General features: G+C 40.1%; 1 protein-coding gene and 1 pseudogene across 1 annotated transcript; both read left to right on the top strand.

Moving 5' to 3' along the window:
* Nucleotides 1-8,005: 8,005 nt before the first annotated feature.
* Nucleotides 8,006-95,973, top strand: dbt (dihydrolipoamide branched chain transacylase E2). The gene is made up of 11 exons (XM_084692737.1): nt 8,006-8,093; nt 26,342-26,477; nt 26,576-26,651; nt 44,450-44,631; nt 50,769-50,896; nt 55,177-55,420; nt 79,337-79,503; nt 79,654-79,731; nt 83,761-83,952; nt 85,339-85,410; nt 95,348-95,973. Exons 1-11 carry the CDS (start codon nt 8,049-8,051, stop codon nt 95,513-95,515), a joined length of 1,488 nt encoding a protein of 495 aa, XP_084548863.1. The 5' UTR covers nt 8,006-8,048; the 3' UTR covers nt 95,516-95,973.
* A 6,706-nt stretch (nt 95,974-102,679) lies between these two features.
* On the top strand, nt 102,680-113,200 carry LOC146221015 (uncharacterized; annotated as a pseudogene).
* Nucleotides 113,201-121,896: the final 8,696 nt, after the last annotated feature.

Below are 121,896 nucleotides of genomic sequence, written 5' to 3'. Positions count from 1 at the left end.
TGTGCACATAGGCATTGCATTACATGGCAAAATTAGCCGGGAAATTGATTGAATTGCCGGGTCTTTAGAGGACGCATCACAAATCATGGCGCTAATAGAATTATTCTATGACACTGATAGAATTAGCTGAGCTTGTAGAAACTAATAATATATCTGAGTCTGATGCCCGTGACCGAGTAGAACAAACTGAGTTGCTAGTTGCTTGAGGAAGACCCAGATCATCTGGGATAGCACACATACATCTTGCCGACGTCGGCCCAATATGTAGACGATACGTCGGCAAGATGTAGTATGGAGATAGTTGGTATTTGATTGAAACTGACTTCCAGACGATGTGTAGACGATGAATCAAATCACACCCGGCCGCACTACAGATATATTCTGATAGATAACTCCTTATGCTGTTAAATACTAGGCTATGTCCGATCTCTCAGAAAGCAAATATTTCACTATCCATAACCGATATGAAATGTCACTTAGCAGATGAACATAGCCTATAGGCTGAACATTGACTTTGATAGGAATAAGGAGACAATGAAAAATATGACCATCCAAAATTGGCTATTAGCAATACAGTAGCTAGCTAGCGTGACTTGATTCAACCTGGATTTTCTGTGTGGGTATTATAATTAAGAGACACAATCGAAGTTCATGATTTTATATCAGGCTGGATGTTGATGGCATCAAGTTCTTAAAAGAACTCCAACACAGAAAAGAAAACAACAAAACATAAATATATAGGCAATAGCTTTGCCAGTTGTTCTACGTCTTCCATTCGGTCTCCGCCGCCCTCCGAGTCTGTCTCGACTCACTTGGTAACAGTAACTGCCGATTTTGGCAAAGGAGAAGACTCCTTTTTTACAAGTTTTATAAGCACTTGCTCCATATTGTTCCTCCAACGAGCAACTGAGCTTTTGTTCTGAGGTAAAGTTCGGTCGTTCTGAAATCGTCAACTTTTCCCTGTGAAAGCAAGCTGTTTCACCTTTGGCCTATTTCAGACAAAATCTGAAATTCCGCAATCGGAATCTGAATTTCAGCAATTTCAAGAAACTGAATTCCTGCAATCTGAATTTCAAGAATCTGAATTCCTGCAATCTGAATTTTTGAAATGTGTATTTTTGGATCAAAATAATTCAGTTTAATTGAATTCGGCATACAAACAATTCAGATCTTTCATATTCAAATTCAGATACTTTTGTCAGCTTTCTAGCTCCATAAATCCGTTGCTTTGCATCCTCCGACGGATGGTCTGGTGGCCTACGCCCAACAGCTCCGCTATGTCCTTTATTTTTAAACCATTTAATAAATAGTTTTCGATGGACTCGAACGGGATGTGGATGGTTGGTCGTCCCCGTCCCATTTGAGGCTCCACAGCATCCAGCCGTTCCAGGAGTGAAGAGAGGTTTACTATGGCAACCTCATTAATGTGTACGTCTGTGACCATAGACATATATATGTCTATGTCTGTGACGGCAGAGTATGCAGCCAAGCTCTCTGTGACTTGTTCTACTCGGTCACGGGCATCAGACTCAGATATTTACATTTAGTCATTTTTAGTCATTTAGCAGGCGCTCTTATTATTACGCTCTTAGAGATATTATCAGTTTATACCAGCTCAGCTAATTCTATCAGTATCTGCACAATTTGAGGGAGCGCCATAATCTGTGATGCGTCCTCTAAAGACCCGGCAATTCAGTCAATTTCCCAGCAAGTTTTGTCATGTAATGCAATGCCTATGTGCACACTAGGGATGGAGATTTGAACTGATTTCACTATTCGAATAGTATCCGAAATTATTTTAGAATATCCGGATAATCTATTTTTGTTAATGTGGTTCCGTTAATTAGCCTGCCGTGACGCAAAGCATACAGTAAACACATGAACCACCACACATTCTGGCAATAATTGGGACTGTTAAACTATTAGATTAAATAAGGGTTGAATAAAGAAAACAAATGAAAGATCAATTTATTAACATGATGAAAAGACAATGAACTTGAAAAAACGCTGCGTCTTCACACGTAGGCTCTTAATTTGGCGGAAAAGCGATTAGCCTATTATTATGTGAAATAAAAAGTAGGCTACATTGGACTAAATTAAACACATTGGGAAGGCTATCCTCGATAAAAACGAAAGACACACATGGAGAAATATTGCATATTAACTTGGATATTAACTTGGAACCGAAATCCTATAGGATACGGTGCGCCACCACAAAATGCAAACATAAACAGCGGATTACGCTAGCTCTACATGGCTACTGGTAAGAAAATAAATAAGCCACAGCTGCATTAGCCATACGCATTTTTATTTAGGAAAATGAGCATGTAAACATGCTCAGGGGAGAGGCCAGTACGGAGTCGATTTACGAGCAGGCCGGCGTAGAAAAAACTGCATGAACTGAGGTTGCTGCGAGGTAGCTTACTGCTTAGCCAGGACACAATGCTTCTTGTAGGGCCAAATGAAATGAAAGGAGACTCGCAGCAGAACGCAGGCGTAGCCTACCTTTTTTGATGGTTTTCATCATTTCTAACGTCACAACTATTAGAATTCACAACACGGCGCGACGGCTTTTAATTTTTTTTTTTTTTTTTATTAAACTACGCTCATAAGTATTCGAAAAAAGTATTCGAATACTAACTTACTTTAGGATATCCGGATATTCGATTAACCACGCCCATCCCTAGTGCACACCGCCCCCTACCGAACAAGATGGGTAGCTCGGTCAGCAGGGAGCTGAAGAAGAGAGGCTACTGACGTAACTCTGCCGCGCCGCTCAGAATGCATTTTTGTTTTCGAATTATGGGCAGTTCTTTGCGGGCAGAACACGAAAACGAAAATGCATTTCTGGAAATGCATTTGAATTTGAATTGTGGTCACGATTTTGCAGCCATGTTCTTGAAAATGGAAATGCATTTCTGGAAATGCATTTGAATTTGAATTGTGGTCACGATTTTGCAGCCACGTTTTTAAAATGAAAACGCATTTCTGGAAATCATTTTCATTTTCGAATTTTACATTTGAAATTGAATTTTGGTATCTATTTGCTGGGGCATATTTTGAAAATTAAATTTCAAATGTCTTTTTCGTTTTCATTTTAATTAAGTGAAAGAATGAGCAGTCTTAAAGAAGAAAATTAAAATGCAAATAGGATGATTGATTACCAATTTTATTTATGAATCAAATAATGCAGCCACATTCTTAAAATAAAAAAGCATTTCTGGAAATGCATTTTCATTTGAATTTTGGTCACGATTTGCTTCCATATTAATCAATTATGAGGCATTGCTTTCCCCGACACGAAAGTAGATAAACTGCTTTTCTAAGCCAAAAGTATCGGTATTGGCAATACTGGCCCTGTATTTACTCCTTTGTATCGGATCTATACCACATCGTGCAGTGTCGCACACCCCTAGCAGCCGTAGAGTGAGGCGATAGAGCATCCCTCTAGATTGAAGAGAGCTTGACCGACTGGTGGAGTCTGCCTGGTGTGTAATACTGTTCATTCACCAATCAGAGGCTTTAACCCGCCCCCTGACTTGGTGACGGGGGACGACGGATTTATTTTGCTGCAGAAAGTTACACCGTGGATAAATGTAAGTATAAATAAATGTAAGTATAAATAAATAAATGTAAGTATAAATAAATAAATGTGAACACATTAAAACGTAAATATATTTATATTCACACAAATACATGTAACATTTATATATTTAGTGTCTCATTTAATTTGTAATTTATATATTTTGTCTGTCAATTAGGCATTACATTATATAATTAGTCATTTATTTAAGCTTTGTGTTGTAATATTTATTTATTTAGTTTTGGCCCCTATAATCCTCCACAATTTTCAACCCAACCAATGTTACATACCCTATTTGGAGACCTTAAGGAACAGTGTGAAATACCCCCAAAAAACAGTCAATTGCCCCTTTAAAGGCTACATCATGTTCTTGACCTGATGGGCAAGCCAGCCAAACAAGAAAAAGTAATGGCGCGATTTTCAAATTCAATATCAACTGCCCTGACAAAATAAAATAAAAAGAAAGTAAAAAGTTTACTCCACACGGATTTAACAGATAAAAATACAAGTAAACTTTATATCAAAAGGTTTTACTCTTCACGATGACTTTTCAAAGTTTTTGCTAGTTGCTCGAGCACAGACGTACCACATCCTTATATTCACTAATTTAACGTTAAAGCTAGTTGGCTAACAAAGCTAGCTATAGTTTTTTGGGGCTGCTCGGCCAATATCTTTTCCAGCACATTAATATGGAGTCACTTTAGCAGGTATGACTTTCTGTCGGCCCAAATTGACTTTGCTAACGTAAAATAACCTAACGTTAAATACTAAAACTCTCCCCCGCTAGTCTGCATGTAACTAAATGGGTCAGAGCTAACTGTTAGCTTAAGCTTCGTATGTTAGCTAATAGCTAAACTAGGAAGGTATAGCTGGGCTAACATTGCATTCACTACAGCCATTCGTTATACTTCGACATTTAAATAATGAATATTGCATTTGCCTCACTCACAAACATCATACTGCTACGAATGATCACGTTAAAAGCTCATTAACATATTGTTCATTTTACCTGCTCATCAGTTCTGCTGCTTCGTGAAACTGTCGGTTAATCCTAGAAGAAAGAGTTCTCTCAGCAGAAGCGGAATCGGATACGCAACGCGATTGGCCATTAATGTAACACATTCTGAAAAGGGTGTCAAATGCAACCAAGCCCCCAACCCTTGCCCCTTGTCTTGAAGCAACGTGGATGTAGGTGGATGTAGGTGGTATTGCATTTACGGTTAGGTTCCCGTGTCTTCCGGTCGTTTTTATTCTATTAACTCCATTCAACATTTACAAAACTATCTCCCCCCCAAAAATGTGTTCGATTCTCAAACCTGGCTCATACTACTACCTTTTTCATAGAATAATTTTTCCTGATTTTTGCCAAGATTGAAACCAATCCAAAATGGGTAAACCATAGAGTTAATATAACTAGAGACAGCTACTTCTGTCTTCCAAGATGGCGTCCCCTTTCATTTCTATGAAAAGTGCTCAGTGGCGCAGTAAGGCAAGCGAGAGCGCGAGACTGGACGCAACCATCTTTCCACTTCCGTGTCTTCCGGTCTAGCTTTAACCAGCGGCTCTTTTTTTCCCTAGCTCCGAGACCTAACCCTAACCCTAACCCTTTGCCCATTTCGGATTGGTTTCAATCTTTGCAAAAATCTGGAAAATGATTCTATGAAAAAGCTAGTAGTATGAGCCAGGTTCGAGAATTGAACAAAAATTATTGGGGGAAATAGTTTTGTAAATGTTGAACGGAAGACACGGAAGTGGAAAGATGGCTGCGTCCAGTCTCGCGCTCTCGCTTGCCTCGCTTTGCCACTGAGCACTTTTCATATAAATGAATGAAGACGCCATCTTGGAAGACAGAAGTAGTTGTCTCTAGTTATATTAACTCTATGCATGCAACACATTATTTGCAAAAACCAACACAAAATGTGTTGTTTTATGATTTACAAATTTTTTGTGTAACAAAAACAACACATCTTTATTAAGAGTGTAGGGGAACTCATTAATGTTAAATAACCTCCAAAAGTTTTCATGTCATGTGAACTTTAATAGGTGAGTTCTCATGAGTGGATGTACTCCGAGTTGATTTAACTCATTTTTATCAGCTTTTCAGGAACCGAAAAATCGAGGTTTCCCACTTTAGTCAACTCAGAGTTTAGGGTAAGGTTCACAGTTTATTGAACACGCTTTCTGGAATACCCACCTGGTTTCCTTCCAAAAGTATGTATCTCTTGACAGCTTTGTGTATTATAACTTATACCTATACCTTATATATCTATAAGGTAAATATTGCACCAACAATATAATATAAATACAAATTAGTTATTAGCTGATATACAACAATTTTAGGTGCAACGGTGTGGCAAGATTAATTTAGTTGTGGGGTTTGACTTATACAATAGGCATAAAGTGTAACTGATGTAAACCTTAGTGATCTGCAGTCTCTGCCCCCCCCCCCCCCCCCCCCCACCACCACCACCACCACCACAGCTGCCCTGTCAATGCATCTACATTCTGTGTTTGATATGATGCCAGTTCCGGAGTTAATGCGAGCGCGCAATGCGCGAGAGCGAAATCTTGGGGCCTTTATTTGAGTGCATAATAGTTTTTGGAGCATAAACAAAATATGTAAAATAAACAGCCGTTTTTCAATCGGTAAAACCTTGTCTAGTTAAGGTGATGTATTTTTGTCTCTTAATTTGTCAGCCCCACCCTTACGTTTCTTAGCATGGTTTTCCAAATTAATTATAAACATTTAAAACTGAAAGCAAGCAGCCAAGGGGCTCTCCACCTTTATTAATAATTTAAAAACTATTTGATCAATCGAATATAAAAGCATCATAGAATGTACAGTAAAGTAACATCTAGCTGGCGTCAGTTATTTCAAATGCATAGATAACATATTTGAGTGTGCTAAAATTAGTAATAACGTCAGCTAGTTCGAGGTGTATGCATAGGCTAACTATAAGTTAGCAGCACATTTCCCGTATTTAACAATAATTAAATGGACTTACCTGAAAGTGATGCACGGGCATTATCTCATCTCGCAGTTTATTTTTTTTTCTGCCCCTGACTCCTGTTGTCTTTTTGAGGCAATTTTCGAAAAGTTTACCTAGCCTACTGTCAAAATTCGTCAGGCCACTGAGGTAGGAAAGGGCACCCACGGCGAGCTTGGAAAGTTGAGTGTGTATTTGTTTTTTTGTGGGTTGGGGGGGGGGGCACCGTTGATTTTTTTTGGGAGAATTTAAATATATCTCTTGTTTTGCCTGTTTTGTGATTTACATGCCTAAAAGGTGCGTAATATTTATATAGGCCTACTGAAATAATATCGGCATTATAATTATAATAACTGATGATTTTTCAGTTGGCAATTTTTTGGTGCCCCCTCAGCACTTGATGCCCTACGCACAGCACGTAGTGCGCGTTATGGGAGCGGCGGTACTGCGCTTACTGTCTACGCTTAAGTCTGAAAGTGCTGCTTCGATGACAGTGAAAGTTGTTATTTAGTTGGGAACTTAGGTGCAGTGTGATGCATTGGTATAAAAAATGTGAGAACTGTTGAATTAAATTACTTTTATAGCATAAACAAAGCATTACTAGATGTCCCACTTTACCTGAAGAATGCTGTCCCACATTACCTGACATGATCAGGTAATGTGGGACAGTCACATAAAACGTTTGTTTTGTTTTCTAACAAATCATTATTTTACACATTTTTGTGTGTGTTTCAATTAGTGGTTAAACCCCTTCATTATGCTGCAATAGTATGCATTGTAACTTAATTTAAATTCCTTTGCCAGCCTTATCCTTGAGAAATAGAATGTCATATGCTGCTGAACTTTCTATGCGTTTTTTTCTGTACGGACTTCCTGTCAAGCCAGATCACACATACTCAAATGATGTCAGAGAAATAAAAACCACTGCATAGTGACTACAAGTGTTGTATTCACGAGTCAAGATCAGCTTTGATGATTGGATGTCGATTTTGCACATATTAAATCAACAAAATGCTTAACTGTCCCACTTTATCTGATGTCCCACCTTACCTGAACTTACCCGACTGCATGCAATTGTAGGCTACTAGTCTCGTATCAGGCTTCCTACTTTTTTAGGGCAGCTTAAGTGTGAAGTACATTACTTCCAGGATTTCATTAAGGCCCTAAATTAACATTTAGATTAAAATGTATAAACTCTGGTTAATGTCCTTTTTGTTAAGGCTTTTCAAATCACTCATCAAATAAAACATACTTTTTTTGTTTTCATATTCAAACTTTTGGAGGAAGAATCTTTTATTTTTTGTTATTTTATACAATTCCAATACTATATATAAAAAGACATTGCTACATCACAAGTTACCAAGAAACAAATCATAACCACCACTTTAGTACAAAAAGTCACCCATTTCTTCTTGCGCTCCAATTGGTGATTGGAGGGGGCGTTGTTGTTCACTTCCGGCTGACAAGTGAGAGCAAAGATGGCCGCGGTTACCAGATGTTCGTTCATATTGGTTCGCCGTTTGGTAGGTTCACTTAAGCTATTCTAAATATTCCTCAAATTGAAGTTTGACAAGCAAACTGAGATGCTACGTACACCGTTTGAGTATTGTGTGTTTCCCTAATACTTTGCAGTCGCCACCAGTCTACCTTGTTAGCTAGCAAGCAATTACAGTAGGTTACCTAGCAAGCTAACTACTAGCTAGGTACTGTAGGTAACCTTTATTAGGCAAGACGTACAACCTTTTGTAAAGTTTAGGCTCCCGTTCATAAGCTGTGTAGTTTAACTATTTATCAGGGGTAAGATGTAAACAAGATGTAGGGCCTACAAAAAACTACAAACGGTACATCTTGTGGGGAAATTGAGGTTGCATCGGTTGTAGCAGGGCAGTTCTTTTTCTTTTCTTTTTTACTATATTGATTCCAAACCTATTGTTTAAACTAATATCAAACATTTGGAGAATTTTCATATGTGTAATTCAATTTTACACCTGAGATTTCTGTATATTTTGAATACGTATGCATACTTATTGCATGGATTAAAAAGCATACATTTGTTGCTGCTCTTTTACACTGAGTGGAGTGTAGAATGAAACGATTCTCTTCTCGTTTCCTTTAGTCCAAAAGGGAATAGTGATGGGCTATATGGCAGCCTCACCAGAGGTGGCTGCTGGTCTTTCAAATTGGGGAAGGTCGTTTTCGGCCTACATCATATACATTTTCCATTTATTTTGCTAGTTCACTGGCTAGTTCACCCCTTCGACCCTAGCCTAGTCTATGTAAGGGATAATGTATAGATAATGCCGGTCATTATTGGGAAAATAAGCCCGATAATGACCGGCATTCTATACATTATCCCGCTTATTACACGTCTACTTGCCAACAAAATTTCTTCACACAGTGTGTCTTTTTACAATTAATTTGTTACCATTCGTAGTGTTGATCAGCAGAGAAATAGTTCGCCAAAGACGTTGAACTTCATAGACGTTGAACATTCTTTAGGCTTCAAATCAGCTGACGTAGCTAAGCAACGGAGTACGCTGGGGTTGAAAAGTTACCGGACTACTTGCGGAGTGCTACGAAAGATGTGAATCAGAACAAAAAGGCCACTTTCCTTGACAGCGGTCTGTTATTCATAGCAACGGTCTGTTATCAGAAGATATCAGACCGCAGAACGTTGGGAAGCCTCATTCAAGTGAATGGAGCTTTCTACAGCATTAAGAACAGCCGTGTAATAATGTATGAATAAGTGAAGGAACGATCTAACGAAAAAATATTAACAATATTAAACTTGAAGGGAATGTGGTAATTAAGTTAAACTGAAACAACTATGCCTAATGTGGTGTATAATTGTATGAAATGTATGATAAAAATTGGCTAGCAATTTCGCCAAGAAAATACAAAGAAACAGGTGGTCGCAGTTTGTCTTTCAACGAGTTGCAAAATCTGCGATGGGACTAACCTTGAACAGCTTCGGTGACTTTGTATAGTACAAAATCGCTGTCAATCAAAAGGAGATGCAGTCTTTCAACAGACCCTCCAATCATCACGCGGAAGCCCAGCGTCCAGGCCAGCCCACTCCTCCATTCACCCCCAGAGACGCTGAGCGTCCAGGGCGCGACATAATCGCAGAATTTATCCAACGACCGTTTAGTTTCGAAACATTGAAAAAAACTGTTCAAAGCAGCCCATTAAAGTCCATGGAAGCTGAGCTTCCACAGGGTAATTCACTGTGGCGCTAAGGGAATGTATGAGAAGGAAATCAGTCAGTCGACCTGCTAATATATGTAGCTGATTCTGAACAAACTCGTCTTCGATATGGTCGTGTTCTAACACATTTAAAATGTCAACACAATAGTAAATATTTGACCATACATTTTTGAAATGTCAGGGGAAGCTGACCTTCCCTTGCAGTCTTAAAGGTCACATGAAATGCTGTTTTTGGATGCTTTTATATAGGCCTTAGTGGTCCCCTAATGCTGTATCTGAAGTCTCTACCGAAATTCAGCCTTGGGGCAGAATTATAGCCACTATGAGTAGTCCCACAATGAGCTTTCCTCAGAACACGCTGTTTTTGTGTCTGTAGCTTTAAATGCTAAATGAGGAGGAGAGAGGCGGCACCATGCGTTAATGTTTACAGTGGATGTATCGCAATGGCTTGTAGACCCCTTGCTGTAAGATGCCTCGAATTTGCCCATTCTCATCTGAAAACCCTGGTTTGCAGAGCTGCACACTGTCATTTCAATGTGGGGAAAGATGGATATCGCGCCAACAGCAGAAAGTTATCCACATAACAACGAAACGTACAACACTAAGTTACAGAATGTGTATTCACATACATACTCGATGCTATATACCTTTACATTAGCGACAGTACCTCAGCTGATAGCTGCAGAGTTAATGTTACAGCCAGATCTAAGGGTAGCAAGCTAGGTAACCATATAGTAAGCAACAAAATGAAATAGCGTTAGTTGACTTACTTGTCCGAGGTTTGTAGCTGGACCAAGGAGTACTGATCCAGAATTTAATTTCAGACAGTCAAAAAAGGCCAACTTTGTATTGGCTCAAGTTAAGGAAACAGTGGCTGAAATGTTAGGCACAGACATGCAATACTACAGAGGTTGTGTCGGTGCATTTCCAGCGAGAATACAATTAACCCTTGTGTTCTCCTCGGGTCATTCTGACCCATCAGTCATTGTGACCCACCGTCGTTTGCGACAACTTTACCGCATACAAAAACAAAGTGAAGCATTTTCTTTTAACCGTTGGGCTGTCTCAGACCCCCCACATTGCGAAGGTTAAAATAAAATTATTTTCATTTGCTTTTGTATTGGGTAAAATTGGGTAAACACAACGATGGTTCGCTATGAACCTTTTGGTCATGTGACCCGAAGGCAGCACAAGGGTTAAGATAGGCTACTGGTTGTGCAGAGGCTCCTTGTGACGTCACAAGGAGCAGATTTTCAAACGGAGCGTTTGAGCCTTCATTTTCTCAACGGAGGAGAAAAACACCCAGGTTTACACCAGGTTTGCTTGGTTTACACCTATCGAAAATTCTATCCATTGGAGGACCAAAGGCAGGCTAGGGGTACTCATATTAATGTTAAATAACTTCCTAAAGTGAAGTTTTCATGTCATGTGACCTTTAAAGAAATCGCCAATGAGCCTCACATAGTTTAAACAGTTGCATCAAAACCCAGACATTAGGTAATCCTGTATCAGAATCAGAAAGGGTTTTATTCACCATGAAAGTTTGCACAGACAAGGAATTTACTTTGGCAGGAAGGTGCATACATTAAACATTTATGAATCTTAACTTAAATATGTGGTCTAACTATACTAAAGGCACAAGTCTAACGTATACTAAGGGGATTTAGAATAATAAAAATAAATTACAATATAAAAATACAAATATCACAAGAGATACAAATAGTACAAAAGATACAAATAGTGTAATATAGTGCAAATTGCTATGTGGCAAAGTGTCATTGTGCAGATTTAAATTAGTCAGTGTGAGCCCTTGGCCTTGTTAAAGAAGCCAACAGCGGATATAAAAATTGTCCTATGACAATGACTTAAACGTATATGACTTAAAAGTTCCTTAAAAGGGACATTGACTGATTTTATAGGGTATTTCACACTGTTCCTTAAGGTCTCTGAATTGGGTATGTAACATTGGTTGGGCTGAAAATGGCCCGGGTGCTGTTCTATGCTCCCTAATGCAACCCTGTGAAATAGCCCGAGAATGAGGGTTTTCTCCCTTTTATGGTATGCTCATAAATATTTAGAAGAGCTGCGCGCTGATTGGTTGGTTTGCAACGAGCGAAGCTGCGGAACAAAGACAACATAGCCAAACATGCATCGTGAATTGTAGATTTACATGACAACACAGGTTATTTATTTGAATGAAACACTCAGGAAAATGAAAAAGTTAGCCCCATTGCCAATAAACTAAATCATCACACATTATACCTATGCTAGATACAGGAGACTTGAGCATTGCTAATAACTGTGAGCGACAAAATCATACTTACAGCTTGCAGTTGTGATGAGCATACGGTCAGAACAGCACCTCTTTTCAGCAACAGCAGTTTAGCAAATCATACTTTACAGGGCTCTACAGTGCGACCATTTTACTAGCATTTGCACCTAAAAATATGTATGTGCGAACTTGAAAAATAATTTACGAGCACAATGCGTGAGTGACGGGCTGTTGTCAATACACGGAACAACAGCGCCATGAAGTGAAGCATACCATTGATTTCACATGGAAAGCAAGTGACGGAGTCGCGACTGCACTATGTAAACATAGCATACTGACGCGCGAGCGGCGATTCGCAACCAATGGGCCAGAGCCATATAAAGAGTTACAACACTCTGATCTCGCCGACACTTGATCACTTGGTTCAAGTAGTTGCAAAAAAAAAAAAAAAAAAAAACACTGCTGGCAGTGGCAACTTGTTTGAATGGTTTTCATCGAGACAGACAGTAGCAGCATTTCAATTTACTGACATTTTCGGTATAGCCTACACATAATATCAATTGGTTTCTGGTGTGTTGTACTATGTATATGTCTGATACTTTATTAACATTAATGTTAAATTTATTACATTAATTTATAACGCTAGGCAGCAATATTGTGAAGCAGAGCTAGAAATGGCTATGCAAGCTACCATAGCTCACACCAGCTCAATTTAAGACAAAGATCTTGGTAAATAGAACAGAATATACAAGGCAACTAATTGCATTCAATAAAACATTTTATTATGGAATATGTCCAGTGAGAGGGTCGTTTGTTTTTAGTGAGTGGACCTGAAATTCCTGCCGAGCGTCGACAGTTAGCTGGACGATAGGGGACCCCTTAATCTGCAATTCATTGTTGCTAGCTCTAATCAGATGTGCATTTAAAATATAACAAGCTATATCTTACAATAAACTTGAAGTAAAGCTGGCTATATAACATTTGGGTGACCAGACGTCCTCTTTTACCCTCTTTTTGTCCCAAAAATTTGTCCGGCAGTGATTCCAAAATTGTCCGGGATTTTGCCTCGTCGGAAATTTGTGTTTGTCTGGGTCTTTCACAAACTATTACGCCATTCATGTTCAGTGTTACGAAGCAAGTTAGCTGGTAAATTGATAAAATTACTGCATAATTTAAAGCTATTTTTACAATCAGCTAACTTGATTTGTAACACTGAACATGAATGGGGTTGAACGTTGCAAAATACAATGTTTGGGAGGTCGCAAATGACACGCTTTACTTCTGCCTTCTTCGATTTGACTACAATGGAAGTCTATGGAAATGTCCCAACTCTATTTTTATATGGCTCTGGGTCTACCTAGCTTTGACTACCAAGCCTTTTAATCTGTGGCGTGCTTACATAGTCTAATCCCAGTGTTTTAAGAAAATATTAACTATAATTATATACATGTTTCTTTAACTATTTGTTCTAGTTCTATCAGAGTGAAAGTTGCTGTCTAGCATTTACTGTGATAGTGGCGTTTTTAGACATAAAACTGTACTGGGGCACAGGCCCCTATTCATATCCCTTCTTCCAAGCTTGTTGCGCACAATGCACTATTAGGCTATAGAAACTCCCCTCGCTTAACCCACTATATAACAGTTCAGGGACGCAAGTTTGATATCAGCTTTGGCAGGGACATCTATAATTAATGCAAGCTTTATGTTTTCGGTTTGTTAAAACAAACTTTAGATTTGACTCGGGCACAGCAGATTTATACTGGGCACGTGCCCCTCTAAAAAGGGTCTAACGACGCCTCTGTGTTAAGTTATGTTTAATAAACGAATACAATAAAAAAAACACTGTGCTCCTAAATGTTTTCATTTGGGAGCACATGTACTCTTTGGTGAAAACATTAGCGTAGAGCCCTGCTTTAAATTGTCCAAGGTTTTCTAAACTGGTGGATTGTAATTCCGGTGGAAGTACACAGAGCAGCGCGCAGCTAAACTATTGTCTGAGATCTATGCGAACCCTGAGATTGGGGCGTGGCAAAGGTACAGACCAGAGCGAAATAGGGTGGATTTTTTAAAATTTTAAGCAGCAGTTTCAAATTGTGAGATTTGCATAGGAAAGAGGTGTCAATGGAGTTTGAGGTTCACTCCATGTCCATTTTACCCACCAAACTGTCGTTATTTAACTATGACAGGTAAACCAGGGTTTTTCCTGCAAAAAAAAAATGTGGGCGCGAGCCTAAGCCATTTTCCCAAGCGCCTATGACAAATCTCGAGCGCCTAAGGCAAAAAAAAAGTCTGAGATAAAAAAAAAAAAAAAAAAAACTGTGTTCATCACGCGTGCAATGCATGTCAGCGAATATGTTCTCAATAGCATGTTTCAAGTAGGCTACAGCCGAACCCTCGTTATGTTTTGATCAATAGTAATCGAGTTGATAAGTGTGTTTTCTTGTCTGATCAATACGCAACTGTGAGGTCCGCGGATGGACAGAGCGGCCAGTAAACTGTCGTTACGCTGCGAGGGCCAGCCCGATGTACACGAATACACCTGTACAAATGCAAATGAAATTTCCACTCAAAATGTTGACAAACGTTTTACAAAACTGACTGCCTCCCCTTAGCTTAGTTTGTATAATAGACATGAATAGTAATAATAAATAAACTTGAATTTCACAATTTGTGTTCCATTTCTGACCAGTGGTTCGTTCTAGATTCTAGTGATGTACATTTCAGTAGTTGCATGAGAGGGAAACCTTGATAGTCTTTGAACCATAATTGATAGCACCATGGGGCTTGGACTATTGTCAATCTATTGGCCTATCTATTTGAATCTAAAGTGGAAGTAAACTGATTCTCAAGCATAGCCTCCATTATTTATGAAATGGTTAACTAAAAAAAACATAGATGTCTGCTAATAAGGTGACAGGTAACACACCTTTTTTCGTGCACTGAAGACTCATTCTGAACCAAAAAAAACCCTGTATACTTGGTTTTGCAGTCAATGACCCCTTAAAATGTTTCCCTTCTAGTGATATTTTTAAGCATTTAGCTTACTCATATTGCAGGGCTCGATATTAACTTTTTGAGGCACTTTGGACAAGTTCATTAACGTTTCACTTGTCCATACACAAAAGTCACTTGTCCGGGTAAATATTTGTAATTTTATATTAAAAAAAAAAATGGTGTTGACGTTTCTAGTTTGCTAGCGTCAGCAGTGGTGTACCTAGCAAGCTGTAGCAGCATTTATATCGGTTAAATGGATGTAGTTAAATATCAGCTAATATTCAACTGTAAAGTAGGCTATACACCAGTGGTGATTTTAGACCCTTTTTAGGTGCTCAAACACCCCTAAAATATATATATTATTCTTTATTATCATTTGATGCTGTTAGTTCATGAAGAAAGGGACATCCTTAGTTTTTTCATTCATTCAATATTTTGCATAATTATACATAAATCTATTAATTGTTATCAAGTGAAATTAGGGATTTATATTAGCAAGGGGATTTAGCACTTTTGCAAGGCACTGTATTCATGTCACATTCTAATTGGGGGCTGAGCACCCCTAGAGGTCTGATCCTAGAATTGCCCCTCCTCAGACGCTCTCTCTCACACCAAACCTTTAACTTCTCATGCTGAGAAGGCAATGCCAACCAAGTAGTCCTGCTAACGTTGTAAACAGTAATGGACGAGGTGCAAGCCCACGGAGTGAAGCAACATAGACACGCGAACACCCGTGAAAGCTCGTCTCCTGGCCATTTCTCATATTTTAGATACAGTATAAGTTTAGATAGCTTGCAAATACTGAGGATAGCCTACAGAAGTAGAGTTAGCCAATGTCGTAGCGATGCTAGCTAACGTTAGTTTGCTAGCCATGTAACATTTCACTGGGTCTTACAGCGTTGCTTGATTTACTTAATTTATTATGAAATGTTCTACTAGGCATTTGCCTACTTGAGCAAGTCACAGTTTTTTTTAAGCCCTGAGTGTAATTGCGATGACACAGTAAATAATTAATCTTTCAAATAATAAGCCCCCGTTCAAGTGTTTAGCATTAAATTAGCTGCACGGTCTGTAGAGATCTTGGGATGAAGCCACTTATTTTGTGTTTTGCTTATGCAGAATTCGGTCAAATAAATTCGGTCAAATAGACGTAATAATTGGAACATAACGTGAAGTAACATAGCATTTTATTTAGTTTGAGTTTTAACTTGTCCAGTGAGACAAGTAAAGTTCTCTTCCACTTGCCCTACAAAAAATCCACTTGTCCCGGACAAGCGGACAAGCCTTAACGTCGGCCCTGTATTGTATTCATTCATTCAGTGATTCGCTAGCCATTTTGGTGCCCTACGCATAATTCCTTTGATGCCCCCCCCCCCCCCACCACCACCACAGCTGCCCTGTCAATGCATCCACATTCTGTGTTTGATATGATGCTAGTTACGGAGTTAATGCGAGCACGCGCGAGCGAAATTTTGGGGCCTTTATTTGAGTGCATAATAGTTTTTGCCTGGCCACCATCGTAACGTTTTTTGAGCAATTAAATATATCTATTGTTTTGCCTGTTTTGTGATTTACATGCCTAAAAGGTGCGTAATATTTATATAGGCCTACTGAAATAATATCGGCATTATAATTATAATAACTATGATGATTTTCAGTTGGCAATTTTTTGGTGCCCCCTCAGGACTTGGTGCCCTACGCACAGCGCGTAGTGCGCGTTATAGGAGCGGCGGCACTGCATTCATTATTAATTAGTTTAGGGTTAGGCTTAATAATTTTAATAGGGTTAATAATTTAGTATAAATTATTATAATTCATCCTTTTGAAACAAGCTTATTCTAACAATGTTGTCACCGGCAGTATCAGCTGGAATCACAATTCAAACGGTACCATCTGCAAACTGAAAATATGCTCCCAAAAATGTAAATAAGCTTGAAATTTATTTAGGTAAAAATGGTTACAAGTTGACTGGAAGCGATCATCACGGCTTGAAATTGAGAAAATATGCTCCCGAAATTGTCTGTGCGACCTCCAAAATATTTTTGGGAGTATTTGTGCGAGTGCAAATAATCGTTATGGTGCGACCCGTTAAAATGCATAAACAAAACGCTCACTAATTAGCCAACTACACAGTATGTGTATGTCAGGGCTCGACATTAACTTTTTGAGGCTTTTGTCTTTTGGACAAGTACATTAATGTTTCACTTGTCCATGCACAAAAGTCACTTGTCCGGGTAAAGATTTATCATTTTATATATATTTTTTTGTGTGGACGTTTCTAGCAAGCTAGCTAGCCTCGGCAGCTGTGAACCTAGCAAACATGAGCAGCATTTGTATCGGTTGAATGTACGTAGTTATATATCAGCCAATATTCAACTATAAAGTAGGCTATACACCTTTTAACAGGGCTGCCAACTCTGACGCATTGGCTGGAGACATTCACATATCAACCAGTTCACACGCTCTCACGCCTAACCCTGTATTTGTCACGCTGAAAAGGCAACGCCAACCAAGTAGTCCTGTAAACGGTAACGGTGCGTTCACACTGCAGACTTTTTTACCGTTCTGCACCGCTGGCCTTCCCACAGTGCTCCACGCTCGGGGGCGTGTTAAAAAAGTTAATACAGAGTTGTAGTTCTCTAGTAAGGTCACTGTTGTAGTAACTGTTGTGTAAAACGGTGTCATGGACAAGTGCGCAGACTTGGGTTCATGTATCTACAATAGCGATCATTATTGATATATAGGTGCTCCTGTCTTGATCAAAATACAGCTTTTACACGACATGATGCAAGGAATCAGATACGCAGACGAGATGTTGCATGATCGTGTCAACTAGGCTATAGGCTACAGTACTGTACAGAACTTCAAACATTTTTTCCAGTAACATCCGCTCGGTTATGGCCACTACACATTTACTGTATGGCTAGCGAGTGACTGCCAACCAGCATTTCAACGTTGAATGTCAATCGTGTGCCGGGTAAACTAGACTACTGTAGCTAGACTAGTAGTATGCGGCTAGCACAGAAGAAAGCTAAGTTACGTACTGTAGCTAGCTAAAGTGACGAGACTGAATTTAACACACCAGGGACATCGACAACCTCGGCAACCCTGTGCCAGTTATACATGTTTTGTTAACGTCTCTTTAATCGTACAGAGGCGTATAAAACAAGACTGAGTGCGTAGACACACATACGATGAGTTGTTCTTCCATCTTGAACTTGTCAAACCTAGAAATGTTTACCATGACAAACAGTTGCTACGTTACAAGAAACCAACCCGATGGGCCAACACTAGCGTTTTCACGCTCCTCATTTACATAAAGTTGAGAAAATCCAACTTTCGCCGCCCCGCTCGCCTTCCCACAATACCCTACGCGGGCGTCAACGCCTGGTTTCATTGAAAATGAATGGGAAGCCGACGCCCCGCTCTGCCCGCCCCGCTGCAGTGTGAACGCACCGTAATGGAGGCGCAGGCACACGGAGTGAAGCAACATAGATGGGCGAACACCCGTGAAAGGTCGTCTCGGGGACATTTATCATATTTTAGATACAGTATAAGTTTAACTAGCTCGCAAATACAGAGGATAGCCTACTGAAGTTGAGTTAGCCAATGTCATTAGCGATGCTAGGTAACGTTAGTTTGCTGGCTGTATAACATTTAAACTGGGTCTTGCAGCGCTGTTTGATTTACTGAAATTACTATGAAATATTATGTTCTACTAACCATTAGCCTACTTGAGCAAGGCCCTGAGAGTGTAACTGAGACGACACAGTAAATAATTCCTCTTTCTTTTTTTAAGCCCCCGTTCCATTATTGAGCATCAAATTAGCTGCTAGGTCTGTAGAGATCTTAGGAAGAATCCACGTTTTGTGTTTTGCTGATGCAGAATTCTGTCAAATAAAATCGGTAAAATAGACGTAATGAGTGGAACATAACTTGAAGTACCATGGCATTTTGTGTTGTGTGAGTTTTAACTTGTCCAGTGGGGCAAGTAAAATTGTCTTCCACTTGCCCTAAAAAAAAATCCACTTGTCCCGGACAAGTGGACAAGCCTTACTGTCGAGCCCTGTATGTAGTGACCGGTCCACTGTTCTATCCAACCATACATTACATCTTTATGTTCTCAACTTGAATGCAGATCAGTGTTTCCCCTAGGATATATTTAAGGGGGGGCAAACATTTTTCCTCCCATTGATTTTCAATGGAAGTCACGTGACAGGCCCCGCAAAGCAGTGTGATACCAGATACCTGGCAGCGCGAATTGGTAGCCTAGCAAAAGAAGCAAACACTATTCTATATGCATTTATGGACGAGCGACGTCAGTATGTTGCCAGTTGAAACTCAATTAGCTTGCAAAACACATCTAATACAGGAGTAAATGCCCAGGTCCAGGTTCCCAGGACCACATGGAGCCGCTGAATAACATACCTGCAAACTTGTCACTTTTCAGTGAAAATAGCAGTTTTGAATGAAAAAAATGTCATCCACGTGAATCGTGCAGATCCGGAGAGTTTTTATTGGGGGGGGGGGGGTACAATTTCCCATAAACGGGAGGTTTAAATAACCTACTGCAGTCGTCTTCACAATAAAGCATCTTTGGTGACACGTCAGGCGAGTCATTTGGCCAATCACAATGAAGTAAACTGCAGCGTCTTCTTTGAAAAGGCTACAGCAGGGTTTTTCCTGCATAGAGAAAGTTTTGGCGCGCGCCAAAGCTGTTTTCCCGAGCGCCAATGACAAATCCCGAGCGCCGAAGGCAAAAAAGGAAGAAAAAGCTGTGTTCATCACATGTGCAATGCATGTCAGCGAATATGTTCTCAACAGAGTATGTTTCAAGTAGGCTACAGCCAAACCCTCGTTCTGTTTTGATCAATAGTAATCGAGTTAAGCGTGTCTTCTTGTCTGATCAATACACAACTGTGAGGTGCGCAAATGGAAAGAGTGGCCACTAAACTGTCGTTCCGCTCCGAGGTCTAGTCCGACGTGCATGAATACACCTGTACAAATGCAAATGAAATTTCCACTCAAAATCCTGGCAAAAGTTTGATTTACGATTTCAAATGCAGCCTCCATTGGTGTTTTTAACTTGGAATGATAATATATATAGTGCAGTGTTTCCTCTATGGCAAAATGTCTGCCGCCACGGTATCAGAAACCAAGCTGTACAAAATTTTAGAATTCACGCGTGCAATGCATGTCAGCGAATATGTTCTCAATAGTATGTTTCAAGTAGGCTACAGCCAAACCCTCGTTCTGTTTGAGCAATAGTAATCGAGTTGATAAGCGTGTCTTCTTGTCTGATCAATACGCAACTGTGAGGTGCGCGAATGGACAGAGTGGCCACTAAACTGTCGTTCCGCTGCGAGGACCAGCCCGACGTGCACGAATACACCTGTACAAATGCAAATGAAAATTGCCGTCTATCAGCAGTGATTGTTAGAGTGCATGTCGAAGAATTGGACGGACACACGCTTCACACCGCAGTTGAGATTGCGTGTGTGCGTCCTTGAGAACTGTAAGTCGTATAACTTAGGTTGTAAGTTCATTTAAGCCTGTTATTGTATAAGTCTATAGTTCTTGCAAATTTAAATCAAGTTAAGTGGTGATTATTGTTGTTTGTTAAATTGCACATGTCTGTTGATTCATAGCGATTGCTGCCCTTGCTCAGGTTTGTATTTTAGGTGCATTATTATGCTGAAGTAGTTTTAATTAATGAAAAGTGGGTTCATTGTTAATATTTGCTACAGAATGCTTAACCTATCAAGATCAAATGAAGCAAGCAGTGTACATGCTTCTGAGTGGCCTACCTTAATCAATGGGCTAGGCTACTGACCTTTTACAATAAGTTATTATGTAAATTATTAATTGGCAGCATTTATGCCATATAGAACATACTTTGAGTGTAAAGTGTCATTAAGTAGCCTAACTTTATTGTTTTAGGGGAAATAGGAAAAACGTGTGTGTGTGTGTGGGTGTGTGTGTGTGTGGGGGGGGGATGAAATACATTTGGGAATAAATACATTGATTAAAAAAAATAAGAAAAAAAGGATATATATATATATATATATACACATACACATACACATACACATACACATACACATACACATACACATACACATACACACACACACACACACACATTATTATTTTTTTGAGCACCGAAGACCCATTTTGACCCAGGAAAAACCCTGGGCTACAGTAGTCAGCTTGTCGGCTAGTCAGCTAACGCAAGATCAGCGAAATGTCTTGCAGTAGCCTACCAACAATGTTAGAGCTAGTTCAATGTGAATTTGAATTCAATGAATGTGGATTTTTGGCAAGGCTATCTCCTCCACTGCATTAGTATTGTTATCTGATTTTCAATCTATATATTATTGTAAGATTTTAGCGAAATGAAGACTAATACATAATGAAACAAGACCAATTAGTGTCTGGTTTAATGAGTGATCGAAACACCTGCTCTGGCGGATCATTTAACATTGATTTAATGCAGTCGGAGTTAGCCTTAAACGTTTATGATCATGAAAAAGTAACCCTGGTCCAGCACGTAAAATCTTGACAATTGTTTTCCAGAATGAGCAACTTAAAGAGAAGGATTCAATTTATTAGGGTTGTCCCCGACTAAGATTTTCTTTGGTCGACCAAGACTCGACTAAAACGTCTGAAAATCAACTAATCGAAATTTAAAACATTTTTTTTCACACACACAAAAAAAAAACATACATTTACGCGATCTGACTCAATGGCTGCAGGACATTGCAGATTCAGCCGACTCGTATCACCAGTCCTGTTGTATTTAGTATCTCTTACAATGTGTTACAAATAAAAAATATTGTTTGTTTAACATGCAAATCATCAGAGCGCGCTTATCACTGCCTGAAAACTTGCAGCGTGCAAACTTGTGTAGAAGCTGAGTCGGGAACGGTGCAACAGATAAATATTTTGTCTTGGCCGGAGAAGATAATGTCATTCGATTTGGATGTGATTCTTATAATTAATAAATATTCATTTTTCAACCCAGCACGTTAGCATGAGCATAGAGGGCTAGGCCAACTTACGTTTTCAGGTGGTAGGAAGGCTACATCATATTCAACGTCGAACTATGAAAAATAAACCGTTTTTGGCAGAGTTTGTGTTCAACGTTTTTCGAGTCACCTGGTACTTTGTAAATGTAAATGTACTTTAATGAAAATGCCATACCACAAATTTCTTTGCCATTTTGACTAATAACTCCGACAAAGTAGGTTATGGCGGAGTTTTTAGTTCTGCAGCCAGTTGTGCTCGTGCCGTGTGCTAAATACCAAACCAAAACAAAGCACAGATTAACAAAAGGGAAAACAGTAACACCTTGTCTTTTAAATTATATATTTTTAGAGTTGCTTTATTTGTCTTAAATAATATAATCTATAATTTCTGTAGAACATTTCGTTAATTCAGCAATGATGACACAAGCGGGAATCAGATCTCACACTGCCATACGGCAGCTCAGACAAAAAAAAATCTTAGTCGACCAAGAGCATATTGACCAGAAAATCGACTAGTCGACTGAGTGCAGGGCTCCAGACTAACTTTTTTTTACTAGGAGCACAGTAGCCCCTGACTGAATTTTAGGAGCGCAAGAGGAAACTTTAGGGGCACACCTTATATTGACCTGCAATGCATTTATTAATGTAACTAGAGAGGGTACAATTCAGTGGCAATTTTTGACCCTTTTTAGGAATGCTCAAGCACCCCTAAATTTAATCTCGGCACCCCCAAAAATAATGTTTTTAATATATTGTTTATTATAATTTGATGCTGGTACTTCATGAAGAAAGGGATATCCTTAGTTTTTTAATTCATTCAATATTTTGCATAATAATACATAAATGTATTAATTGTTATCCAGTGAAATTAGGGATTTATATTAGCAAAGGGGTTTAAGTTTAGCACTTTTGCAAGGCACTGTATTCATGTCACATTCTCATTGGGGGCTGAGCACCCCTAGAGGTCTGATCCTAGAATCGCCCCCTGTACAATTTCTGGTGAAATTGTGTGGTGTACCTGCGTCGGATGCAGATGGGTCCGTTTTTTACTGTCATTTTTACAACTGACAGCGACGCACCATATAAGCTTGAGTTTAAATACATTATTTAATGTGACATTACGTACTGTACATGCAAGTCTTAGCTAAATGACTTAAATGTATGATGCACTTTTCGATCAGTCCTCTGACACAACAACACAATACTTGCTGAGTATAACAGCGCAACAGCTCAAACACAGGCAGGGATATAGTAGCAACGCTAGTGCTAAATAAGTATTTAGCTGCTCGGCTCCATGAAGCCGGGCAAGTAGGGCTCGTCTCACCAAAAGAACGAAGGGGAACCCACTTGTCTGGCGGATTAAGACAAGTTCGTAGGAACCTAGCGAAAAATAGCCTAAACTTTCCAAGACTTTTAGCGAGGTTTATAGCTACCTAACGAAAAATAGCCTAAACCTTTCTAGACTTTTAGCTACGGTACTAATGCTGAGGGCACGCTGATATCGCTGTCTTACTAGAACGTCGTATCTATCCGTCGTTGCTAACGTATGTTGACATTGTGCACCCAATAAATTCCAAATTTGTAGGTCGCACATGCGCTAGTGCTTGTAAAAAATGCTCGCATTGTCTCAAAAACTGGGCGCAAAATGCGACCATTTGGTCGCAGTCTGGAGCCCTGGAGTGGGGACAGCCCTACAATTTGTATAGCACAGCTTGACTTAGGGCTGAGGTGCAAATGGAGCTGGGCCTGGCTAAAGATTGAGGTCAAGACCCATGTGAAGGGGATTGGCACATTTCTTTGGGCCGCTACCCACACGGTTAGCTGTGTTGCTCATTCCACAAATGCACAATCCATACAAGTTGTACCTCGTAAAGGTGACTAATCAGGCTTTCCAACGATTTAAAATACAATACCAATTGGTACTATTGAAGGGGAAGAATAATCAACCGAAATAACGTTTCCAAACTTTTTTTGAGGAGTTCATGTTCAGTGGTGTAAATAAATGTTTTGACTGTTACTATGTCACTGCCAGTGGATCTAGTTTTGCCTACCCATCAACAGGCGATCAAGTTTAAAGATCATTGACTGGGTTTCATGGGTATTTCACACTGTTCCTTAAAGGTCACATGACATGAAAACTTCATTTTAGAAGGTTATTTAACATTAATATGAGTTCCCCGAGCCTGCCTTTGGTCCCCCAGTGGCTAGAATTTTCGATAGGCATAAACCAAGCCCTGGGTGTTCTTCTCCGCCTTTGACAAAATGAAGGCTCAATTGCTCTGTTTGAAAATCTCCTCCTAGTGACGTAGATAGGAGGAAGGTTACCTCCCCTCTCTGCTTTGCCCGCCCAGATCATCTGGCCCGCCCATGAGAAACTGAGCTACCACCGTGCAAGGGCGAGTGCGATATCGTTTTTTCCTGGAGGGACATCATGGCGAGCAAACAAACGAAGCATAAGTTGCTCAGTGCTTGGATGTACAAATGCAAGCACAAATCTTTTTTTAGTTCCTTCATCCGAGCCTCTGCACAACCGGTATCTTAATTGTATTTTTGCTGGAAATGCGCCGACACAACTTCCCAAAGTTTTGTATGTCTGCGCCAAACATTTCAGCCACTACTGTTTCCTCAACTTGAGCCAACACAAAGCTGGCCTTGTTGAAATTAAATTCTGGATCATTACTAAATCTCCTTGTCAAGCTACAAACCTTGGACAAGTAAGTTAACTAAAGCTATATCATTTTGTTGCTTTACTGTATATGGTTACCAAGCTTGCTACCCTTAAAATGTGGCTGTAACATTAGCTCTGCAGCTAACAGCTGAGTTACTGTTGCTAATGTTAAGATAAAAAGCGTCAAGTGTGTGTGAATACAAACGCTGTAACGCCAGTGTTGTACACTGCTTTGTATAACCGTTATGCTGTTGGTGTTATGGCGCGCGCGATATCCGCCTTTCCCCTCATTGAAATTATTATGAGTGTGCACCTCTGCAAACCAGGGTGATCAGATGAGAATGGGCAAATTTGGGGGGGCGGCCCGCCCCTCAAAAAATGGTAGGGGAAACACTGCATTTGTTTGGTTAATATTAGCCGTCAGTCACTCAAATTGTAGTTGTGGTGCTCCTTAATATTGGGTGGGTGCAATTTGGTTGCAGTCTTGAGCCAGCTGTGCTCCGTTTTCCTCCTCGATTCAGACCGGTAAGTTGTCCAGCTGAGCTAGCTTACTACTAGACTACTGCTGTGTGGGAATCGCAGGAGCTAAACAGTTGAAGGGCATACACAAATACAGGGTCTTGACATTACAGCCTGGAAACATAGCTAGCTACATGTAATCACCCTGGTCTTTGCCTGTGGTGTTTCTGCAGCTATCTTGCCGTTTTAGGTAGCTAGCTATCTCATGTGGGCCATATCATGGTGTGGCAGTAACTAACAATTCTTGACAGAGGAATCGTAATACTTAATTAAAAGTTTGATTTTAGTAGATCAATGATTGAAAATCTGTATTGTGATTGACAAAATAAATGCTTTTTCCATTTTTGTAATGCCAATATGAGGATTGTGCTAGCAACCAGAAACACAACTTTAGCTGCAAAGTTTAATTTCAGCTCACCAATAAAAAGCAGTCTTGGGTTCAAAGTGATTACAACCACTTGTATGATGTTAAATGGCTTCACATAAAAATGTAACGATCCTCAAAGAAATTATGTGAAATCAATGGAGCAAGGGCTTACTACTCTGATATGAATAAGGGGTGAGAGGCCTGCCTCCCCCTTGCCAATATTTAGTCTCTGCTGTTCATCGAAAGCCAAATCTATTCTTGAGGTTCAAAAAATGATTTGGCTTTGAATGTGAGTAGTCGATCGCGTTATCTTCTGTCCCGTCGTTTGAAATAAACCTTTTAGCTCAGGAGTTAGTCTCCCATTATTTATCACGTCATGTTTGGATTGAAAGTCCAGTTTCCAGGCTCTCGCACGCGCCCTTCATTGAGGCAGAGGCACTGTTGGCCTCCCCTCTGCTTTTTCCCTGCGGTTTTATGTCAGATCAGACAAATAGGTTATACACACACGTAAAATACATGTCCTATTCGATGTATAGAAAGGACATTTAATAAAACATTTATTAAAAAAAAGAAAAAAAATTGCCTCGCTCTGCTTGCTACTACTTTCAAAAACACTGTTGGCAGCTCTGCGAAGGGAAATTATTTGTAAAATACTCTTTTCAGAGTGTGTCTTTTTTTCCTCTTACCAAAGTGTCTGTGTTCCTTTCTCATTACAGCTCTCTCTCCAGTACAAACGTTGCTGCTCCAGATTTCAAATAGCCACACCAGACTCCACTCCTTCCTACTCCTTACCAATGCACCATGCCTTTATCCCAAAACGATGCAGTGCACGGGGGTTTCACACCAACTTTGGTATGCAATTTCGGTCTTGTGCTGAACCTGGCCCAATTTAATAATTGACAGAAATAATTGAAAATACTTCTAAATCAGCAGTTTTAATATATTTACAGCTGCAGGAGGACCAATTCTTCAATTCAAACTCTCTGATATTGGGGAAGGCATCATGGAGGTGACGGTGAAGGAATGGTAGGCTTGTTTAAAAATACATAGAATGTTCATTTCTGCAGAATGTGTGAATCTCTCTAATCTCTGTGTTTGTGTGTCCCATGTTGATTTCCCATGATTATCTGGAGAACCGGGCCCTCTACAAAGTTCGAAATGTCGCAGGTGCCCTCTATAATCGATTGTGGAACGATTGATGTTGTTTGGGCCAGCACTTTGACATTTTTAAAAACAATCCCCATCTTTCATGTGCCTCCATGGGCATCATGGGAACTCATCCCAGCCCCTTCACTCTGATTGGTCCTCTGGTCATCCCTCAGACCTTACGCTTCACCAGCAGGTGCACTAGGAGGCTGTATCCGAGGCTGTATGATAACTTAAGTGTATGTAAGCGTGGAAAATAGGGAAATTCTGTTTTGTTATTTAGAAGAGAATTTACTTTTACAACCAATAATCAGCAGCTTTCAAAGGGGTTTGCTGGCTAGTTAACAGAACGACAATATAAAGTGGATATACTTTCAGAAAACATCAGTGTGTTTCGTTGCATGAAGTAATGTGTCTACTGATGTAAAAACTGCCTGCACATTGCAAATATATACAAGCGTTGTGTTGTGATTTAGTAGGGGTGGGAATCTTTTACCTCACGATTCAATTCAAATAGATTTGTAATCAAATTTTGATTCAATATATGCATACATTTGATTCCAGTTTGCTGTTTATTGTTACTTGTTTATACAAAAATCCCACTGCATCAAAACCTTGACAGTTTAGTAAACTCAGTTGTATAAAAAAAAAAAGTTTTTTGACATTTGTGAATCGATATGAATGAATTATCAATTAGGTTTACAATTATAACAACTGGCTCAACCATTGTGCATGTAATGACTTCTGTGGACAAATGAAGGATACTTGATAATTTGCAAGAATGGAAGCTAACACAGCATTGGCAATTTGACTAATACACTAATAGATGATGTGGAGGTTGAATAAGTACTTCAAGAGAATTTCAATTGTGATCTGAGAAATATAGGTACAAAAACCACTGAAAAGAACTTTCATCATCAGCTGCATGACGGGCACTGCACTATCTATAATTCCAGACATCTGTGGGTATCACTGACATAATCGCGGGCATTGTGCCCTGTCTATAATTCCACGAATCTGTGTGTGCCACCAGTTGCGTCACTGGCACTATGCACTTGTGGGTTTAAATAAGAGGGCTGTTGGTAACAAAATGCAATTTGAGTTGGCAGGACACTGTTAAATCTTTGAATCATTATCATTAGAAACACCATTGGGAGGTCTGTTATGAATTTACCCATCTATGGGTTTTTCTAAATATCTACAAGCATGTAAGGATATATATATTGAAGACTTGATCGGAGCGTAGGTACATACGCAGTTAAAACATTTGATACAGGCAGTTTATTCACAAGCACTGATAATAAGCATAGATTGTGCAAATGTCACAGACTGAAAGAAAACAAATTTCTAAAAAAATAAAATAATTAAAACTTATACTTAGGGTTGGGCATCGTTGGGATTTTTACGATTCCGATGCCGAACCGGTACTTTTGAAACGATTCCTATTCCTAAACTATTCCGATTCATGAAAAACTGAAAAATTACATCAAAGAAAGGCTCTTTTATGGAGTTTTTTTAAAATTGAAAATTATTCAAATGTAACAATATATTAACGTTTTAAAGTAGCCTACTTAAATATATATACTGTATTTTACAGAAAATAGGCCGCATTTTCTATAAGCCGCATTTTCTATAAGCCACATCCCACCAGAATGGGAACTGGAGTCAATACGAAGTATAAGCAATCTTACAGCATTGTGTAACACACTTTGGTTGCTAAAGTTAGTTTGCTAGCTGTATATAACGTTTCACTGGGTCTTGCAGCTGTTTGATTTACTGAAATTATTATATGTTATGTTGTACTAGCCATTTGCCTACTTTAGCAAGTCATTGTATTTCCAAGCCCTGATAGTGTAACTGACATGCTTCCCCCTTTGCACGTAATCACTTTGAAACATTTGTTGCATTTTGCGATGTTGGAATCCTTGGCTGTGAAATACAGCCACACTTTTGACCGCTTCGCTTAGGCATTTTAAATGCACTAAAAGCTAGCTAGCTAACAATGGTCTAGCAGAGCAAGTGTAACATGTTTACTAGCGATCACATGCGGTGAATGGTTAATATGCCTTTACGTCTGTTTTGGTGAGCCAAGAGGGAAAATATGGCATTTTAAAAGTAGCCTACATGTACGGTAGCTAGCTAACGGTAGACTACAGAGAAAGTGTGATAATTTTTTTACATTGGTTTTGGAGCGACAGAGGTAAAATATTTCAGTCGACATTAAGTGGAACCGAAATGAGTTCTAATCCGGTCCGATTCCTACCAGTTGCATAAAAGCCGGTTCCATAGTGGAACTGGGTTTCAGCACCCAACCCTACTTACACTATGCTGTTCTCTGATCACACTTTCTTAACAATCAATCATAATAATGCCCTGGGTCGTTGGGACTCCTGGGGGGTATTCCATCAACGTCGCAACAAAAGCCGCGCTTACACGAAAAACTTAGACTTAACAGGGCTCTAGAGTGCGACCGAAATTTGTACAGGTGCAAAATGTTTCTTCGGTCGCACAGGTGCACCTAATCTCCTTGCATCCGCTGCCTCTCCAGGAACGAAGCGTTTGTTTCTTCTTTGACGGAACTCACACTCATGGTTGGATCATATCGTGGTCTAAACTAAACAGAGACAGAGATGGGGTGGGTCTTTGCCTCTGATTGGCTGTGGTCCAGATATTCCTGTAGGCCTACACTGCTCCATGCTGTGTGTTTCAAATTACGACCCGAGCACCAGAGAATCAGTTATGGCAGACCTGGGCATAGTACGACCCGCGGGCCACAACCCGCTCACAGGCTGTCCCAATCCGGCCCGTGTGAGGCAAAAAAAATAAATAAAAAAAAATGTGTTGAGCGGTAGTAAATATGTAGTCCTGAAAGACTAGTGATCAGACAATTTACAAATGTGCACTTGCCTAACCTCACCGACAGAGAGTTAGTTGTTGGTTAGCCCTCGAAAATGAAAAACAAAAGGTTGATACAGAATGTAGAGTTTTTAACAAGACATGGACTTCTAAGTATCTGTTTCCTGAGGTCAAAGTCAAAGCTGTGTTCTTAGTTTTGGAGAACAGATGGCTGTGTTGAAGGATTACAATTTGAATCGGCACAAAGGGACTAAAGAAAAAAACTAGCACCAGTTCAACCAAGGGAAAAAGTTAGTCTCAATACCTACATTGAAGTTGAGAGACCACTTATTGTGGGTGCACACAACAAATACGTGGGCGGTGTGGATTTGCTGGACTCATTTGCAGATAAATACAAGTTCCCCATGAAATTGCGCCACTAATAGTTACATCTTCTGGCACACTTATCATTGCTGTGATCAACGCCTGGCTCCTCTACAAACGGGACTGCAAAGCTCTCAATATTCCCAAGAAAAACATGTTGAACAGGAGACTGTTTCAGGTGCAACTAGCTTCCGCTCTTATCCTGACAAACACAGCTGTCAACACACTCAAGGAGAGGGTGGCCATCTTCAGCCAGTGGGACCCCTTTGACGTCAATAACAGTAGGTGCGTTCGACACAGACTGACTTCATGCAGCGCTGCAGCCGGCTGCAGGCGGCTGCAGGCGGCTGACTTGAAACTGTGAATTCTGGTTAGACTTTTTGTCCGACTTGAGACGGCACCGAGGCTAGGTCACTGTGACGTAGCCATCAAAGTACCGTGAGATTGATTTGAGAACTGCCGGCTGTGTAGCCGAGCGCATTTTCTCAAGAGCAACTACAAGGGTTCTAATGACGACACAGCTATTTCATAATTGGCCACTCGCACACAACAACTTTGACGCGTGTTTTGTAATTATTCTGACACCTTCAGTTTCGCCAATGCTCAAATCCGGACCGAATAGTTTAAGGAAAGGTTTAAGTCCGCCTTTTCACTAACGGAAAGACTAAGTTTAATTATAAAGTAAAATAAGCAAACAGCGCTTGATTGGCTGCAGCAAACCACGAGAAGCTGGAATATCTGACTTCACAGAGCCGTTTTCAACTCCTACCTGACTGCAATGGGCTACTCTCGCCGGTCGTTTCATGCAGCCGCAGTCCATTTTGAACGCATCTAGTGACACCTCAGAGACTTGTGACTGCTCAGAAGAGACCATCCTCAGGTAATGGGGGTCTGCCAAATGGGGTTCCAGCCAAGAGGGCATGTGAAACACCAACAGATGTGCGCAGGTACATGTTCGCACCTTTCCCGGTGAAGACAACGAGAGGACGCTGCAGACACAATATAAAAGGATATTCTAATACGCTCTGCAGACAAAGAAATTACTTTGAGGTAAATACTTCAACAGTTATTAGCCAAAACACACTTATGCTACCTGCCACGCCCTTTTTAGTCACATGAAACAATTTTTGGCGGACATCCTCAGAATAAGCTTCCGAGGCGGTGTACCAAATTTGCTGTCACAGCCTCAAAGAACTGCTGAGATATGACTTACCTTCCTGTTTAGCAGGAAATTTAATTTGATTGGCTGTCACGGACAAACGGTTGCGATGATCAAAATAATTTTCAATAACGTTTGTGAGGCTTGGTCTGAAGATTGTGTGCAAAATCTGGGGATGATTGAACACAATTTGTGACCTGTGAAAAATTTCTAAGCTTTTTGATAAAACCGGAAATGGTGGAAAATCTATATAATCGGAATTTGCGGTTGAACTCGATCCAAGTAACCGAACAATGCCTAATTTTTGACAATCGGACATGCGGTTCAAAAGTTACTTCAACTTTGAACCGTTGATGGTGCTAGAGTGCCCAAAGTTGAGACATGAAACTTTGGGGACAGTCCCCTGGGAGGTATTTGTCGTAGCTCGCTAAGCGGTTTAGCAAGCTAATTTTCAGGCTAAGATAAACGCCCCTCTTTTTGGTTCGTGGAAGCAACGTTCGATAAATCACCATAGTAACATATCAATTAGCACTAACCTGCTCCAGAGCAGGCTAACTTAAGTGTAGCTGGATAAGCTTGCTACACCCCCGGAAAATAATTGGCAGCTCCCTTTTTGAGAGACCTTGTTGACCAAGGAGATATATTCCAGTTCGAATAGCATTCCATACCAATAGAGTTCTTCACGATCGCCAAGATCCTTTTTCACACGGATGAGTTCTTGTTTGAGCGATATCGATTCAGCCGACAGAACTCATGTATTTGCAAGACCTTCTCGGGCCGTACATTGCAAATATCACACACCGCAGCAAGCTTTATGCTTTATGAGCTTATGCTTCTGTATGTGAATATGTAACGCTATGTTTTAAGAAATGTATTGTCTTATCTGTTGTGCCTGCACTTTTTATGTTTCACTGTGGGAGAGTGGGAAACGTCATATTCCTTTTTATGTCTTGACATTGATAATAAAGCCACTTGAAACTTTTACTGTGCTTGAGACTCTGCAGAAGCCTTGAGTTTTTTTGCGTCAGGTACATTTTCATACAGTATTGGCGATGCAGAAAACGTTGGCAAAGCCGCAGCATGTATTGCCGTAAGAAAAGTGCAGGCTATTGGCGCTTAACCAGCTGATGAATCAATTCATCATATTCCCTGGCCATGTTCCAGTCAATGAAATCAAAGAGGGATTTACACATAGGCCTACATGCATATACACATATATAGTACATGATATAAGCGCTTTCAGTAGTCCTACATATATCCTCAATGTGACGCCACGAGAGGCTACACAGCCCTCAGCGGGACAGCTCAAAATAGTGCGAGGACACCGGGGTTGAACAAAAACAAGGGGTTTATTTTTTACGGAAAGGGTGCCTCTTCTTGCCGAAGGAATCCTTCTCACCCAACCCCACTTAACTGTGGCTTTCCCTCTTTAACCAAACCCTTTTGGTCATCAGGGATTGATCAGTTCCAGGTGTGCGGGAATGGCCTGCTTTGAGGGAGGGATGCAGCTCCCGACTCCCCCAGCAGAGGAAGCTACAGATGCTCAGGGCTGCAGCCACCTCCAGGGAATGTAGCACCCCTCCAGGACCCAGCCTCTTGTGACGTCATAGTGTCTATGAATTTGTATCAATTGAATACTCTTTGGCCTTGTTTTTATACTTATTGTGAAAGAGTTGATAACATTATTTTCGCTAGAAAGATCTCATTCGATGAATAATTTCCATTAAGCCTACGGCCAGCAGGTACATTTAATGAAATGTGATCTGATTGATTGGGGTAATAAGGCACTTAAGATGAGCCGATACATTTTACCAAAATACGCATTTATCTTATCGGCAATTTTTTTCCAAGCTGCCTGTCTTGCTCTGGCAGTGGTGGCGGTGTTTGACTTAGCCATGATAATATGCTTATTGTCTTCAAAGAGACTCATTATAATAGTTTGCTTGGATGGCGAGAATATCACCGCTCTCTCGTCTTTTCCGCCATCATACTGAAAATCGCGGTTTTGGTGATCGACCTTTCCTACCTTTTGAAGTAGGACGTGCACTTGCCCTGAGGAGTTCAGCCTGATTGAAATTACCCACATGATTTGGATGCGGATCAGCCGTTGCCTACCCGATATTTGCGGTTCTCAATTAGCTCGCAAATGGTAACAGGCTAAAGGGACAATCGATTAACTTAGCTTCAACCCTTACGACGAACGGGCCCCTGGTCCATTTTACAATGACTTTGCCAAATTTCACAACTTTCGACCAAGCACTTCTAGGGCCTGCCAAAGGACCCCATGGCGGAATAATAAATAAATATAATAAATATAGCTCAGGGCTCCAGAGTGCGACCAAATGGTCGCATTTTGTGACCAGTTTTTGAGACAGTGCGAGCATTTTTTACAAGCACTCGCACGTGCGACCTACACATTTTGAATTCATTGGGTGTGCACAATGTCAGCACACGTTAGCAACGATGAATAGATACAACGTTCTAGTAAGACAGCGATATCAGCTTTCCTTCTGCATTAGTACCGTAGCTTAAAGTCTTGGAAAGTTTCGGATATTAGGATTTCGCTAGGTACGTATACGAACATGTCTTAATCTGCCAGACAATGGGTTCCCCTTCGTTCTTTTGATGAGAAGATTCACGAGCCCTTCTTACCTGGCGTCATGGAGCCTAGTGTTAAATACTTATTTAGCATTAGCGTTGCTACTGTATCCCTGCCTGTGTTTGAGCTGTTGCGCTGTTATACTGGGCAAGTAGCGTGTTGTAGTGTCGGAGGACTGATCGAAAAGTGCATCATACATTTAAGTCATTTAGCTAAGACTTGCATGTACAATACGTAATGTCACATTAAATAATGTATTTAAACTCAAGCTTATATGGTACGTCGCGGGGGCGATTCTAGGATCAGACCTTTAGGGGTGCTCAGCCCCCAATGAGAAAGTGACATGAATACAGTGCCTTGCAAAAGTACTAAACGTAAACGCCCTTGCTAATATAAATCCCTAATTTCACTGGATAACAATTAATACGTCTATGTATTATTATGCAAAATATTGAATGAAAAAACTAAGGATGTCCCTTTGTTCGTGAACTACCAGCATCAAATGATAATAAACAGTATTTTAAAAAAATATTTTAAAAATATTAGGAGTGCTTGAGCTTGGGCTGCACGATTAATCTAATTTTAATCACGATTTCGGCTTCCCACGATCAAATTCGCGGGATCGAGCGATATTTAAAATGCGTCATTCCGTTCATAGAATGCTCTGTATCAGTTTTTTTTTCTGCAAAGCCAATCTAGCGCTCCGTAAACCAATTCGACATCGGCTGTGGCTGCATGAAACGACCAGCGAGAGTTGCCGCTTGCTGTCGGGGAGGAGTTATAAACGGCTCCTTAAATCGGAAAATTTGTCATTTTATGTAGCCTATTGGGTAAACTCTTTCTCCAATCTGCAGGCTGCAGCCGGCTGCGGCGCTGCGTGGAGTCGAATACACCTAATGTCTGTTCACGTGCCTCCATGAGCCAGTCAGTTGTTCCCTGCACCATACAGCTCAATTTCTAGATGTAGACGATTACAGAGTAACGTGAGGAAAATTCCGGAACAGAAGTCGGTCATAAGGCTTCTATCTTAACAAAGAAAACAAAAAAACTACCTGTGACCTGCCTTCGCTAATCCCTAAAGCCTTATTTTAGATACAGATAGCTTGCAAATACAGAGGATAGCGTACCGAAGTTGAGTTGGCCAATGTCGTTAGCGATGCTAGCTAACGTTTGCTAGCTGCATAACTTTTAACTGGGTCTTGCAGCGCTGCTTGATTTACTGAAATTATTCTGAAATGTTATGTTCTACTAGACATTAGCCTATTTGCGCTTGGCACAGTTTTCCAAAGCCCTAGTGTAACTGAGACGACACAGTAAATAATTCCTCTTTCAAGTAATAAGCTCCCGTTCAATTGTTGAGCATTAAATTAGCTGCAAGGTCTGTAGAGATCTTGGGACTATGCCACTCGAGCGAACACAGATCTGTGTTTTGCTCATGCAGAATTCGGTTAAATAAAATCAGTAAAATAAACGTAATTAGTGGAACAAAAGATGAAGTAACGTGGCATTTTATTTTGTGTGAGTTTTAACTTGTCCAGTGGGGCAAGTACATTTCTCTTCCACTTGCCCTACAAAAAAATCCACTTGTCGCGGACAAGCCTTACAGTGCGTGTCCACTGAAGCGACGCGAATCGCTTGCCTTCCCACAGTTCACCACGCTCGGGGGCGTTTCAAACAGATGAATGTAGTTCTCTAAAGTCACTGTTGTAGTTGTCATGGCCAAGTGTGCAGACTTGGATTTACGTAGTTGCAACATCGATCAAAATACAACTTGTTTACAAAATATAAAACTGTTTAATACTGTAGACATACACGTTGACATGTGTAAAAAAATGTTTTACTATATTCCTCAATCTCTGCTAATCTGCCGATACGATAGGGAGTTCCAGCCCGGCTAGTTAACTAGTTAGGACAGAACGAAGTTACATAATGTGACTAAACTGAATTTGAAAGGACAAGCACCCACAACTTCGGCAAACCTTGCGCCATGCATCGTTTTTTTGTATTAACATCTCTGTACGAATACAGATATGTATCGTACCGGACTGGGTAAGCAGCCACACAAACGATTAGTTTCTCCTCCAGCTTGAAACCTAGAAAGCTAGAAATATTTACCATGGTTTCTACGTTACGAGAAACAAGAAAACACTCCGATTGGCCATCGCTAGCGAAAATCGCTCCTCATTAGCATAAAGTTGAGAAAATCTCAACTCGAATTGCTTGAATCGCGTCGCGTCGCTACCCACAATGCACCACGCAAGCAATTCGCCTGGCTCCATAGAAAATGAATGGAAAACTTGTCGCTCGCATCGCGTCGCTGCAGTGGACACGCACTGTTAATGCTGAGCCCTGCCGTATTTGTTTTTTATTGATTATATATTATGAGTTTTATACACATCCATTATGCAAGTACAATGTATTATGACAATAAAATTTGATAAGGTTATAATCAACAAATAACCGTGATAATTAATCGTGATCTCAATATTGATCAAAATAATCGTTATTATCATTTTGGCCTTAATCGTGCAGCCCTAGCTTGAGCCCTTCTAAAAAGGGTCTAAAATTGCCACTGAATTGTACCCTCTCCAGTTACATTAATAAATGCATTGCAGGTCAATATAAGGTGTGCCCCTAAATCTTCTGCTTGCGCTCCTAAAATTTTCAGTCAGGGGCTACTGTGCTCCTAGTAAAAAAAGTTAGTCTGGAGTCCTGTAGTTGCAAGCAGCAATTAAGGGGCCAAGCAGCATTCAATATGGAAATTCAGTAGCTAAAGAAGCAAAGCAAAACTTTTAATAAAAAAACATTCGCTTTTTAAAAATCGCATTATACTTTTCGGCAACGCGGTGGCGCTACCCAAAAATTTTCGATTACCTTCATGGCGTTGCATAAAAGACGTATACCGAGTTTTGTAACGATGAACTGATGCGTTTTGGTAAATATCATTTTGAGACAAAATGCGCTGGGTCGATGTAGCAGCGTTATATCTACAAAGCACAATAAATCGCTTCTTCTTGACTATAAATCCCCTGACAATGAAACATTATTGTTACCAAAATGATAATACTGCTAGACAGCTACCGTGGCGTACATGGCTTCGCTAAACAGATAATCCGGTATCAAGACATGGTTGATGACTGTGGCTGGATTTGATCCTACGAGCTTGTGTTTCAAAGAAGCCCGCCTTATAACAGTGAGCTATTGTCACTGTTAGGAAATGTTGTGTTAGGTTAATTTATTTTAAAAAGTAAGCCGTTTCTCCTGTGGCGAGCGTGGTCAGATTTGACCCAAGTATAAACAGCTGTAATTCAGTCATATTTCGACGTATTAAGGTGCTTGTGATGACATTTCCAAAGTTTCTTCTCCATATGGTAAACCGTTGCAGAGACAAGGCCTCACGTCCGCTTTGGCGTGTGTATATATATATATGCTTCAGATGTAATAATACAATTAATGATATCTGTTTTTACTTGTGTTTGGCAATAAAAGTAAATATCCCCATTGACCAAAAAGTACACATCCATATTGTAATTACAACAATGAGTGACTTCAAATTTTTTTTTTTTTACCTGTTTGGAAAATCATATTTTTCTGAATTTACTGTGTCAGTGTCACGTAACCACTCATCTCACATCCCATTCGCTATTCACATCGCTAGTCAATCTACTCCAGACAGGCTGCTGCCAACACAACATGCGTTTATTTTGTTTGTAAAAAAAACTTTATTTGGGGACAGTGACATGGCTGGATAGCTGGCTAGTCTTGTTGTTAAACCTACTGTCAAAATGTAATTACTGTTTGGAGAATATGTCAGCTTTCATGCTATCATCTAACAATCCATTAGCTATTCAACTTGCTACACAGGCTGCGGCCGAACTGCCTAGGCCTAACAGTAGCCGATACTTTGTTCGTGAAAATCTTGATATTGATTTGGGGACAATGACATGGCTGGTTAGCTAGCTCGTCTTCTTGTCAAACATATTGTAGTATAATTTTAGTAATCATGGATGATTTTAATGTATTTTTTAAATAAATCTTTTTTTAAATATAAATCTCATGTACTCCCTACAGTACCGCAACGTACCACCATTTGAGAATCACTGTCTTAAATGTGCCTAAAAACGCCAACAGCATACCCAAAGTCAATTGACTGCTGTTCTTGAACCATTTGGAGTACATGCATGTAAATTGTCTCTTTTGAAAGCTGACACTCTGAAGTCATGTTCCTTGTTGTCAGGACCCCTGTCAGTCCCACTGGTGTTGAGTAATAGAAGCTTGAACACAAGGAAAGTGAAAGTTTCTATTTCCGCCTAGATTTTGTGTTGAAAACAGAGGCGTGACGAGGCCTAGAGGTGGTAGGTATTAGCTGGAAGACAGCATTGGACCACAGGTTGGAGCCTTACCCAATTCAAATCAATCATTCAAATCGCGTTTGTACTCGACCCACATCTCCTCCTATGAGCGATAGTGCGTGAGAGACTGAAAAAACATTTTTTGACGAAGGAAGAATGAAGCATCAAGATGTGTGGATATAATTCATTGTTTGGACAACTACTCGACATGGTTTGATACTTTGGACCTTTGGGAATGTAAGCAGATGAGGTTTTGATAAGTTGTGTGCATACCCGGAACATTCCGAAGTAATCGTAGGAAAGTCAAACTTTTTTCTCTGGCATTGTTGAAGGAACGGTCACCAGACAAAGACGTTGACGGTACTTTCTGTTGCGAGTTGAGCTTGAATTGGTTTATTTCAATAGAAGCACAAGAATCGTAGCTTTCCAACGAGGTATCATTTGTGTAGCTGTCTAAAACATTTTTTTTTTTTTATCGAGTGCGTCCTCACTGAGGAAGGGGGGCGCAGCATTTCTGTATCGCGGGTGATACAGGACCACTACCAAAAGTTCCGACCCGTGTGCTACATCACTTTCATCTATGCAAACCAAACTATCACTTTACTGCAATAATGTATTCAATTTTATATATTTTCATTCACTAATAAGATTTAACATTAGGTGCGTTCCAGTTGTACTCCGAGTTACATTTTCCGAGTTATTAAAACTAGTGCATAGTGTCTGTGATAAAATTAGTGGCACACCAGTGGCAGGTGCTGGTCTTTCAAAGAGAGAAAGCTCATTTTCGGTCTTCATTATAAATAAAATAATCAATTTATTTCGCCAGTTCACTGGCTAGTTCACCCCTATGACACTAGCCCAGCCTACTTTATGAATGAATGAACGAACAATCTAACAAACAATATTAAACTCGATGGAGGAAATGTTGGAATTAGGTTAAACTGAAACAAGGAATGTGGTGTATAACTGTATGAAAAAATGTGCTAGTGTAACGGGTGTGAACCTGTGAAACTCACTCCTCAGGTATGTAATGGGCTACCCGCGTCAACGAATAGATAGCTTTTCTTTTGCGTAGCTGGTAGTGGTCGCGCTTGGCAAAGGACAGAGGTCGTGCGTTCGAGCCCAGCGAGTGGCGAATGACGCTTGTAGTGACAGAGTGTGGCCATGTCCGTTACATACCGTCACACTAGCAATTTCGCCAAGCAAATACCAAGAAATAGGTTGCAGCAGTTTGTCTTTCGACTACACTTTCTGCGATAGGACTGAACTCGAATAGCTTTGGCGACTTTTTATAGTACAAAATCGCTATACTCAAAATAAGATGCAGTCTTTCGACAGACCCTCCATTTAGCAAGCAGAAGCCCGGCGTCCAGGCCAGCCCACTCCTCCATTCACCCCCAGAGATTCTGAGCATCCGTGGGCGGGACGTAATCGCAGCATTTATCCAATGATGTATTGTTTCAAAGCACTGAAAAAAACTGTTCAAAGCAGCCCCATTGAAGTCCATGGACGCTAGGCTTCAACAGGGAAATGCACTGTGACGCTATGGTAAAGTATGAGAAGGAAATCGAGTCAGTCGACCTGCTATATGAAGCTAATTCTGAACAAACTCGATGAACACGTTCTAACGCATTAAAATTTTTAACACAATCGTAAATATTACCATTAATTTTTTGTCATTTTAGGGGAAGCCAAGCTTCCCTTGCAGTCTTAAAGAAATCGCCACTGTGGTGCATATATTTCTAGAATTATAGATAGATGCCTGTGATGCAGCTGGTGATCACAATTGAAATCTTATCTCTGAAGTACTTGTTCAACCACATATTTTCTAGTCAAATTGCCAATGCTGTGGTAGCCCACATTCATGCGAATGATTATGTAGCCTTCATTTGTCTGCTGTTTCCTACATTATAAATTGCTTATGTTGTGTTGACCAAAACTTACTATTGGTTCTCTGTTAAATTGTCTTACCTGCACAATGGTTGAGCCAGTTAAATGTAGGCTTAATTCACCTTACAGCGCTATTTGCAATGTGCTAGCAGTCTTGACATCAGTAAACATATTAATTTATGTAACGATTCACTGATCTTGAAAGTATATCCACTTTATATTGTCATTCTGTTCGCTCGCTAGCCCCTTTGAAAGCAGCTGAAGATGGGTTGTAAAAGCTAAGTTCCTGTTTTCCTTGCTTAGTTTCATTTTGAATGCCTTTGATAATCGCATTAGTTAAATTGTGGTCAAAACTGCACAAGTAGCCTTCATCAGTAACATTTATGTAACAAGTAGGGGAGACCAGGTTTGGTTGGCACACTTTTTAATGTCTGCCATATTTCTCTGGCATCATTTATGATATAATATTCTAACCAGCAGCAAATGAAACATGGTCTAAGCTATAATTAAATATGTTTACAAGTACACAAATATTTTCAAAAATCTGGTGATTTGAGATTAAAGTCATGTTGTGCATTTGTGCCAACCAGCCCCATCACGGGGTTGGTTGGTACACAATATGGGTTGGTTGGCACAATGTTAAAATGCTATAGTTACACAAAATGAAGCAAGCAATAGAAACAATTTGAACATTTAATAAGTGTATAACCATTCTGTTAAAGTGTTAAAAGTGTTTAATCATTCTATAACAAGTTGTATGCAATTTATTAGAAGGAATGTATGTATTAACCCAGACCACTTTTTTACTTTTGATACTGTAAAAGTGAAATGTTACCTTAACCAAAACAGTTTTTGTGATTTCTGTGATTTTTAGATGTTTTAACATAGTAGATGAGTGCAGGTCGAGAAAGCAAACATTTTGATGTTACAATTTTGTTTCTGTGACCTTCAAAACTACCAAAAAATGCTGTGTGCCAACCAACCCCTGTAGCCAACCAACCCCCGTCTCCCCTATTTACTTTATATTGTTGTTCTAGCTAGCCAACCCCTTTAAAAGCAGCTAAATATCGGTTGTAGCCTAAAAAGTGAATTAGCTTCTAAATAACTAAACAGAATTTCCATATTTTCCGTATTATGCTTGGTTTAATTTAATTGCGAATGCCTCTGTTAATTGCGTTAGTTCAATCGCGGTAGCCTGCACTCCGTAGGATTATAAAAAGGAGACTAGACTAATCGCTGCAGACTAGAGGACCAATCAGAGTGCAAGGGGCAGAGAACGTGAAGAAAGCAAGCCAAGCTCCTGACATTTTTTCTCCATTTTCTGATATCGAAATTCTTATCCAAACTGCACTCCGTTAGTTTATAAAGAGGACTTATGCAAAATAGGCACTTTGCAGTGTCCGGTTCTTTAGTTGAGTATGGGAAACTAAACCTACTCTAATTTGCACACACACATACTGATTTATGTAATTAGATAGATGGTCATAAAAAGTAGGCTTCTGTCTAACCGCTGTCTTTGAACATGTTGCTATGGTGTTAGGCCTGTGTGAACGAGAAGACACGTAAAACTATCCCGTTTTATCAACTGGTGTCGCTAACAATGGCTATCCTGGCTAGTTATGTGTCCTTTTCAGTGTTGGGAATAACGCCGTTCAAAATAACGGCGTTAGGTAACGCCGTTATTTTTTCAGTAACGGGGTAATCTAACTAATTACTTTTTCCGTCGTTACAACGCCGTTATCGTTACTGAACGTTAAATGCGGTGCGTTACTGTGAATTGATTGAATAAACTGTGTAATCTGAACGCACTCCTCCTAGCTCTACACAAACTGCTAGTGAGGAGACTGCATGGTTTTTAGCGATTATGATTGGCTACAAGCAGAGTCACGTCATCATGGTAGCCAATCGGAGCCAGTGTTTTCACACACAAGCCAGGCCACGCGACGCGCTGCTTGCACCACACACACCAAACAGCAGCCGAGATGGCGAGTTCGGAGCAATCCGATGACAAATTGACATTTACAAGGTGGAAATATAGGCACTATTTCCAATTAATCGAGGAAAAAGGCAAGAACGTGCATGTAAAGTGTACACTATATGCACATAGTTAAACACACTTTATATTGTTTAACTGTTTACTTTTGTATGTGCAATAAATATCGAAGGTTATGTTCAAGTACTTGTCTGTTCTACTCATTTCAGCTGACTTGTGAAAACCGCTCAGAAAATCCAAATTCTTTGACATACAGCAACTTTTTTTTTACACGCAAATAGTTACTTTCCCTGGTAATTAGTTACTTTTATAATAAAGTAATTCAGTTACTAACTCAGTTACTTTTTGGAACAAGTAGTGAGTAACTATAACTAATTACTTTTTTAAAGTAACGTTCCCAACACTGGTCCTTTTGTGCTGGGATATTTACGCTTTAAATGCACGTTGTGCTGCCATGATAGACAAGTTCCGCCCTGCATGTATTACACATGACAGCAAGTTTTCCCCAAACTACTAGTTTGGCTTTGTTTGCACTCCGACATTCTCATAAGGTGCTTATGAGAATGTCGGAGTGCAAACAAAGAACACGGTGCGTGTTGTCTCATCTTCTATTGGATTGCAGGAGCTTTACAGTCTCGCGCTACAGCACCGCACTGATCAAATCGTATCATTGCAGGCCCAATGGTCATGTCGATGACAAAATTGGTAACAAAAAACATACTGGTCATAACAAAATGATATTCGAAATTAAATTTGCAATACAAAAATGCAGTGCGTGCAGACAGGCACATCTTCCTTTCAGATGGTAATTACACAGAAGAGGTTTCAAGCCCTGGTTAATTACAAATGGGTGTGTTTTGGTCTAGAAGAAGTATTATGCAAAAAAAGTCAATAGGGTCCAAATGCAGTGCTCCCTCCTCAGGCCCCACTAAACCGGAACTCTCTCCTCAGGCCCCTAGAGCCGGAACTCTCTCCTCAGGCCCCTTTTTTCATGTGTATCCGAGGTATTAGCGCCACCGCTGGTCGGAGGATACTGTAGGCTATTTATATTAATAGGCTACCTTACATTGAACTTCGGTTTTAGCATAAGTCAATAATGTTTAACAAAGCGGAAATTAACATTGCGGCTAGCGTTACGTATTGCTAACATTACAAACATGATCACTGTTCTAACCCTGGCAAGCATAGAAAATAGGTTTGGCAGTTTAGCGTCATCTAGTGGTCATTATAGAATATCACATTTTTTCCGTTGGTCATTTGCAGCAGCAACAGCTGGCTCGTGTTATTGTTTATTGTTTCCACGGCAACAAGAGCCGGCTCTGAAATAATTCATTTTTTAACGTTGATAATACAAACAACACTACTCTCTTAATCTGAAATCAATATCCATCCTTGTATTTATGTTAAATGTTGCTTCATCAATTACCACTTCAATCATAAAGATGTGTAATAGCACTAAACATATATTCCATATTCCAATAACGTAGGATTACGGTGTTCATGGGAAACTTAGGCTACTGCAGGGGGATAAATTAACAATAACCATGCCGAGAACATAGCCTTATGTATCGTTGATGAAATGCCTCATTTAGGCTATCACCGGCCAAACTGGCTAGCGAGTTTTTATTATGAAAATGAAATTTAGCCCGCATTTGGAGGGTGTTAATTTAGAACTCTGTACCTAACGCTAGCCGCAATGCTAATTTCCGCTTTGTTAAACACTATTGACTTATGCTAAAACCGAAGTTCAATGTAAGTTAGCCTATTAATATAAATAGCCTACAGTATCCTCCGACCAGCGGTGGCGCTAATACCTCGGATACACATGAAAAAAGGGGCCTGAGGAGAGAGTTCAGGCTTCAGGGGCCTGAGGAGAGAGTTCCGGTTTGGAGGGTCCTGAGGAGGGAGCACTGCATTTGGACCCTTCTCAAAAAAGTTGACTTGTCTAACATTAAGGAATGATAATATGAGCTTGTGTCTCTTAAATTAGTTTGTCTTTAAAAGATTGGTGCTTATTTGTCAAGTTTGGCAATATGAAAAAAGCACCTTTATTTTTTAAGTATAAGTTAAATGTATAATGGAAGTTAAACAATTACCCATCGACAGCAATAAGTAGCCAAAAGAGAAAGTTAACTTTCACACACAACCAAATACTTTGGTTTGGCTGACCATTCATTAGAATAAATTCCCACCCGTTTTATTTAGTTGCCTTTCTACCTGGAGGAAATGGTGTGCTTCCATGTTTCTAAGGCTTGTGTGCGCATGTGTGTGGGTGTCTCGGAATTATCAAGTCAATTGGTCTCGATATTCTGTAGTATCAACTTGTGTATCCTTTTTGTAGTCCATCATGAAATCCTGTATGAGCATTATCATAATGCATACTTTTTCACAATGAACAAAGCTGCTTTTACTGTTTTGTTGACATACTGCAATGTCTCCCCAAGTAATGTTTGTCTGTTCTGTTAGGTATGTAAAGGAAGGAGACAAGGTGTCACAATTTGACAGCATCTGTGAGGTACAGAGTGACAAGGCCTCTGTCACCATAACGAGCCGCTATGATGGTGTGATCCGCAAGATTTACTATGAGGTGGATTCTACAGCTTTAGTTGGCACACCCCTAGTTGATATTGAGACGGAGTCAGGTCCAGGTGAGTATGCCTGAAGGTACAGGTGAAGCACGGAACTTGCATGCATGCACAAATATAGTGCTGATAAGTTTCAACGTCAATGCTCTACTGTATCGGTCATATGCTGACATGAATAATTAAGTATATATTGATTAAACAGAGTTTTTACAATTGATCTTAATTTAATTCAGTATAACTATAAAGGCTCTGTAAATGAAATTCAAAATCAAGCTCAAGCCAATATTCTTGAAAGTCAGCAACTTGATAAGTTTTTGGTCACACTGACAAATATTGTACACCCACCACCATAACATATTGTATCATGTCCCCTTAGGCTGAATGCTGTGTGTGGGCTTGATAAGAAATGGAAGAATGCACAGTGCATGTAGTGAATTTAAATTCTTCTCAATTCATATTAGTACTGTTTGAACTGTTCTGCAAACACTAAGATTACACACATTTGGTAAACACATTAAAACGTTTTTCTTACACATCAGTAATATCATATTACACCTGAAGTCTTTTCCTCACAACCATTGGAACCCCAGAGATAAATCTGGTACCTATTCATTACATTTCAACGTTGCATTGCCAAATATTCAAAATGTGTCGAGTTTATATTATATTTCTTAGTTGCACAATATGACAACAGTTGCAATTTCAGTTTATTGCAATATGTTGAGAATTAATCAGCAAAGAGGATTATTTTTGTATCTTCGCACTCAATCAAATTCAAGGACCCTGTTTTCTTGACTTTTCTTAGGTATGTTTTATCACCCAAAACATTTTTTTCTTTCCAAATCACACCGGAAAAACGAATTTAAGGCTATTTTACGAATTTACTGTTAAATTGCTACCAGATGCATACTTAATATATAAATATATGAAAAATGATAACAATAATTTAATTATAAGTGCATTTGTTTCACAAACATTTGTGTTTTGACAATGATAAGAGCAATTCTTATGTCCCATTATTTTAGAGAGGCAACAATAATTTACAATAGTAGATTGCAAATATGCTATGTTTTGTAAAACAGAAACACAATATAAAAATATTTTTCCATGTATTCAAACATGGGTTAAAGGAATCATCAGTCAATAAAATCAATGAAAATTGAAATCACAATCTATGTGTTTAAATTAGAACCTCTGAAATACATTCTGCACCTTAAAGCCTGTATTTTATTGCAAACTAGAACATGCATTTCCTGCTGAAAATGCGTTGGAATGCTGAAATCTGAAATTAATTATTTTAAATGGCTGAAAATACAGAAATGAGAAAATACCCGCAAGCTGAAATTAATAAAAAAAAGTGTGATTCACACAAAAGTGGGAGTGTGGAAGCTGAACTGCATCATCTAACAAAGCAAATACAATGCGGGAGAATACGTTTGAACGTTGTGAAGCAATCAAATAAATAGTTTAATTTCAAGAGGCAGTGTGGAAGCTGAACTGCATCAACAAAGCTAGGAGCTTAAATAGCCTACAATGCAGGAGAAGCTGAAAGTTGAACTGTTAAACAGAAAAAGTAGGCTAGCTAGTAACACGAATATTATAGTTTAACAGCTGAAATTATAGTTGGGATAGTAATGAGTAGCAGATGTAGCCTATCATTGAGTGCGTTTACTCGTCTTTCTTAGTAGGATTCAATGTTTTGATTGAATGAAAGGAAGACACTTTGTTGCAGAAGGATGATGGTGCATGTTTTGTCTGTGGACCATACAACGATTAATAAAAAGAATCATGTAGACTTGTTTGAGTAATCGCATAACTAATTACACATGTGAACGGAGTAATCGTATTATTGGCATAAACTGACAATGGCTATCGGGTTTCTGTGAACGCACTCAGTGGCGTAGTAGAACAAAACGGTAGCATTAGAATAGTAGTTAGCAAAAGAGATATTAGCAGCATCTGCAGAATTAGTAGTTGTAGTGTGGCATAAGATATAGCAGTAGCGGTAGTAGTTGTGTTGTGGTGCTCTTCGTCTTTTAATGAGACGAGTTGACTGAATAGCTTGTCTTGTGTCTCCACTAATCAGCTAATACCAATCACCTGCATAAGAGACTGGCGCGTGTTTGTGTGGTTGCCACAGTGATGGTGCAGTTATGGCTGCTAATGCGCAGAGAATACCAGAAATTTAACAAGAATCCACACCTCAAACAAGTTAGCCTAGACGCAAAACTATACGTCCAATCCCAAAAATAAAGATATTTTCCGAGACCCAAGACTCTGCCGAAACCAGAGATGTCCTTTATATGTCTGTGCGATCAGAAATAAGACTCTACCAGCAGTTTCTAAATCTGGTTGTTTTCGCCTTTTCCGACGAATTTGTCACCAGATTTGCATTGGACTCAATGGGGCGAGAGTTGGACTTTCTCGCTTTCGTGGGGCTCTGAACAAATGTGTAAGTCTTTTGGATTCCACAGACAACTGTCTACGACCAGCACACAATTAGCTATCTATTGATCCAAAAACGAAGCATGAAGAGCGAAACTTGTGGCAATGCTGGCAAACTAGAAATATGTTTTCAACGACATGCGAAGCTCCCCTCCACTCTAAGCGATTCAGTCTGCACTCTTGGCTTTCTTGTACACACCCATGTAAATCTCAGAAACGGTTTGAAAAAGTCATGAAACATAATCAGTGATATTGAAAAAAGTTGAATAGATATCAAAAAGCTGAATTATTTAAAAATAGTTCAGGGTTTTGTCAACGTTTTAAAGTTTAAATGGTGGCTCTAGCTGAAAGATTGAGGAAGAAGAAGGATTTGGAAGTTGAAGAAGTTTTAAGAAGTTTGAGAGGATTTGAAAGAACTCAATTGGAAACCCATGTTAAAAATATTAGGAATATTGATTTATATTAATTCAAACATAAGAGGTACAAAGCTGAAAAGTCATAGCACCCATGGCATGAAACTGCTGAATTTGTTGATAGTTGAACGGTTTTAATAGCTGAAGATTTGAAGGCACTGAAAGGTGCCATAGAAGAAATAGAAGAAGAAGAAGATCCTCCACTAGAAAAGGCTGTTCCTGCGAAACAGCAGTGAGAATGCTGAAAACCTGAATGGGGATAGCTGACCATGCTGAAAAGCTGAACATTTTGAACATTTTCAGAAAGTTATAAGCTTAAGCTTCAAAGCGACCGAAAGGTGTTTTAAATAGGGGCTGGAGCTGGACGAAGGCATAAAACTACAGAAAAGAGAAAAAAAATGCTAAACAAAGTGAAAAAAATCAGAAAGAAGAGAAACGATGCATAAAAATGTGAACAGTTTCAAAGGGCCTGAAATGTATGTTAGAAAGGACCTGCAGCAAGATGAAGACAGAAAAGTACAGAAAAGAGGGAAAAAAATGCAAAACTACTGGCAGTTGGAAGATATTGCTTTGAAATGTAATTTTGAAAGGACTTGGAGCAAGATGAAGGCAGAAAACGGAAGAAAAGAAGAAGAAAAATGCAAAACAAAAAGGGGAACATTTCAGAAAGATGAGATGCAGGAAAATGTGCAAATTGAGCAGAAAACCAGTTGCTCAAGTCTGGGTTGAACTAATTTGAAGGTAAGAGGACAACACTGGAATGACTGGAACTTCCTGGAAAAACGTAGCAACCGCTGGTCATTGGCAACATTTCTAACCTAGAATCTCAAAACGGTGGAAAAACTAATCATGCGTGCCTGCACACCCAGTCCTGTTCAGACACTTAATTTAAGATTACATCAAAATAATAATTCATCGTGCAGGGTTGCTGATGTTGTCGTTGTCGCTGGTGAGTTTTTTTTATAGTAAATAACAAAACCATGCTACATCCAACCAGCGGATCATTTCTTGCAAGTGTGTCAAAGTGGTATGTATTAACACCGTAGGCTTGAATAATAACCGAAGGCGTGAAGCTAGAGAGAGAGGATGCAATGGAAGATTTGCTATAAAAGTATATCTACTACTTCAAATTGAAAACAGAAGATATTTAGAGTAAAGACCAGTTACTTTACATCTGTGTTCAATATCGTCAATTAAAAGTAAAAACTTTCCAGTTACGAAGCGTTTGTTCGTAGGATTAACTCCAGCTGCAGCAAACACTAAGCTTTACTGTACCCCAGCCCTGGTTTGGCTGTTTGTGACGGTCAGCTATGACAGTCGCGCCTTGATTTTTGCAGATTTCTGTGAAATTTGCTAAAATAAAAACGTTCTAGCTAGATTATGTACACTTTAAGCTCAATGTACATACCTTGTTTGGCCAATTTGGTCGATTGTGGAAAAAAAGTCAAACCGTTATTAGCCTAGTTATGGAGAGCCTGCACGCTAGCTCGATTATGAGAAATGTAGCTAGAATCCACACCTCAAACAAGTTAACCTAGATGCAACACTGTACGTCCAATCCAAAAAATAAGGATATTTTCCAAGACCCAAGACACTGCCGAAACCATTGATATCCTTTATATGTCTGTGCAGTCAGAAATACTCTTTTGGCAGTTTCCAAAGCGTCACCCGATTCGGCTTTCATGGTGCGTGTCTGTTTGGTTGCCACGGTGATGGCGCAGCTGTGATCGCTAACAAGCTGGGCAGAGAGAATCACAAATTTAGCTGGAATCCACACCTCAAACAAGTTAACCTAGATGCAAAACTATACGTCCAATCTCAAAAATTTTGATATTTTTCCTAACCCAAGACTCTTCCGAAACCAGACATGTCCTTTATATGTTTGTGCGGTCAGAATTACGACTCTACATGCAGTTTAAAAACACGTCTACTTTCGAAATTCTCTGACGAATTTTACCCACCTCTCCACTGAAGTTAGTGAGAGAATTTGAAAGGCTGCTCTCGCTTCAAGGCTCAAAGCTGAAAATCTGTAAATGTGAGCTCTTTAGTAATTACACTGGCTGAAAGAGGACAAGTTTTCCTACATTTTTAAGGTATAACTTGTTTCTGTAAGTTAAACTATATGAACGTCAGAGGAATTTGTTTGTCCATTTAGTTGAATATCAGAAAAAGAACAGCCAGCAGAGTGTGCCACTCTGCTGGCTGCTCAACCGTAAACATCAAGAAGGAGCTACATTTTTCATGTATTTAAAACTGTCACGCTGAATCATTTGGGAATAGCTGAATGTCTTGTTAACATTTTAAGGTTGAAAGGTGTCTCTAGCTGAAAGTATGCTGAACTACTTAAGTTTGAAAGAGGAGGAATCTTTTTAATGATTTGAAAGGATTTACCATCACTTTTAATGGGAGAATAATTTGCACAAAAACCTTAATTCTTTAAAAAGTATAAAAGTGAGAAATACCAAAAGTCATAGCCATCATCTCCTGAAGGAGCTGAACGTTTTGATACCAAAATTGTTGGAATCGGTGAAAGTATGCAGGACTAGTTAAAGGCCAAAAAACGACGGAAAAACAATTTTGAGAACAATAAAGATTCAAACAACGATACTTGGTGCTGAGGCAGCATTCCAACAATTAACAAACAAGCAACAGTAAATGTACCTAATGCTGATAGGAAGTAGGCACACTAGGGATGTGCATCTCCATCACTGAAGACGATGTGATACACATCTCGATGCACTGCCAACAATCCAATACATTAAAGATACATAAAGGCAACTACTAATGCGATACAATTCAACCCGTTGCGATGCAGTGCGATTCGACACAATGCGATGCAAAAGAATATGATGCAATGTAATTTAGTATGGTACATAATTATGTATTTCCTTGTTAGACAGCAAATCATAAATTCACAAAAAAAAGTGAAAGTTTTACTTCACATATTAAACAGTCTCTGACAAAAGATAAAATAAAATCAGGCCTGGACCTTGCCTTAAACCAGTCCTTCTCACCCCCAAATAAAGTTTGAAAAAAGGATTAAATGTAATGAATTGCATTAAATCAGGTTGTTATAACCAAGAGTATGCTGCAAGATGTTTTTTCCTATCCTCAACGACATTTAAGTTCCCTGTTATAGGCTCAACTGCAAATTTCCAGTTTATTCCCATGGAAGGTTTCCAACTGCAATTTTGAAACCTAACCCCAAAATATAAAGTGTGCAGACAAGGCTATATGCCGCCAACCTCCATTAACTAAATACACAGCCTTTATTGTGCAATTTCATTCATTGCATCAAAAAGCTGATACTTCTGGAATTTTCATGGCTGATTTTTCTTTCAGAGGTGGCCCAAGAAGAAGATGTTGTAGAGACACCAGCAATGTCACACGATGAGCACACACACCAGGAAATCAAGGGGCATAAGACTCAAGCTACACCCGCAGTACGGCGGTTAGCCATGGAGAACAATGTAAGTTCTTAATACACCCACACAATGCTAAAATGTTGGTTGTCAAATGGCTAACAACTAAAGCTGTCAAACATACAGTTTGTCTCTAGACTAAGGAAGCTATCTTTTTCTGCACATTGAAATATTTTAAATCAATCTGTGCCACATTTGGACTATTTATGGAATATGTATAGATACATTTACATGATACAAGTAGCATACCAAATGTCATTTTTGGGCTATACATCTCGACTGCCTGACACAAACGAAAGAAAACAATTCAGTAGTGACAGATTCTGGTAGTAATATTTGCATTACTCCACATATTTGCAGTCCTCAAATCCCGCTATTATTATTATTATTATTATTTTCTTTTTTACCACATAACTTTTTTACTTAGAGCTGCACCATGACTGTGGTGAAAACATAGATCAGTTTTTATAATACTTTGTGGCAATTCCACTGTGACCATGGAAATGACAAAGCTATGTAACATATTGAGCTACGTGAAGTTGGCACCCCACCCAACAAAAGACGTAGAGAAAATCTTGAAACAATTGTTTGTGCTCCAGTTGTGCAATAAAAAAAGCATTGTGCTGCTGTCATTCTGAGGTCACTCAGCCCAAATGCTCCAAATTCACCCAAAATAGACATATTTGTTTGGGCCTCATTTGTGCTAGTTTGTGTAATTAAAAGTGTTTTTGCCTCATTGTAGTTTTCAATATTTGACATCTAGTTATACAGGGGGTATCCAAACGTTTTTAAAAGGGGGCCAGATTTAATTCTGTGGATACACCAAGGGGACGGAAACTGATAATTCGTTAGGGTGTGTGTGAAAGAAACATAATAGTCATACGTATGCACAGGAATGCAGCGATTAACCGATTTTACTGTTAACCGTGATTTAAAACATTTCGGTTTTGTAACCTTGTAAAGGCTCAGCTATGCCAAGTGTTTCTGTTCTCACTCTCTAAAAAGGGACTTTATGTTACATGAACGATGGTTGCACAGTGAGGACAATTAAACAAACACTGCCAGTTTGCAAACAGTTCTGGAGAATTCAGTTCCTGTTTCCCCTTTAGTGCACTTGTGAAATCCTAATGTTTTCTCCTGTTGTTATCTTGAGATGATAGTACATTTAGTCATTTAACAGACGCTCTTATCCAGAGCGACTTACAGTAAGTACAGGGACATTCCCCCCCGAGGCAAGTAGGGTGAAGTGGCTTGCCCAAGGACACAACGTCATTTGGCATGGTGGGGAATTGATCCGGCAACCTTCTGATTACTAGCCCGACTCCCTCACCGCTCAGCCATCTGACTCTCTGTCAGATGTGATTTATCATTGTGTGTATTAGTTTATAGTACTTTCCATCAGCATTTCTTGTTTACTCTGCCGTATTTGGATGGGGTAGGTGTCGCATGTGTTGAATTTTTCCACTTTTGCTTTGCTTTGGAAGAATTGCTAATATGCATCTTTCAACAGTACGTTTATGGTATCACAAGAAAACTTGATTTGATATTTGTAGTGAGCAAGTTATAACAAATTATTACATGGCTGAATACTCAATTCTGTTGCCCTACAATAAACCTTTCACAATTCTAACCAACCTGGCTATAACCTGGCTACACTCTTCCATGCTGCTTGTTTGACGTTTAAATCTCTGGAAACGTCAGAAGGTGTGTCTTATGAAATTGAATAATAAAGCCAGGAATTGTCGTTTAGGCAACAATCTGGATTTCTAAGGCTATTTTAGTATTTTGTTTAATTCATGCAGTAACTTGGACAATTAACGCAAGTTACTTAAATGAGTAACTAATAATATTACTCAATATTGTCAAAAACAAACGTGTTATTTTACTTTGTACTTACTTGTTACTCAGTTACGGAATAATATTATGTAACGCGTTATATTACCTCCAACATTGGTCATCACAAGCATGACTTGAGGGTACTTGCAAATTTTTTGGCACCGCGCCTGTTCATGAAATATATCAAAAGTCTTTGCTTATGACAGCTTTGACCAAATATGACAAGATTTATCTTTCGATTCAGTGCAGCATACCGAGTCAAACGGTATCAAATTTACTCTTGACGGACATTTGAGCGTCGGCCTTTTTGACTTGTCATACTCATTGGCATATCGTTACAAAACTCGGTACGTGCCTTTGGCTGAGTTTTAATTGAGTTTCACAGATAGTATATTTGTGTTTCAAGAAATGGAAGCTTGTTCATTGTGATTTTACCAAGCAGTGGTTCTCTGCAATTGTCTATAGCCTAAATAGATATGAGAAGGTTTTACATAAAAAACTGGAGTTTTTTTAAAGTCTGCTACTTCAGGATACGCCTGGGCCAACCAAGCCCAAATGGCCTCCTTCAGCTTGATGGTTTCCTTCTGTCCACCCGCGGGTTCAAAGGTTGCTGCCACAACAGGCCCTGATGAATTTCTGACCACAGCTCCTGCCAATTGAGGCCTTGAATATGGCCCACTCGGATTCCATGTCCACATCCTCTACGGACAGGACCTCAAGGCGCAGCCAAGGTGAGGAGGGTGTCCGGTTTGGCAATCTCAGAATTGTGTTTTAGCCTCTCTTTTCTGTTGGCTTCATTGGACCTGGATCTTCAGCACAAACTGGGGAGGTTTACAGCAGAGTGTGAAACTGAGAGGGTCAGTACCACCAAGTCTGAGGCCATGGTTCTCTGCTGGAAAACAGTGGATTACTCCCTCCGAGTTGGGAGTGAATTGCTTCCCCAGTCAAAGTTTTAAGTATCTCAGGAACTTGTTGGGAGGAAGGAGGGTGAGATTGACAGGTGGATCGGTGCAGCTCAGAAGTGATGGGGGCGTTGTACTGGACCATTTGTGGTGAAGAGGGAGCTGAGCCAGAAGGTGAAGCTTTCCATTTATCTACTTTCCACCCCTCACATATGGTCCTGATCTTTGTTAGTGACCAAAAGAATGATATCGCAGATGCAAGCGGCCAAGTTTCCTCCGCAGTGTGGCTGGGCTCAGCCTTAGAGATAGGGTAAGGATCTTGGACCTTCGGAAGGAGCTTGGAGTAAAGTTTCTAGTCCTTCGTGTCTAAAGGAGTCAGTTGAAGTAGTTTGGCTTCTGAAATACCTCCTGGGTGCCTTCGTTTGGAGGTTTTCCTGGCATGTCCAACTGAAAGGAGACCACGGGGTAGACCCAGAACTCACTGGAGGGATTATATATCTCATCTGGCCTGGGAAGGCCTCAGGATCTCCCAGGAGGAGCTAGAAAGCTTTGCAGGGGAGAGAGACATCTGGAATACCCTGCTGCCACCGCAACCCGGCCCCAGATAAGCAGAAGACAATGGATGAATGGAAGGAGGGATGGATGGACTGGAACTGTCGAACAAGAGCATATTAGATAGTCACACAGAGGAGATGAGCCCTGGCTTTTGTCCCGTACTCACTGCTGTATGGTTTAAATACACTTTTTAAATTGTCCCTGCAATGTCTGCCTCTATAACACTTTTTTTAAAGTGTAATTTTGAACAGTACTTTTAAGTAAAAAATCTGCTTCTCTAACCATTGTGAAACATAGCGGATTAATTATGCCAGTCCCTGAAAAATAGAAAAAACGTATCTCAAAACACGCCAGAGCATTGAAATCCTGTTTCTGCCTACTGCACGCAACTTTTTTGGGCAACCAAACAAAATCCAGTTTTTTTTTATTTTTTTTAGTTTGTTTACAGAAAGAGACAGAAGTTTCCAATGCTGCAAACATAAATAATAATAGTAATTTGTGCAAATTGGTGCCCCAACCTTCTTTTTTCTGTACTGTATATTCTACTAACCAACATGGATTTTTTTTCTTAAATTTTGAATGGTCACATAAAAGTTAAAATGACATATAAAATATTCATGTGCAAAACTAAATGTGTAAACTTACAAAAGTTTCGTATTTTTAGGTATTCAGGGTTTTTGAATGTGTAAACCCAAAAACAAAAGAATGTGTATAGTAGTGCCCCCTGTGATTCAATCCTGGCCATTGTCGCATAGTAATGTGTTGTATGTATCGTGTGTGCTAAATGCTATCATTTTTGGTACAGTAGTTAGGGAGTTATTTAGCGCCATAGGGCACCAAATGAATAATAGCCATTTCACAACATAATGATTATATGCTAAAAATATGGATCTTCTGTGATCTCCCTGTCATTGTGCTTTAGGGTTATATTTTAATTCTCACCTGAAGTGTTTTACACTTCGCCTGAAGTGTTTTACACTTGTCAGTTAATTGACTGCAATTAACATATTTTCTGTTTTCCTTTAATATTTTAAGATCAAGCTGAGTGAAGTGGTTGGAACTGGAAAAGATGGACGCATTCTTAAAGAGGACATCCTCAACTTCCTGGCTAAGCAGACAGGGGCCATCTTACCCCCCACTCCATTCCTTGAAATCCAGACCTCTGCAGCCATACCCTCTGCCACCAAACCTAAGGAGAAGGTGGCACCAATGAGTGCTCCTAGCCATGTCATGCCCAAACCTGTCGTCAATGGGAAAGATGTCACAGAGCCCCTAAAGGGTAATGGCTAAAAAGTCAACTACAGTTTATTTATTTTTCTTTTATTCATTTAGCAGACACCCCAAAACATTACAGGTAGCCGAAACACGTGAAAAGCAAATAAGTGCCAATAGGAAGAAACACAAGATCATGTAATAAAACAAATTACAAATATAGCTGCAAGCAGCAATGCGGGTTCCTCTGCAAAATGGCAAAATATTTAAAAAATGTACAATGTAGAAGCAAAACTACTTACATTTACATTTATTCATTTAGCGGACGCTTTTATCCAAAGCAACTTCCAAGAGAGAGCTTTACAAAGTGCATAAGTCACTGAAAATAACAACAAGATAGCCCCAAAGCATTGCGGGTAGCCAAAACAAGAAGCACACAATAAGTGCCAAAGGGGAGAACTATAGGAGCATGTAGTTAAGCAAGTTACAATTAAACAACATGAAAGTGCAAATGTACCTGTAGAAAAGCAAGCAGCAGTAAAATAAAAATAAGATGAACTTAAATAGAATATTTCGCATTAAATACAACAGTTTAAGTCAGTTACCACTAACCAACAAGAGCAACAAGTCTCTAAGCAAGAGTCATTGTGATCCTTGAGGAAACATACTTCATGTTGGCCAACTTCAATGTCAAATTGCATAAAATTGCACATGGTACTACTTCAGAATGATGTAATCTCAAAGCCAATAAGGTTTGAGGCCAAAATGATATTGTATTTATTGACACAAAGATATTGAGGCAATGAGGACATTTACATAAATACAACCCTTTCCGCCATTTTGTATTGTATTCATATTCCATTTCAACCTATACAAAGACACATCTGCCCACACACAACTTCCATCCATGCTGTTTCCCTCTCTCCCAGCACAGGTCATGCCAAGGCAGAAATGCTGCAGCGGCTACATGAGGTTTAGGGGTAGTCCAAAAACATGCCTCCCACCATTGACACATTTTTCCCAAGATGGCTGAAAAATGTCAGATTTTGTAACTCTTCTTGAGTTTATACTTTCTCAGTCAATGCAAAATTAACAATAGTCATGTGGGCAACAAGGCTACGGCAGAGCTCATGCTCAGCTCCTTGTGAGAATAGCCTAAGGCAGTACAGCAGCCAGATCTGGTCCTATTAAAATACACAACATGCACAATCTGGGTGACCAACAAGATTATATTAACTGATAACCAATAATATTACAAACATCTAACTTAACAAACACAACAACTGAAATCCCTCGCACGGCTGTTGTAACCACACTATTTTCCACAAGTCTTTGCCTATTTGACATACCGCACTGCATGCTGGGTACCCAAGGGGGGCTGACGCTGATTATCTAGCTGTGCTCAAACTGTGATTTGAGTATTAGCTTTGGTCAGCTTTGGGACAAAGATTAAGAAACGGTTGACATTTCAAGGTGAAATTGAACATGGTATATCAGAATGATGTCATCCTGTTTAAGACTATCCCCGCATTTGTACTCTACTCACATTTCCTCCTATGAGCGATTGTTTGTGAGACACTGGAAAAAAAATATTTGACGAAGGAAGAATGAAGCAACAAGATCGTGGCTATGTGTGGATATAATTCATTGTTTGGACAACTACTCGACATGGTTTGATACTTTAGACCTTTGGGAATGTAAGCAGATGAGGTTTTGATGAGTTGTGTGCATACCCGGAACATTCCGAAGTAATCATAGGTAAGTCAAACTTTTTTCTCTGGCATTGTTGAAGGAACGGTCACCGGACAAAGACGTTGACGGTACTTGCTGTTGCGAGTTGAGCATGAATTGGTTTATTTCAATGGAAGCACAAGAATCGTAGCTTTCCAACGAGGTATCATATGTTTAGTCGTCAAAAAAAATACATTTGTTTTAATTGAGTGCGTTCTCACTGAGGGAAGGGGGCGCAGCGTTGCTGGCTCACCGGCGAGCCAAGGAACGGGAAGAGGTTAAAATGGCCGCTACACTCTGCCCTTTTGATTTTGATCCAATAGGAGCTTCCATGCTCCGGTGACAGCCCTCTAAAGCCAACAGTCTGTGCGTCCCGCCTGGATGTACTCTTATAAAAACATTTGTCAAATCTGAATATATTGTGGTATTATGTTTGACTTTTGATTTGAATTGGGTAAGGCTTCAAACTGTGGTCCAATGCTGTCTTCCAGCTAATACCTACCACCTCTAGGCCTCGTCACGCCTCTGTTTTCAACACAAAATCTAGGCGGAAATAGAAACTTTCACTTTCCTTGTGTTCAAGCTTCTATTACTCAACACCAGTAGGACTGACAGGGGTCCTGACAACAAGAAACAAAACTTCAGAGTGTCAGCTTTCAAAAGAGTCAATTTACATGCATGTACTCCAAATGGTTCAAGAACAGCAGTCACTGACTTTTGACTTTGACTGAGCAATTGACTTTGGGTATGCCGTTTAGGCATTTTTGGGAACATTTAACAGGATCCAAAAGAGGTTAAACAGCTGTAATTTTGTGATTTTCTGAGATATCTAGGCAGGGGCGGGCAGGCAGGCAGGGCAGGCCAGCTGGATGAAGCTGTCTTGGGGGCAGGGCTGAAGAGAAGCTGTCCAGGTAGAGAGGGGTAGTCCAGCAAGGGGTCTGTGTTGCCCTCAGCATTCTCTGTTGCATCCTCTGTTACACTCAGCATCCTCTCTTGTTGCTCTCATTATGCTCTGTTGCACTCTGTTGAGTAGGCCTCTGCATGACCTGTAAAAGTGAAAAAAGGGTCCATGTCTCTCGTCTCTCTCGTCTCTCTCGTCATCTTCCGCTTGTCCGGGGATCGGGTCGCGGGGGCAACGACCTAAGCAGGGAGGCCCAGGCTTCCCTCTCCCCGGCCACTTCCACCACCTCTTCCTGGGGGACCCCGAGGCGTTCCCAGGCCAGCCGAGTGACATAGTCCCTCCAGCGTGTCCTGGGTCTTCCCCGGGGCCTCTTCCCAGTGGGACGTGCCCGGAACACCTCACCAGGGAGGCGTCCAGGAGGGTCCATGTCAGTGGTGAAAAATAAAGCTTTTCCCATCTACACTTGACACAGACTTCAGTTTTGACTGAAATGCAATGGCAATACTTGAACTTGAATCCAAATGTTGGAAACCCATGCCAAGTCACTCAAAACACAGGCTCTAGCAAGAGTATTTAGCTCTAAACTGGTCATTATATACACATCTGACCAAAGACCAGCTCGACCTTTGCCTGTAAACAGTGATTCTCACTGTCAGAGACCTTTAAATAGGCTGACTGAGTGAAACTAGCCTGGCTAACGTTGGTCGCTTTCTCAGGCAAATTACGAATGAAATAGGCTTGTTTTGACCCTAAATACTGGCTATCTTCTAAGCCTATGCGGTCTTCCTGGCTTATTACAAAGACTTTCACAAGCCAAATCAAAATTCTGAGCCGACAGGTCTGTGGGGAATCGCTTGTTCTCCTAAAAGCTGCCCTCTTCTACCTTTTTGATGAATTCGCCGAGATGCTACATGATTCATTAATTACACAGAGGGAAAAAGAGAGCTACTTTGCGAGTTCGGTTTTCCGTCACTTCAAACTCACGATCTAAAGGTCTCAAAGTGCTCTAACCTTCACCATAATTCAAGAGTAGTCTACTTTCACGAACCCAATCATTGATTCTAGGTTAAAATGTGTAAAAATAGGACTTACCGAACGTGGCTGCCTCCAAACCGACTATCAGGCGATTCCAGTTGAAAACAACAATGGCCGCCGAAAAATAATTTATATTCGTAACGGCGAGCTGCGATTGGAAGCGAAATGAGGATGGGGCTTGGTCAGCACACCATTTCCAGAAAGGATGTGTGTGCGTCTCGCCAAGCTTGCGCGTGTTAAGTAGGTTGACCACCTGTCCCTCTTTGCGCTGTATAGCACAGCATTTTCAATATGCGACGTGCGGAACAAGGGGTGAAAATGCTGTTGCGACACAACGCAAAGCGAGACAGGTGGTCACCCTAGTGTCAAGTGGCAGGATGATTCTGTGAGAATTTGGAGTGCGCACACTGTGGAGCAATTCACTTGAATTCAATCATATATTGACATACCAAGGTGAAATTGTTTATGGTACTAGAGATTGATGTCGTCTTGAATCCTATTAGGTTTGAAAAACAATCAGTCAAAATTATATTTGATTTATTAACAAAAAACATATTGAGGCAATTTGGACATTTACATAAATACACTTCTTTCAGCCATTTTGTATTGCATTTCTTATTAAATTTGACCATTTATAAAAACATGTATTCTACACATCTGTAAGAAATTAAGTCAATTGGATCTATGGTTCATGAGGAGAAGGGTTTTGAAGGTTGTACCAAATTTGGACAGTACAGCAAAATCTATCATGGCGGACCTTATGGGTTCTTGAGGCTTTTTTGTTCCCCATGAGAAATAAGGCATGTATACCAATTTTCAGGCATTTTGGAATAATGGGGCGCTGGGGAAATCACGTAGACTTTGGGTGTGTTTTATAGTGCCACCTATGGGAGCACATGGGCCACTAACCGTGTGGGAGTAGTGAGGGACCTGTTGTATCATTTGGCCAAATTGTAAAAAATCGGGTCCAGGACTTTTTGAGCTGTTGGGCCATTTAGTGGAAAAATATAATAATAATAATAGGAATACTAACAAAAACAATAGGTTCCCTCCTACCGGAGGAACCCTAATAAGAAGAAGAATACTAACAAAAACAATAGGTTTCCTCCGACCGGAGTAGTTCGAACTCAGTTACTATGGCAACTTAGGCTGCGAAACTAGTCTGGTCAGGGTCAGACTGTCAGGCTTAGTGTGACTTGGTGCTTAAGCAGACGTTCCTGTAACACTGACCCTAACGGGAAAACGATGATTTACCACTTATATTCTTTTTTTATTTTTTATTCTCATCAGTTCAATATGTTCAACATTGATAGAAAATAAACTTAAATAGCATATAGCTACATTTAGCCTAATGCATTAAACAATGATGAACAATGCTTTGATAGGCTACACACTTTTGCGGTTAAATGTGTGGATGTTAGTTTGTGATTTCAAATGTTTAGGCATCAGGCATAGGCCTATATCTCAATCTAAATTATCCGAGTATAATTATCATGGCAATATAATTGTTAACAGTAACCTACAATTGCAAAACGAACGATCCACCCTCCGTTTCCCCGACACAAAAACCATGTACTGGATATTGATTAATAGTAGGCTATTTATTTTAAACGATGTCAAAAGTCGATTAAGATGAGTTTAGAGGGTGTTTTTTAATCAACGAAGTAAAGGTCTAAAAAGGTCCTCCTACGTAGCCTATCGTTCACGACGTCAATCATGGCGTGTCATTTTTTTTTTATTGAAGCGGTGGATGAGGGAGCTGTCATTGTACACGATTTAAAGGGAACTTTCTTTCTGGAAGACGTCACGTGGCAGTGTGCATTGCATTTGCCGTGGTGGATTGTATGATCCATGTTTTACCTCTCGGGCTGTTTAAGAATTGGGTGCACGCGCAATTAGCTTGACTACTTAAATCTGACTTGAATTAGTAGGATTGCGTGAGCTGAAATTGGCCTTGATGGAACCGCTTTAGCCCCGCTTGACTAATTAAACTTATTCAAGTCTGGTTTAGGACTTTAGGTCTAGCTTTTTTGAGCGGCCTTTATGGAACAGGCCCCTGGAGGAAATCAAGCAACAAATATAGCTGCAAGCAGCAATGGGGTGGCCAAGCAGGTCAGATGACCCAGAAGAAACTTTCGACATCCTCAGAAGAGGATTCAGAGTACACGCATCAAGTTTGGTGGTTTCGAAAATCTAAAATCATTTTGATAGTTTGCCTGAGGATTGCCTTGACTATATAGAGCTTGACTACAGGTACTAACGTCTGCGGTGTACCTGGCTTCCTTTGCAGTGGCTTACAGTCTTGATAAACAGTGAATGGCCGCGTTTCCCAGATTCGTTAAGAAGCTGTTAAGCATTAAGAGCTTCTTAGGAGCACTCTTAAGAGCGCTGTGAAAGAAGGACGTGTTTCCCAGAGTCGTTCTTAGCTTAAGAAGATCTTTCACTAAGAAGGAAATGTAAGATCAGCCTGACCCACTCTTAACAGCCTTCTTACCGACCAAACGCTCACTGCAGCTGCGTCAGGGAAAGTTATATCTGACACAAAGGAATACTAAAACCATGCGTGATGATAAATGTGCGCCCACAGCTGCAGAACACTGACGCAAGAAAAATAATAGCATAAGAAGAAAAATAACTATATAAAAATAAGTAATTGCCCATGTGTTCCTGTAGCTACATAAATAAAATGAATCATCATTTCTATCACTCATTACGTTTTCACAAACATTCGGCATCTGCATGAGTTTACATTAGATATAAAAACATCAACAACCCTGTGGTATTTCACAGATATCAGGGAAACTGACAGGTGTAATTGAACTCGGCTGGAACCTCATCGAGAGGCTCCACCTGCCAGTCTATATATAAAGGCGTTGCTGAAGTCCACGCGAGTGAGACACCATGGCTGCAATATAGCATATTCTCACTGCTAATCAACAGCGTCGCCGTGCGCGAAGCCAGATAGTTTATACAAATGCCTATGTGCGTCAGCACTCCTCCCCACTGAATGTGCTGTTGGACCGGGCTTTCCAGTCCAAGTACCGGCTTCCCCGTATTGAGATCCAACGCCTCGTCACGCTAGTGTCACCACCACACATCCGGAGGGCAACCCGCTGCAATTTTGCACTAAGCCCAGAGGTACAGCTCCAGGCCGCGCTGCGTTTTTACGCAGTGGGGAGCTTCCTGGAGGTGGTGGGGGACGGCACCATCCTCAGCAAGGCATCGGTTTCACAGAGTGTGGCCATGACACTGATCCTCCTGCGCCATGCCCGGACATACATCCAAATGCCCACCACACGGGACGAGGTCCGCCAGGTCCACAGTGGATTTCATGTCATGGCTGGGATCCCCCGGGTAATCGGTGTCGTGGATGGTACACTGATCCCAATCCACAATCCCTCCCTGGTGGATCCGTGCTGGATTGGGAGGAAACATTACGCTGCCATCAACACCTAGGTGGCAGTGGACCACGATGGCCTCATCACGGACATCGCTGCCAGGTGGCCAGGAGGCACACACGACAGCTTTGTGTGGGCCAAATCAGCTGTAGGGCTGAAGGCTGGCAGAGGAGAGTTCGGCAGGAGCGTCTTCCTCGGGGACAGTGGCTAACCTCTCTGGAGTTACCTTGTGACACCAATGATCAACCAAGCAACACCACAGGAGGAGAGGTTCAATGAGGCCCACACACACACCAGGACCCACATTGAACGGGTGTTCGGGCGGTGGAAGTGTTGTTTCCGATGTATCCATCGTTCGTCGGGGGGGCTGCGCTTGTCACCTGTAAAATGTTGCCGCTTGATTGTTGTCACAGCCATGCTGCACAACAAAGCAGTGCGCGTTGGAGCACATGAGCGGCCTCCTGAGGATGAAGATGGGGAATCATCGGAAGATGAAGCCCCCAACCTCGCCCCCCGCGAATCCAGAGCAGCACTCCACCAAGCTGGTGTCCAGACCAGAGAGGAGCTTGTCAATCTCTTTTGATGTCTATCAGCCCCTACCCCGTCACCACCAGTCACCAAGCACTGATATCAGCACCACCCTACTCCCAACAATAAACCCACTACCACTACCATCACACAACCCATATCAACTATCATGTATAGGGCTCAAGGCCGTAGCCATGGAGTCAACATTGGGGGGAACGAATTACATTTTTTTAAATAATTTCGGACAGCGTGCATGGTTGTCTGTTGTAGCGTATCACATTTATATTTTTATTAGTGCTGTCAAACGATTACAATATTTAATCGCATTAATGTCATAGTTAACTCGCGATTAATCACAATTAATCTCACATTTTTATTTATTCTAAATGTCCCTGATTTCTTTTTGTCCCCATCTTTTTTCAAATTTTAATGCTCTTATCAACATAGAAAAGTGGTTCGGATTGCTTTGTGCAAATATTTTTTTTATTGAAAACAACATTGCAATCGCCTGGCTTTGACGAGGGGGCAGAGAATTCGCATCAGCTGTGTGCTTGGCCATCAAGTGGTATTTCAGACTGGACGTGCTGCGATGATAGCTCAGTTTACAACGACAAAACACACAGATCACTGGTCTTGTCAATAGAACCATTTGGCAACTTTTTAAAAGCAAACTTTCCATTCAGAATCTTATTGGCATCCATTTCGGCATCTCGCGCTCGTCATCCACTCAAAACGTAACGTTAGCCTACTACCAGAGAATGTCTAATATCCGTAGACGGGCTCTGCTACTACTCTTTAGCCAGCTCGCAAGCCAAACGAGTGTTTGGCGTGCCTGTTATTTTGTTTCCGGTCTAGCTAGATCCGGTGTGGTGTTGTAGTTTTTCTAACGTCGGTAGTTGTTGCAACAGCATGTGAAAAAAACTACAAAGTTTGCTAGGCCAAAAAGAGCGTTAATCGCGCGATAAAATAATTGACGCCGTTAATTTGGGTTTGCGTTAACGCCGTTAATAACGCGTTAAACTGACAGCACTAATCAAAATGCTTTACCATAATTTTTGTGAGGCTTGGTCCAAAGAGCATATCTGGTAATTTTGAAGAAGATTTGACAACAATTGTAGGAGGAATAGGCTTTGAAAGGTTTTTGATAAAACCGGAAATAGCGGAAAATCTATGTAACCGGAAATTGACGCCATGGTGTGCGTTGAACTCATCTTGCACCAAGGAATCCAACGATACCTCATTTTGACAATCGGATATGCGGTTCAAAAGTTGTGTAAACGCAAATCCAACTTTGACACGTTGGTGGCGCTAGAGTGCCCAAGTATGAGACATGAAACTTTTTGAATTGAACTAGGGGACTGTCCCCAATTAGTGTGCCAAATTTCACAACTTTTGGCCAAGTGCTTCTAGGGCCTGCCATAGACACCCAGTCCTAAGAATAATATATTCTTAGGACTGGGTCCTAATATTCGCTGCTTAGCCACCAATAATATAATTTCTGCAATGAGTACAAGTAGTTAAATCAGTTACAACTAACCAACAAGTGCAACAAGTCCCTCAATAACTGTCATTGTGTTCCTGGAGGAAATAAACTGACATATGATCCAACAAATCTTTATTAAGTACCCTTGTACTTAAGTTGTACTTGTATTTTAGTTAAAGATCCCATGACATGCTGTTTTGGGATGCTTTTATATAGGCCTTAATGGTCCCCTAATACTGTATCCCGAAATTCAGCCTTGGTGCGGAATTACAGCCACTACGAGCAGTCCCACAATGAGCTTTCCTCAGGACGTGCCGTTTTTGTGTCTAGCTTTAAATGCTATGAGGAAGAAAGAGGCGGGGCTAACTGCCATGCTTCGGTCGTTTGCAAGCCATGATGTCTCGAGGAAAAACCAATGTCGCGCTCGCACGGTTGTAGCTCATTTTTTCATTGGTGGGCCAAATTCTCTGTGCGGGCAAAGCAGAGAAAGGGGAAGTAACCCCCTATTGTGAAGTCACAATAGGGACATTTTCAAAACCGAGCGTTTGAGCTCTCATTTTCTAAAAGGCGGAGAAGAATACCCAGGGCTTGGTTTACACCTATCAACATTTCTAGGCCCCCACCTACTTTTTCACTTAGCTTCAATTAGTTCACAAATACACTAGCAGACTGTATTGCCAATGAAATTCTGAAGACTTTGATAGGCAGGTTTAGGGGTAATTTTTGAACTTTTCAACTTAAGTCCTTGCATAAAGCTTGCTCACATGTCGTTTGCCCATGCGCTAAACTAAAACAGAATGTGTTTACCAAAACACATTCTGTTTTGTTAATTGTTGACACTTTTGGATCTCTAATCATGGCAAATGGATTGGTAAAACAAAATAGTTACTCAAAGAAGAGGTGAAGAAATTCACTCGGCGGAGTCTGGGAGTCTTTTTTTTATGAATGAAATCACTAATTGAATTCAACAAACCAAGCAGTATTTGAGGAAATTCTAAGTAAAATTATATAACAAACATGCAAGTAAATTAAAGTACATCCAACTCAAGTACATAGATTTAACACACCATTATCAATTGTGTTAGCTGTGGCTGTGCTAGGCATATTTTTAAGTTGGAAAAAATAGCTCACTTGTGGTCTGGTGTTAATTTGCACTTTAATATTCAAAGTGCAGTGGTTGAGATGGATGGTGATGCAGTATGTGGCATACTGAATGTGATGTACTGAAAAGGTATTTTTTTTTTATCAGCAGACTGTAAGCAAGTTAAACACTTTAATTGCTTTCACTTTGTGCCAAAGTGCAGGGCCCAGTTGTTCAAAAAGTTGAATCTGGATCATATTTATCTGGATTATGGGATCAAGTGTTGTAAGTGAGACTACTGTATTTTTTGGATATAAAAATGCGGTTTTTAACCCGATTTTACTTTTTTCTTGTGGTGTTGCGGTTTATATTTTGAAGCGGCTTATAGAGACTTTTTATAACAAAACAACAGTTGAAACACTTTTTTGTGAATATTATTTAACCCTTTAAGGAATAGCGTCGCACATACTGTATGTGATCATTCGAATGCGGGTATCACACAGGCCCCCACCCCGAGCCCCTCGGCTTGAAGCAACGGCCCCGGTGGATGTAGGTGGTATTGCATTTCTCGTTTGACTTCCGGCTCTTCCGGTCGTTTTTATTCTATTAACTCCAGTCAACATATCGAAAACTATTTCCCCCAATAATTTTTGTTAGATTCTCGAACCTGGCTCATACTACTAGCTTTTTCATAGAATCATTTTTCCTTATTTTTGCTAAGTTTGAAACCAATCCGAAATGGGTACACTAGCACCCCATTAATTTGCTTACGTCAATAAAAGTTGCCTGCAAATGTGCTCGCGGATACGAACAGGGCACAAGCACAAATGTTCACATTGGCCGATTGCCGATTTACCTGGAGCTGAATGAGACAGACTTATATTTAATGAGCACAGGGAGAAATAGCTTGAGTTGCCTGCCCTGTTGTAGCAAGTTTAGCAAATGGTTGTCACACATACATGAAATGCTGTTAATATAGTTTATTCCCGTTGTTTTAAAACAGATTAAACTTTTCATGATGGCAAATATTATATTATGTTAAGCGTGAGCATAGTGTTGACGTGTATCTGGAGCAAAGACGAAGATTCATGCTTTAACTGATAACCACAATAGGAAATATATATATATATATATATATATATATATATATATTTAAATAATATTAGTCTTGAAACTTTTGTTAAACACACCCATTATTCTTTTATTTTTTTATCGTGCCATCAAGCCAGACTGCTTTTGTGGGACAATGAAGGTCCTCAGTCACTACGTTTCACCCCCACTTACATCTGGTGGAAATGTCTTCTATATAGTTCTGTTAATATGCCCTTTTCAAAGTCAAAGGTTCAATAAAGAATATTTTAGACACTTCTCAACCTTTTATTTATTCCATTATACCAAGTCTTGTTAGATCACGTTATACCCATTAATAGGCGTTTGGTTTAGCAGGTAGAACATGTAAAACACAGGCCACATTTCTACACCGTTAAATTGAAGGCAGTGTCAAAATACTATTAAGCTTTCTTCGCCTGGCGAGAACAACGATGGAGCTAGGCGTTCATGTTAACAGTTTATTTAATCCGATACATGCGTTGGAAATCATACTCAAATCACGAAGAAAAAAAGCAACATATGTGATGAGTTCCATCTGGAATAGCCCTATAGCCTATTTCTAAAAACCAAGTGAAAGGAATACTATACAGACAGCCTACAGTTCCGTAAAGTTTGCATCATGTTTCTGATTCTTATCGGACTTGTAACCCATTCTGCCACTGCAATGCCTTTGCTCACACGCTGGCAAACCATATAAATCTATGCTCGCAACTGGTTGTTGCAAAGTATGACGTGTATAGCTAGTTGCAAGCGTGAACGAGTCTCAGAGCTAGGAAAAAAGCGAGCCACTGTTTAATGCTAGACAGGAACAGTCGGAAGTGGAAAGATGGCGCGGTCCCGTTTCACGCTCTCGCTTGCCTCACTGCGCCACTGAGCACTTTTCATAGACGTGAATGGGGACGCCATCTTGGAAGACAAAAGTTGCTTCCTCTAGTAATATTAACTCTAGCGTAACGTCGCATATATATGTAGCCGGTGAGGCCACCTCCCCGAAATTTGTTTTTGCCGGTTTGGATGTCTGCTAGCATGGTAGTAGCATTTCTACGAGTATTATGCTAGATAACTGAGCCCGTAAGCTAACTAAAGCTATCTACCCTTACAAAAAAGAAGTATACTTAAAGTTTATTTTGTAAGTATACTTTGTATAAAAAGTATACTATTATTATGTTACTTAAAGTAAACTAGCAGTGTACTTATTTATATACTTTTTTTGTACTAAGTAAACTAAATATGCCCACTTTTTAGGTCATATAGTACACTTTAAAGTACACTTATAGTGTATTTCAAGGTTTACTTTTGAATACTGCAAAGTAGGCTGTGTAGTGCACTTTCAGTTCATCAAGTATATTTCCTAAAGTACTTCAAAGTATACTTTGGAATACTCTAAAGTAACCTGTGTAGTGCACTTTCAGTTCATCAAGTATACTTCCTAAAGACCCTCAAAGTATACTTTGCAATACTTTCAAGTGTATTTATGTAAGTACTTCAAGAAGTTAACTTCTAAATTGAATAATATTACTTATTAATGTATTGAAACATTTAGGGGCCCCTCAAACACCACAGATCTTATCTTACTTGGCAAGAACAGGGCCCTTGCATCATTTCACAGCAGAGTCTTACCTCACAGAAGCTAATCATTGAGTAAACATAAACCTTGTAAGAATCCAGCTGTTTTTATGAAATGCAACAGTCATTTAACTCATGGTTACAATGGTAAACCAGCACAACAATGACAATTACCACGCAACAAAACACTACATTCTAAGCAGACACATTTAAAAAACAAAATTCATGAAGTTACATTTGTATTTCGAACAAACGGCAAACTTATCAGCAAATTAACACTGTCGTTATTCCGTTCTTCAATCAGTTTGACAGTATAACCTTCAAATGCATAATGCAACTCTTCTGTCTTCTTCTTTCTCAAGTAGCTTTTTCGTTTTTTTCCATTACTACTCCAATTGATAATTATTAGTATAAAATTATAGGGCTTCAGAATGTTTTGTCTGTAATTAAGGTTACAGCTTCAATAACAAAAAAGACTCAATGTGCAATGCATTATATATTTTCATAGACATTAATAATTAGAATGAGATGGATCTAAAAAAATGTAACCTGTAATGTACTTAAAAATTATTTGGACTGTTTTTGCTGTATAATAATAGAAAACGTACGTCCTACTCCAGAAGAAATGTATACAATTTTCTGTTTCTAAGTATATCAAAAGTGAACTATTTTCTAAATATACTTCTCAAAAGTATATCAAAAGTCAACTATTTTAAAAGCATACTTAAAAGTACATCAAAAGTGAACTATTTTCTAAATATACTTCTTGAAAGTATATCAAAAGTGAACTAAAAGTGTACTATCCATATTTTAGTATACTTATAGTATTCTTCTTTTTTGTAAAAAAAAAGCTACTGTTTCGTAAAAATAACTTACGCTTTGGGCACCGTCGGAAATATTTAGAACTTGCGCGTCTAAAGGTAAATATTAGTTAAAAAAACATACATTAAGCACTTTTGTTTTCGAGGTGTTACACAACGGCATGCTATACTGCCTATACTTGTGCATTGCTTGGTATCATTGTTCCCGTATGAAGTGCGGTTTATAATCCGATTTACAAACACAAAACTGGTCGGGTGCGGTTTAAAAAAAATACGGTATATATAACAATGTAGGCTACTTGCTACGTAAAGAAAAAGTTCAATAGCCAGCATGGGTCACTATTAAGTGTTTTGATTGAAGAGACAGAATGAGGCAAAATAAAACAATCCAAACAGTCAGAGCAATCATCTGACCCACAAACAATTAAAAACAAACACACCAAAAAATACAATGTGAATATTTTGAACGTGTTTCAAAATCAGAAAAAGGCTAAATGTGCAACAGTTTTTTGAAGCTCTCCTTTTAGGAGGTGAATCTCAAGTCTGGCTTTGATTTGCTGAAGTTGGGAAAGAGTGATTTGTTCCTCTGCCAGACGAATCTGTACTTCTGTTCTTTCATAAAAATAAATCTAATGTGCTACATAATACAAATATGGTTAAATTTGACCAATTTCAAGCTTTATATTTCAGTGTTTCCGTCGTTGATTTTTCCATGTTGGCCCGCCCCGCAGTGATTGTTAAGAGTGCATGTCAGAGAATAGCACGGACACGCGCTTCACACAGCAGTTGAGATTGCGTGTGTGCGTCTTTGAGAACTGTAGCGTAAATCATATAACTTATCTTGTCAATTAATTTAAGCCTGTTATTGTGTTAGTCTATAGATCATGCTAATTTAAATTAGGTTAACTGGTGATTTTTGTTGTTTTGTACTCTTCCCCTGCTAGCTACAGTAAATTGCACATCTGTTGATTCGATAGCGATTGCTGCCTTGCTCACGTTCGTTTCTATTTCAGGTGCAAAAAGCAGAAATCCCATATCTCTTGAGAGCTTCCCTGCTCAACTTTTTTGTTTGTAGATGTGACAGTAAAACTGTAAAATTATTAACTTTGTGACATGATGTGAAGACATGGATGCCGCCTAATACTATGCGGTCTACCATCGACATTCTCTCTCAAATTTCACAGATCAATGGGGAATCGCTTTCTTTCTTAAAGGCTGTCCTCGTCGACCTTTTTAAATCAAGCTATTTGTATAATCTGTGTAATTCTCGAGCCAATATAAAGGCTATATTTTTACGGTTTTCTGCCACCATGCTGCGTGCACATCCCAAATATTTACCATTCACATTAAGTTGTTACGTCTATTAATTGGCAGAATTTATGCCATTTAGAACATACTTTGAGTGGAAGGTGTTTTTAAGTAGCCTAACCTTGTTGCTTTAGGGGAAATAGGACGAAAATATGTCCAATATTACATTAGCATTACATTACAATGTGGGGGGGGGGGGGGTTGACAGACCTGCCCCCACTGCAAAAAAAATCCTAGAGGAAACACTGTATTTACTATACATTTTTATTTTGAACAACCCATTTCATCCAATAGCCAAAATCCGGTCACTTCTGAACAACTGGCCCCAGAAATAGAATTAAATACAATTAAAATCAGACAACTTATATACGACAGTACCTTCCTCTGTTAAGTTTCCTTGTTTAAAATATACGTAAAAGCAAATGTAAAAAAAAAAAAAAAAACTGACACAATTTTATTACAATCTGAAACTAGAGAGGGTACAATTTCTTGGGCTGTGAATATCAACTCCCTGTATTTTTGTACGCCCTTCGACTGGTTAGCTCCTGCCATTCCCACACAGCAGAAGTCTAGAAGTTAGCTAGCTCTACAATTTACCGGGGCTAGGTCTGAATTGAGGAGCAAAACGGAGCACAGCTTCCAGCTGCAGATTTATGCAGGTAGCAATGCTAGTGCTAAATATCTATTTAGCTGGTCGGCTCAGGCGCAACGCTAGTGCTAAATAACTATTTAGCTTGTCGGCTCCATGACGCGGGGTAAACGTGTTGTGACGTTAGCTAGCACTGAGGTCCCTTGGTGCACACAAGACACTTTTTGCCACAAAAAGGCCTGGAAAAATGCTTGAAAAAAATAAAATCTCAAAAGTCATGGAAAGTTGTTATCATATTTTCATTTTGTTAATTTACGCTGAGTTTTAAATAATTCACATGCTTTTAAAATAAATACGTTCAAAATATAAGCAGGCATACGCTCTATGCGGCCATAGCAACAGTAACTCAGGGAAGCGTACGGGATCATAAAAAATGCCAGGAAAGTGTAAATTTAACGATGCTTTAATACGAATGGAAAAATACATGTGGGTTACAACAGACAAAGACCCGGGACAAGCAAAATGTTGGTTGTGTGGTGGGAAATCATTCGACATTTCTAAATGGGAGAGGCGGCATTAACTAGCCATTCCAAAGGTATGCAATAGGCAAACATCAGAGCGCTGCTGCTAGCAAAGCAACAGCAGCACCCATCGCCGGCTTTCTCACCACAGCGAGGTCAACTGTTAGCAGCGCGTCTATTTCTTCGGCTACCAAGCAAGGGTTGATAACTGATCCTGTGACAAAAAATGAAGTTCTAACTGCGGAGGTAATGTGGGCACTGAAGGTGGCTAGTTCTCATTATTCTTTTAAGTCATCCGAAGATGCCAGCCTGCTTTTCCAAAGAATGTTCCCCGATAGCCAGATTGCAAAACAATTGGCTTGTGGCGAAAGCAAATGCACGTATCTCTGCTTGTTCGGACTCGCTCCCCACTTTAAGAGTCTTACGTTGTCCAACGTGAGGACACAAAGGGCCTATGTAATGCTATTTGATTAAAGCCTGGACCACCATTTACAGTCCAAACAGATGGATTTGCATGTGAGGCTATGGGATGGCGCCAATGTGAAGACCAAATACATCAGCTCTGAGTTCATGGGCCATTCATCTGCCCTTGATGTCGTTGGGAAAATGACCTACCTGCTGTCAGAGATGGGAGTCAACAACCTTATCCAAATCTCTGTGGACGGCCCGAATGTGAACTGGAAAGTGTTTGAAATACTCCAAAAGAGTGTGCGAAAGGATGTGGGAAAGTCACTTGTCAACATTGGTTCATGTGGGTTGCATATACTCCACAACGCATTCAGAGATGGATGCAAATCTACAGGTTGGGAAGTTGAACACACACTCTCTAGCATTTACTGGCTATTCCACAACTGCCTTGCTCGTCACGAAGACTTTGTGACGGCAACTGGTTGCAGCACCAACATGCTTCGGTTTTGTAACCACCGATGGATCGAAAATGTCAACGTGTCAGAACGAGGAACTCTGCTCTGGCCGCATGTAAAGGCCTACGTGAAGATGGTGGGGAAAGGTGAACTACCCAATCCAAAAGTTAAGTCATTTGAGGTTCTGAAGGACCGCTGTGCAGATCCTCTATTCACCGTGAAAGTGGGTATCTTCAATAGTGTTGCAAGAGAGGTCACTCCATTCCTCACCGCCCACCGAACAGACAAACCCATGCTTCCCTTCCTCAGTGAGGACGTGTTCAATCTCATGAAAGGTAAGCATGAACATAGAACAACATTTTGAAGGCATACATGTTCATTTTTGCTTTAAGCATTGCAATAGAATAACTATTTTGGCTTTTAAATGTCTTGTAACATTTTGACAATTTCAATTAGTCTTGGAGTAATATGTGGGATAAAAACGTATTATAAATATATTTATTTCCAGAACATTTGAACAATTTTAAAACTTTCTCTGTACTGTACCTATTAAAAAGTAAAAGCTGGGTTGGAAGGGACCGTCCCTCTTCTAGTGTAATGAGGGTTAATTTAAGTTAATCTGCATCTAGAAAAATAATTTATGAATTGGGTACTATTCACTTGTTTGGCGTGTCTGATCAGACAGTGTATTATACTCACACTATTAACACTTATTATTGAATAAGTGAATTTGCCAATAAAGAGTGATCAGAATTAATATGTTATATATTTGAAATTAGTCATTATTTTCATGTCAATATTTGAAGGGCTCATGGGACGATTTCTGAAGGAAAACACCCTGAGGGAGGCCACCTCCACATTGAAGCTCTTCCATGTTACTTTTCAGGACAGCAGTCTGCACAAAGACTCTTCCAAGATTGACATTGGATTTGCAGCAGAAACCACCCTAAACCAACTCAAGTCTTCCAAGAAGATTTTAGAGAGGCAGGTGCTGGAGATCAAGATGGACTGTAAGAAACTCTTGATCATTCTGACTGAGAAGCTGCTAAAAAAGGGTCCAGTGTATCACCAACTGGTGAGAAGCATGCAGTGCCTTGACCCAAGACGCATGGCCGTGTCCAAGGATCTGTGTGTGCCCCAAATGAGAAGAATGTTGCACACACTTGTTGAGGCCAAACATGTAGACGAGTCATTGTGCGATGACATCCTCCGAGAGTTTTGTGAGTTTTGTGAGTCAGCCGCTCTTCAGGCCAACTTCAGGGAGTTTGACCCCAAGACAGACTGGGTGTACACCCTCCTGTACAAGACAATGGGGTCAAAACCATCGTTTTTCAGTGTGTGGGATGTGGTGAAGGTACTGCTTGTCCTGTCTCATGGACAGACCAGTGATGAGCGTGGATTCTCAATCAACAAGGAAACTATCGATGATGATAGAGAATTAGAAGGAGATGTCCCTGGTGACTCAGAGGCTCATTGTCAACCATGTCAGGTCTGTTGGGGGCGTAAATAAGGTAGAGATCACCAAAGAACTGTTGCTTTCAGCTGCAAGAGCCTGGCAGAAGTACCATGGGTACCTGGATTAAGAGAAGAGAAAGGAGAGGCAAGGAATTGACCTGAAGAGAAAGGCCCTCACAGATGAGCAGGATGACTTGAAAAAGAAGAGAGCAAGAATGGAGACTGATATTAGCGCACGTCAGAAATCAGCAGATGAATATGCTGAGAAAGCAGAAGCTACAAGCCAACTGACCTTCATCACCAAATCCAACAGCTTCCGCCAAACGCAAAATAGAAGAAGGTATCTCTGCTGGAGATTGAAAAGCAGATAGATGCAAAGCTTACAGAAATGAAACGCTAAGCTGGCACGTGACTGTTCAGTTAGGGTCCCGAGGACATTAATAAAGCACTATTCTCTCTCACTAGCCTGTCAAGGGGACAGAAGTGTGTGTGTGTGTGTGTCAGTCAAACACAAAAAGAAAGCACTTGTTATGCAAATGTTGTTTTATAAACCTATTTAAATGTGAAATTGTTTTTGTTGATTAATGGTCAAAGAGTTAGTTTCCAACTCAACATTTTGTAACATTTTGCACAAAAAAAGAGAAAGCAATGTGTGCACTACCTGGATGCTACTACATACTAAAGCTCTTTTTGATGTGTCAGTGTTATGAATGCCTGTCAACCAAAGTACATTTGTAAATGTTTATTCTTTTAATCAACTTTTTAACGTATACACCAAGATTTCACAAAAGGTTTGGTCATGGAAATTGTCTTTAAAGTCATTGAAAAGGCATGGAAAAGTCATGGAAATCCATTGGTCAAAATGTGTATGAACCCTGAACAACGCAATCAATACCAAGACGAACCTTTAGACACCGACGTTGTCTATATAGTCCAAATAATGAGGGATCCTCAATAATAGGAAAATTATAATAATAATAACAAAAAATATATATGAGACAGAACAATGGTTGTGCTCGCCGAAGGCATGCACACCAAATTATACATAAAATGAAGAGGAACCTGCAACAAGATGATAATGATTCAAGAACTAAGTAAAGTGTACCCAAGCTATGTTGTGAAGACATTTCTCAAGAGTTTTGGTACAGATGCAGCTTGCTAATGTTAGCTAGTATAAAATATCCTAGCATACTAGTGCAGTATAAAACTGAACAATAAAACCCGAAAACGATGCTCTACTCCATCTGTAAAATACTGATTATGAGGATGCAGAAGATTGCTTGCGATATTTGTGTTAAAGTTACACACATTGGGTTGTGACAAATCTTTTTTGTTTATGGAAAGCTCTACTGAGGTTAGCACGGTATCGTCAAAATTCATATTGTAGACCAAATTCATACTGGTATATTCCTGTACCGTTAATACCGTCCACCCCTAGTTTGTAGTTTAGCTGACTCATCCTATTCTTCCATTGTGAACTTCAGTGTGAAAGACTTGTTTGAATGTGTCAAAAAAATCATAAAAGCTGTGAAACGTGGCAGTCATTGGGGACAGGATATAGGATGTATTGGATTTAATGAAAAAGCTAACATTTTCACTGGCACAATAGTTTGCCCAATCTTCCCAAAATTGGCATGGATTATCAGATGGATTTAACATTTTTAAAACTCTTATGGCTAATCAAATTGAGCACCAAAGCCGCCAAATAAGAAGTCAGGTGATTTCTCAGCAACTCTTTGATGACCCCAAACTTGGTAATGTAGTCAACCCTATTCTGTGGATTTCCCAAAAGTTTTTTTGTGTCATTTGACCTGCTGGGCATCTTGGCATTCAATGCTGCTTGCAGCAATATTTTTAGTATGGTGTTATAGTTTGTAGAAATGATCCTGAGTACATTCCCCATAAATGTATGCCGAACACTGAAGGCATGCTTCAAAGTTGACACAACTATTTGTGTAACATTATATTTAAGGGTACTTGACTCAAGACCAAATTTGCCGATTCTCTACTTGATTAGGAGTCGGGATCGGATTGTACTTTGTACAGACAAACATAACAGCTTGTACCACCGTGCTAGCATAAGTAGCCTAGGGAAAAACTGGCTGCACTGTTTAGCCAAATCACATCACGCATGACATGTCCACAACTGGAAGCTTAGGTAAACAAGAACAAATTATGAGTATTTAGTGATCCCATACATGTTGTTTATTTGATGGCTTCTTCAACACTAACTTTTGAAATATGCAAGAAAATTTAAACAGTAAAAAATCTAACGACTTCTAGCAAAGGCTACAATGCAGAATGCTGACAAGAACCCCTTGTCATTGCAGTGTGTCACATATGAGAGGCAAGTGTAACTTGAAATTCTAAAATTTCTTCTGAAATTCATTCTTTACTGTAACAGTATGACTCTAGTTCCCAGTTTGGAGCGCATTGTGTGCAAACTAAATTTGCATTTGAAAAAGCTGTAATGTTTTGTATGTAGGCGATGTATTGAATGCGATTAGGGCTGCCACTAACGACTATTTTTATATAGATTAATCTGTAGACTATTTTCGATTAGTCGATTAATTGAAACGATTAATCAAAAAATAAAAAAAATATATAGAATTTTTGGACCATTTCAGTTCATTTTATTTTGAAAACAACAAACTGTATATGTCATTGACAAACAAACAAAGACTTACAAATTAAAGTGCAAAACTGTAGGTTTAAACTATCAACTCCAACGTTAATTAAAATATTTAGATAAGGTACATAACATATCCCAACATACACGAACACACACCCCTTTTAAACCAAAAATTCCAAGGTGCTGGTTCTGGGCTGGTGCTTATGCCAATTCGGTAATGATTCGATAGCAATACTCGCCAATTATCTAAGAACCAGGTAGTGTGCATTTACCACACACTAGAGCCGGACGTTAGGGCTAACGTCTTTAAACCACTTCATAGGCCTCCATTGTCCTAGCAACGCGTCATGGTTACATGGTTACGGTTAACAAGTTAGCTAAATAGCAAGAGAAAGGAAACTTCCGGAGCCGGCGATTGTCATGGTAACGCTCAAACAGTCATTGCGGTAAGCTAATTCTGATGCGAAATAAAACATGTGGGAACACAGCCTGTTACACCTGAATCTGGACAATTTGATCATACCTCTGCCTTCTACTATCGAAGGATGGGAGGCCGACCTGAAAAAAAGGCCTCAAATAACGTAAACTACCAAATTTAGCTACTTTAGCAACTCTGTTGCTACGGACGGCGTGTGAAGTGATGAATAACCTGAAAAGCTCAGAGTCTAATCAGTAGCTAGCTACCTCCACCGCAGTAAAGTTGGTCGCATTTTAATAAAGGAGGTGGGACACAACCTTGTCTACCTTAAAGCAGACATAGAGCCTAGTCAGAGCCTCAAAGTCCCACATCACCGGTCCTGGGTTTTAGTTTCATCGTCAGGTGAAATAGAAATGACTGGGTGCTCATGTGTTGCTGGACGAGGACACTACTAACCCACAAAAAATCCTATATGAACACTTGCATCCCACCTTTACTGGCAGTACTGCAACTAAATCTGTGGAGGTCTTGTAGTCGAAAAATAGTTTTTAACCGATATCAAAAAGTAAAACAGCACGGAAACGGCAGCAAAGTTTGATGCAAAGTGTTTATTCAAATCTAACACAAAGGATTGATTCCAACAAACGCGAGTAGACCCCGGAGTCTGACTGAAACTTTTCTCTGGACATATGCTTATATATTTTCCTCCAATATTTTATGCTATTTTATCATTGGTACATTATATGTGGTCACAGATTCATGTATGCATTTTCACACTCGGTTGGTCCATTGTCACAGAATTTGCATAGCCTGGACCTTCCCTAACTTTTTCCCATCCAGTGCCCACGGGGGGCTTTGCAGCCCAGCTGCACGGTCATACAGAGTTTAAGGACATAAATCTGTCCCCTGATGTCTGGCGCTTGTAGTTCTCAATATCTGGGCCTTGTAGTCTTTCATGGGAGAGGCCTACGCACACACTTCTCTCTGTTGCTCTCAAACTCTATCTGTCTGGTCTTCCACATTTGGCCTCTATGTCTTCTATGTTTTAGTGGTAATACTAATCAGTCAACAGCTTTGCATCTGGTTTTCAATAATATAGCATATAAAAGTAAAAAGGTGATGAAGAGGTTCATTTTCAATCTTATAATCTATAATCATTTCAACTTCATAATTACAGCAGTGTGATGTTTTTTCCACTACAGTCTTTCGTAGCCCAAACACAAAGTAGGATATGGATTTCCTCCGTCAGCTTTTTGTCCACAAAATGAAATGAGTACACATACGATAGTGTTTTGGGTGGTCTCTTCAAGGCTAGGTTTTTCAGCTACATTCTGTTGTAGGACTCATCTGTTGGCAGGCGATGGAAACTACCGTTTGTCACAACAACAATCCCTTTTTGTTGTGGGTGTGTGTTCAACACACTGTCGTGGAAGCTACAGATTTAGCTAAATCTGGTTGTTAGCTGTAGTAAAGCCGCGAACAGCACAACAGGTAGCCTACCAGAGTTCCGCAATGACATTTTATAACAATAATAATAACAATCAAATGACAACATATGTTTAAAAACAAACCAGTTTTAGTAAAATTATAGTTGAAATTACTTTAGAAAGAATCACTGTTGACGGCTGGCTGGGACTAACGTATAGAAAACCGCAACTTCCGCTACTCACCGGAAGTTGCACCCATAATCATTTCTACAGTAGACCCCCTGAGAATAAGGTGGATAATGAATTGAAGCGTTTTTTGTATTTTAGATTTTTTTTTTTTTTTAAGATGCGTCGATTTAAAATATTGATGTGAATCGCGGCAGCCCTAAATGCGATATCCCTTCACCCCTCCTAATCACCAAGTATTGAATAGGCAGATCTGTCTCAAGTCAACTACCGTCCTCCAGGGTTTTGTGAAGATGTAAAACTTTTCAGCCTTCATACAGGGACTAAATGGTTGCGAACAACTGGTTAACTACACCCCCAACCACTCCCCCCTAAAAATGTACCTGCCACTTATCTGTAAGGACTTCTTCCGTCTGACATGTGATTGCTAAATACACGTTTAAATTTTAATCCAAAATGTGCAATAAGTTTGTAAAAGATAAGTCTACAATTGTGATGTGATTAATGAAAAAGGATATACATTCTTTGTAATTTATTAAAATTATAAAAAGTATTAGATGCTTTTCAAAGAGAGAACATCAGCGATCAACAGAATTTAACTCTTATGTCTCTATTCTATATGATAAACTACTGTAGCCAAGATTAAAACGTTAGCCGAAAAGGCAGAGATTCAGCAAAGAAGAATTGAGATGGACAAAAAGATGGACAAAAAAAAATTTCTGATGTGTTTATAGGTAACAGCAAGTATTGGACTGATGTGCACAAGACAAATATGTAGGATGTGTATGGTAAAAAAATGAGTATGATTGAGTGTCTGATGTTAGCATTAGTCCCTAGTAGATAACCACCACTTCCCTGCTTAGGTGGCTCCACTGACTGCCTTTTAATATAATTTGATGCATTTCCTCTGTTGTTTTTCTTTTTAAATAGGGTTCCATAAAGCAATGGTGAGGACCATGACTGCAGCCTTAAAGATACCACACTTTGGATATTGTGATGAGGTGGACCTTACACGGCTAGTAGAGCTGCGAGCTGAGCTGAAGAGTTTGTCTGAGTCCCGAGGGGTCAAGCTCAGCTACATGCCCTTCTTTATCAAGGTGTCCATTTTATAAGTAGCCTCTTTTATGAAATAAGTAATGTATTTACATGGCACGTCTATTGATGATGACAAAGCTACATGATATATGAATGTTGTTGACTCAAACTTGTAACAATCTTTCCTCACTATTTTCTTTGTGTGTATGCAGGCAGCTTCACTTGGCCTGTTGCATTTCCCAATTCTCAATGCCTCGGTAGATGAATTCTGCCAGAATATCACCTACAAGGTAAAACTGAAGTTATCCTTATCAATTGGTGGCGTTTTGAAGTTCAATACGTTTTCTCTAAATTAACCTTTTTTGTGCCTCTTGGATGCAAGGACTTGCATTTTAGATGTTTTTTTTAGGTGTGGTGTCTCAGAGAGCGCAACAATAAATGACAGATAAAAGTGAAAACTTTATTTATCACCACCACAGCAGTCACCCACAGCAGTCATGCAGTCATGGATGGTGACCCACAGCAGTCACCATCCATGTAGACAATTTTGGTCTCACTCGAGCTAGATAGGGTTCGCTATGGACTATCACCTTGTATCAATGGGTTGTCTGTTAGTAACCATTTAGCAGTTGGATGATGCAGTGAAAAAGGATATCAAGGCGATGGTAAGGTGTACGAAACCATGGTGGTGTTTATTCAAACAAACCGCTACAGCAGTTCAAGCATGGCAGCAACACGGGTATTGAAACCCAACCAGCAACACGGACAGATAGAAACTGGTGCCTTTTATACCCTTTCACTGGTATACACCATTGGATGCTTCCATTCACCTCTTAACAATCCTGTCAAATTCATACCCAAAGTAAATTGAAAGCTGTTCTTGAACAATTTGGAAGACATGCATTACATTACATTTAATCATTTAGCAGACGCTCTTATCCAGAGTGACTTACAGTAAGTACAGGGACAATCCCCGTGGCAAGTAGGGTGAAGTGCCTTGCCCAAGGACACAACGTCATTATGCACAGCCGGGAATCGAACCGGCAACATTCAGATCCCTTTAGGTTGGTGGTATTAGTTGGAAGACGCAATGGGACCACAGCATGAAGCCTTACCTAATCCAAGTCAAAAGTCAAATATAATACCACAATATATTCATATTTTACAAAAAACATTTTAAGGGTACATCCAGGCGTTTTCTTTAAGTGCCCCTTGGAGACTCCAAAAGGACCCTTGGTAAACCATGTTTATATTACTTTGGATAAAATGTATTACTTTTCATACAGAACGCACAGATGTTGGGAGCCACCTGGTTGGCTTTAGAAGTCTATGGACAGGATATTGAAGCTCCTATTGGGTCAAATGAGGTGTCAATTGAAAGGTCAGAGTGCAGTGGCTATTTTGACACCACGAACTTTGGAAAATTCCAAATGGAGCCGAAGTTATTACCGAGTGTAATGAGTGACCGGACGCTTCAGTCGGCAAACGTTGCATGATGCATCCAGAGTTCATGGCTATTTATGGATGTAATACATTGTTTTGGATGGATAGTCAGATAGTTTGGACCTTCAGGAATGTAACCAGATCGTTTTTGTTTGCGATGTTTTGCAAAACTGGACAACTGTGAGCCTTGTTAGGTGAGTAGTCTCTGTTTACATCCACGTTGTTGACACATTCGTGGTCGGACGAAGACATTAATTGTACCTGCTGTTGCGACTTGATCTTGAAATGGTTTACGTCAATAGAATCACTAGGGGGGGGGGGATTGTGGGGGGGATGAGAACACTGGTGTTTTCAAAATATTGTGCAAAGGTCAAATTTTGCAGGTATTCATTTCAGAACCAAAGAGAGTGCAGAGCCGCAATTGACGTTGTTTGGGTGAGCGCTTCGAGATCCCCAAAATATTATTTGTACTTTCGCGATGGATCTCTTTTAGCCATGTTGAGCTGGCACTATAGCGTTGAGCAACACTATAGGCTACACAGCGTTTAGCTTAGCTCCTCTAACCTCTTGAAAAACAGGGTTGTCTTTTTAGAATAAATGCTGCCAATGCTGTTTTTGGTACCTATATTTCTCAGATCACAATTCTCTGTCATCTCTGAAGTACTTGTTCAACCCCCACATCTATTCTAGTCAAATGGCCAAAGCTGTGGTAGCCTACATTCATGCAAATGATTATGTGGTCTTCATTTGCCTGTTGTTTCCTACGTTATAAATTGCTTTTGTTATGTTTATCTAAATGTACTATATTGATTCTCTGTTCAATTGTCTTACCAGCACAAGCATCTAAACGTTTTTTTTCATACCAGAAGTCATTACATGTATAATGGTGGAGCCCAGTTGTCATTGGCCTAATTCACCATACAGTGCTTATAAATTTGCAATGTACTGGCAGTTTTGACATCAGTAATCACGTATATGTATGTAACAATTCACTGATCTACAGCTCTAGAAAAAAATTGAGAAAGGCAATTTTGAGTGAGGAACAGAAAGGTAAAATGTAAGAGGCCACTGCAAATTTGACTCTTCAGTTCTAAAAATGTAAGACAATGGTTTTCCAGAGCTGTATATATCTGAAAGTGTATCCACTTAATATTGTCGTTCTGTTCACTAGCCAGCCCCTTTAAGAGCAGCTGAATATCGGTTGTAGCCTAAACGTGTTTTCGCTTCTACATAACTAAACTGAATTTCCCTATTTTTCTACACGGTAATATAGGCAATTTCATTGAGAATGCCTTTGTTAACCACATTAGGTCCATCTCAGTAGCCTACTGCACTTGGATTATAAAAAGGGAAATATTAACTTTGCAGAGTGCCCGGTTATCGAAATATCAGACCAGACTTGCTGCAGACCTAAGGACCAAACAGTGAAGGGACTGTGTCATGAAGAAAACCAAGATGCAGCAAATATTGTTTTCATTATTTCTCAGTAGTTAATGTCGAAATGCCTTCAAGAACGATCGGTTACACTATTGCGAATCCAATGATAATAATAGCCCCCGCCCATGCCGTCATCTCCTTTTATTAGGCCTTTTATTAGGCCTACGCTAATATATTAATAAGTCAGTGTTTCCCCTATGTTGATTTTTCCGTGGCGGTAAATTTCTGCCGCGACGGTATCAGAAATAGGGCTGTACACAATTTTAGGCCGTCTTATCAGCCGTGATTGTTAGAGCGCATGTCGTAGAATAGCACAGACGCGCTTCACAGCACAGTTGAGATTGCGAGTGTGCGTCCTTGAGAACTGTAAGTCGTATAACTTATGTTGTCAGTTCATTTAAGCCTGTTATTGTATTACTCTATAGTTCTTGCAAATTTTAATGAAGTTAACTGGTGATTTTCGTTGTTTGTGTTCTTCCCCTGCTCGCGAAATTGCACGTCTGTTGATTCGATAGCGATTGCTGCCCTTGCTCACGTTTTGTATCTTACGTGCATTATTATGCTTAAGTAGTTTTAATGAATAAATAGTGGGTATGTTGTTATTATTTACTACAGAATGCTTAGCCTATCAAGATCAAATGAAGCAGACAGTGTACATGCTTCCGAGTGGCCTACCTTAATCAGTAGGCTAGGCCACTGACCATTAACAATAAGATGTTACGTCAATTATTAATTGGCAGCATTTATGCCATTTAGAACATACTGTAAGGTGTCTTTAAGTATGCTAACTTTCTTTAGGGGAAACAGGACGAAAATATGTGCAATATTACATTAGCTATTAGACTATTACATTAATCTGCTCCGAAATATAGGGTTAGGGTTAGCACTTTGTTTTGGCCGGGGGAGGGGGGAGGTTAGACCTGACCTGCCCCCACTGCAACAAAAAAATTCTAGGAGAAACACTGAATAACTATCACATATAATATGATGTTTCACTCGTGTGAATATGCAAAATGCCTTTTTGATTTTAAAGTTGTTTATCCGCTTTACAAAACATATTTGCATTTTACGATTATGTATATCGTTCCCAACACACGAACGCCCATGTGCAGCTAATGCACTTTATATAAATCTCTTTAATTTGAGCCAAATAGCCTAATTAGCTTTCCCCAGTGTGATTTTGAAAACTTTAAAACACTTATCTACAAAAAGTCTACAAGGTAGGGTCTTGGAATTAGATTGAGTGTGAAGATACTATTTTATTTTTCTTCACTGGGGTCAAATGAACCCTGCTCAGCGCTTCTAGTGTTAAATGAAGAGACAGAGGCATGGATGCCAAAACACCATATCCCAAAATTGTATATGTGTCCCAATGGGTGGTGATGTAACACTAATTAACTTCTCTTTTTGCTTGTATCTACCCTTGACTCCTTTTACAGGCAGCCCACAACATTGGCTTAGCAATGGATACAAACCAGGGTCTGCTGGTTCCAAACGTGAAGAACGTACAAGTGCTGAGTGTGTTTGACATTGCTGTAGAGCTCAATCGACTACAGACACTTGGTGCAAATGGGCAGCTGGGAACCGCTGACCTCATGGGGGGCACTTTCAGTCTCTCCAACATTGGCTCAGTAAGTGCAGAAGGGACCTAAGTCGTACAGTTGAGTTCCATAAATACAAAAATAAGAAATGTATAGTACTAGCATAGTCAACTTATGAAAAACATCATTGTAAAACAAATTTGCTTATTCATATTACTCATTTCCATCACAATGAGGGACTGTTTATGATCCTTAGGATTGTGTGGATAAATGATCACTTCTGGAGTTTAACATAGCACTAAAAAGAATATTCATGAAATGTCCCCATTCACAACTTTTCACCAGAAAGCACTAGAAAACATTCAAGTACTAACACCTGGGGCACACTGGCTTCGAAGCGCTGCGATTAGCTGTGAAGTACCTGAAAGCGCCGCCTTTTTTCTTTCGGCGCCCATGTTATCAAATTAGACCGGCCACACGGGCTGCAAAGCGCTGCAATTGCTCGTGCTCTGCAGCGATCGTTTCAGCAGCAGGTCGAATTTTTTTGCGAGGCGCTTGCAAAATCGGCTGCAGGATGATGAAATACACCATATTAGTTGATATATTTGAATTAAAAAACATGTTCTTAAAATTTTACTATGTTAATTGTAGACTACAGTGAACATTTGTAAAGTTGTAGACTTTATAATTTTTTTTATATTACTTTGGAGGCCTAGGTACTTTACCATTATTCACCCTATATAAAACCTAACTACACAATGTTGGTAACGCACGGCCGTTCCATGTGGTTACCCTGATAAAAATAAATGAAAATAAATAGATTGATCTGTTGAGCCAGCATGCCCGTAGTTGTTTTGTTTGAGAGAAACAATTTGTCACGCGTTGCACACAACACACACGCCTGCAGACATAGCCCCCAAGTCGATTTTGAAAATCAGCAAGAAATTCAAGGAGATGGACGACATCAAATTAATTCTCAAAGTTGAAAAGCACAGGGAGTTGTATGACCCCCAGCACCAACTGTACAAGGACAACGTAGAGAAGAATCCATGCTGGGATGCTGTTGGAATAACACTTTTCCTAAATATAACCTATGCCATGTTTATGTACCATGTCAGCGTTACATGTGAAAAAGGAAAGCTCAGAGTAGCTGAAAGGCTTGGTGTCCGGCGCAGAGAAATCCGTGTCTGGTGTGAACAGCATTGAGCCAGTCGCAGTCGATCTTGACGCTTCCTGGCGCTTCCAAGCCAGGATGAAGGAGAGGAGATGAAGGGATAAAACGGGAGGAAAGAGGACAAACTTTTGGGACACCTCTGGTTGTTGACGTGTCTCAAAATGCTTATCCCTAAAGTGTAAATGAATGATGATTTTTTTTTTACTGTGTTTAGTGGTCATTAAGGAAATAGCTTTGTCTTAAAATGTTGACATCCTAAAAAAATATCTAATGTTGTACTTTAATGTTTGTGTTTAACTCAGATTGGAGGTACATATGCAAAGCCTGTGATTCTGCCCCCTGAAGTGGCCATTGGTGCACTGGGAAAGATTCAGGTTTGTGGATAATTACTGAATCAATAAAGTGAAATGTTAATAGCCTTATTATATCAAGAACATGGTGTGTTAATCCCTAAAATATATAGCTAGGCTTGGGAACTTACAAGACACAAATAAATGAATAATGTGAACAGTGAAGTTTTTTTTGTAACAGTTTACATTAGATTACAATACAATGTAACCACAAAACAATACCTATTGCAACATTGTAGTTACATAGATTTAGTAACACTTTACGGTTTAGTAGTACATATTATTATTACGGGAGAGGTTGGGTTTCCCAGGGGTAAATGGGTGTCAACATTTATCTTGCTTTGGTAACCAAACTTTCAACTGCCCCTTACACCCATCCCCATACTGTTCCTTCTTAGTCTTTTATAATTGGGTGTGCTTGCCTTTGCAGTACATAGACAATGTCCTGGTCCCAAGCCCCCACCCCTCGCCCCTCGGCTTGACGTAACAGCCCCGGTGGATGTAGATGGTATTGCTTTTACGGTTAGGTTTCCAACTCTTCCGGTCGTTTTTATTCTATTAACTCCAGTCAACATTTACAAAACTATCTCCCCAATGATTTTTGTTCGATTCTCGAACCTGGCTCATACTACTAGCTTTTTAATAGAATAATATTTCCTGATTTTTGCTAAGTTTGAAACCAATCCGAAATGGGTAAACTCGCACCCCATTTATTTGCCTAAATCAATAAAAGACGCCTGCAAATGTGCTCGCGGATACTAACAGGGCACAAGCACAAAAGTTCATATTGGCCGATAGCCGATTTACATTGAGCTGAATGAGCCATAGACTTATATTGAATGAGCACAGGGAGGCATGGCTTGAGTTGCCTGCCTTGTTGTAGCAAGTTTAGCAAATGGTTGTCACACATACATGAAATGTTGTTAATATAGTTTATTCCCGTTATTTTAAAACAGATTTGATATTTCGTAAAAACGTTCATGACATGATGGCAAATATATTATGTTAAGCGCGAGCATATTGTTGACATGTCTATCTGGAGCAAAGACGAAGATTCATACTTTAACTGTTAACCACAATCGGAAATGATATATTTAAATAATATCAGTCTTGCCTTCAGAAGCTTTTTTCAAACACACCCATTATTCTTTTTTGATCGTGTCATCAAGCCAGACTGCTTTTGTGGGACAATGAAGGTCCTCAGTGACTATGTTTCACCCCCACCTACATCTGATGGAAAGTCTTGTAGCCTATATAGTTCTGTGAATAAGCCCCTTTCAAAGGCAGATGTTCAATAAAGTATATTTTAGACACAGTTCTTAAGCTTTTATTTATTACATTATTACCAAGTCTTGTTAGATCATGTTATATCCATTAATAGGCGTTTGGTTTTGTAGGATGAAAAGAGACGAGGCCTCGAAGCTAGGGAAAAAAAGAGCCACTGTTTAAAGCTAGACCGGAAGACACGGAAGTGGAAAGATGGCCGCGTCCAGTCTCGCTCTCTCGCTTGCCTCACTGCGCCACTGAGCACTTTTCATAGAAATGAATGGGGACGCCATCTTTGAAGACAAAAGTAGCTTACTCTAGTTACATTAACTCTATGCCTGGTCCCGATTGCGTTGCTTGTATCCGTGCAAACATTCCATTTGACAGTTTAGGCATAATTTTAGTTTTTGTGGAGAAAAGTTAACGGTGGCTTTCTAGCAAGCCACAGTCACAAAAGTCACTAACGTCACAAATCTACTTATGATTACCTAGATTGGCCTAGAACAGTGGTTCTCAGTGACTCCTAAGGAAATAATTTGCCATAAATCCTAACATTGTAAAATTAATGTATCATTTAAAATTGTATCATTTTTTTAGGGGGGGGGGGGGGGGTAAGGGTGGGCCAGCAGTTTGTGTTTGTTGGTCATTGTCGGGTACTGTCGGGAGAGTTAAACATGTTCAGTCAGATCGGGTGAAGTTGTTGAATGTCTGACCAATGTGAAGGGATTTCCAACGAACTCCAACATTCTGACTGCTCGTTACCTTGACAACTAGGCCCAACAATGGCTCGTTTCTGGACCCAAGAACACGAGGATGTACTCCTGGAGTGATGGGAAGAGAGAACCCATCTGTACGACATTAGGAGTTAAGGCCAATTTATACTTCTGCGTTTTTACGCACACGGGGAACGCCCTCTCCGTCAAGAAACGCTCTCTGCGTGTCCTCGCAGAGCCCTCGCAGAGCTCTGCGTGCGCTTCCTGATTTTCCTGACTGTCCGTCGGTCCGTGCGTCTTTTTACGGATACCCCTTGGCTATGATTGGTCCGTATTAAGAACCGCTTGCGTCAGGGGTGGGGGTTGCCGTGACCAACAAGAGAACAGAATCCTTTGACCGCCATTGTTGTAAGTTTTTACAACTCTTATTTCAGCTAAACAGTACATGTAAATCAGCATCTGAATTGAAATGTGACGAGAAATGGGCAGTGTAGTTGCTGAAAATGTGCTTATTTTATTGATGAAATGGTTCATTTGTTCATCTGCTCCGACCTTTCGATAACCTAGCTAGCATCGCAGTGCAGCGTCCTCTACTGTTCTGGCTGTGAATTGCTTTCAGAGCCGTCGGAGTAGTATAAATTCAACCAGTCCGTCCGACTCCGTGCGTGCGTCTGTCCGTTAACGGAGACGCAGAAGTATAAATCGGCCTTCAGGCATAGGCTACTCCAACCGAGACAGCAAAAGTGCCGCAATGAGAAACATCGCGACTGGCTAGCTAACTAGTTCAGCTATGTTAATCTGTTAACAAGATGACCTATTTAGACTACATTTAGCAAACGCTTTTATCCAAAGCGACGTACAAGGGAGAGATATAACCTCAAACTAGTTGCTAACACGGTGGTACATTTACATTTAGTCATTTTGGCAGACGCTCTTATCCAGAGTGACTTACAGTAATTACAGGGACATTCTCCCCGAGGCAAGTAGTGTTAAGTGCCTTGTCCAAGGGCACAACATCATGTGAACCTTCAGATTACTAGCCCGGTGCTCTACCCGCTCAGCCACCTGACTCCCTGAGTCCCACCTGACTCAAGTTCTAAAAGAGTACAAAAATATCGATTAAACACTTGTCCTGGACAACGACAAACGGCATTCTAGTCCTGACAAAACGGCATTCTTACTTCAAAGAAGTTACGCTGTAAGTTTACTGTTGTGAGTTGCTAGGATAAACCCGGTCTTGTGGTTCAGTTCACTCCCTTGGTCAAGTCATTTGTTGCCACCTAGCCTCCTGTGGCTCCTTAACATTTAGTGTTGGGTTAGTTCCTGGCATTGACCAATTCTTTATTGATAGCGGTTTGTTTTGCTGAACTGGCTGGTACTCCTTTGCCATTACACTCAGCTCACTTGCTTCTTTTCTTTGTGCCCATTTCAGGTAGAAATTAATTGCGTTTTATGATGCCCTTGAAACACAATGAACGTTTGAGGCCTGTAAAACTGCTAATTTAGCAGTGGCTGCTTCTAGCAAAGCTTCGAGCTCCAGCTGTTCCTTTTGCCTTTTTAGCTTTTGCTGTTGCTCTTCCAAAGCCTGTATTTTCTTTAAAGCTTCCACACAAACTGTTGACCACATTTTCACTTTGGAAACTAGAGGGTACAATTTATGGGAAAATTGTCGGGTGTGCTTGCTTGCATCGGTTGGAGATGGGTCTGTCCCCTAAAGTTTTTCCTTTCTAGTGATATTTTCAAGCATTTAGCCTACTCATCTTGCATTAATTCATTAAGAACCCCCTTTGAAACAAGCGTAAACCCCTTTGAAACAAGCTATTGAAACAACGTTGTCACCGGTAGTATTTCAGATGGAATCGCAATTCAAACAGCACCATCTGCTAAATAAAAATGTGCCCCCCAAAACTTAAATAAGCTTTACATTTATTTAAGGGGAAATGGCTAATTCAAAAGAAGTTTGCAGGAAGCGATCATTGTCAGTAGCTAACAATGCCAAATGCGACCATTTGGCTTCAGTTTAGAGCCCTGCGTGGAGAAGCTGACCCCAGTAAATTGTGCTACGAGCAAGCTAGCTGCTATTGCTAGCCAAACTTCACTGAGGGGATTGTTTGAATGTGCTGTAAAATAAATCTTTTCTTTAAACTTTTCTTCTTAAAGTTTAGGCTGTGGCATTGAAGACTGCGACGCACCACACAAGCTTGAGTTTAAATACATTATTTAATGTGACATTACTTACTGTACATGCAAGTCTTGATTTGCATGTGTGATGCTTGCTAGTACACCACAGCACGATACGATACTCACTGTGCAACAGCACATCTATGCACATCGTATCCATGCGTCGTTGCTAACGTGTTCTGACGTTGTGTTGTTGCACTGAGTTCCCTTTGTGAACACAAGGAACTTTTTGCCACAAAAACATTGTAACCTTTTAAACCGTGCAATGGAACGTAAATCCCAATAGAAGCAACGCAATCTGCACCAAGGTGAACATTTTAACACCGACGTTGTGTATGTAGTCCAAATATTGAGGGATCCTTAGGGGTGGGAAAACAATAATAATATATATGTGAGAGAACAATGGTCGAAGGCGCGAGCACACCCAATAAGATCATCAGGGGCGGAAGGGGGGAAAAAAGTGGCCCGGGAGTTATACTTTCAGACCGGCCCACTCAATACACGGCGCGTTGCGCACTCAATGCATCGTACGTATTGACCAGTCATTGGCCTACTTGGAAAAATACCCATACACTTAACATTATTTTGGAAGATTACAAAGAAATGAAATTCCAAAGTCTGTAAGAACACATTTCAGAAAGACACTTCAGAACATTTTTGAAAAATAGGCACCATGAGTGTGAATACAGATCGCGAGGAGGAGTATAAATCTGTCAGTGATTGGAGCCTACTAAAGGTCTTGGAGCAAAATACGTTATCAAGCTGTGTAATACGGAATAGTATGAGATGCTAGCGATGTCAGAGGGAAGGCCGGTAAGTGAAAGAAGTGGGCCAATATTTGTTTTTCAAATGGTTTTTCTACTTCTGAGTTTTTTCGCCGTTTTGTGGCAACCAAACAGACATGCACCATGAAAGCAGAATTGGGTGACGTTTTGGAAACTGCCAAAAGAGTTGTATTTCTGACCGCACAGACACATAAAGGATATCAATGGTTTCGTCAGAGTCTTGGGTCTCGGAAAATATCCTTATTTTTTGGATTGGATGTACAGTTTTGCGTCTAGGTTAACTTGTTTGAGGTGTGGATTCTAGCTACATTTCTCAATCGAGCTAGCGTGATGGCTCTCCATAACTAGGCTAATAACGGTTCGAGTTTTTTTCCACAATCGACCAAATTGGCTAAACAAGGTATGTACATTGAGCTTAAAGTGTACATAATCTAGCTAGATCGTTTTTATTTTAGCAAGTTTTCAAGAAATCTGCAAAAAACGAGGCGCGACTGTCATAGCTGCCCGTCACGAACAGCCAAAACAGGGCTGGGGTACAGTAACGCTAAGTGTTTGCTGCAGCTGGAGTTAATCCTACGAACAAACGCTTTGTAACTGGAAAGTTTTTGCTTTTAATTGACGATATTGAACACCAATGTAAAGTAACTTGTCTTTACTCTAAATATCTTCTCCGTTTTCAATTTGAAGTAGTAGATATATGTAGCCCTAAAGTCAATTTCCGGTTAAGACTTGGCTTTTACCTGAGTTCCTTTATACCACCTGACTAATGTCTAATTTTGAAGTGAGTGGAGTCCATAACACATTTCCAGTTATTTACTGAGTATTTATTTAACCAAATTAGCCATGTATTTGAACGAATAATTCCATACCACAAATAAGATTTAGGCTATTTAACGAAATTGCGGCCCAGAATAAAACACTTTAGGCCATGTGTTCACCTCTATGAAGGGCTATGTGAAAACTGCGCGACCGGCAACAATGGCGGCCAGATCATCCAGAGAGTCCGCTAAATATAATATTTTCGGCTTAATTAATTGATAAAAAAATTATGACAGTCTTGTTTTGTGTTATATGCAGTCATGAACATATATATTTGCAACCATTTTCCTAATTGAAACGTTTCTAAAAATCGCTAGTTTGGTACGCTAATATTACAGTGCTGAATTGCACAACAGTCCCGCATTTCTTTGACTAGCATGTCTACAGTTTAAAGTAAACTCCATTAGCAGCGAATTTCGTTTAAATCAGTGCATAACACTACTTGCTTTGGAGATATCGATACGTGCTAGATGACGTACCTGTAACCAAGTGGTGTCCCATTTCCTAGGGCTATGTAGCCCTTACCCCTTACTTTCGAGGGCCAAGGGGAAGGGGTAAGTTAAGGGGAAGGGCTAAGGGGAAGGGGTAAGGGGGAGTATTGGGATTCGGCCCAAGTAAGCTCCCGACCTCACTTGGTTTTAAGGGGTGTATACCCCTTAGTCTTAGCCCTTCCCCTAGCTCAAAAAGAGTATTGGGACACCACTAGCTCTCACGGGAACGCGCAAAACGAAGGGGAAGGGGTAAGGGGAAAGGGTAAGGGGGAGTATTGGGATTCGGCCTTAGTCTGTCCGCTAGCAACCCTACGTGGCTAGCCGGCAATCGCTCCTGCCAAACTGGTCGTCCCACGTAGCTGAAATGGAACTGCTAGCGTTTCCGGTAGCTAGCAGCGCTATTCAGTGGCGTGGCTCCCCCGTAGGCCGCCTCAAAGGAACCACGAGTGCCCAGGATACTCGGGTGCTATTTGAGCAGCAGGTTCTCTGGTACACTGACCCGGTATACCGTACTAACACGAGTAGGCATATAGCTAGATTAGCTAGTACTAGCTATAAATTCACAAAGCTGAGCAAACTAGATAGCTCCAAAACAGAACATTACTGTCACCTTTCGTTGGCTGAACGAAAACAACAAAAACCCTTAGGTAGGCTATACTAACTACTAACAATGGCTCAACATTCTAACTACTGCGGTCATATTCTTCTGTTTTTAATTTCACTCCTTTCTGACTCGTTATTCTCCACACCGTCGGTCTAGTATTAATCTCTCCTCCTTTCGCGGCTCTCCTCGTCGTCTGTCTTTTCGATCCCCCCCGTATCCACCAATAGGGAGTCGCTATACGTGAGTTGACCCTTTACCCCATTAGCATGTTAGATTGGTAGGCATATCATTACCAAAACGTACCCTATTACTTTGTCACCAGTTATTTAAGTACCATCTATATATTTTAGATATAATATTAATATTCTAGCACTAGCCTCAGGTTATACCCAGACAGATCAATGGGGAATCACTTTCTCTCTTAAAGGCTGTTCTCCTCGACTTTTTTGGTCTTTTTAAATCTAACTCTGTATGATCCGTGTGGTCCTTTTGCCCTTTTAAATGCTATCCTTTCTCAGCTTTCTGCAGCCACATTGCGCGCGCATCCCGAACGTTTACAAACAAAAAATTGGTCTATTAATTCAGCAACAGTCGAATGACAGGGGAAGACAATACATTAGGTCATCACTTCAATTTACAAATTAGTAAATACATTTAGGAATGCACCAAAATACTGCTTTCTGAGATAGCATTTTTTTTCCCGGGGGGGCATGCCCCCGGACCCCTCTAGCAAGGCGAGATCCTTGCCTAATTATACTTTGTAGCCCCCCCTGGAAATAAATGCACCAGCCGCCACTAGCGCTACTCATACCTAGGGTGACCAGACGTCCGGATTTCGTCCGGACAGTCCAGTTTTCCAGCCATTTGTCCAGACCGCTGTTGCGTGTCCTCCTTTTCGCCCTTTTGTCCTCCTTTTTGACCCTTCCTGCCCACCGTCGCAATTTACCACTCGCGTAGGCTTTCAGATGCCAAAAAGAAAGACCTCCTTCAAACCTATGTGGAGTTCAGAACTCCGCTTTGCCACTAAGAGCAGCAAAGATCAATATTATGCCTTCTGTAAACTCTGTCGCATTGATATAGACGTGAGTAGTAGAGGGAAAGGGGCTTTAGAGCGGCATGCCTGCGCTACGCAACGGCACAAGGATAATGCTAGTTCTGCCAGGCACTCTTCCTTAACATTATTTTTTGCTCCGAACACAACAACAGCGGATGATAAAACAATGCTGCTGAGCTGACCAAATTATATATTTTAATTGGGGTGTGCTTGCCTATCTCACATATATATTTATTCTTATTTATTCTTATTGTTTATTTTTGCGCCCCTAAGGCTCAGTCAATATTTGGACTACATAGACAGTCGATGTCAAAAGGTTCGTCTTGGTCACGATTGCGTTGGTTCTATTGGGACTTATGTTCCGTTGCACGGTTTAGGTTTTAATTGTAAAGGTTTTTGTGGCAAAAGTGAAGCTAACGGTGGCTAACTTGCTAGCCACAGTCACTGACGCTACTGTCGTCACTAACGTCACGAAATATCGCGTGACTACCTCTAGCAGAACATTAGTTTAGCAGCTTGTAACTTCTGGGAGATAGCTTGGCTAACTGCTTTACTGCAAGGGAGCTGCAGAAACGCCACAAGCAAAGAGGTCAGGGTGATAACTATTTACTCATTTTACTTTGTGATATGAAACACAATTGTGAAGTGTAATGTACAATATAAGCTGATATAAGGAAGTAGTTACATCTACTTTTGGAAACAGTAGTCTACTATGTCACTAAAGCATTAGCATCATGACATTAGCCTCTGTTGCCCGGGCAACACATACTACAGCGGTCTATGATACATCTGTTTTCAATCGTTAAAATAAACATTATTCACAAATACATTTTTGTTGTAGGACTTATTATGACATTAGATTACAAGTAAACGATTTGTTGGTGAAATTATGATTACCTGTGGTTTCAAACCAGTGTAGCTCACTGCAACGCTGTAGCCTAGTCCTGTAGCTAACAAAAACATCTCCACAGCTGTTTACAGTACTAGTAGTAAGTCAAACGGCGGCACATGTTCGGCACTACCCTTACTTAAATCAAAAGTCTTTCAAAAGGTGAATCTATCTGACTTGTGACTACTAACCTGAACTCCATTGCCACAGCCTAAACTTCAATCTGTTCATTAAAATAATTCATTTCAGCCAAGACCGTACAACGGAAGTAAGGTTAAATTGAATTCAACCAACGCAATCGCTACCAAGACAGTCTAGTAGTAGTTGTAGCCTACAATTTACCTGGGCAGCTTTTCCACACAGTAGGGCTTTATCGCATTTTGCCTTGTTACTGACAATGATCGCTACCACTGACATTTTTATGAATGAGTGATTTTCCCCTAAATAAATGTCAAGCTTATTTAAGTTTTTGGGGGCATATTTTCAGTTAGCAGATGATAATATTTGAATTGCGATTCCATCTGAGATAGCTAGCGACTGCTGGTAACGTTGTTGTTAAAATAAATTTCAAAGGGGGTTCTTTATTAATGAATGAATGCAATATGGGTAGGCTAAATGCCTGAAAATATCACGAGAAGGGAAAAACTTACAATGAGTTTAAGTCATAGAGATTAGGTAAATTTTTACACCGGTCTGCCAAATGTATTCGTTTTGATTCAACTATGAGGTTGCTGATCACCATTCCCTCTTGCAGGGGAAATGAGAAGACAACTATTTCATTCTACTCTTCACTCTTAGTATTTTGAGTTGTAAATGAGCAGAAAAAAATATGCTTTTAAATCTATGTAATCTTTATAAATAATAAGTAGGCTATGCATTTTAATATAAAATATACAGAAATATCAGTTGTAAAATGTAATTTAAATACGGACCCCTGCAACCAACGCAAGCAAGCACACCCTACAATTTCCCCAGAAATTGTACCCTCTCTAGTTTCTATTACAATTGAAATAGTTTGGGGAATGGTACTGTCTCATTTTCTTATTTATCTTTTGACTAAACTTGCCAAAACAAACATTCACTGTCCCAATACTTTTCAATGCACTGTAAAATGCTACGTGATATATAATATTGTGACCTGGTTTTATACCCCTTCTAGATCCTTCCAAGGTTCAACTCAGCAGGTGATGTAGCAAAAGCCCACATCATGAATGTCAGTTGGTCAGCGGACCACCGGATCATTGACGGGGCTACCATGTGTCGCTTCTCTAACCTATGGAGGTCTTACTTGGAGAACCCTTCCACCATGGTCCTTGATTTGAAATGAACAAACCACACTACCACGCGTAGTCATGCAAAAAGTCACCATGTATGATTGACTGTCTTGTTTTGTATTATCAGCTAGGTTGTATGTGGTTCTATATCGCTGTTACCCATATTTCCCTTCATTATACAGTATCATTGATGGCGATACATAACTTAGATAATTTATAAAAATCATCAGTGTGTTTAAGTCCATCTGTTACTGAAGCAATGGCTCAATTCTGAGGACCTAAATGCTGGGAGACAAATGTTAGTATCATATTTCTAAGGAGAATCCGAGAAGCAAATATGTGTGCGTTTGTGATGTGGAATTGCTCATTGGGTATTGAGATGAGTTATCAACTAAAATTAATGATCATAGAGCACTCAGTTTAAGGCTAGTTGGGTGTAAGTGCTGTTTCTAGAATGTTCTGTTTTCTTGAAAATTAACATTGTTTTGATGGAACTATAAAGGTATGAATTGAAAAAAATGTAGGTCCAGTTTATTTGTATATCTGGTTTTATGGGCAGGCGTGTGTGTGTGTGGGGGGGGGCATTGACCACAGATCACTATACACAAATAATAGTATTAACCTGACTTGCCGGTTGCCTGGATAACTGGATAACAACTGAGTTACAAAATATTATTTACTTCATAGAACCTTTTTCTGGTGCACAATATGTACCCAAAATGTCCAGTAGCACACTGCTGATGTTGAATGACACGTCTTACTGTGATTTGTTGTTTTTTTCTGAACACTTTATATTGTATTTGTGGTTGTTATCTTAGTAAAAATGCTCAGATTTAAACTGTAGATAGCTATTTTCTGAAATGTTGGTACTGTCCATGTGTGACGGTGTGCTTCTTGTAGCACTTCAGATTGTTGTCGCTTCCACGTACGATCCCAGGCAACTGAATGATTTGAAGGACACTTTATTTCTTTAACACATTAGTGAGTCACAGTAAGATGACTGGGTGGCTATTCGGGACATCCCACATCACTCCAAACAAGTGAGCAAAACACATTTACAATAGGACAGAAAATGAGTTGTATAGTTGCACAACCTTTGTTCTTTCATATAAATGTATTTTTTATTTTATTTTTTTCCACCCCTAAGGCTCCCTCAATATTTGGACTACATAGACAACATTGGTGTCAAAATGTTCGTCTTGGTCACGATTAAGTTGCTTTTTTTGGGATTTACGTTCGGTTGCATGGTTTAGGAGAATGCACTTTTTGTGGCAAAAAGTGCCTTGAATGCTAGCTAGCTGTTTTTAACGTCTGTACACGATTAAAATTGGGTGCTACCACTTCATTTGTTCCTGAGGGGAAACCAGATAACGATCATTGCAAGAGAGAAAACCTGTCCACACTCAACCAATCTTGATTGAATTAGATTAAGAAATAGGCTAATCTAAATTGCCAGTGCCATTATCAACAACTGTAGGCTAGTTTTTAAGCTACTGAAAAAATAATTACGTTTGTATACTATATCATATTCACATTTCGAAAAAGGTATACATTTAAGTTTCTTTAAAGTGCCCGCTAGATGGCAGCGTGAGAGCAGTGTAAGGGCAGAGCCTCTGGTCAATGTGATGGGTATACCCAAGCATAAATTGTGGCGTAACAGCAAGCAAAATAACATAACAATAAAACGGGTTAAGAATACACAGCGTTGAAGATAGCTGGACAGTACACCGAGTAGCCTTATTTAAGATATAAGACACGTAATACCCATGGCAATATACAAGTGATATCCAACACAGGGAATGTACAAAATACTTTTAATGTCATTGAGAGTAAATGAAAATGTACAGGGTCTGTTTTTTCCCCTGGATAGGGATGGGAACGTATCAGTAGTGTTCAAGTTTAAGTCGTTTATTTGTCAGGTACACAGAACAACACAAGGTCAGACTGGGCACTGAAATTCTTAAGACAAAAGGGAACTGGTAGTGGTTCCCAATCCTGGTCCTCAGGGCACCCCTGTCCTGCATGTTTGAGATGTTTCCCTGCTCCAACACAACTGATTCAAATGAATGGTTATAAGCAGGCTTCCGCAGAGCTGGATAACGACCCATTCATTTGAATCAGGTGTGTTGGAGCAGGGAAACATCTCAAACATACACGACAGGGGCCTGTACCGCGATTCAAGATCAACATGCTCTGGATTACTTTCAGTTACCCGGCTACGCGAAGCCTAACAATCGCAATCACGATAAGTGGTACTACGACGGCGTTTATCTATTTCCTCTAACTCAACCCAGATCTTTCCAATCTAGAGACGTGCGCGTTAACATAAAGGGGCGTGTTTGCACCGTATGTCCAATCGCAAACATGGACGAAACAAGAGCCGCATATTTCACGCAGGAGGAGCAAACAATAATCTTACAAACTTTACCTACTCCTCCTGCGTGAAATATTGTAATACAAGCATATCAGGAATACAGACATATAATACAGTCAAAATTCAACAAAGTCGCTGCTGCCAAGCTGGCAGAAAATAGCAGACGCTGCAAATGCGTATAAGCAACATGACTTATTGAATGTGACCATAATTACACGTGTGCAATCCACAACGTTAAACTTTAGTTGCAACCCTGCAGTGGCAAACGATCGTGGGAGCAAATAAAAAATAAATACAAAAACATCTTTCAAAACGGTAAGTAGCAGGCAATACTTGCACATATTTTAAGGCCAACAAGTACAAGGCTGAATTGCCTGAATTAGTCCCTTTTGTAGGATATTGAGCCTAGGGCCTCCACTTCAAGGCCAAGACAAAGACGCAAGGTATAAGCAATGAACCTTGTAGTAGTCAAATGGACACCTTCATCTTTGTCCAAGTGTGCCTTGGAAAGGGACAATGTTCTTTATTTGTTTCAGGTTAGAGCAAACATTGTGAGGGGCCCTGTATAAAAAAAAACCCTAGAGCTCGATTATAAGAGGCTTTTAATTAAAAAAAACAAGGCGGAGACAGAACTGGAATATGAGAAGAGATAGTAATTGACTGAATAAATGGCACTAAACTTAGTTACACTGACCTATTTTTCTGTGTTCCGGGGGAAGGGAGAACACATGAGGATGTATTTGTTAAACTTTGTTCTACATTTTGGTCTTTTTAATACCTTTTTGTGGCTTTCTTGTTTTGCCTTTTGAATCTTTTCTGGGGGTTTTCACCACTTATCTCTTTCAATGTCCTATTTATTATTTTTGAAAAATGCTATAAAAGTGAATGAAACATCAAAATTCAATGAAAGTAGTGAAATAATCATTTATGTATCACTTGTGAAGAGCTTTGTACAGATACCCATTGTTCTTTTTGGTTTGAAAGGTTTTGGTTGGAAAAACAAAACAAATTTCTGATATGGAAATGATTAGAAAATGGCTCAAAGCAACCCAAGGGCAACAGAATGGGTCAAGGGGAGACACCTCGGTGAATCAACATGAAACCTCTCCAGTTGATAACTAATAGTAGGCTAGGTCAAATATTGTTTTCATTACTAGTGTCCTGTAAATGTGTGTTTAAATGAGCAAATGTTTAAGTTGTAAAATATGATATCATTTGCATACATTTCCAGAACGAAAATCAGAACATTGAGTGAAAAATCTTGTTTCATTTTGTCAACATATTAGAGTCCAAAGTTTTTACAAAGGGCACTTTGGATATCTCTTTTTCATCACTCCATTAATCAGAATATGGTAGCAACAGCCATTAAAGAAAATCTGTTGCAAATTGCGCAGCAGACCGAGTTCTTGCTCAGGTTCTCTGCAACACCCACACTATAAAACTACCCATAGCGAAATAACGAAACGCTATGCATACAGTCTGTGGGACTGTGAGTGCACAGCTTCAATGTGTCGCATTGGGACATACGGCTCAAGAAGCTGGCAATATACGTAATTCCCTCTGCTAAGAACCTAACCGCTATATCTTTCAGAAAGATACTCATGAGGGAATGCAAAAGGGTTTTGTCAGTCTCTAAATGTTGTTTCTTCTGAGCGCACCTCTGACTGTCCGCATCAAGCTCCACAGGATCTTCTATGAACGGTGACGACATTATCGTCAATAATGAGTTAGTGGGCGGGGTTTTTATACCGGTTGATCTCTGTCCTCCAATTTAACCTGGGGCCCGTTCGTCGTAAGGGTTGAAGCTAAGCTAATCCATTGTCCCTTTAGCTCGTTAACATTAGCGAGCTAACTGAGAGCCGCAAATATCGGTTCGTCGACGGCTGATCCGCATCCAAATCATGTGGTTAATTTCAATCAGGCTAAACTTATCAGGGCAAGTGCACGAGGACGTCTTACTTCAAAAGGCAGGAAAGGTCGATCACCAAAACCATGATTTTCTAACAGTATGATGGCGGAAAAGACGAAAGAAAGAGCGGTGATATTCTCGCCATCTGAGCAAACTATTATAATACGTCTCTACAAAGACATTAAGCATATTATCATGGCAAAGTCAAACACCACCACCGCTGCCAGAGCAAGACAGGCATCTTGGCAAAAAAATTGCCATAAACTAAATTCATATTTTGGTAAAATGGCTCATCTTTAGTGCCTTATTACCCCGATCAATCAGATCACATTTCTTTAAATGTGCCTGCTGGCAGTAGGCTTAATGGAAATTAATCATCGAATGAGATCTTGCTAGCGAAAATTATGATATCAACTTTTTCAGAATAAGTATAAAAACAAGGCCAAAGAGTATAATTGATACGAAGACACTTCTGAGGATATATGTAGGCCTACTGAAAGCGCATGTACTAGGGTGATATCAGGTAAAATGGGCCACTTTTTGGTAAATCGTTTGGGACAATAATACAATACCATATATGCCTTTTGCATGTATTTTTATGATTACTAATGACTGTTTTTGATCATTTTTGTTGAAATGATGTAATAAAATATAATTATTTAGGCCCTACAGTTCTTGAAACATCAGCTGTGCCAACTTTTTTGGCACAAGCAGTTTCAGGTAAAACGGACCAGCTGTTCAGGTAAAATGGGCCAGTGAAACTGCAAAGGGAAAAAGTAATTTATCATCAATTTTAATTTTAAAACACAGTTGCTTATACAGCCACAAAACATTTAAACTGCATTAAACAAACATATTCATATGTGCCATAATTTAAAAAAAAATTTATCCTGAAGCCCAGACTCGTCACAGTTCCATATATATGTGACGGTGTGCCCTCAATACCCAGCTTGACCAAAAAGCTCTCATACTGGTTAAACCACTGGCTAACCACCTCTTTGTTGAGTCCAGCAGCCCGTGCTGCAGACAGGACCTCTGTCTTGCACATCCCAAGCTCTGGGTTGTGCTTTAGAAAGTTCTTAAACCAGTAATATCCAGCCCTCCCTGCTGTCTTGGAGAAACCAGATATGTTGTTCTTGGCTGCAAAATCAAAAGCCACTTGCCGGACATCACGTTTTGTGAAGGGAAACCCCCTCTGCGCCAATGTGTTGAGGGTGGCAGCAAGCTCCCTTTCCGCCTCCTGTGGAAGGAAGGGCTTCTGCCCTGACACATGTTCACTGCCAGTCACCTTTCCACTGATGCGTCTTTGCAGTATTGATTGCGGCACACCCCATGCTCTTGATAAGAGGTGCACACTCACTGTAATTCCTTTCTTCTCTCCCTCCATGTATTCATCCAAGGCCCCCTTCATCCTCTCCTCTTTCCACAGATTGTAATTGTTTGGCCTTCCTTTCCATCCCTGTTTTATCTTTGTATCCTTTCCTCTCTGGTCCTTGCTCCTACTCTCTTTTCTCTCTCTTTCCTTCTCCCTTTCTCCTCTCCTCTCGCTTCCTTCTCCTTCGCCATACTCACTGTACATAAAATATCTACTACCATTATTACTGTTGGGGGGGTCATGGTGTGACACACACACACACACACCCTCACACACACACACACACACTCCAACACATGTGTATGTGTGTTTGTGAGTGACACAGATGATGGCCCATTTTATCTGAAACCATGTTGCCCATTTTACCTCAGTGGGTTCAGGTAAATTGGACCACCAAGAAAAACATAACTTTTTCAAAAAATATGTTCATATACCAAACTAACAACATTATTTGTGATTGATGCCATCAAGACAGATATGCATAGTTTTTTTACGTGCATGTAAAAAAAAAAAGATTTATCATCCTTATAATAGTTTAATTAGATATGGTATGCCAGGCTACTTACCATGCAGCTTTCTGGTGCAGTATTGTTTGAATTATTGGCCCGCCCACCATAGCAACCATAAAGCAATCAAATCCCCTGTTACTTGTCAGGGCTGGGACCCCCAAACCTTAAATGGCCCATTTTACCTGATATCACCCTATATATGTGTATATGCATGTAGGCCTATGTGTAAATCCCTCTTTGATTTCATTGACTGGGGCATGGCCAGGAATATGATGAATTGATTCATCAGCTGGTTAAGCGCCAAGTACACTTTTCTTACACCAACGCATGCTGTGGCTTTGCCAATGTTTTCTGCATCGCCATACTGTATAAAAATGTAGCCTACCTGACGCGAAAAACCTCAAGGCTATGCAGAGAGTCTGAAGCACAGTAAAAGTTTCAAGTAGCTTTATTGTCTATTTCTTCACGTCAAGACATAAAAAGGAATCTATATGACGTTTTCCACTCTCCCACAGTGAAACATAAAAAGCACAGGCACAACAGATAAGACATTTCTTAGAACATAGCATTACATATTCACATACAGCAGCATAAGCTCGTAAAGCATAGCTTGCTGCGGTGTGTGATATTTGCAATGTACGGCCCGAGAAGGTCTTGCAAATAAATGAGTCCTTGTCGGCTGAATCGATATCGCTCAAACAAGAACTCATCCGTGTGAAATAAAGGATCTTGGCGATCGTGAAGAACTATTCGTATGGACAGTTAATCGAACTATATCTCCTTGGTCAGCTGGGTCTCTCAAAAAGGGAGCTGCCAATTATTTTCCGGGGGTGTGGCAAGCTTATCCAGCTACACTTACGTTAGCCTGCTCTCGAGCAGGTTAGTGCTAATTAATATGTTACTATGGTGATTTATCTAAACTTGCTTCCGCGAACCAAAAATAGGAGCGTGTTTGATCTTAGCCTGAAAATTAGCTCGCTAAACTGCTTAGCGAGCTACGACGAATACCCCCCTGCTCCCGACCAGGTTAGCCGCTCAGAATGTGTTACCATGGCGATCTACCCCGGTAACAAGAAATACACCATCGTAGTACAGAAAACCCTGGGTTGAACCTGAAGTTACCTCGCTAACGCCAAATCTTGATTCGTAGTACAGACCCCAGGTCTATAGAGGATAGAGACCTGTGTTATGCTGGGTACACACACAAATATTTTTTAAATCTTTTAAGATTTTTTAAATGTGAGAGACCACAAACATGAGGACTAAAAAATCCTAGATTTAACCTTTTTGATCCTATAGTGTGTGGTGTTGGTCCTCGGGGTTTCCTCCACACATCATGATTTCTGAGCGGCTCCGACGTTCTTCCGAGCAAGTTTAGTCACTCTTAACACACCTCACATCAATCAAGGGAAAATCTGATCAAATAATCTGTAGATAAACAGGACATAACCTAGGATTGTCGGGACATTACCTAGGATTGTCGGAAGAGGGAAATCGGCCCAAAATCAGCCCGATTATCTTAGTTGTCAGAGCATGTTTGAACGGAATTGTAAATTGGTGGAGCAAGGAACATAGTGCCATTAATTAAACCTGAGCAAGGAGCGCACATTATTAATGGCCCAGTTTCCCAGACATATATTAAACCTGTAGTCCTACTAAGAGTCCAAAAGTAAGAGAAAAATGACTAGGCTTAATCCATGCCTGGGTAACTGGGCCATATTGGCTGTAAGAACAAATACATTATGTAACAAATGTAAACAGATTTAATCTCCATGCCGCTATGTTGCATTGCCTGAGCAGCACCTTTGGCCAGATATCTGGTGCATTCCTTTGCCTAGGCTATTGAATGTTTGAATCCCCTCTGGCCATACATGGGGCATAGTGCACAGAATCAGAATCAAAAAGGGATTTATTCGCCATGAAAGTTTGCACAGACAAGGAATTTGCTTTGGCAGGAAGGTGCATACAATAAACATACAGGAATCTTACATTTAAATATGTGGTCTAACTATACTAAGGATACATAAACTAGCAATACTAAGTGTAATACAATTCAAATAAAATGTAGGCTACGATAAAATATAAATTGCCATAAAATATAAGTTGCCAATTTACAATATAAAATACAAATATTACAGGAATTGTAATGTAGTGCAAAATGCAAATTGTTGTAAGACATGAAGTCATTAAAGTCAGTGTGAACTCTTGGCCTTGTTGAGGAGGCCAACAGCAGAAGGGAAGAAACTGTTCTTGTGGCGTGAGGTTTTGGTCCTGATGGACCGCAGCCTTATACCAGAGGGGAGTGACTGAAACAGGGAGTGTCCAGGGTGGGAGAAGTCGGCCACAATCTTTTTTGCTCGCCTCAGGGTCCTCGAGGTGTGCAGGTCCTCGAGGGAAGGCAGATTGCAGCTTATCACCTTCTCCTCAGTGCAGATGATATGCTGCAGCCTGCTCTTGTCCTTGGCAGTGGCAGCAGTGTACCAGATGGTGATGGAGGAGGTGAGGATGGACTCAATGATGGCTGTGTAGAAATGCACCATCATTGTCACCAGTGGTGTTTTTATATGTAAAAAATTGGTGGGGTAAAAAACATTTCAAAATATAGGATACCAGTAAGCTACAAAAGTCCCTCTTGCTACAGATGTGTTTATTTAGCACGTCAACAAACAGCTTGGCTCCACACAACAGTTAACGACAGAGCGGCTTGCTTCTACCAGGTGTTGTAGTACACAAACTGGAAAGAGAGATCTTCTTGTGTAATTGCTCTCCTTGTCTCTCTCACACACATGTAAAATTACCACTGTCATATTTACAAACCTAAATTAGGAATGCAACCAAACCCATAACCAATGTGCCTCCACAACGGAAGGCCACAACGAAGCAGAAATACAACTTTTTACAACTTTTTAGGGATACAGATCCATTCTATGAGAACAACCAGATAAGCATGGACACACTGACACGTCACCATGTTTATCTATCGATCCAGCCCCAAAATATGACCAATGCACGGACCAGCACCACAAAGGCAGGATGATAAAATATGCTTTCACTCACCAAGGCTGAGAGCTCACTTGAAGAGAAAGGTGCCTTCTTTTGTATGCTAACTAGACTAACCATTAGCCACTTTTTCTTCAAAAACCACTCCACGTTAAACTTGCGGTTACTTTTACCAGCAGTGTGAGCGATGACTATCGTGGCTGATGGGCACCACTTAAGCTGCTTTACTTCAACTTTCTCCTCCAAATTAAGGGTTTATAGAGTGGTGCTCAAGTATGAAATCCACTTTATTCATTTTCTCAAGTTATCTGGCGTTTGTCTTAGCTAGCTTGTTAGCTTCACAATCTCGCTTTTCTTGCCGACTAATGTTGGCGACAAGCAGCCAATCAGGGCTGAAATACAAAATGACGCTGTATTGGGGCAACCGGCTCTCAGCCCCACTTGGCATAAAGTGTGTGATCTACTTTACATTACATTCTGAGCATGCATATTAATACTTTCCCACGTCCAATGTACATTGCATTGTGAGAGAGGGGCTAGTCCCACCACGCTCTCCTTTTTGCAGACTAATGTTGGCGCCAGAAAGACAGATAGCCAATCAGGTCTGAAATACAAAATGACACTGTGATGGGGCAACTGGCTCTCAGCCCCACTAGCATGAAATTTGTGTGATCTACTTTACATTACATTACATTCTGAGCATGCGTATTAAAACTTTCCTACGTCCAATGTACATTGCATTGTGAGAGAGGGGCTAGCCCCACCAGAGCCCCACTTTCACGATAAGCCTATGCAAACTCGAATTGGCAGAACGCAGTCTGAAGCAGCAAGGCAGGGACCAATGAACATGAAATAAAATCTTAACACAAACGAATGAAAAGAAACAATTTAGGAAGACGCTATATTCATAGATAGTAAATTATTCGAAGTAAACGAAAAAAAAAATGTTCGAGAAATAAAAAATAACATTATTTTGTTGCAGTTATTTCTGTTGATAACAGGTGGGGCACTGCCCCACTTGCCCCTAATGACCAGTCGCCACTGATTGTCACACATTTATTTTTTCACTCACACTTTGGTGGTTGTAAAGTTTCAGCAAAATACTTTTTCATGCCGAAAGTAATCTTTAATAAATGTGTATTAAGGCTGTCAAAATTGCACAAAAATGACGTTCGAATATTCCCTTAAAAAAAACATATTCTAATATATTCGAATTTCTGGTTGCGCATTAGGTACGTCAATAACAGGACAAAATATAGCTGCAAGCAGCAATGCGGGTTCCTCCGCAAAATATTATAAACGTGTACTTTAGAAGATCGAGAGTTGGACAACAAAAGAGCAAAACTACTTCAACAACAAGCTGAATGGGGATTTGAACTCTCTCTATCCTCTCTGCTACACACCAACTGTTGAGATTGTATGAATAGAAAGGGCAGAGTATTAGCTTTGGTCAGCTTTGGGACAAAGGTTAAGAAACGGTTGACATTTCAAGGTGAAATTGCATGAAATTGTGCATGGTATTTCAGAATTATGTCATCCTATTGAACTAAACAGATAATCAAAATGATGACAGGCCAAAAGATAATGGCTGGATTCCAACCTACTACCTTATACTTTACAGGTCACCATCCCAGCCCATTGAGATATTCTCAGTGTTGAATATTGTCATGTTCAGTTACTGTATTAAAAAGTAAGCTGTTTCTCCTGTAGTAAGCATTGTTAGATTCAGCCAAAGTTGAAACTGCTTGTACATTTCCTATGAAAATGGGACAACGGGATGACTTGGTTGCTGCTGTAAAGAATAACTTATAGGTTTTTTAAAAGGTTGTTTGGAGTGCCATAACTTGTCATGGAAGGGAATTTCAAATCATGCCTAGCATCAGTGGGGATGTGTCCTGGCTTAGGTTACTGAAATGAATTTGTGCAACAGACAAGGGATCCACTTGAACACTCAATTTACTTCATTAGAGATAACCATTAGCGTTATCTCTACCATGCGTTGACTACAAGTAACTAGCTACTGTGGTGAACCTGACTTTGTTTTGCAGTGGTTTACACAGTCTCGCTAAATAGATGATTGGAGTGTTGTGATGGGCTCAAATAAACACGCATTGCTATGTTTTACAACCGGAGGATTTATCTGAAGACTAGAAACCGTTTTGTCAGAATAAAAAATGAAAAACTATGCCTCTGACTGGTTTTGAACCTACAACCCTTTGCTTACCGCCACAACATCTCAGCCAATTGAGCCATTCCCAGGCATGGATTACACAAAGTTGAATAACTGGATAATTAAAAAAAGCTGGTTCTCCAATGGCGAGCATTGGCAGATTTGGTCCAAGTTCAAACAGCTGTAATTCAGTCATATTTTGACATATCAAGGTGAAACTTTGCATGGTACTTCAGAGGCACCTTAAAGCTTATTAGGTTTGAACCATCCTTCAAAAATACATTTGATTTAGTGACACAACATATTGAGGCAATGTGCACATTTACATAAATACACCCATTTCAGCCATTTTGTACTTGATTCAATTGCCTTAAGAAAACGTTTTTAAATACGTCAATGATACATATCTGTACCAAATTTCAAGTCAATTTCACCTTTGGTTCAAGAGAAGAGGAATTTTGAAGGTTTTCCCAAATTATCACAGTACAGGAAAATCCATCATGGCGGACCTTATGGGTCCTTGAGGCTTTTTTGTTCCTCATGAAAAATGAGGCATGCACACCAAGTTTCAGAAGAATTGGAGCAATGGGGTGGAAATGCCATCACTTTGAAAATGGGACTTTTGGGCGTGGCCTGTGGCGCCCCCTTATGGTCCGATGTGGCCCATATTTGGTGTGCGGGTACCCACTTGGAAGTAGTATCAATATGCCAAATTAGAAAATTTATGACCAGGGACTTTTTTAGATATTGGGGCGCAAGGAGAAGAAAAATAATAAGAATACCAATTCCAAGAGATATGGGAATTCTGCTTTTAGCCAGCCGGTCCAATTATTTTTGTGATTTGTGTAAACTGGAAATCTGAGTGAGACTGTGTCCCCGTTTTGACTTAAACATCAGTCAGACTCGGGTCGCTCACTGGCAGTGTGCACAATGTTGTTTTTCACTCCATTCTACACCAGAAACGTCTGGGAGGACTGCCTATTGTAGATACGAGCCTGCTAGCCAGCATCTCGGATTTCTTTAACCAAACCTGTTTCATTCATCATTTGCCTGAGAAAGCGACCTCCGTTAGCCAGACTAGTTTTGCCCGAGCCAACCTAGTTTTACCCGTTCACTCCATTCTACCCCAAAAACGTCAGGGAGGACTGCCTGTTGTAGATACGAGCATGCTGAAGTTAGCCAGCATCTCTGATTTCTTTAACCAAGCCCTTTCATTCATCATTTACCTGAGAAAGCGACCTCCGTTAGCCAGGCTAGTTTTGCCCGAGCCAACCTAGTTTTGCCCATTCATTCCATTCTACCCCAAAAACGTCAGGGAGGACTGCCTGTTGTAGATACGAGCCTGCTGAAGATAGCCAGCATCTCTGATTTCTTTAACCGAGCCTGTTTCATTCATCATTTACCTGAGAAAGCGAGCTCCGTTAGCCAGGCTAGTTTTGCCCGAGCCAACCTAGTTTTGCCCATTCATTCCATTCTACCCCAAAAACGTCAGGGAGGACTGCCTGTTGTAGATACGAGCCTGCTGAAGATAGCCAGCATCTCTGATTTTTTTAACCGAGCCTGTTTCATTCATCATTTACCTGAGAAAGCGACCTCCGTTAGCCAGGCTAGTTTTGTCCGATCACTTGGTCAGGCTATTTAAAGGTATCGGTGTCAAGTGACTTTTGTGCATAGACAAGTGAAATGTAAATGTACTTGTCCAAAGGACAAAGTTAATGTCAAGCCCTGCAAACCAGTGGCCAGAGATATATGATGACCTGATCGACACTCCAAGTGTAATAGATCAGGGAGAAGTTTGTCTTTTGCAACCAAAATGCGCAGTTGAGCCTGCTTGACAGTCATGTGACGTAGGGTGATAATTGTTCTATTTACTAACTTGTTAGCTCCTTAACACAGAAGTCAATGGAGCAGCGTTAGCTCGCATTAGCGCAAACTCTGCTTTATTTGACTTAGCCGAGCTCTTCTTTCAACTTTTTGATAATTTACGTAATTTGTTAACTCAATATATTGATTGCCTTTCATCTAGTATTAGGATGCATTAACATGACCAAGATTATACTTACATTTAGAGACAATAGTTATGCCAACTTTTCCTTTTTTTGGTAAAATGTTTGCTCCATTTCCTGTTTCCTATCTGTGATCCAGGGGGCGGGACGGATTTGGACATCCCAATCTGCCAGTATCAGGATCACTCTGATCCAATCCGGCAAAGTTTTGAAATACCGGGATAGATCAGGCTGATCCGTGGTTGACAACAGGGGGATTTGGTTATCCGGATCATTCTGATCTGGATTACAAGTTTTTAAATACTGGGCCTAGGTGGATCATCTACAGAGATCTTCCGATTCTGATTCGGCACCCAGTGTTTCAACAGAGAAAAACGATGAAAGAGTTAGCTTTGATGGAAATAGTTTTCACAGGCCCAATCTGCTATGCATATGTATATACACACACATATACAATATAAATATACATTTAATGTTTAACAGACAGGAGAACCAAGCAATAATTCAAGACCAGCCCCTCCTCAGATGACTAACGCAGAGATCCTCAACTCACCATCTTACGATGATGACGGAATTCATTCTGGCCAGTCCACGAGAAGGCTTGGATCTAAAGAAGACTATGTAATGACTGGGTCATATCAAGATGCAGAGGAGTTGCCCTGTGAAGACCCTGAAGTAAAATTTGGACCCATTTCTGATTATGATGGTGATGATCAAGGAATCCACATGATTTCACCACCGCGCAGGTACATTGTAATAGTGGAGTTGTTTCTAATGAAGCTGCAAAAATGTAACTGTCAGGATTAAGTTATTTTTTTATTAAATTTGTTCCTTCAGCCCAAGCTGTTTTAACATTAAATCTGTTATTAAAAATAAAAGGGAGGGAAGCCTGGGCCTCCCTGCTTAGGTCGTTGCCCCCGCGACCCGATCCCCGGACAAGCGGTAGATGACGGAGACGACGGAAAATAAAAGGAGTAACTCCATAGCATAATCTTCATTTGAGAATAATAAACAACTAATAATTTAAGAAATTTAATGACACCTGATTTATTTTTTGTGAAAATGTTGCAGCATTCATCACTGAACGACGGACCTGTATCTTTAAACAGTATTCGTGCATCACCAGAAAAAAAATGAAAAAGATGTCCAGTATGTGAAATTAAGACGAGCAAGCATAGTTCAAGATGTGCTTAATGTCTTCATGGAACCCAAAGTACTCACGGTCAATCTAAAAATGGAGTTAAAAAATGAGAACGCGGTGGACAGTGAGGGTGTATCAAGAGAGGTATACTCTGCGTTCTGGAAACACTTCTTGGAACAGTGTGAGGGGGAAGATGAACGAGTGCCCAGATTGCGACCAGACTATTCTGAGAAGGAATGGCAAGCTGTTGGAAGAGTTTGGTTGAAAAGATATTTGGACCACAACATCCTCCCAATCAGACTGTCACCAGATTTTATTCTTGCCTGTTGTCAAGGAGTCAGTTCAGTGGATGAATAACTCTTGATGATGTCATTTGCCAGATTCCTTTCAGTATCTGAGCAACATCGGTTGAAAAAGCACTACAGGGCAACATGGATGAAACTGCTGAGGAGGACTTACTTGACCTTTTCTCAAGAATGGGCTCACACATCTTGCCTTCTAAAGGCAACCTCCAGCCTGCCATTTTAATAATTGACTGTTTCCACTCCAGTATTCACTGTATTCACCCATGCCCATAACAAAAGACAGCATAATGGAACTTTATGAATCTAAGAGGCCAACAAACAAGAAAGTAGCCAAGATAATAAAGTGAGAACCTGAATCAACAGGAGCAGATAGTACCTTACCACCTGCTACGGTTTGTGAGAAGCACTGACCCCAAAAAACTGGAGATATTCTTGCGCTTCTGCACAGGATCCACAGTACTGTGCAAAGACACAATTGAAGTAACTTAACAGGTTGTGTGGTTTAAGTCGCAGGCCTGTGGCAGTTCTTGAATTACCATGCACCTAAGTAAGTAAGTAAGACTTTATTTATATAGCACATTTCATTCAGGAATAGTAGCTCAAAGTGCTTTTACATAAAATCAATAAAAACAATAATACAAGTGATAAAAGTAATAATTAAAATAGCAACAATAATATAACTAATAAAAGTAGTAAAACCCTTCTGAGATCAAATTACTTAAATGCTTTGGTAAAAAGGTAGGTTTTAAGCTGTCTTTTAAAAATGTCTAGCGTGTTTGCTTCCCTAATATTTATGGGTAATTTGTTCCATAGTTTTGGGGTGTAATTAGCAAAGGCCGAATGACCGATCTTTTTATGACTGCTTCTGGTGACCTCTAAAAGGCCTGCATTTGATGATCACAGTGTTCTAGCTGGTGTGTAGTTTATAAGGGAGTTAGCAATGTAGCTAGGTCCTTGTCCATGTAAAAGTGAAAAGTGCGTTACAGTAGTCCAGCCGGCTGGATATAAAAGCATGAATTAACTTCTCTGCATCATTTTGGTTTATGAATGGTCGTACCTTTGCTATATTCCTCAAGTGAAAGAAAGCTGTTTTGGTCACTTTATTTATGTGAGAGTTGAAATTCAAATCTGAGTCCAGGATTACACAGAGACTCGTCACCTCTAGTTTAAGACAGGGGGTTAAGCCTCCTAGATTCTTAGTAAGCATCTCTCTTTCGGATTTGGAGCCACATTATAGGACTTCGGTTTTGTCTTCATTTAATTTAAGAAAGTTATCATTCATCCATTTGTTTATTGCCAACAGGAAGTTGGTAATGGAATTGATGGCCGTTGCATCGTTGGGTTCAGTGGATATATATAGTTGTGTGTCATCCGCATAGCTATGGAAATCTATGTTATGTTCTCTGATTATGTCGCCGAGTGGTAATATATAAAGAGAAAAAAGTAATGGACCCAAGCAGCTTCCTTGAGCAACCCCATAGCAGTTCTCATGTTTCTTGGACCTATGGTCTCCTAAACTAACATAAAACTTCCTTCCTGTGATATATGATTTTATCCAGATCAATACACTATCCGTGAACCCAATAAGCTTTCCAGTCTATTGATTAGGATGTTGTGATCAATGGTATCAAATGCTGCACTGAGATCTAGCAGGATAAGGATAGAGACTTTATTTGCATCAGAGTTTAGTCTGAGGTCGTTAATTATTTTGGTGAGAGCAGTTTCAGTACTGTGATATTTCATGAAACCTGACGGCGAGACTTCCAGGATGTTATTTTCTTCAAGAAAATAATTTAATTGGACTAAGGAAGGTTTGATATTGGTCTGTAATTTGCAAGTAGACTGTTATCCAATTTGGGTTTCTTTTAATAGGGGCTTTACAACAGCTGTTTGGAAGGCATCTGGGAACACGCCAGTTGTAAGGGATGTGTTTATAATCTCTAGCACCGGACCTGAGACACTATCAAACACTCGCTAAAAGAATGTTGTGGGTATAGGATCAATATCTGAGGTTGTGGAGTTGGATTCGCTGACAATTTTGGAAAGTTCACTAAGTGTGATACAGGTAAATGTGCTCATGGCTATGTTGCAGAATCTACTGATGTCAGTCTCGACCCCACTATTAATAATACTAGCTCTGATCAAAGTTATTTTGTTCTTGAAGAACAAAGCAAGCTCTTCACATTTAACTGCTGAGGATGGGGGTGGGACAGGGACAGTGTTTAGCAGCTGGTCAATGGTGGAGAAAAGAACTGGAATTTCTGGCATTTTCTGTAATAATGTTGGAGAAATATTCTCTCCTTGCTAGACGGATGGTTTTGTTATAGGTGGTTAGTGTATCTTTGTAGATATTGTAGTGGGTAGTGATCTTTGTTTTCCTCCATTTTCTCTCTGCTGCACTGCATTTTCTTTTTCTTTTTCATTTTTTTTTCTCAGCCATGGGGAGGTTCTGCTTGTACACTTTTTGGTTTTCAGTGGTGCAACAGAGTCTAACACAGATAATAGTGCAACATTGAGGTTCTCTACCATTTCATTCAGAGAGCAATCATGATTAGTTGGCTCATATAGAGCAAATTGTTCAGAAAATTTCATCATAGCTGTATCGTCTACATTTCTTCATTGGACTAAGAATTATTTTGTGTTTTTTGTTAGGATAATTTCCACATTAAAAAGTATATAATGATGGTCTGAGAGGGGTAGATCAGTTATTGAAATATTATTGACGTTAAGTCCAGTTGTTATCACCAGATCTAGTGTGTTTCCGTGCCGGTGTGTTGGGTCACCTACAGTTCATACCCAGACTTTCGTGCAGAGTTCGACAACATCCTGTCTGGCAATTGCTTTGAAATGAATATTTTTTTAATGGATGGACAGGATCTTAAACACTTCTATGTCCATCTTCTAAGTTACATCATGTATCTGATGGCAGTGTCCGGTGCCTTTGCATAGACCGTTGCTATTAGTTTAACATTGTCAGCACTGTCATTGCCGCAAGTACAATTGTCTGCAGAGGTCATTACAAGAATACTTACTTTCTAAGTTTCATTCATAAAATAGTAATCTTTCATATAGAAATTGCTAAACTTGAGCAAGTGACTTGGATATTTCATCGACATCTGTAGACCCCACTATAAGTAAGTGAAAGAATGTGTGGTGACGTCCTTTATTTGATTGGAGGTTCTTTTGGGATAAAACCGTGATTTTGTTTTGCACCAATGATTTAGTTTTGCACCAATGATTTAGTTTTGAACCAATGATTTCATTTTGCACCAAATAAGAGGTACTGAAAATGTTTTTGGATTAAGCTGATGTTTGTTATGTTTGTATATAATATCTAACAAAACAGCAAACTATTGTCATTATGATCATAGTATTACCACCAAGAAAACATTGCATTACATGAATAAGAGTTACACAACTCATCTGACGGATGACGTAACCAACTTACAAAAACTGAAAAAAAAGAATGGTATTGCCAATTTAATGTTTATTGAGAGTTTGAAACTGTATTCAAGTCCAAAATACAAGTTTTGTTTAAGCATACTGATGAGTCTGTCAGACCTGTGTTTATGTGTATGCATTAATTTACCAGGCATGTGCAAACGTAACATTTTCATGTGCATGTTTTATGCAGTTGTTACTCAAAAAGAAATACTGTACATGTCAGAATTTGATAAAATGGCTGTTAGTGCACATTCCATTTAGAAAGGGATGGCTATTTTGGTTGGAGCCACATAGGGGAAATTGACAATAACTAGCAATAGCAAAATATTGTTAAATTTTAAAAAAGTAATTTTTCATTCATAACATGCGTTCTTGTTTTTCTCTTCTGTGGCAGCTATCCACTACAAACATAAGTGTTTACTTCAACTGCAAACCATCAAATCATTTTCCTATATTTAGGGTGGTGTCTGAGGTTCTTTCATGTTTCTAATTCATAGTTCAACTGTCATGACATACAGATAGCCATAAATACATCTAACATTACCATATGTTTTGTGATACTTTTTATCAAATCAAATATTTTGCCTTCAGTAAATATTGATTCTAAAGCAGATATGGAAAAAAACAGATATCACACTGATGAAAGCAAGATTAAGCTGAAAAAGAAACAAATGAAAAATGCACAGTGGACCGATAATTAATTTAGATCTGGATATGTGTAGTACCATCTCAAATTAAAGAGAGGATATGATCGTATTCCTCAAATGCAGGTACAAATCTAAGACCTGGTAAACATCAGCTGTGAGAACCAACTGTGAGTCTACCATCAGAACATTGCAGAGGTTGTAGATGTCTATGTCACATGCTGGTCGAAATGTGCAGCTACTCCGACACAGATGTACATTAGCGCTTTCCACTGAGGAAACACAGTCATGAGTTACATAGAGCTCTGGGAACATGTACATGATTCTGGGTTGACCACTTGGTACTCTGTCATTCTTTGATGGTCTGATGACATGCGAATCCCACACACAGATCATCTCATCCAACTCGTCCTGGAGAAACAGCATGATAGAAAATAAGGGAACAAGTTAACTGATATCACTAATAACAGTATTATGTGAGCCTTTCATAAATTGAGAGTGCTGGAAATGAAACATTTTAAATGTTTGATGACAACATTTCTATTCTAATTATTTTGACATAGGATGAACTGTATGTGATGGCAAACAATTCTACCTTGTTTCGAGCTTGTGACTACAAAAGTTATGTTAAATAGCAGTATTTGTCCAAGCAGTAAATATTCAGCCATGTTCAAGTCGTTTTTTCAGAATTTATTTATAATTATACATTAATATGTTTTGCATTTATTACCATAATAACTATTACTACATGAATTTGTCCCGGTTCATGTGATGTCCAACACTTATGTTGCTGTGTATATTATATTGTAATGTGGGACAGTTTAGAGGGACGGATCAAATAGCCTCCGGTCCGTCTCTCTAAACGTTCCCACCAAAAACACAGACCTCTCTTTCTCTTCTAAAGCAGCTACCACTGATCATGTTTCAGTGAACATACAATATAATACACATCAACATACGTGCTGGACATCAAAGGAACCAGGCGACATTTATTGTGTTCTAATTATGGTAATAGGCCTATGCCAAATATAGTAACTACTAAATCAATAAGAATACACAAAAATCCCAGTAGCCGAAATAATTATGCGTATGCCTAACTAAGACTCATACTAATGCATCAGAGTTTAAACAAAGCCACAAAATCAAGCAAAATTTGAAAAAAAGGTTTCTATTTTCCGAGCAATAACACCCTTCTTTTTAAAAAATGGTTTGGTCCATTGTTCGCTCCTCTTTAGAAAATTTGCACATAACGTTATAGCTCACGAATAGCAGCAGCAGCCGGCTGGTTATCAACAGAGAACTGACAATGCCAAAACAGAAACATAAATCGGGACACCAAAAAAAGAGTGGAAAGGAAGAAAAGAGGCCAGGAGCACATCAAGAGCCCAGAACATTAGCGATTCGTTTTTGAAGAAATGTGAGTGTTTAGCTAGCTGCACAGTCTGTAGTTAACAAGAAATAGAATAGCTCGCCTCGTCCAACGTTACGATGTTGGAGTGACTAATGTTAGGAGCTAGAGCTCATCTAGCTGCTAACATTTTTTCGTTAACCGAATGACACTAACGTTTAACGTTTCGTGTGGTCAGCAGTGTAAAATAATCGCCTGACAAAGCTGACATTACAAAATTATCCACTAAATATCATCTACAGAAAAGATCAGTGAGGTTATAATTCACCAAACGTTATAATACGCAGGAGCAGTATAGGACACAATTTTCCATTCTTACATGAGTGTTAAGTAAAACTGCTATGGTAGCCTGTTGACATGAGTCTTGTTAATGTTAAGCAGGGGCAAATCTTACAGCTTGCCGTCCTCGTACAATAATAAAGAGAAGCTGTTTCTCAAGGGAGCTATAGCATTGATGCTAATTTAGATTTTTTGTTGTTGTTTTTTTTGTGATGTTAATGCCAAGACTAGGTATGTTAGTTCTTCATCAGTCGTTCCATAACATATAATCATAAATGTGTACAAATGCAATATGAAAATATAGCTGCAAGCAGCGATGCGGGTTCCTCCTCAAAATGGCAAAATATTATAAACATGTACACTGCAGAGGATCGAGATTAGGACAACAAGAGAGCAAAATGACTTCATGTTTGGCCAAAAATAATTCCAGACTCTCAGTCAATGCACAACTAACTAAAGTCATGTGGGCAACTGGGCTTGGGCAGCGTTCATATTCAACTCCTTGCAAGAAAAGCCTGTGACGGTTTAGCAGCCGACTCTCTGGTCCGATTAAACTCCACAACATACACAATCAGGGTGACCAACAAGATGATATTAACTAACCAACAATAACATTACAAACATCTAACTGAACGAACACAACAACTGAAATCCCTCGCAAGGCTGTTGTAACCAAACTATTTTCTACTAGCCTTTGCGTTTTTGGACATGCCGCACTGCATGCTGGGTACCCAAGGGTGCTGACGCTGATTATCTAGCTGTGCTCTGACTGCGTGATATGAGTATTAGTTTTTTGTCAGTTTTGGGACAAAGGTTAAAAAACGGTTTACATTTCAAGGTTAAATTGCATGAAATTGCGCATGGTATTTCAGAATGATGTCTGCCTGTTTAACTAAACAAGTAATCAAAATTATGACAGGCCAAAAGACTGTTCCTGGATTCGAACCTGTGACCTTGCACTTTACAGGACAAAGTTTCAACCCATTGAGCTACCCTGAAGGCTGAGAAATTCTGGTCAGTTTCTTAAACCTATCTCCTGTAGCATGGCTTGTTCGATTCGGCCAAAGTTTAAACAGCTGTAATTCAATGATCTTTTGACATATCAAGGTGAAATTGCGCATGGTACTTCAGAACGATGTCATCCTGTTTAACTAAACATATATTCAAATTTAAGACAGACTCAGTGTGGCTGGATTCGAACCTATGACCTTATACTTTGCAGGTCACCGTTCCAGCTCGTTGAGCTATTCTCAGTGTTGAGTATTGTTATGTTCAGTTACTGTACAAAAAAAAGCTGTTTCTCCAATGGTGAGCATTGTCAGATTTGGTCCAAGTTCAAACAGCTGTAATTCAGTCCTATTTTGACATATCAAGGTGAAATTGTGTACGGTACGTCAGAGTGATGTCACCTTAAAGCCTATTAGGTTTGAAAAACCATAATTGAAAATGACATTTGATTTAGTGACACAAACATATTGAGTTAATGTGGAAATTTACATAAATACACCCCTTTCAGCCATTTTGTACTTGATTCAATTGCCTTAAGTAACATTTTTCAATACGTCAATGATACATATATGTACCAAATTCCAAGTCAATTAGATCTTTGGTTCAAGAGAATTTTGAATGTTTTCCTATACTTTGGCCCTCTCTCTTGGAAGTCGCTTTGGATAAAAGTGTCTGCTAAATGCATAAATGTAAATGTAGTACTGAGTGTTCTAGGATTTATCTTTGTCTGTCTTGGTCTGGATGATGGTTCTTCTGGACACCACTAAACTTACCTTGGGCATTATTGTTCTCCACTTGAACATGTTGGCAGACTGGGACTGGAATCTCTAAGAATGGATGGATTATTGGGTGGAAAGTAGAAAACATACATAACAAATACAATTTGTTCTGTTTCTTATCCTTTGTTTAGTTACTGGGTGGGCTGTGTTCTTTCCAATACAAACTCCAAACATTTATTAAGTCATGCTAACAGTTAGCTACTACTACATCTAGCCATAGTAGGCTACTTTTATGGTGTTGTAAAGATCATAGTGGAGTGCTTATATAATTTGTCATTAAGAACTACATAACCACACAATACATTTATATTTGAAATAGCTTCCACATGTTAAATTATCATCAACAATAATTCTAGTATTAATAATGTTCAGCTTCATAATTCACGTTAGCCTAAATTAGTTTAGCTAGTTAAGTCTTTGGCCTAACATTGAATTTATAACTTGAGCTAGCCTAGCTAGTCTAGTTAATTTAACGAGATGGAGTTAGCAACAAGTAGCAGGCCACTTTACAATGAAAGAAAAGTAAAAATCTAACATTGATGTATACCATATACATCAGAACTGTATTTAGCTGGTAATTTGCAATTGGCCCGCGTTCTTCTTTTGTTGTTCTTGCTTGCCATGACGGTCAGCGCATCAACTTCACTTGCTTCTGCTGCTGTAGCTCTGTCAGTCAGGACATCCTGTGCACATGGCCCCCACCTTAGGCACAGACACATGCTCTCCCCAAAACTGAATATGAAGCTCAGGTGGATCTTGTATATCTTTACTGTTGTTGAAACTTGTAACTAATGTCAGAGTGGGTGCAATTCCATATATTTGACTTGTAATTAAAATGCTAAGAATATTTACACGTCCCTGCATATCTTAGATTTTCGAGAGCCAACAATAGGCTATGGGTGGCCAGATATGTTAGTTGCTGTTCTTGGTACGCAAACAGTTTAAGGGTAAATTAATAAACGTGTGACAGAATAAATGATTTCATAAATTACAAAAGTAACACATTTGAGCCAATACTTTTCCAACAACCATAGTCTAAGTGTAGTGATAATATTACATAGGAATGATCACTGATAATGTGTTGGATGTGTAAAGGTTATTAGGAAATTTTGAGGAAAAAACTTAATTCTGGCAACTTTATTGTCATACCCCCACCAGAGCAATATAAAAAGATAAGGAGTTTGGTAAATAGAACAGAATATACGAGGCAACCAATTGCATCGTATAAAACGTTTTATTATACAATATGTCCAGTAAGAGCATCAAGTTTGTGTTTAGTGAGTGGACCTGCAATTCCTGCCAAGCATTGAGAGCTAGCTGGACGATAGGGGACCCCTTAACCTGCAATTAATTGTTGCTAGTTCTAATCATATGTACTAACCCAGCTAACACAGTTACGTTGCCCTTACGTTGCCGCTACGTCACTCGTTGAGCCAACATACGTTGCCGCAACGTCGCCAAAGACGCTCAACGAGTGACGTAGCGGCAACGTAAGGGACCGTGCATCTGTCCGTGCATCTGTGGGGCGCCAGTAGGTTGCCGCAAACTCATCTTGTGACGTTGCCAGTCCGTAACTGCAACGTCGTGGCAACGTCATTTTCCGACGTTGCCAGTCCGTATCCGCAACCTCCTAGCAACTAACTGTCTGACGTTGCCAGTCCGTAACCGCGACGTTGTCGCAACGTTATTTTCCGACGTTGCCATTCGGTAACCGCGACCTCCTAGCAACGTTATTTTCCGACGTTACCAGTCCGTAACTGCGACGTTAATTACTAACCTATATTTCTCAATTCTATTGCTTATATTTGGGCGGTTCATATGCAGACCTCATTTGCCCCAAATGGTACTTGTTCAGAATCAGAATGGGATTTATTCGCCATAAAAGTTTGCACAGACAAGGAATTTGCTTTGGCAGGAAGGTGCATACAGTAAACATATAGGAATCTTAGATTTAAATATGTGGTCTAACTATACTAAGGATACATAAACTAGCAGTACTAAGTGAAATACAATTAAAATAAAATAGAATATACAATCAAGTAGAATATAAGTTGCTAATTTTTAATATAAAATACAATATAAAATACAAATATTACAGGAGTTGAGTGTAGTGCAAAATGTTTTTAAGGACATTCAGTCAGTATGAGCTTTGGCCTTGTTGAGGAGGCCAACAGCGGAAGGGAAGAAACTGTTTGTATGGCGTGAGGTTTTGGTCCTGATGGACCGCAGCCTTCTGCCAGAGGGGAGGGACTGAAACAGGGAATGTCCAGGGTGGGAGGAGTCAGCCACAATCTTCTTCGCCCGTCTCACGGTCCTCGAGGTGTGCAGGTCCTCGAGGGAAGGCAGATTGCAGCCAATCACCTTCTCTGCAGTGCGGATGATACGCTGCAGCCTTCTCTTGTCCTTGGCAGTGGCAGCAGCGTGGTGGTGATGGAAGAGGTGAGGATGGACTCAATGATGGCTGTGTAGAAGTGTACCATCATTGTCTTTGGCAGGTTGAATTTCTTCAGCTGCCGGAGGAAGTACATCCTCTGTTGTGCTTTCTTGGTGAGGGAGCTAATGTTCAGTTCCCACTTGAGGTCCTGGGAGAGGATAGTGCCCAGGAAGCGGAAGGACTCCACAGTGTTGACTGGGGAGTCACACAGGGTGATGGGGGTGAGTGGGGCTGTGTTCTTCCTGAAGTCCACAACCATCTCCGCTGTCTTGAGAGCATTGAGCTCTAGGTTGTTCTGGCTGCACCAGGTCACCAGGTTGTCTGCTTCCCACCTATAATCAGACTCGTCTTCACCAGAGATGAGCCCAATGAGGGTGGTGTCGTCCGCAAACTTCAGGAGTTTCACGGACAGATGACTGGAGGTGCAGCTGTTGGTGTACAGGGAGAAGAGTAGAGGACAAAGGACGCAGCCCTGGGGAGATCCAGTGCTGATGGACTGGGAATCAGAGACTTGTGTTCCCATCTTGACGCACTGCTTCCTGTCAGACAGGAAGTCTGTGATCCACCTGCAGGTGGAATCAGGCACGTTCAGCTGGGAGAGCTTGTCCTGAAGCAGAGCGGGGATGATGGTATTAAAGGCAGAGCTGAAGTCCACAAACAGGATCCTGGCGTAGGATGCTGGGGAGTCCAGGTGCTGTAGGGTGAAGTGGAGGCCCATATTAACTGCATCGTCCACAGACCTGTTGGCTCTGTAAGCAAACTGCAGGGGGTCCAGTAGAGGGTCTGTGATGGCTTTAAGGTGTGCCAGCACCAGGCGCTCAAAAGACTTCATTATCACAGAGGTCAGGGCGACGGGTCTGTAGTCATTATGTCCAGTTGGCCTGGGCTTTTTGGGCACAGGGATGATGGTGGAGGACTTGAGACAGGCTGGCACATGGCATGTCTCCAGGGAGGTGTTGAAGATGAAGGTAAACACCAGAGACAGCTGGTCAGCACAGTTCTTGAGGGTGGCTGGGGAGACAGAGTCCAGCCCAGCTGCTTTGCGGGGGTTCTGTCTCTTGAACAGTTTGTTCACTTCTCTCTCCTGAATGGAGAGGGTCGTCACTGTAGAGGGGGGGAGGGGGGAGGCCTCACGGGTGGAAAGGAGTTGTACAGGACTGTCCAATTGTCTTTCAAAACGACAGTAGAACTCGTTCAAGTCGTTGGCCAGACGAGAGTTGTTAGTGGAGTGGGGGGCTCTGGGCGCCACGCACAATATCTGGTTAGCGAGCACACGTTGAGCCTCGTTGGCGGTAGCCTGAGGGGGCATGTAGACGCTGACCAGTATGAATGAAGCAAACTCACGTGGCGAGTAAAAAGGTTTACAGTTAATAAAAAATGATTCCAGATCAGGAGAACAGTGCTGCAGAATCACTGTCACATCTTCACACCAGCCACTGTTAATGTAAAAACGAATACCACCACCTTTCGTTTTGCCAGAGAGCACAGGGTCGCGATCTGCTCTCAGCAGTTTGAAACCTGCTAGCTGTAGCGCAGAGTCTGGGATCAGTTCACTCAGCCATGTCTCCGTAAAGCACAAAACGGAAGATGAATGAAAGTCTCTGTTTTTCCACACCAGTAGCTGAAGTTCATCCAGTTTGTTGCTCAGT

This window comes from Hypomesus nipponensis, chromosome 26 (genome assembly GCF_054491055.1).
Source record: "Hypomesus nipponensis isolate SF chromosome 26, ASM5449105v1, whole genome shotgun sequence".
In the NCBI taxonomy this organism is placed as follows: domain Eukaryota; kingdom Metazoa; phylum Chordata; class Actinopteri; order Osmeriformes; family Osmeridae; genus Hypomesus; species Hypomesus nipponensis.
Note: the sequence above shows the minus strand (reverse complement) of the source record. Positions and strands in the feature narration are given on the sequence as shown.

What these genes read in the sequence shown, in the direction of transcription:
- dbt (XM_084692737.1), top strand. Translation starts at nt 8,049, where the DNA reads ATGGCCGCGGTTACCAGATGTTCGTTCATATTGGTTCGCCGTTTG. An exon ending in TGTCACAGAGCCCCTAAAGG is followed by an intron (nt 55,421 to 79,336) that starts GTAATGGCTAAA and finishes CTTTTTAAATAG; the next exon opens with GGTTCCATAAAGCAATGGTG. An exon ending in GCCAGAATATCACCTACAAG is followed by an intron (nt 79,732 to 83,760) that starts GTAAAACTGAAG and finishes CTCCTTTTACAG; the next exon opens with GCAGCCCACAACATTGGCTT.